This window comes from Strix uralensis, chromosome 2, assembly GCF_047716275.1.
Source record: "Strix uralensis isolate ZFMK-TIS-50842 chromosome 2, bStrUra1, whole genome shotgun sequence".
Taxonomy (NCBI): domain Eukaryota; kingdom Metazoa; phylum Chordata; class Aves; order Strigiformes; family Strigidae; genus Strix; species Strix uralensis.
Window position 1 is genome coordinate 138,062,816 of NC_133973.1, and position 131,859 is coordinate 138,194,674.

Below are 131,859 nucleotides of genomic sequence, written 5' to 3' on the forward strand. Positions count from 1 at the left end.
GGATGAGGACGGGGCTGGGGCTGAGGATGAAGATGGAATTGGGATGAGGCTGAGGATGAGGATGGGGCCCGGGCCGCTGGTGCTGTTTCCCGGGGGGGCGGGCGGGGGGGGGGCCCTACCGCGGGGCCGGGACACCGACAGAGCCCGAGGGGCCGCCCCGACGTGCGCGGCTGCCGGGACCGGAGCGGGGCGGGGGGTGTGGGGGGTGGTTCGGGCGCCCACGAAGGGTTAAGGGCGGGGAGGGGGGGGGGTGGGGGGGGGGGCGCGGGCGGGGGGGGGGGTGTCGTCGGCTCCGCCCGCTCCTGCTGCGCCCGCCGGCCCCGGGGAGATATTGTCATGCAAAAGCCCCCGGCGAGCGCAGCCTTTGTCCGCCGCTCCCCCCGCCGGTATATTTTACGGGGCGCGGCGGCCCGGGGCGGGCTGGGGCGGCGGATGGCGGGGGGCGGGCCGGGGGCCGGCGGGCAGGAGGCGACGGTGACGGGCGGGCGGTAGCCGGGGCCGCTCCATGTTCGCCATGGACTACTCCTACCTCAACTCCTACGACTCCTGCGTGGCCGCCATGGAGGCGTCCGCCTACGAGTTCAGCCCCTGCAGCCAGGCCGGCTCCTTCCAGTACAGCCCCATGCGGGGGGGGTTCCCCGCCGGGCCCGCCTGCCCCCCCCTCGCCTCCGCCAACTGCGCCCTGGGCGCGCTGCGCGACCACCAGCCCTCGCCCTACTCGGCAGGTAACGGAACCGGACACCCCCAACCGCCCCTCCCGCCCCTCCCCGCCTCCCCGGTCCCGCTCCCAAACCCGGCGGGACCCCCCGAGCGGCCGCCGGCGTCGGTGCCCGTCGGTGTCGCCGATTCCCGGTGCCGTCGGTCCCCGGTGCTACCGATTCCTGCTGCTGCCGGTGCCGTCAGGGCTCGGTGCCGTCGGTTCCCGCTGCCGCCGGTACCCGATATCGTCGGTACTCGGTGCCGTCGGTGCCCGATATCACCGGTTCCCGCTGTCGCCGGTGCTCGGTGCCGTCAGGGCTCGGTGCCGTCGGTTCCCGCTGCCGCCGGTACCCGATATCGTCGGTTCCCGGTGCCGTCAGTGCCCGATACTGCCGGTTCCCGGTGCCGTCAGGGCCCGCTTCCGTCAGTTCCCGGTGCCGTCGGTGCCCGATACCGCCGGTACTCGGTGCCGTCGATGACCGATATCGCCGGTTCCCGCTGCCGTCGATGCCCGGTACCGTCAGGGCTCGGTGCCGTCGGTCCCCGGTGCCGTCGGTGCCCGATGCCGCCGGTACTCGGTGGCGTCGTTGACCGCTGCCGTCGATACCGTCAGGGCTCGATGCCATCGGTAACCGTTGCCGTCGGGTCCCCGGTACCGACCGTACCAGCCGCCGGCGGTACCCCGTGCCGTCGGTGGCCGCTGCCTCCGGTGCCCGGTGCCGCCGGTGTTCGGTGCGATCGGTGCCCGGTGCCGCCGGTGCCCGCAGCCCCGGCACGGCCGCCCCCGCTGTCCCCCGGTCCCGGGGCCGCCCCCGACAGCGCGGCCGTGGAGCCCCCGAGGTCCCCGGCCCGGCGGCGGCCCCGGAGCGGGGCTGGGGGGGGGGTCACCGCCGCCGCCCCCCACCCCCCGGCTCCGTTTTCGTTGCCGCCGCGGACGCGCTGCCCGCGGATGCGCCGACAACGAAGGAGCCGTCGGAGGGCACCGGCCGCCCCCCCCCATCCTCCCCCCGGTCCCGATCCCCCCCCCCCCGGTCCCCGGTCCCCCCCCCGGCCCCGCTCCCGCCTCCCGGGGCCCCGCGTCCCGCCGAGGGGGCGGTGGCGGCAACGAACGACGGGGACCGGGGGGCGCGGGGGGGGCAGCGCCCGAGATCCGCGGCCGCCCTGCCTGTCCTGCCCGTCCTGCCTGTCCTGCCTGCCCTGCCCGGTGTGTCCTGCCCGGTGTGTCCTGCCCTCTCCATCCGCTCCTGCCTGCCCTGCCTGCTCCGTCCCTGCCCAGTGAACTCCTGCCCGCTCCATCCCTGCCCGCTCCATCCCTGCCCGCTCCATCCCTGCCCGCTCATCCCTGCCTGATCCATCCCTGCCCGCTCCATCCCCGCTCCCTTCATCCCGCCTGCCGCTCCTGCCCACCCTGCCTGCTCCATCTCTGCCTGCTCCATCCCTTCTTCCTGCATCCTGCCCAGTGTGCTCTGCCCGCTGCTCCTGCCTGCCCTGCCCAGTGAATCCCTGCCCGCTCCATCCCTGCCCGCTCATCCCTGCCCGCTCATCCCTGCCCGCTCCATCCCTGCCCGCTCCATCCCTGCCCGCTCCATCCCTGCCTGACCCATCCCTGCCTGACCCATCCCTGCCCACTCATCCCTGCCTGCTCCATTCCTGCCTGCTCCATCCCTGCCTGACCCATCCCTGCCCGCTCCATTCCTGCCTGCTCCATCCCTGCCTGACCCATCCCTGCCCACTCCATACCTGCCTGCTCATCCGTGCCCGCTCCATCCGTGCCCGCTCCATCCGTGCCCGCTCCATCCCTGCCTGCTCATCCCTGCCCGCTCCATCCCTGCCCGCTCCATCCCTGCCCGCTCCATCCCTGCCCGCTCCATCCCTGCCTGCTCATCCCTGCCCAATCCGTCCCTGCCGGCTCCATCCCTGCGCGCTCCATCCCTGCCTGACCCATCCCTGCCCGCTCCGTCCCTGCCCGCTCCGTCCCTGCCCGCTCCATCCCTGCCTGACCCATCCCTGCCCGCTCCATCCCTGCCCGCTCCATCCCTGCCCGCTCCATCCCTGCCTGCTCCATCCCTGCCTGACCCATCCCTCCAACCCCTCCCTCCTCTCCTGCCTGTCCCTTGCCCTCCGTGTCCCTGCGGCCTTACCCGCTGCTCCAGCCCCACTCACCCCCCCCTAACTTTCTCCTTCCCCCCCCAGTGCCCTACAAATTCTTCTCGGACCCGTCGGGGATCAACGAGAAGCGGAAGCAGCGCCGGATCCGCACGACCTTCACCAGCTCCCAGCTGAAGGAGCTTGAGAGGGTCTTCGCCGAGACCCACTACCCCGACATCTACACGCGCGAGGAGTTGGCCCTCAAAATCGACCTCACCGAGGCCCGGGTGCAGGTGAGCTGCCGGGGGGGGCCCCCCGGGATGTGGGGGGGGGGTTCGGGGGAGGGGGGGGGTCTGGTCGCTTAGACCAGGTCCAGTGGCTGCGCCCCGGCCTTGAGACCCCGACGCTTCGCTCCCCGCCTGTCGGGGAGGTGATGGGGGGGCGAGGGGGGGGTGTTGGGACCCCCCCACATACACTGTGGTGAGGGGATGGGGTGTGGCAGTGCCCTGCTCTGCTTGGGGGGGGGGAGTTCGGAGGAATCCCCCCGGAGGACCAGCAAAGATTGGTGGGGGGCGGGGGTGGTGGTTCGTGACACATCCCCCGGTACGCGGAAGCAAGGATTTAGGGGGGGGTCGTTGGGGTTCGGGGAGAGGCTGTGGGGGGTGGGGAGAGGCCCCTTTGGTGGTGCAGACCCCCCCCTCTGTCAGTGCAGACCCCCCCCTTTTTCAGTGCAGACCCTCCCTTTTTCAGTGCAGACCCCCCCTCTTCATCAGCACCTCCACCCCTGTGAGGGTCCCGGTGTGGCCCCCCCAGAGAGGGGGACATTGCTCCAGGGTGGTCAATGGGGAGGGTGACATCCCACAGCAGGAGGGGAACCCCCCCATGACCCCCCAACCCAGCCATGGGGTCTGTCGGGTGCACGGGGCGGTGTCCCCTTTGGGTTTGGGTGGAAACTGGGTGCTCTGGGGCAGGTTCTGCCCCCCCAGCGTGGGGCCCGGGCACCGTGGGGGGGAGGGTGTCACTTTGTCAGCACCCAGGGGACAAATAAGGGTCCCCCGTTTCCACAGGGGCTCGGTGGGTGTCATGGGGCCGTGCTGGGTCATGGGGGGCTGTGCCGGGAAATGGGGAACCACACAGGGATGAGGTGGGGGCGTGTGGGACTGGAGCACCCAGCATGGGCTCTGGGTTTGCTCTTGGGGGGGTGTGGGGGGGTTGCCTGCTGTCCCCCCAAGCCAGGGTGACCCACAGCTCGGTGACGTGGGGACAGCTTGGGAGGGATCGTCCTGGGTGCCCCAACTTGCCCCCCCCCTCGGTCGGGGGGGGTTCCAGCCTGCCCAGCGGGCCTCAAGAGTGGGGGGGACCCACAGGGCTGTGGGGTCCCAGCCCCAAAGATGGGGGGGCCGTGGGGTCCTTGTCACAAAGATGGGGGGACCCACAGGGTCATGGGGTCCTTGTCACAAAGATGGGGGGGCTCATGGGGGAGCCGTGGGGTCCTTGTCCCAAGGATGGGGGGGGCCGTGGGGTCCTTGTCCCAAGGATGGGGGGGGCCGTGGGGTCCTTGTCCCAAGGATGGGGGGGCTCATGGGGAGGCCATGGTGTCCTTGTCCCGAGTATGGGGGGACCCACAGGGAGCCCGGGGTGGGTGCAGGCTGTATGCTGCGACGCCGGTTTTCAGTGTATTTAAATATATTTAAATATATTAACACACACACCCCCCAGCCACGTGCTACCAGGGAAAACCCTTCACCCGCGGGAGTGGGGATATCACAAGCAGCACCCCGGGGTGCCCCAAACCCCCCCCCCCCCGGTTTTTGGGGTTCTGCCATCCCCTCCAGGTGTGGTTCCAGAACCGCCGAGCCAAATTCCGCAAACAGGAGCGAGCGGCCAACGCCAAGGGGGGGGGCGGCACCACCGGCCCCTCCGCCAAGAAGCCGGAACCGCGCTCTTCCTCGGAAGACGACGAGTCCAAGGAATCCAACTGCAGCCCGACGCCCGACAGCACCGCGTCCCTGCCCGCCGCCGCCGGCAGCCTCGGCAGCCCCGGTAACAGCCTGAGCCCCAGTCCCGGCGCGGGGCCACCCATGGGACCCGGTCACCCCCCCCCGCAGCCCCTCAAGGCGCCCATCTGGCCCGGGGTGAGCCCCGGTGGCGGCGCGGCCAACGCGGCCGAGCTGCTGAAGGCCTGGCAGCCCGCCGACACCGTGCCCGGGCCCTTCTCCGGCGTCCTCTCCTCTTTCCATCGGAAGCCCAACGCCCTCAAGACAAACCTCTTCTGATCAGCCCCATCGCCAGATCCGGTTGCCCCCCAAAATCCCCCCCCACCCCCGCCCCTCCTTTCCCAGCCCCCCCCCCACCCTCCTCCTCCTCCCCACCAGCCGTGATGCTCCAGCAGCTGCTGGGGAGATGGATTGGGGCAGGGGGGGGACAGACACCCCCCCCACTCCTGCACCCAACACTGCTCCTTGCGGGGTGGTGGTGGGGGGGTGTGCGACAGGACCCCCCACCCTGTCCCAGACTCTGGGGGCCCCCACCAGCACCACCCAGCCATGGGTGCTGTGGGACCATGGGGGTGTAAAGTGGTGGGAGGCGGGGGGGGCAGCAGCCCCTCTGGCATGCTTTTAGGGGACTCCCAGTGCACCCCGAGGTGGGGGGGGAGATATGGGGCTCCCCACAGCAGCGTGGTGCCCCCCCCCACCCCCAGGAGACACCCTCCGCCCCCCTCCATGGGCTGTGAGGGTGAGGAAGCACTTTAGGGTTGGGGTTTCTGGGGTGAGAAGCCCCGGGGGGGGGTGGCAGTGAGACACCCCCCCCCCCACCTGGTGCAGGGAGGAGGTGATGCCCCCCCCAATCCTGCCTGCGGACATGGATTTGCCCCCACCCCCAGCAGCACCCTGGGGTGACAGGACTGGAGGGGAGGAGACAGGAGACACCCCCCCCCACCATGGGTGCAGTGAGATTTTGGGGGGGAAACCCAGGATGCTGCCACCATCCTGCTGTGCTGGGGCTGAGGCCCTGCCCCGAGCAGCCGGTGGGACCCCCCCAGAGGATCCAGGACCCCCCCAGAGCAGCCATGACCCCCCCGGAGCATCCGTGACCCCTTGCCAGCCGTCGCCGCTGCACTGGGAGTGGGACACGGGTGCTCCCACCCAGCAGGTGCAGTTGGGACCCCCCCACCCCAACAGCCCAGCATGTCACCCCCTGGCAGTGACCTTGGGGGGGGGGGGCGGGGGGGCAGCTCGGCCCCTGGCACCCACCACGCCGGTGTCCCCATCCGTGTGTCTGTGCAGCGGTGGCGGTTGGACCCCCGTCCCCGTCCCCTCCTCGCCGAGGGTCCCCCCACCCCACCAAGGGCCCCCCCTCCCCATCCCGGCTGAGGTGGGTTTGGGGTTTCACCTTTTTTCTTTTTTTTTTTTTGTTGTTTGTTTTTTAACCGTTCTGTAATTTATTGACCCCCTTTGCAAACGACACTAATCCAAATAAAACTTAATTTATTGAAGACGCCGCCAGCCCCCTGCCCTGGCTGCAACACCCCCCCCCCCCCCCAAAAAAGGGCTGCAGGTGAGGGGGGGCTGCAATGCCCCCCCCCGGGCCCCTCCTTGTGCCCACCAGGACCCCCCCAGGTGATGCCAGGGGTGTCGCAGAGCCCCAGCCCCTTCGGGGTGTTTTGGGGGTGTGTGCCCCTCCCCCCCCCCCCCCCCCCCCCGCAGCCCCAAAAGGTCCCGAGCGGCTGCAGGGTCTGGGGGTGGCACCTCGTGAGAGCCCCGGGGGGGTGATGGGGAACGTCCCCGCGGGCAGCGGGATGTCAGCGGGCAGAATCCGGGGGGGGGGGGGGCGGGGCTTTGCACCCCCCCAGGATAGGCAGGGAGGGGCCAGGGGGCTGCAGGGGTGTGCAGGCAGGGAGTGCAGGCAGGGCAGTGCAGGCAGGGCAGTGCAGGCAGACAGTGCGGGCAGGACAGTGCAGGCAGGGAGTGCAGGTAGGGTGTGCAGGCAGGGCAGTGCAGGCAGGGCAGTGCGGGCAGGGCATTGCAGGCAGGGAGTGCAGGCAGGGCAGTGTGGGCAGGGCAGTGCGGGCAGTGCAGGCAGGAAGTGCGGGCAGGGAGCGCGGGCAGGGTAGTGTGGGCAGGGCAGCGCGGGCAGGGAGTGCGGGCAGGGTGTGCAGGCAGGGAGTGCAGGCAGGGAGTGCAGGCAGGGCAGTGCGGGCAGGGTGTGCAGGCAGGGAGTGCAGGCAGGGAGTGCAGGCAGGGTGTGCAGGCAGGGAGTGCAGGCAGGGAGTGCAGGCAGGGCAGTGCGGGCAGGGTGTGCAGGCAGGGAGTGCAGGCAGGGCAGTGCAGGCAGGGCAGTGCGGGCAGGGAGTGCAGGCAGGGCAGTGCAGGCAGGGCAGTGCAGGCAGGGTGTGCAGGCAGGGTGTGCAGGCACAGCATACCCGCTCCAAGTGAGCGCAGGGCTGAGCCGTTGGGTGCCGGGTCGGGGTCCGCAGGGGGGTGTCGAGGGGCGGGGAGTCGGGGACAGCCCCGGGGAGGCGACAGGGGGCAGGTCCCCACTGTGCTGGGACCAGTATGGCCAGTCTGGGGGGTCCCAGAGCACGCTGGAACCAGTACAGCCAGCCTTGCGGGGAGTCTCGGGTCATGGTGGAACCAGTACGGCCAGCCTGGGGGGTCCCAGATCACACTGGGACCAGTATGGCCCGTCTGGAAGGTCCCAGATCATGATGGGACCAGTATGTCCAGCCTGGGGGGGTCCAAGATCACACTGGGACCAACACGGCCAGCCTGGGGGGTCCCAGATCATGGTGGGACCAGTACAACCAGTCTGGAGGGTCCTGGACCGTGCTGGGAGCTGGTTCCTCATCCAGCTCCTTCCTGCGCTGTCCCCGGGCCCCCCCTGGCCCCCTCCCGCCCCCCCCCCCTCCCCGATTTAACAAAAACCACCCACACACGGAGCCCGACAGGTGCCATTTTAGTAGGATTAAGTTCACACCAAACGAAGGGGGATTTGGGGGGGGTCGGGAAGCGGGGGGGGGGGGGGGCACGGTCCAGCCCATCCTTCATCTCAGCCGGAGCAGCGGCAGCGGGGCCTGGCCCGGGGCGGGGGGGGCTGGGGGTCCAGGGGGGCTGGGAATCACCCCCCCAGCACCCCTGGGGTGCAGATCACGGGGAGGGGGAGAGCCTGGGGGTGGGGGGGGTCACCCCAGCGGGGAAGGGTTTGGGGGGGGTGGAGAAAGGCACGGCTGGGGGACCCCCACCCTGGGGCCCCCCCTGGAAGGGCACTTGGTGAGGTTGGGGGCTGAGCACCCACGGCAGGGCGGGGGGGGGGGGGTGTGTCCCAGGGGGCTTTGGGTGCCCACCCCACAGCCCCTGGGGTGGGGGGGGGTGAGGGGGAGAAACATGGATCCAGCAAGTACCTAATGGGCAAACTGGGAGCTGGGGGGCGGGGGCACCCCCGAGGCACTGGCGGTGGCAGGGGGGGGATTGGGTGAAGGCACTGATCTGGCTCTGCTGCAACGGGACCCCCCCGCGTGGGGATGGGACCCCCAAGTTCTGCCCGGTGTCACCCATGGGGGCTGGCAGAGCCCCCTCGCCCCCCCCCCCCCGCCCCGTTCCATTCCCCCCCCGGGCAGCAAGAAGGCACTTGGGTTGAGACACGACTTTGCTCAGAGCTTCCTCCTCCTCTTCCTCCTCTCTGGGTGCGACGGGGGAGCCAGAGGTCCCCGGGGTTCCCCCCCAAAAAACTTCCCCCCCGCAGGACTCCCCCCTCCCCCCCTGCCCATGAGACGAACGCTCGTCCCTTCTCTCAATAAATAAGAAATAACTTAAAGGAGGGGGGGCCCCAGCGGCGGGACCCCCCCACTGAAATTGTCTGACCAGGACCCACCCCCCCCCCCCCCCCCAAACCCTCCCCCCTGCCCCCCCCCAAATCTCCCCCCTGCCGTTACCCAGCACCCAAGGAGGGGGTTGGGGGGTGGGGGGGAGGCTGGGGGGGTCCTGGTGCTTCCACCGGCTGCTGGTGACGGCTGCTGGTGGTGATGGAGGGATCCAGGATGTGCAGCCACAGGATCCAGGATGCGGGAGGCACAAATCTGGGATGCAGGGATCCGGGATGCAGGATGTGCAGATCCAGGATGCTCAGCCACAGGATGCATGGATGCACGGACCCGGGATGCAGGATGCCCAAATCCGGGATGCACGGCTGCGGGATGCACGGATCCGGGATGCGCAGATCCAGGATGCTCAGCCACGGGATGTGGGATGCACAAATCCGGGGTGTGCAGCCGTGGGATGCAGGATGCACAGATCTGGGATGCGGGGTGTGCAGATCCAGGATGCTCAGCCGTGGGATGCATGGATGCACGGATCCGGGATGCAGGATGCACAAATCTGGCAAGATCCGGGATGTGGAATGCCCAAATCCGGGATGCACGGCTGCAGGATGCACGGACCTGGGATGCAGGATGCACAAATCCAGGATGCTCAGCCACGGGATGCACGGATGCATGGACCCGGGATGCAGGATGCACAAATCTGGGATGTGCAGCCGTGGGATGCACAAATCCAGGATGTGGGATGCACAAATCTGGGATGCACGGATCTGGGATGCACGGGTGAACTGATCTGGGATCCAGGATGAACAAATCCGGCAGGATCCAGGATGTGGGATGCACAGCTGCAGGATGCACGGATCCAGGATGCGGGATGTGCAGATCCAGGATGTTCAGCCACGGGATGCACGGATGGACTGATCCAGGATGCACAAATCCGGGATGCACGGATCTGGGATGCGGGATGCACAAATCCAGGATGCGCAGCCGTGGGATGCAGGATGTACAGATCCGGGATGTGGGATGCACAAATCCGGGATGTGCAGCCGCAGGGTGCACAAATCCAGGACACATGGCCGTGGGATGCACGGATCCAGGATGTGCAGCCACGGGATGCAGAAATCTGGGATGCTTGGCCGCGGGATGTGGGATGCACGAATCCGGGATGTGCAGCTACAGGATGCGGGATGCGCGGATCCAGGATGTGGGATGCACAGATCCGGGATGTGGGATGCGGCTATTTGTGGAGCTGGAGGCTCTCCAGGAGGACGCGCTTGTGCCCGGGGTCCAGCACACCGGCCTCCTCCAGGTCCTCCTCCGTGATGTCACTGGGGAAGGGGGAAACAGGGCGCAGGCGTGGGGCTCACTGCCCCCCCGGGGGTACCCCAATCCCAGGGAGGGTACCCGAATCCCAGGGGGGGGTATCACAGCCCCAGGGAGGGACCCCCACGGTGGGTGCAGGAGCCCCTGCTCAGGTTGGTGGGTGCCCACCCAGCCTCCTCCTCACCCCCCACCTTGGGGTTATGTGGCCCTGGGGGGCAGCAGGGACCCCTCAAAGGCAAGTGGGGACCCCCAGGGGGGTAGCAAGAACCTCCCAGGGGCAAGCAGGGAGCCCTGGGGGCAAGCAGGGACCCCTGGGGACAGTGAGGACTCCTCAGGGGCAACTGGGGACACCCAGGAGGCAGCATGGACTCCTCAGGGGCAAGAAGGACCCCCCCCAAAGGCAAGCAGGGACTCCACAGGGGCAGCGGGGACCTCCTCAGGGGCAGCAGGGACCCCCCCAAAGGCAAGCAGGGACTCCACAGCGGCAGTGAGGACCCCCTCAGAGGCAGCAGGGACCTCCCCAAAGGCAAGCAGGGACCCCCGAGGGGCAAGTGGGGACCCCCCAGGGGCAGCAGGGACCACCCAAAGGCAAGCAGGGACAGCCAGGAGGCAAGCAGGGACCCCCCCAAAGGCAGGTAGGGACCCCCCAGGGGCAAGCAAGGACCCCCCAAAGGCAAGCAGGGACCCCCAGCAGGCAGCACCCCCAGGGGTCTCCCCAGCACAGGGTGCCCCCACCCAGGCATCGCGGTGACCCCCGTGGGAAGGACATGGACTCACCGGGGTGGGCAAGGCAGGGGGGACTGTGGGGAGATTTTGGGGGGGTCCGGGGGGGGGGCGTCTCTGCTCACCTGAGGAACTCCAGGTCGTCCCAGCCGTTGCGCACCAGCCCCTCCTCGTACCGCTCCAGCCCCAGCGCCCGCAGCCACTCGCCCACGCCGGGCACGGCCCCCAGGCCACGGCCCCCCTGGCACAGCGCCTGCGCCGCGGCACCCGCACCCTCAGCAACCCCCCCGCCCGGGGACCCCCCCAAAAAAGGGAGCGCACCGGGAGGGGGTATCCCAGCACCCTGACCGCCCCCCCCATCCTTCACCCAGCACCCACCTCCTCAGCCAGGTCCTCCTGGATGCTCTCCCGGATGGAGTGGGGGGGAAAGGCGAGGGGGCGGCCGTAATCGGGGTGCAGGCAGCGGGGGGGCAGCTCCAACCGCCCCCCCTTGGCCAGCAGCGGTGGGGGGGGGGCCACCCTCCCCTTCCCGCCGCCGTAATCCACCTCGCTCAGCGTCTTGGCCATCTGCAGCACCGAGCAGGAGCGGTCGTCCAGCAGCCCCCCCGCCGCCGGCAGCCCCCCGCTTGGGGGGGTCCCCCCAGGCCCCTCCAGCCCTAACCCAGCCCCGGCAGCCGGCGGGGGCCGGGGGTGCAGTTTGGGGGGTGGGGGGGACTCGCCGAAAGCGGCACCGCCGGCACCGGGCCGCGGTTTGGGCTCCTCACGCCCGGGGGGTCCCGGCACCTCCTTGGTGCTGGTAAAAAAGGGGGTCGGGGGGGGCAGCTCCAGCTCCCGGGGTAATGGCGGCGGCGGGAAATCTGGCGGCGGCAGGTTGAGGGTGCCGGTGTCTTCATCCGAGGAGCTCTCCTCGCCGCGGCTCGCCGGCGGCTGCCCGGCCGAGGGGTGGCGGCGTCGCTCCGGCACCGCCAGCTGCACCTTGACTTTGGGGGCGGGGGGTTTCCCGGGGTCCCCCGGTGCCAGCAGTTGGTGGGGGACCCCCTCCAGCACGTAGTACGCCGGGTTGTTGAAGCTGTTCTTCAGCGGCCCCCCTGCTGCCGGCTCCGCCATCGCCTCCGCCTTGGACCTGCCAGCACAGGGGTGAGCGTGGCACCGCCAGGGATCCCCCAACATAGTGGGGGACCCCCCCAAAAGCTCTCCCCATCCTCCCCCTTACCGACTCGGGGCGGCCTCGTCCCTGGCGGTGCCGCGGGGTGGGGCGGGGGGCCGGGGGGCCAGCGCGGCGCTGCCTTTCTCAGGCTCCTCCGGGAGCTTCGCCGGGGCGGCGGCAGGTGGCTCGGCACTCGTGGGCTTCCGCCCCGCTGATCTGGGCCACAAGAAGAGGTGTTAGGGTGCCCCCCCACCCCAGGACAGGGCTCAGCCCCCCCAGAACAGGGCCAGCGCCGCTTTCGGAGTCACCCAGCCCCCCAGGACCCACGCAGCAGAGCCAGCACCGGGACTGTCCCCAACCGCGTAGCATACGCCATCCCAGAGGGATGCTCTGATGCTTGAGCCCCCCCAAACCCCTCCAGGACCCCCAAACCCCCCCAGGACCCCCAGCCGGGGGTGCTCCCCCCCTCCTTGCCGAGCCCTGTCCCCCCGTACTTGGCGTAGTCCTGGTTGGCTCTGGCACCCAGCGGCACCTTCCCTTTGCCGGCCGCCGTCTCGTCCTTATCGACGCTGATCCACTCTGCGAGGGGCCGAGGGGGTGGGAAACTCAGCGAAGGGTTTTGGGGGGGTCCCACCTCCCCAGAATGTTGGGGGGGCCTTACCATAGAGCCTCTCACGGGTGCCCAAGCGCTCGGCGGGCACACGGACCTTCATGGAGCCGCGGATGTTGCCGGTCTCCTCGCCGCGGTGCGAGAGGTAGGTGAGGAACTGCTGCGCCGTGCTGCCGATCATCGACTTCAGAGCGATGACGCACTCCCCTGGGAAAACGCGGCGGGGGCAAGGGGGTGGGTTTTGGGGGGGGCCCCGCAGCCCTGAGAACCCACCCCCCCCTCCTGCTCCCCAAGGCGCGGAGGACGGAGCGCTCACCGTAGGACTCGTAGCCGTCGAGGGATTTGACGGTGAGCAGGAGGTGCTGGTCCTGCAGGTACTCGATCTCGGAGAGGATGGGCTTCAGCTGCAGGTGAGGGGACGAGATGGTGGCACTGGGGACAAGGAGGGGGGAGGGTCTCCCTGCCTGCAGCCCCCCCCCAGCACCAGCCCTGCCCACTCTCCTCACCGTGGGCAGCTGTCGGGACGACCACTGCACCTTGAGGAAGTTGATGTTGTCGCTGCTCTGGCTGTCGTTCTCGAAGCTTTTCTTGAATTCTGCGATAAGAGGGACACACACACACAGAGCACAGCCCCCATCAGCCCCCCCCAAGGACCCCAGCAACCCCCCCGTGCCCCCCCCTCCTCACCTTCCAGGCAGGTGGAATAAAACTCGATGAAGAACTTGGTGCGGCTGGCCGTCTTCACGATGGCCTCGATGCTCTCGAACTCGATGTACGCCTGCTCCGAGGACTTGGAGAGCCCTCCAGGGAGAAGCAAGGTGTCGGGACCCCCCCACACACACCCCCAGAGGACCCCCCCCAACCCTGTTCACCCCGCAGGGAGAGGATCAGGGTGTCCCCTTGGGCACAGGCACCTTTTTTAGAGACGAACTGCGACGTCACCCCCACCTCGAAGGAGCCGAAGACGGGCGAGTGGTCGCTGGTGACGATGTCGTCCGTGCACCCTGCGGCCAGCCAGGAATGGGGGGGGGGGGAAGGGGGGGGTGTGAAAGGTTTTGGGGGGCTCGTCCCTGGAGTTACGTGGGGACGATGGTGTCCCGGGGAGGGGGGGGACACACACGCAGCTCACCGTAGGCGTTGCAGTTGACGTGTGTCTCGGGGTAGGACTTCCAGAGGATGCGGTCACACCACGACGGCACGTTGGTGCGGACCTGGAGGGGATGGGGAGTAGTGGGGGGCGAGGCCGGGGGGGTCAAACTGGGGTGTTCATCCCCCCCCCCGACCCGCCCCCAACACCCCAACACCTACCCCCGTGGGTTTCTGCTTGTGCCAGACGTAGGTATCCCGGGAGCCCCGCTCGTAGCGGTAGGTGGGGGGGAAGGTGATCTCCTCCTCGCCTGCACCCACAGTTTGGGGGGGTCAGGATAGTCCTGGGGAGGGGGGGGCTGCCACCCTCAGGGCCCCCCCCCTCCCAGCCCTCACCGAAGCGCAGGAAGACTTTGTGCTTCTCTTTCTCCAGGTTGAGCTGATCCACTTTGAGCAGCGGCTCCAGCTCCTTGCGGCTGATGTAGTTGAGAATCTCCTGCGGGATGGAGGGGCTGGGACGGGGCCTTGAGGAGGGGAGGAGGGGGGGACACCCCAGCAGCCCCCCCCCGCACCTGGATGTCCATGTCCAGGCGGTAATTGAGGTCCCCGAACCAAAAGAGGTGGGTGAAGCGCAGGGAGATGTCGAAGGAGCTCAGCTGCTTGTCCCCCAGCGAGAGCAAGCGCAGGATGTCCAGGTAGTTCTGGTTCCTCCTGGGGGGGTCACAGACACAAGAATGGGGGTCACAGGAGGGGGGGGTGTCACAGGAGGGGGGGTTCCCAGCCCCCCCGGTGCTCACCGTGCCGTCTTCTCGTTGCCGGAGGTGAGGTGGCAGTTGACAAAGCCGAAGGAGGTGCCGTTGAACATGAAGGAGACGCCCACGGCTCCCTTGTTCCCTGCGGGGACACCGGGGGGGGGGGGGGGTAGGGTCAGGCCCCCCCCACTCCTTCCCCAGGGGGGGTGGGGACCCCGCGGTCCCCCAGTCCCTGTGACGGGGGATGGGCCCCACCTGGACGGGCGGCACAGGCACCCACAGCCAGTGCGGTGTCCACCAGGCTCCTGGTGAGCGCCCGGAGCCCTCCTCGTGCAACACTCACACAGACCCATCCTCATGCAACACACTCACACAGACCCCTCCTTGTGCAACACACACACACACACGGACCCGTCCTCGTGCAACACACACAGACCCCTCCTCGTGCAACACACACACATGGACCCCTCCTTGTGCAACACACACACACACACACGGACCCGTCCTCGTGCAACACACACAGACCCCTCCTTGTGCAACACACACACACACACGGACCCATCCTCATGCAACACACACAGACCCATCCTCATGCAACACACACTCACACAGACCCCTCCTTGTGCAACACACACACACGGACCCCTCCCTGTGCAACACACACACAGACCCCTCCTCATGCAACACACACACACACACACACACACAGACCCCTCCTCGTGCAACACACACACAGACCCATCCTCGTGCAACACACACTCACACAGACCCCTCCTTGTGCAACACACACACACGGACCCCTCCTCGTGCAACACACACACATGGACCCCTCCTTGTGCAACACACACACACACACGGACCCGTCCTCGTGCAACACACACAGACCCCTCCTCGTGCAACACACACTCACACAGACCCCTCCTCATGCAACACACACACACAGACCCCTCCTCGTGCAACGCACACACCCCAGGACCCTCTTTGTGCAACACACATGCTCCAGGATCCCTCCCTGTGCAACACACACCCTCCCAGACACCTCCTCGTGCAACTCACATGTGAGGGGACCTGTCCTCGTGCAACGCACACACCCCAGGACCCCCTCTCGTGCAACACGCCCCCCCCCACCCCGCCCTGGCAGCCCCTACCCAGGGTGTTGGCGATGCCCGTCTTGACGCTGGAGGTGCCGACGTGGCTGATGCGGTTCTCGTGCTCCGGTTTCACCAGCACCACCACCTTGATGTTCCACAGGGACTGCATGGCCACCTGCGGGCCCCCCCCGCTGCCATCAGACCCCCTCTGCTTCTGCCAGCACCGGGGAGCGGGTCCCCGCCGCCCCCCTCCCACCCCAACTGGTGCCAGGGAGCTGGGTGTCCCTCAGGCATCACCCATCCCACCACCCACCCATGTCTATGTCCTGCAGGCCCCCCAGGCCCCCCCCCGAACCGCTTCCAGGAACCCTCAGGCCCCCCTGGACCCCCCAGGACCCCAAGGTCCCCCCAGGACCACCCAGGACCGCTGGAGAACCCCCCAAGACCACCCCCAGGCCCCACCCAGCCCCTCAGGGCCCTCCAATACCACTCCCAGGTCCCCCGCCAGACCCCCGAGCCACCCCAGGAACCCCCTAGACCCCCCAGGACTGCTCCCAGGTCCCCCCCCACCCAGACCCCCCAGGTCCCTCTAGGGCCCCCCCAGGACTGCTCTCAGGCTTCCCAAGACCCCCCCAGAACCACCAGGACCACTCCCAGGCCCCTCTAGGCCCCCCCAGGACCACTCCCAGCCCCCCTCAGGCCTTCCAGGTCCCCCCCGGACCATCCAGGACACCCAGGGCCCCCCAGAATTCCCTCCAGGGCTCCTCCTGGACCCCCAGGGCCCCCCAGGATGCCCTCCAGGGTCCCCAGAACCCCCCAGAATTCCCTCCAGGGCCTCCCCTGGACACCCAGGGCCCCCCAGGATCCCCTCCAGGGCCCCCCAGGACCATCCAGGACCCCCCAGAATTCCCTCCAGAGCCTCCCCAGGACCACCCAGGACCCCCCCCAAGTTCCTACCGGGCGGTACTCAACCTCGGTGAAGTCCTTCAGCACGGCGCGCAGGAAATCCACCCACTCCTTGTCACCCAGGGAATTCTCCTGGGTGCCGAAGACGTAAATGTCGTGGGGGATGGCGACCGTCACCTCGTCCAGCGTCTTCCCCAAACCCTTGGAGGTGAACCACGACGTGATGCTCTTGGGTGGGGGCACGCTGCCTGCGGCAGAGGTGGCGGGGGGGAGCGGCATGGTCAAGGGTGGGGAGGACACCCTAGGGGTTCCCCCCCACCCCCAGCGGGCCCCCCCAGCGCCCTGCTCACCCATATTCCAGGTGCCGATGAAGATGGAGATCATGTCGGGCTCGTCCTGGTGTGAGTGCTTGTTCTTCATCAGCTGCAGGAGCTGGCAAAAAGCCTCCCGCTTCTGCCACGGGGGGCAGGGGGGGGGTGGAGATGAGCAGGGACAGGGGGGGCTCCCCACATCCCCCCCCCCGTGGTCCCCACAACTTGGCTCAGTCAAACTCAGCACCTCCCTGGCACAGGGGACCACCCCCCAGCCACCCAGCCCCTGTGCCTGAGCCCCTGTGGGGAGCAGGGGTTAAATCCTGCACCCCCCTGTCCCTACGAGGGACCCTCTGTCCCCCCCCAACCCAGCTGCAGCCCCCATCCCTACAAGGAACCCCCCTGCCCCCACCCATCCCAGCTGCACCCTCCTGTCCCTAAGAGGAACCCCCTGTCCCCCCCAAACCCAGCTGCAACCCCCCCCTCACCCCCAAACCCCCGGCACAGCGCGACCCACCCGGGCGCTGACGAAAACAAAATCTTTCCGTTGCGTTTTATCCTTTTCCTTCTCAAAAACGATGCCCAGTTTGTTCTGCACCCGCTGCGACTTGATCAGCTGCCGGACTAGGGGAGAGGCAGAGGTGGGGTTTTGGGGGGGGGGGGGGGGTGCTGGCCTCCATGCCCCCCCCCCAATCCACATTTTGGGGGACACCCGGGACACACACACACACGAGCTGCTCCCACCCTTGCACTGAGGACGCTTCCCCCTCCGCTCCGGTGTAGGGTGCAGGGTCCCCCCCCCGCCGTGACCCAGCACCCTAGGGTGCCCCCCCCTCACTTTTCTCGTGGGTGAAGGTGTTCCAGTCCTCCTGGGAATCCTTCTGCTTCTTGAGCACCACCAGCCGCCCCCCCTCCACGTCCACGCTCAGCGTGTGCTTCTGCGACTTCCCGATTTTGGTCAGATCCCCCAAAGTAACGTCCAGCTTCACCTGCGGCAGGAGGCGGGGGGGCTGCGGGGGGGCCACAGCTCCCAACACCACCCCCCCGATACCCCCCATCCCACCCCTTGTCACAATCTGACCTGGGGACACACACACACACACTCACCTCGAAGGTCTGCACCGGGATGCTCTTGGCCTTGCGGGAGAGGAGGGGCTGGGGGGGCGCAGGGGGGGCGGCCGAGCTCATCTCCTGCAGGGCCTTCAGCGCCTGCCACAGCCCCCGTGGGGTCAGACGGGCACCGCGGGCCCCCCCAGGCCCCCCCCAGTCCCATCAGCCCCCCTCAGCTCCCCAGCTCCATGAGCCCCCCCAGCTCCATGAGCCCCCCAGTCCCCCCAGTCCCATCAGCCCCCCCAGCCCCCCAGGTCTGCCAGCCCCCCAACACCTCCAGTTCCATCAGCCCCCCCAGTCCCACCACCCCCTCCCAGCCCTCCCCAGCTCCATGGGCTCCCCCAGCTCCCCCATCCTCAACAGCCCCCCCCAGCCCCAGCTCCACCAGTGCCCCCACTCCCAACAGCCCCCCCCATCCTCAACAGCCCCTCCCACCCCCCACCCATGGGGTCCCCTCCGTGCCACCCATGCAGCCCATTATGGCCCCAGCACCCCCCGGATTGGGCCCTGGCCGTATGCTGGCACAGGACCCCCGGTGGGGGGCCCCCCCGACCCCCCCTCACCTTTTTTTCGATGCTGGAGAGGAAATCCTTCAGCACCGACAGCTTCAGCACCAGGTTCTCCAGCTCCTGCTCCCCGCTCTGCCCCGCCGCCTGCACCCCCACATGTCACCACACCGGATCGGGCCCCCGAGCCCCCCTCCCGCACCCCCAGCAGGGCAGGACCCCCCCAGCACCATGAGATGGGGCAGGATGGAACTCCCAGATTCACCCCAGACCCCCAGAGGAGCAGGACCCCTCCCAGCACCATGGGACGGGGCAGGATGGGACCTCCAGATCCATCCCAGCTTCCCCAGGAGGTCAGGACCCCCCCAGCACCATCGGATGGGGCAGGATGGGACCCCCAGATCCTTCCCATCTCCCCCAGAGGTGCAGGACCCCCCCCCACATGGCACGGGGCCAGACGGCTGGATGTTCCTCTGGCACCTTCCCCACCACCCACATGTCCCCGTGGAGGGTGCCGTGGCGGGGGGGGTCCGTGGGCCCAGCCCCCGGGGTTGGGGGGGGTGGGATGTCACCACCGCATCCCCACGTGTGTGTCCCCCCTCACCTGCTGCAGGATTTTGGTGACCATGGGGGAGCTCTGCTGGTCAAACACCTTGGAGAGGATCTCCAGCCCCGCCAGCACCTTGTCCACCTCGCTGGGGAGGGCGAGAGGAGGGGGCTCAGACATCCGTCTGTCCATCCGTCCATCTGTCCGCCCCTCCCAGGGCCCCGTGCCCACCTGTGCAGCCGTTTGCAGGAGGTGACGAGGGTCTTGTTGAGGTGGGGGAGGCTGCTGGCCCCCCCCTTCACCGCCTCCAGGTCCAGCGAGTAGCTGCTCTTCAGGTACTCGTGGGAGATGCTGCTCAGCCCGTTGGTGCTACCAGAAGGGAGCCCCAGGGAGGGTGAGGAGCTGGCAGGGACAGACAGGAGACAGGCAGGGGACAGGCAGGGGTACAGACCCTCACCTCTCCGCCATCCCCTCCGGCACAACTGGCCCCAGGGTGGTGGGGCTGAGCCCCGCCGAGGTGCTGGAGAAGCTGGTGGAGCCAGAGCGCGGTGGTAACGGCGGCTTTTCATCCTCTCCATCTGCAACGGGGCAATGGTGGGGTGGGGGGTCAGTCACAGCCCCTGCAGGGGGCCCTGGGACCCCATTTGCCCACCCGGGCCACCCCCCCGTACCCGAGTAGTCCCTGTCCTCTGCGTTGTCCTTCTCCTTCTCCCTCTCGACGGGGAAGAGGAGGGTGCAGACCAGCCCCTGGTTGGGCTGCAGGTACAGGGCGATCAGCTCGCTCAGCGTCTTGAAGCGTCTCACCTGCACCCCCTGCGACGTCTGGGGGGGACACGGGGACCGTCAGCGCCTGCCGGGGGGGGTCACCGGGACCCCCCCTGTGCAGGGATCCCACACACACACACACACACAAGATGGGGGCTCACCCCCCAGCCCCACAGCTGCGCCCCGCGGGGACCGGGGCCCGGTGGACGTGGCACCTCGCCGCGGTGCCGCGGCTGCCTGCCAGGAGGGCTGGCAGGGTGCAGGCAGCAGGCAGCAGCCATCCCTCAGCCTCCTCCCTCCCGGGGGCGGCTTTTTCCTGCCTGCCCGGACGGCACAAAGCGGGTTCTGTTGCTCTAAAAATACCCGACGGTGCCGGACGGCCAAGATGGGCGCTGCCGAGTCGCCCGGCTGTGTGGGAGAGACGGGCACGCTCGTGGCACCGTGCCAAGGCCGAGCCGTGCCGGAGAGCCGGGCACACTCGGGGCACAAGACCGAGTCCTGTTGAACTTCCCGGCCGTACCAGTGAGCCGGGCACACTCAGGGCACAAGGCTGAGCCCTGCTGAGCTGCCCGGCCGTGCTGGGGAGACGGGCACATTTGTGGCAAGTTTGTGGCACCGTGGTGAGACCGAGCCTGAACAAGCCACGCCAGACAGCCGGGCACACTTGGGGGACCGTGCCAAGGCTGAGCTGTGCCGGAGAGCCGGGCACACTCACGGCACAAGGCTGAGCCCTGCTGAGCTGCCCAGCTGTGCCGGAGAGCTGAGCACATTTGTGGCACGTTTGTGGCACCGTGGTGAGACCGAGCCCAGCCGAGCCGTGCCAGAGAGCCGGGCACCCTCGTGGCACAAGGGCGAGCCCTGATGAGCCACCCGGCCGTGCCGGAGAGCCGTGCCTGTTCGTGGCACTGTGCTGAAGCTGATCCCACTCCCCGCACCCAGCTGAGGTGGGGGGCAGGGAGAGGCCCCCCCCGCCCCGGCCCACAGCGGGGGCGAGGGGCTGTAAACGCGGTGCTGCACCCACCCAGCACTGCCTGCCCCCCCCCAGCCCAGCCAGCACCCTCCAGCAGGAGCCAGGTGCAGGTCCCAGCACCCCGACTTCCCGCAGCCCACAACGGGGACCCCCCTGCTGCCAAAGAGCCGGGTTGGGGGGGGCCCATGTCGTGGCGGGGGCAGGGGGGGCACTGCCCACCTGTACAGCCAGGAAATCGTCCTCATCGGGCAGGATGCGGTAGGTGTGGACGTGCTTCTGATACCTGCAGGCAGCGGAGGGGGGTGTCAGGCAGAGGATGCCGGGGGCGTGGGCAGCATCCCCCCCCTGCCTGCATAGCTCCCCAAAACCCGGGGGGGGACACCAGGCACCCGTCCTGTGGGATCCCGATACCACCAGCTGGGCACAAGCATCCGCAGGGAGAGCACCAGTACCACCATTACCTATGGCATGCAATGAGTTGCCAGGTCTCAGCCCGGTTCCTGTGGGGTGCTGGGGGGCCCAGGTGGGTGCTGGGGGGTTCAAATGGGTGCTAGGGGGCCCCGAGTGACCCCCCCCTGCCACTTGCTCCAATGGAGACCCCACAATTGATACCCCCCTGTCCCCCATCCCACGTCATGGTCCCAGCCCCGCTGCCTGTCGGTGAGCCAGAGCAGGCATCCCCTGCCCGCAGTGCAGGCAGGAGCAGGCAGGAGGAGGCAGGAGCAGGCAGGAGCAGGCAGCCGCTGGCAGCCAGGAGGCCAGGAAACAATTTATTTTTCAATGGAAGCTCACAGGAACCAGGGACGCGATCCCGGGGCAGGGGGTGACAGGCGGCGCTGAGAGACGGGGTGCCGACGCCAGCGGGCGCAGCGAGCAGGACCAGGAGCCCCCCGTGTGTCCCCTCCCCATCCCCTCCGCAGCAGGGGGACATCCGGAGCCAGGGGACACCGGCACAGCCAGACCCAGCACCCCCGGTGCTGGCGGCAAAGACGGTGGCTCCTCAGTTGGCCTCCGGCCACGGGGCTCGTGGAGGTCGCCAGGAGCAGAGCAGTGGCTGTCACCACGCCAGGCTGAGGTGTTCCCTGCCCTGGTGGCACCCCGCCGTGGGGCTGGGGGACCAGGGCCAGGCAGTGTCCCCCTGCCACCATGCCGTGCCAGGTTCTCCAGTGCCATCCTGCTCCTCACAGCGCCGGGTCCCCCAGTGCCACCCACAGTGACGGGTCCCCCAGTGCCACTCACTCCCCACAGCATCAGGTCCCCTGGTGTCACCTCACAGTCCTGAGTCCCTTGATGCCACACCCTCCCCATGATGCCAGGTCCCCTTGTGTCACCCCACAGCATCAGGTCCCCCCCCAGTGCCATCCCACAGCACTGGGTCCCTCAGTGCCACCCCCTCCCCACAGCACCAGGTCCCCTGGTGTCACCCCACAGCTCTGGGTCCCCCAGTGCCACCCCATAGTGCCAGGTCTCTTGGTGCCACCCCCTCCCCATGATGCCAGGTCCCCTGGTGTCACCCTACAGCATCAGATCCCCCCCCAGTGCCACCCCACAGTGCTGGATCCCCCAGTGCCACCCCCTCCCCACAGCACCAGGTCCCCCGGTGTCACCCCACAGCGCTAGGTCCCCCAGTGCCACCCCCTCCCCAGAGTGCCGGGTCCCCCGGTGTCACCCCACAGCATCAAGTCCCCCCCTGGTGCCACCCCCTCCCCATGGTCCCGGGTCCCCCGGTGTCACCCCACAGCATCAGATACCCCCACAGTGCCACCCCACAGTGACGGGTCCCCCAGTGCCACCCCCTCCCCACTGCACTGGGTCCCCCTGTCACCCCACGGCATCAGGTGTCCCCCCCAGTGCCACCCCACAGCACCAGGTCCCCAGGTGTCACCCCACGGTGCTGGGTCACCCTGTGCCACCCTGCTTCCCACAGAACTGGGTCCCCATCCTGCCTTCCCCCCCTCCCCAACTCCTCCTGCCCCCCACGGCATGAGCATCCCCCCATGGGCTCCAGAAATGGGATCCCCCATTTCTGCCCCCCCCACAGCCACTATTGCACCCCAGCACCCCGGGGGGGCAGCACCTGCTTGGGGCTGCTCCTGGGTGCCCCAATACCCAGCCAGGGGTAATGGGGAACCCCCAAACTTGGGAGGGGGGGTCTGAATGGGAATCCGCTATGGGGGGCTGTATGGAAAATTCTGCTGGGGGGGGGGGGGCAGGGAGGGGGGTCCATATGGGAAACCCCCACTGAGGGATCTGGGGGGGTCCCCAACTCAAAGGAATCCTCAAGGGGTCAAGATGGGAGACCCCCAACTGGTGTCAGGGGGCTCTGTATGGGGACCCCCAGTTGGGGGGATTGGGGGGGGGGGCACAGAGACACCACCAGCAGGGGGGGGCCACAAAGGGTCTCTGTGGGAAGCCCTAAAACACAGTTGGGGTCTCCATAGGGGGGGTGACATGGGGGGGCGGGCAGTGCATGAAGAACCCCAGCACAGGGTCAATATGGGGACCCCCAAATTGAGGGGAGCCCATAGAAACCCCACTTGGGGGGAGGAGCACGGGGGGGGCCCTATGGGGACCCCCAGCACAGGGGTCAGTACAGAGGACCCCAACTGGGGTGTGGGGGACCCCCACAAGCGCCATCCCAGGGTGGGGGGGGCAGGGGTGTGCCCAGCCCCCGCTCCTCTGGCAGCCGCTACTTTGGTGATTAATCCCGGGGGGGGGGCCGGGGAGCGCCGGGGCTGCCGGCACAAAGAGCCATTATGTGGGAGCGCGGCCGCCGGCCAGCGCCCCGGCTCCCCGCCGGCTCTGCCGCGCCAGCCGGCATCACCGGGACACCCCCCCCGCCGCCAGTGTCCCCCAGGAGGGGGCCACCCACCACCCTCCTCCACCAGCACCCCGGCGGGGAGCCAGGATGGGGGCCACGGTCGCCCACCGGCACCACCGGCATTCCTTGGGGTGCCACCGCCGTGTGCCAGCCCCGGCGAAGCCCGGCCGTGCCGCGGCGCGTCGGCGGGAGGGTTAAAGGAAGACGGCGCTGCCGGGATCCCGCCGCAGTTCCTTTTCCTCCTCCTGCCCCCGCAGCTATTTTTAGGCCACCGAGGAGACCAACAGCCCCGGCCACCCCCACGCCGGCTGCTCGGTGGGACCGCGGCACGATCCTGTCCACTGCCCGGGCGGGGACCCTCACCGGCGCTCACCGTGGCATCCCCGTGCCCTCGCTGAGGGGTCCCAGCCCTCGCTGCGGCCATGCGGCACCCGCGGCCGGTGAAAAGCCATCACCGGGCCCCGGGCGGCCTGGCAGGGCCAACGGCGTGGGGGGGACACCGGCCTCCGAGCCGGGGACACCGTGTTAGCACCGCTGGGCCGAGAGCCCCCGGCTGCATCCCCCAGTGCCCCCAGCACCGTCGGTCACCGGTACTCGCGGGACCTCGCCACCCCGGCTTTGCGGCGGGGAGCCGCCGGCCACGGCCATGCCAGCGTGGCTGGGAAACCGAATTTGCACAAGCCACCGGCTATGGGGCATGAGGACGGTGCCACGGCGGAGGCCGCGTGCCCTGCAACGGCGCGGCACACGGCACAGCCCCGGGGCAGGCTGGGTCCCGGTGGATTCCCGGTTCTCCCTCACTTGCCGTACGGAGCCGGCGGCTACCGGCGCCTTTTGGGGTGCGGAAAAGCCTCATTTCGAGGTGCCCTGGTGACCGCACCGCCCCACAGCCACATCAAGGTGCCGGCGCACCCCGGCACGAGGGCCCCGGGGCCGCGGTGACGGGGACGGCTGCCCCGGTGCCACCGCGCGCTCAGCCCCGGGGCCTGCGGTCGCTGGGCAGGGGGTGGCAGTAGCCTGGGGACCCCCGGGGCTCACCCGTGACCCAGCACCAGCCAGCGTCGCCGCAGGAGCCCCCCAGTGTCGTGTCCCCCCCCCAGTCGCATTGTCCCCCCTCTCCCCCAGCCCCCAGTGCCCCCCAGTCCTTCCAGCCCAGAGCGGGTGCCCCAGCCCCCCCACAGTGTCCCCCTGCACCCCCCCAGTGTCCCCATGCCCCCCCAGACTCCGACCTGCCCACTCCCCATCCCCCCACTCCCCCCCCAGTTCTCAGTCCCCCCCATAGTGCTGGTGACCCCCATGTCCAGTGTGCCCCCCCCAGACACCCTGCCCATGTCCCCCCATGCTCCCCCTGGTACCCCATCAGTGCTCCCCCCAGTGCACCCCAGGATCCCCCCCGGTGCCCCCCCAGACACCCCCAATGTCCCCTGGTGCTCCCCCACATCCCTCCCAGCACCCCCCATCGTGCCCCCCCCTGGACCCCCCGCTGGTCCCCCAGGATCTTCCAAAATCCCCCCTGGACCCCCCGGGTGCTCCTGCTCCCCCAGATCTCCCCCAGACCCCCACCAGTACCCCCCCCCTTCCCGTACCTCCCCCATTGCCCCCCCGCTGCTTCCCTTAACCCCCCCGGAGCCCCCCTCGACCCCCCTGGTGTTCTCCTCACACCCCCCTCATTGCCCTGCCGGTGCCCCCCAGGACACCCCACTCCTGCCCCCCCAGACCCCCCCCCAGTGCACCCCCCTCCCCGTATCTCCCCTATTACCCCCCAGTCCTTCCCTTACCCCCCACAGACCCCCCCAGTGCCCCCCCTCCCCGTATCCCCCCTGTTACCCCCCCGGTCCTTCCCTTACCCCCCTCCGGTGCCCCTCCCCGCTGCTCCCCCTCCCTCCCGGTGCCCCCCCCCGGGTCTTCCCCCGGGTCCCCCGCGGTGCCCCCCCCGTGTCCCCCCCCACTCACAGCAGACACAGCGCGTAGGCCCCCGCCACGCTCTCGCTGTCCCGCACCAGGAAGCTGCCGTCCCGCCCGGCCCGCGCCAGCTGCTCCTCGGCGGCGGCCCGGCTCAGGTCCCGGTGGTACCACGGCGGCACCGGCACCGGTACCGGCCCCCCCGCGCCCCCCGCACCCGCCATGCTCCGCTACCGGGGCCGCGCTCCGCGCTGGGCGGGCGGGGGCAGCACCGGGGAAAGGGTTGGGGAAGGAGGGGGGGGGGAGGTTGGGGGGGGCGGGGAGAAACGGGGAAGGGGGAGGAGGGAGGAACCGGGAGGGAGGCGGGGAGAAGCGGGGGGCGGTACTGGGGGGGCGGGGAGCACTGGGGGGGTGCACTGGGGGGACGGGAACAACCGTGGGGGGAGCACCGGGGGGGACGGGCAGTACCGGGGGAGGGGCACAGAGGGGCGGGGAGAACCGAGGGGGCGGGCAGTAGCGGGGGGGGGGGCACCGAGAGGGAGGGCAGTACCGGGAGGGGGGGCACCGGGGGAGCGGGGAGCATCGGGGATCCGGCAGCAGCACCGGGGGCAGCGTCTGGGGGGGCACCGGGACAGCAACGGGGAACCGGAGGGGGGGAACTGGAGATGGGGGGGGGGGCGGGCAAACCGGGCCGGGCCGAGGTCAGGAGCGAGCACGGGGATCGGCGGACACCGGGGGGGGCGGGGGGGGGCCGCGAGGGGGGCCAGGCCCGGGGCTCAAAAACGGGGGCGCACGGCGCAGTTTGGCCGAGGAACGGCAGCACCAGGGGAGGGGGGGGCTGCACCCCGCTTTGTCTGGACCAAGGCACCCCTTCCCCCCCAGCCCGGGGCCGTGGGTGAGCCCCCCCCGAGGTGGGACACAAGGTAGGGGGGTGGCTCGGGGCCGGCAGCACCCCCCGACAGCCGGGGCAGGTCCCCGGGGTGTGTCCCCCCCTTTTCCCCATCCTTTCCCCAGTCCCACCCTGCACATCCCGGGGTGCCAGTGACCCCCCCACACTCCAAGAACTGTGTTGGGCCCTGGGACACCTCCAGGGAGTCCCGTGTGTGTCCCCCCTCTCTTGTCCTGGTGGCGGGGAGCCCCACACCCCCCCACTTTGCTGGGCATGACGTTTCGGGGGGCTCTGCCACGCAGCCCGGTGGGTCGGCACAGAGAAACGGGGGTGACGTCCTGCTTCATCCCCCCCCCAAAAGGAGGTGTAGGACCAGGTTCCCCCCCTCCCATCCCACTGTGTCCCCCCAGCCCCATGGCACCCCAAAACCAAGCAGGGCAGGAGCGTTTATTCACCAGCCACATGCTGGGGAGGGAGGGACACACACCCCCACAAGGCGGCTGGTGCAGTTTGGGGGTGTCCCATGGGGGGGGCACAACGCAAAACCTGCCCCCCCGCCCCCCAGCAGCTCAGCGCAGGGCCAGGAGGGTGGGGGGCAGCAGGGCCAGCAGGCCGAGGGGCAGGGGGCCGGGGGGGCCGGCGGCGTTGGCGTAATAGCGGGCCACAGCGATGTTGGGGTTCCCCTGCGCGGGGTCGAACCACATCTGGATGCAGCGGCCGCTGCCGCGGCGATGGGGGCTGTACCGGTACGAGTGGGACCAGACCTGCTCGCAGAGGTCGGCCGGGGTGGGGAAAACGAACTTGAACTTCTGGCACATGGCGCCGTGGGGACATCGGTTGGTGCCTGGCGAAGGTCGGGGGGGGAACAAGGTGAGGTGGGGGGGTCTTTGGGAGGGAGGGGGGGTCATTCCCCTGCGCGTGGTGTGTTTCGGGGTCTTGAGGGGTCTCGCTGGCTTTGCCGGGTTGCCTTTGACCTTGGGGGGCTGCCAGCACCCCCCACCCCACTGGGGACACTCCCCCCCCCCCAACAGCCACAGGGGAGAGGGGACGCAGCCACCTCCCTTGGGGCGAGATGGGGGGTGACTGGGGACCCACAGGGGGGTCCCACCATAATGGGGGGGATCCCCTGCGCCCCCCCCACTGACCTGTGGTCCAGTTCCAGCCCTTGTGCCAGTTGACCTTGCAGGTGACGGCGTCCTGGCAGTCCTCCCACCACTGCTCACAGTCCTCCCGGCACAGCGGCACGTGCAGGATCCGCTCCTTCCGCCAGTCCGTGTCCGTCTGTGGGGGCCAGCCCAGTTCAGCCCAGTTTATCCCAGTTCACCCCAGGACGGGGGGTGTGTATGTGTGTGTGGGTTTCTACACCCACCTGATTGATCCAGGGCCCCAGGTTGGGGGAACACTCGTAGAGACACGTGTCCTGGATGAAGTGCCGCTTGCACTTCTCTGGCATGGCCCCGCAGTGGTCCCAGTTGAAGCTGTACAGGTAGGACTGGTCCTCGTGGGCTTCCAAACTGGTGTTGGCGGTGCAACAGGCGTTCTCCTTCCAGAGAGCACACTGCGCCGGGGCAACCGCGGCTCAGCCGGGCCACCCCGACGGGGAGAAGGGGGCGAGCGTGCCGGGGAAAACACAGGGAGGTGGCACTGGGTGACGGAACCCACCACCGCCCACTGCGGCACCAGTACAACGGCAGGTGATGCTGGTGGGTGCTGGGGAGGGGAGGGGGGTGGGCGAGGACCCTACCTGCCCGTAGAGTTGCCCCTCGGGGCCCGGCTCCGTTTTGTGGTGTTTGCCGTCCATGCAGATGTTGAGCAGCGACTCCGGCGCCGCCGCGGTGGCGATCGGCCAAGCCAGGAGCGCCAGCAGCGCCCACGCGGCCACCATCGCTCTGCGGGTGGCAACGGCGCGGGGGGGGGGGTCAGGGTGGCGGCACCGAGGACAAAGTGACACAGCGGTACCATCAGCCCCGGGACCACCGGCGAGGGGGGGCTCGGGGCTCTTACCTGGGGGGTTGGCGGGTGCCGGGTGCCGCGGGGCGAGCGTGGCTCATCTCAAAGGTCACGGCGCGGCGCAACCCTTGGCCACCGATCACGGGACGGTGCCCGCCGCGGGGCACGGCGGGGCGGGCAGCGCCCGTGGGTGCGCGGAGGGGACAGGACGTCGCGCCCCGCGGCCTCGGTGTGTCCTGGGTTGAACCCCCCCCACCCTCCCCCCCCCGCCTCGCCGCGCCCCGGCGTGGAGCTGGGATTCGTCCTCCCGGCGCCGGGCTGGGGCCAGCGCCCGCCAAAATCCACTCGGGGATGTTTTTCCTTCCCTCCCGGGGGGGGGCCGGGCACGGCAGGGAGGTGGCCCCAAGCCCCGACACCAGGATGAGGGGCAGGATCTGACGCCCCGATACTGCAGGGTCCTCAGGGATGCCCTGGGGGGGAGATGACACACACATCCCTCAGTGGGTAAGAGATGCCTGGGGGGGGGGGGGCACGTATCCCCCCACTGGGGTCACAACCCCCCCATGAGTCACAGATACCCCGTGGGGGTCAAGATACCCCCAAATTGGGGTCTTGGATACCCCATGGATTGCAGATACCTTGTGGGGGTCACAGATACACCCCAGGGGTCACAGATACCCCCAAATTGGGGTCTCAGATACCCCATGGGTTGCAGATACCCCACTGGGGTCACAGATGCCCCCCCCTGTGAGTCACAGATGCCCCCAGGGTGTCAGACACCCCCCAGGGGGTCACAGATAACCCCCGGGGGGTCACAGATATCCCCAAATTGGGGTCACAGGTACTTTATGGGGGTCACAACCCCCTCACGAGTCACAGATGCCCCCCCATGAGTCACAGATACCCTCAAGTTAGGGTATCGGATGCCCCAGGGGTTGCAGATGCTCCCCCCCCATGAGTCATAGATGCCTTTGGGGCATCAGATCCACCCCCAGGGGATCACAGATATCCCCAAATTGGGGTCATGGATACCCTGTGGGGGCCACAACCCCCCCATGAGTCACAGATACCCCGTGGGGGTCACACATATCCCCCCATGAGTCACAGACACACCCCCCAGGGGATCACAGATACCCCCAAATGGGGGTCACAGATACCCTGTGGGGGTCACAACCCCCCCATGAGTCACCCGCAGGGGTACCCCTGTGGGGGGGCAGATACCCCCAAATTGGGGTCACAGATGGTCCCCCATGGTTCAGAGATACCCCGGGGTGGGGGGGGCAGATACCCCCTGTGGGTCACACATGCCCCAAATTGGGGTCACAGATACCCTATAGGGGTCACAACCCCCCCATGAGTCACAGATGCTGCTCCATGGGTCACAGATACCCCTGGGGGGGGTGATACCCCCCAGGGGCTCACAGATACCCCCAAATTGGGGTCACAACCCCCCCATGAGTCACAGATACCCCCCGGGGTCACAGACACCCCTCACTGGGGTCACAGATGTCCCGTGGGGGTCACCCCCCCATGGGTCACAGATGCCCCCCCCCGGTGCCGCGCTGGGGGAGGGCAGACACCCCTGAGCTGTCAATCAGGCTCCGCCCCGCCCCGGCTCCGCCCCGCCGCTATTGCTCCTCTGGTGGGCGGGCCTCGCTGCGCGCGCCCGTCTCCCCGCGCATGCTCCGTGCGGGCCGGGCCCTCCCCACTACTTCCGGTGGGGCCGGGTGGTACTTCCGGGTCAGCGGCCGGTGGCGGTCTTGTCCCGCTCCCGGTGTCCCGTTCCCCCCCTTCCCCCCTCGTTTCCCCTCATCCCCCCCCGCCATGTCCACGCTGTTCCCTTCGCTGCTGCCCCGCGTCACCGAGTCGCTCTGGTTCAACCTCGACCGGCCTTGCGTGGACGAGACCGAGCTGCAGCAGCAGGAGCAGCAGCACCAGGCCTGGGTGGGCCCCGGGGGGAGCGAGGCACCGGGGGGGGGGGGGGTTGGGGCGATGGGAGGGAGCGGGGCACTGGGGGGGGTCCCTGCAGCCTTACCCTGGCCGTGCTTCAGCCCCCGCGGCTGCACCGGGCTTGGCTGGGGGAGGCTGGGGCCTCCGGGGCTGCCGGGGCCAGGCCGCGCCGGTGTCCCGGGCACGCAGTGACCGCGCTGGGCCCGGGCGCTCTTCTGCGACTGGTTTCACCCTTTCTATATTTTTTTTTTTTTTAAGGTTTTTACAGGGCCCGGAGCTCCCCGTTGTCTGTGGGGTTCACTAACGAGCTGGGGCTGACCCGAAGCTCCCTCAGCAGCCCCTAATTAAGGAATGAATGAATTAATTAACCTTCTCAGTGGTGATTTCTGATCCTACAAGTGCCCCCCATCGTGAGGGCGGGTCAGTGCCACGGCCCCTGAGTATGGGGGTGTGGGAAAGCCATCGGTTTGGTTAAAATTTAGGAAAAAAAACAATAATCAGTGATTAAATTGTTATAATTAAATTATTTCAGTCAATAATTAAAAGCCCAGCACCTGGGAGAAGTTGTAAGTCCCTCTGGGTGGGAGGTGCTGGACTATTTTAATTGAGCTTTAATTATCTGCAGCGGTCGTGCTCAGCTGGCTGAAAAGACACCTCGGATTTGGGGCCTTTTTTTATTTAAAAAAAAAAAAAAGAAAAAAAGCTTTGTGTTTGAGCTTTGCTTATGCTCCTCATGGGAACCCCCTGGCCAGCGCTACCTGCTTGGGACTACCCTGCCTGTGCTAGGGAGTGCGGGCAGCTGCCCGTGGCTGGGTGTTGGGGTGCTCACCCCCCCTGCACCCCCCTTTCTCGCCCCCCCAGCTCCAGAGCATAGCCGAGAAGGACAACAACCTGGTGCCCATAGGAAAGCCGGCGTCCGAGGTGGGTGTGGTGGGGGGGCTGGGGGGGGTCCCCCACCCCTGCGTGAGATCGGGGCGGGGGCCAGCGAGGTGCTGGAGCTGTTGTACCCGCAGCATTACGATGAGGAGGAGGAGGAGGATGACGAGGACGATGAAGACAGCGAAGAGGACTCGGAGGATGACGAGGACATGCAGGATATGGATGAGATGAACGATTATAACGAGTCTCCTGATGATGGGGAGATCAACGAGGTAAATAATGGGGCTGGGGGGGGGGGGGCGGGACCCCAAAGCAGGGGGTGTGCCGAAGTGGGGAGCCCGGGGTGGGTCGTTTCCTCTCCTCCACCCCCAATGGGTCTCCCTGCTCTGGTTTAGGGGCGCTAAGGCGGGGGGGGCCCTCAAACCTTTCCCCTTCCCAGGTGGACATGGAGGGGGCAGAGCAGGATCAGGACCAGTGGATGATCTGACGCGGCGGGGGGAGGTTCCACACCCCCCTCCCCACAGCCCCGGGGGGGGCAGTTTGGGGAAACCCCTCCTGCCGCGGCCGCTCTGGGGGGGCTGCGTGGGGCAGGGGGGGGGTGAAACCCCCCGGGGTGGGGCCGGAGAGACGCTGCCAGTGAAGTGCGGGGAGGCATGAGCTATTTGGTTTTTTTCTTTTTTTTTTCTCCAAATAAACTCACTTTTCACACAAACAGCCCCCAAATCTGCACCACAGACCCTCAGAGCCCGTGTTTAGGGGTGAGGGGGGGCCCCCCTGGCGCTCCCCCCACCCCTGTGAGACACGAACCCCCCCGTCTCAGCGGTTCCCCACGTAGCAGAGCTCGGCGATGCCGTCGGGGATGGCGCGGAAATACTCCAGGCTGGCGCGGTGCACCCTGCAGTGGTATTTCCCGCAAGTTTTGGCGTACTGCAGGAAATGGGGGGCCCCGGGGAAGAGAACGTTATCGGCCAGGACGGTAGCCCCTGGGGCTAGCAGCTGGTGGGTCTCTAGTAGCTGCAGATCCCGCAGATAGCAGCGTTTCCCGTGGTCCATGAAGACAAAGTCGGCCTTTGCCAGGCCATGCTGCGCCCGCAGCCGGGGGATCACCTCCTCCGAGGGGCCCACGATCAGCTCCACCTGCACGTGGGGCCCTCCGGCTCAGCCCTGGGGTTTTGGGGGGACCCCACCCACCCACCTGCTGGCCGCCACGCCGGCGCCCCAGGGAAAGGATTTGGCTTTTCCCTTCCCGGCTATCGCGTGGTTCCACAGCGTGGAGGGGCCCCCCCAGCCCTTTTCCTTGCCCCCCTTGTCTCGCTTTACGAGCCGTGGGGCTGAGCCGGGCTTTGCCGTGGCGGCGCGTGGCACTCACCGTCTGCTCGTCGAAGCCGGCGAGGCGGATGACTTTTTCGGCCACGGCGGCATGGCTGGGGTCGGGTTCCACGGTGTAGAGGCGGGCGCCGACGGGCAGCCCCTGCGCCAGCAGCACCGTGCCGTAACCGCAGTAGGTGCCCAGTTCCAGCACCCGCTGCGGTGCCCGCTCCCGTACCAGCCGCTCCACGATTCTCCCTGCCACGGCATGTGGTCCTCAGCACCCCCATGACCCACCTCGGTGCCCCCCACACCGTCTCCGGGCAGGGGGAAGGGTGCCGAGAGGGGCAGAGGGCACGGCAGGAGGGGCTGGATGGCTGCGCCAAAGCTCCCCGTGGCCCCAGCCGGCCTTGCCCGAGCCACCCGACCCTGGTGCTGCTGGGGGGACAGAGCCCCCAAAACGGTGCCACGGCCACACCAGTGACTCCATGGCCACACCAGCAGTGCCACGGCAGTGCCAAGGGTGCCATGGCCACACCAGCGGTTGCACAGCTACACCAGCGGTGCCACAGCCACACCAGCAGTGCCACGGCTGTGCCAAGGGTGCCATGGCCACACCAGTGACACTATGGCCCCACCAGTGGTGCCACAGCTGTGTCAAGGGTGCCACGGCCACACCAGTGACACTATGGCCCCACCAGCGGTGCCACGGCTGTGCCAAGAGTGCCACAGCCACACCAGCAGTGCCACAGCTGTGCCAGCAATACCATGGCTATGCCAGCGATGCCACAGCCATGTCAACGGTGCCACAGCCACACTGATCGTGCCACAGCTGTGTCAACAGTGTCAGGGTCGTGCCAGTGTACCGTGGCCACACCAATGGTGCCACAGCCATGCCAGGGCTGCCATGGCTACACCAACTGTGCCATAGCCGTGCTGGTGGTGCCACGGCCACACCATTGGTTCTGTGGCCACACCAATGATGCCACAGCTGTGCAGACAGTGCTATGGCCATACCAGCAGTGCCACAGCTGGGGCGATGGTGCCATGGCTGTGCCAGGGGTGCCACAGCCACATTGATGGTGCCATGGCTGTGCTGGTGGTGTGGCCATGCCAATGGTGTCATGGCCATGTCAACAATGCCACGGCCACACCAACAGTGCCATGGCTGTGCCAGTGATGCTGTGGCCGCGCCAATGGTGCTGTGGCCACGCTAACAGTGCCACAGCCATGCCAATGGTGCCATGGCTATGCCAACGATGCTGTGGCCATACCAGCGGTGCCATGGCCATGCCAACTGTGCCATGGCTGTGCCAGTGATGCCATGGCCACACCAATGGTGCCATGGCCACATCAATGGTGCCACAGCCACACCAATGGTGCCACGGCCATGTCAATGGTGCCATGGCTATGCCAACGGTGCTGTGGCCACACCAATGGTGCCACGGCCACGCCAACAGTGCCACAGCCATGCCAATGGTGCCATGGCTGTCCCAACGATGCCGTGGCCACGCCAACAGTGCCACAACCACATCAACGATGCCGTGGCCACACCACCTGCACCACAGCTGCACAGTGGCCATGCCCGGCAGCGGGACACCCCCCCTTCCCTCGCGCAGCGTGGACGGGCGAGGGTCACACTGACCTTTGACGGGCCCGATGCAGCTGAGGTGCTCGCAGTAGTAGCTCCACTGGTCGAGGGTCTGGAGGACGTGGCGGGGGTCGCCGGGGATGGCGTGGGCCAGCAGGTACTGGAAGGCGCGTTGCTCCCGCGGCACGCCGGTGAGCCGGTCCCGTAGCCATGCCACCAGCACCGCCCGGTACAGCAGCACCAGGTAGTGCCGGTACCGGATCAGGAGGGTGATGAGGAAGGGGAGGAAGGCCAGGGCGATCGCCGGTGACACCATTGGGAGGGGGGGAAGGGGTGAGGCTGTGGAAAGGGGCCCCCCCATGAGTGATGCTGAGAGTGCAGGGGGGGAGGTCAGCCCACTGGTGTCATGAGCTGGCAGTGCTCTGCACACCCCCCCACACCCCCCGGGTTTGCCTGGCCCCGGGGTGCTCTGGGGGTCCCCACACCGGGAGCTGAGGGGTGTTGGGGGACACACACACACTGGGCAGCACTGCCCCTTGCCCCCCCCCCCCGCCCCCAGCTTTGGCCCAGTTTTGCTGCCCCTGTGCCCCAAAACCTGCACCCCAAAACTGGTACCCCCCACCCTGAGTGGCTGGGGGCCCCCAGGCGCAGCGAGGGGCTGGGGCCGGGGGGTGGCACCTACCTGTCCTCACACTGCAGGCAGCAGGCAGGCAGCAGGCAGGGAGCAGGCAGGGAGCAGGCAGCAGGCAGGCGACCCGGGCTGCCCACTCAATTATTGATGGTGTCACCTCAGCCGCCACCGGCACCGGCTCTGGTTACGGGGCTGAGCGGGGCTGGGGGAGGGGTCCGGGGACTGGGGCCTCATACTGGGAGCTGGGGGCTTGATACTGGGACTGGGGGCATGAAACTGGGAGCTGGAGTTCTGTCACTGGGGTGGAGTCCCGATAGTGGGGCTGGGGTCTTGCTCCTTGGGTGGGGCCCGATCCTGGTGCTGGGGAGCACCCACCAGAGCCAGGGGGTGGCAGCTGGATTGTGGGGCTGGATTTGGGGGTGGGGGTGCAGATGTTAGGCGGGGCTAGATGCTGGACTGGGGGTTGGGTGCTGTGCTGCAGGGTGGGTGCTGGGCTCAGGGAGCACCCCCCCTTCCTCCCCAGCCTGCCGTGAGCTCTGGGCTGGGGTATCCCTGCAGCCCCCTCCAGCACAGCGGGGACCAGCCCCTCTGCCTGCCGCCGCCCCCCCAAGCCGGAGTGAGGGGCTGAGCCCCAACGAACTCACTGCAGTGAGGGGGGGGCAGGGGGGAATCCCCAGCAGGGGTGGGCACCTACTTGTCCGTCCCCCCCCCAGTGCCCCCCGTGGGGCCCCACCCGTGACCCTGCCCAGCCGGAGCGGTCATGGAACCCTGCAAGGGCTGCGCAGGGGGAGCACTGGGGGTACTGGGACTGGGACACTGGGGGCACTGGCGCGCGCGCGCACACACGCACACACACACACACGCGTGACCGTGCGCGCGCGGCCCCCCCGGGGGCGGGGCCGGCGCACCCACCTTTCCCCCTTTCCGCGCGCTGATTGGCTGCAGGTCACATGACGGCGCGCCTTTAGGCGGGGCGGGGGAAGCTAAGCGCCTCCCCACGCTGTTGCCTCCCCATTGGCTGTCTCCGCCCACGTGTCTCGATGGCGGGTCACGGGGCCGGCAGTGGGCGGGACGCGGCCCCTCCTCACCCACCGCCGCCGCCGCCGCTCTCACGTGACCGGGGCGGCCGGGCCCCTACCGGACACCGTAGCGGCGCCGCGCCCGGCCGGGCCCTGCTGCGCCTCGCCATGGGCTGCTGCTACAGCAGCGAGGCTGAGGCCTCCGACCAGGTGCGCGGGGAAGGGGCCCGGGGCCTGCCGGCGGCGGGGGGGGGGCGGCGGGGGCGGCGGCGGCGGCGGCCTGTCCCTTCAGGCCGCCATGGCGGGGATACGACAGCACACGGCACCGGAGGGGAGCGGCGCGGAGGGCTCGTCCCGGGGGTGGGGGCACCGAGCGGTGGGGAACTGCCAGGCCGCGGGCAGCCTCGGTCCTTTCCCGGGGCCTCCCGGCCTGGTTCCCCCCGTTTGCCCCTGGGCTTTGCGGGAGTTCCCCGCTCTGCGGTGCCCGCGGTTGTTTGGCACCGGGAGGGAGACGGGGAGCTGTAACCCCGGGCTGAACCCCTCCTCCCGCGCCGTGTCCGCGTAGGGACGAGCCCGAAGACACCCGGGGGGCCCCTGGCGTGGCCTCCCCGGCTCTGCCCTAACGTCACAGTTTCTGGTGTAGGAGAGGAGCCCAGGGGAAGGTGCCGCTTGCCCCGGGAAATTCGGGGTGGCCCCCTGGGTCCTTGTCATCTCCCCCCCCCGCTGCCCCAGCCCCTTCCCCGGGGCTGGCTCCTTTCCTACACCAGCCTCCGAGAGCTGCTCTTGCCCGCCATCATCTCAGTGTCACCCTTTCCTCGCCTCCCCCCATCCCCTTTCCCATTCCCCCAGCCTCACGCAGCCTCCCTGGGAGGAGGAGGAGGTGGTGGGTCGGGCAGGATGAGCCTCCCCCACTCCCCATAGCCCCCCATCCCACCGCAGAGCCCGCTGCCGGGAGCGCTGCCAGGTTTTCCTCCCTGGGACAGTGTGACTGTCCCCACCGCCTCTTGCTGAGCAGCTTGGGGGGGTGGCGGGGGGGGACCTGGCGCAAAATCGGGGCTGTCACCTGTCCTGCGGAAATTTAATCCACGGTGCGGGCAGCCACGGCCTGTGCCCTGCCAGTGAGCTCGGCTGTGAGGGCTGTTTTGCTGATTAAGGATAGCAATTAAATTCGGACAGCAGAGTGAAAAGAGCAGGCGTATTTTACTGGGGATAACTAAATAATGTAACAGAATAATACAGAAAACATGCAGTAAGAAAAGGCAGAATAGTGCACTAAAACAAATAGGAAAATACAGGGTAATGCATCAAATCATTACTACATGAGAGAGAGAATAGCGATTAAGAAAGACCCATCACCACTCACACCTGTTCCCACCATCCAGCCCCGCAGGCGCTGGGCAGCCCTGGGTGTAGCGAGGATTTGCAGAGCCTGTCCCAGCGAGTGGGGGGTCCTACACGGTGTGTCCACCCGTAGCTGAGGCATCCGGAGTCACTGTGAGCGGGTCCGGCCTTATATACCAAAAATCAGCAAGCCAGAATAACTGACACCTTTGTTTTGAGTGGAAATATCTGGTTTCAGTCTCACATTAGATTCCCCCAGAGCCTGGCCAGGGCTCAAGGGAGAAGCTCAGGGAGTTTCTCTGTTATCTAATTGGATTATGAGGAAGATCACACATCAGGTCGCAGAGCCAGACAGCTGTCTCCACGACCCTGTTATCCACACACAAAGAAGGATAAATATACATTCAAGATAGCTACGTCTTCCATACGTATCTCGCTAATGATTACATACTGAGTTAGCAGCTTCGGCTCAGGGCCTGCTGCTCAGGCTTCAACACTTCCACTTTTTCCATCAGAATAGGTGGTTTGTTACACCTTAGTATAATTATAATCCCTGTTAGCTCAATGGTTATCAGTTATAAAACATACAGGATTCATCTCTAGGTCAGCTCTGGCTTGGGCTGGTTGTCCAAGCCTTAGCAGTTCAATGGCTCATTACTGGGGGGACCTGTGGCCAAGCCACTCTGCTCCCGGGTGGGCTGCAGGGATGGAGAGGGGCCTGGGCTGGAGGATGGCGATGGCATTTCCCAGTGGGAGGAAGAGCAGCGGGAGCTGCTGGCCAGGGAGAAGTCACAGACGGAGGAGCGACCGCGCTGCTGCTCGCCCCAGGTGCCCCTGGGCTGCGGCCAGTGGGGTCCACCTGGTGCTGGCCACGCCATAACCCGCACAAGCCATGTTTTTGTGCCGGTGTGGACGCGAGGAAAGGCTGGCGGGGTCCCTCCGGCCCTCCCCTGGCCGAGGTGGGTTCTGCTTAGGCAGGTTTGGGATGTGACGGGCGCATCCTCGTTAGGCGCCAGGTTTTGGGCAGGTCGGTGCCAGCACGTCGAGTGGAAGCTTGGGACCCTCCACGGGGACGCCCACTCTGCCTGCAGGGTTGGCAGCCCCAGCTGCCTGATTTCAGCCACGCTCGCTCATTTTGTGACAGTGGGGGAAAAAGTGAAAAAATTGAGGAATAGGAGTCTGACCGCCGCCTCGGCAGAGCTGGGGCTGTGCCAGGGTTACCCTCTGATCCTCCTCTTGCTTTTCCCCAGGAAGAAGAGACGAAACGGCTGCTGGAGCCGGCAGCCAGCCCCCCCAACAAGGTGCTGAACGGCGCGGAGCAGAGCTACCACAACCTCCCATCGGCGCGCACCGACGAGCAGGCCATGCTCTCCTCCATCCTCGCCAAAACGGCCATGTAAGCCTCGTGCTGTACGTGCTGCGGGGCGTCGGGGGGGAGCAGCCACGGCCGCAGTACCCGACGCGGTGCTGGTGGGGGTGGGCTGCCTGTAGACAGCCCCCCTCCCTCTGATTTGAGCCCCGTGGGGGTGCAGAGGTGAGACCCCGGGTGTGAGGTGACCCCTTGGCTGCTGGGCTGGGGATAGTGGCCAGAACTGGGGAGCCCCAAACTGGGAAAAGTGAGTCCTTGGGGTGTGGAGAGGGGGACTGTGGGGTACCAGCACTGTGTCCTCTTCTCAGGGTGGGGCGGACATGGGGACGCTTCTCCCTGTGGAGGCAGCCCCGCCAAAATGCGCAGGGGCAATGGGAGGGGGGGGGTTTGCATTGCTCGTGGGCCCTGCTGCTCCCCTGCCTGCCATGGAGCAGCTGGTGGCAACCGGTGTGTGTCCCACAGCAGCCCCGAGGGCCACTCTTCTTGGCGGGTGGGCACATGGCCGGGCCGTGGCACACACCTGGGCAAGCGCCCTCCTCCTCTCTGAGCCCAGGGCCGAGCGCTTAATCCTCGCAGTGACACGGCGGAGCCTCCTTCCCCGAGCGGCTGCGTGCTGAGGTCCCTGGGGTGTGGGCCGGCCTGTGCCGTGGGGGACTGCGGAGCGAAGCCCCCAGCTCTGTGTCCATCTGTCCTGGGGCAAACGGTCCTCAGCGTTTCCCTCCTGGCAAGCAGCCGCTCCAGCCCAGCACGCTGGCAGTGTCCGTGCTGCGAGTTTAGCCTCTGAGCTGTTTGTTTTGGGAGGCCTGAATCCCGGGCTGGGTGCTGGGTCTGCCTGAGACAGGGAGAACGTTTGTGGGGAGCGACGAGCCCGCAGCCGGACCCGCTGTCTTTGTGTTTCTGCAGCAACATCATCGACGTGTCGGCAGCCGATTCCCAGGGCATGGAGCAGCACGAGTACATGGACAGAGCCAGGCAGTACAGGTGGGACCTGTCCCGCTCCCTTAAAGCCGCGTCCTCGCGGTGATTTTTGACCTCAGGAGAGTAAATTCTGTGTGGAGCTGGGCTCCCTGTGCCCGGGAGGTCGGTGCTCAGCCCCGCTCCTCCCCTCCGCCCTCCTGGCGCCGCAGAGCCGAGGGCGGCGGCACACAAAGGGCTCCTGTGTTCCCTCGCCTGGTGCGGGGGGCTGGAAGTGGTTGCTCCTGCTTGAAAAGGCGCCTGTGTTGGGCAAGCTGGAAGCTCCCTCATCCTCCCGTCTCGGGGTGGATGCTGGGAACGACGTGGCTTTTGCTCGGTGCCGATGCCTGAAGGTGCGGCACCATCTTGTGCCGAGCCCGGGGGCTCCCCGGTGCGTTTCTCCCCACGTGCTGGCACCGACGCTCGGTGTTCTCCCCTCGGCAGCACGCGCCTGGCCATGCTGAGCAACAACCTGACGCACTGGAAGAAGCTCCCGCTGCTGCCGTCCTTGACCAACCAACCGCACCAAGTGCTCGCCAGCGACCCCGTCCCCTTCGCAGACCTGCAGCAGGTGAGAGGGGCTGGGGGGAAGCTCCGAGTCCCCCCCAAGCTGGTCCCCGGGGTCCCCCTCGGTGCTCTGTGGAGATGCGGGGGGTGAAATGTTGCTGTCCTGGCTCGCTGGGAGCTCTGGCAGCGACAGCTTAGAATCCCAGAATCATGGAGGTTGGAAAAGCCCTTGAAGCTCCTCCAGTCCAACCATGAACCTCACCCTGACCGTTCCCAACTCCACCAGATCCCTCAGCGCTGGGTCAGCCCGACTCTTCAACCCCTCCAGGGATGGGGACTCCCCCCCTGCCCTGGGCAGCCCATTCCAACGCCCAACAACCCCTTCTGCAAAGAAATCCTTCCGAAGAGCCAGTCTGACCCTGCCCTGGCGCAGCTTGAGGCCATTCCCTCTTGGCCTGCCGCTGGTTCCTTGGCTCAAGAGACTCATCCCCCCTCTCTGCACCCTCCTCTCAGGCAGTTGCAGAGGGCCATGAGGTCTCCCCTCAGCCTCCTCTTCTCCACACTAAACCCCCCCAGTTCCCTCAGCTGCTCCTCCAGCTTGTCTGTGGCAGCGCGGCCATGCCGGAGGGTCCCAGCAGCCGCTCACAGGGTCTTCAGCTCGGTGCAGCCTCACCGGAGGAGCACGGGCCGTGCCGGGGCTCCCGCGAGAGTCATGGTGCCGGCGGTGAAGCCAAAATCCTGAGTTTCAGCAGCCTGGGAGGACTCGGCGCTGAAGGCAAAGCCCAGGGATGGGTTTCTCGCGCAGTAACTGCGTGCAGGCAGCGGCTCTAAACTCCATCCAGTCCTGTCAGAGGATCGTTGGTGGCAGGAGGGGGTTTGGCAGCTCCCGGCGAGTCCCGCAGCCGCTCTGAGGAAGGAGCTGCCAGGGAAACGCTCTTCCTCACAGCAGGAGCTGCCGCCTTCCCCGTTAAGCGCCTGGAAAAGCCCCAGCGTTGCTCCCAGCTGTTTACGGGGTTGGTCTCCCCATTCCCCCCAGCTGGTTCTGGTCCACTTGCCGGTCCCCAGAGCCGCAGGAGGGCTGGCACAGCCTGGCACAAACCCCTGGTCCCGCTTCCCGGGCGACAACCCTGCCCCAGCGCGTCCTCGGGGACAGGGACCTGTGGGGGGGTGAATTATTCCCCATCCTACGGGCGGGTGGGCGTCAGCAGGCGCTGGAGTCAGGATGGTGGGTGCTCCGAGCGACGCCGAACACCTGGGGCGGGATGTGCCGGGGTCACCCGCGGCCTTTTCTTTGGGATAAGGATTTTTTGGGGGGGGATAAGGGCATTTTCCGGAGGTGGTGCTGAGGCCGGGTGCTGTGCTCGCCCGCAGGTGTCCCGGATAGCCGCCTACGCCTTCAGTGCGCTCTCACAGATCCGCGTCGACGCCAAAGAAGAACTGGTTGTACAGTTTGGCATCCCCTGAGCCCTCCCCGCAGCACCACAGCTTCACCGCTTTTGGGTTGGGTGGTTATTTTTTTGTTTCCTTGGGGTTTGGTTGGTTTTGGTTTTCGTTTTTTTTTTTTTCTTCCCCCTTTTTGTCTTTATTTCTTCTCCCCTCCCTCCCCACGGCGCCACGACAGAACTTGTACGGACACCTGCTTTCCTGGCGCTGCTCGGAGGTTTTCTCCTCCTTGGGAGGGGAGGGGGGGTGCGTGGGGAGGGGGCTGCGTTTCGCCAATGTGGGGGAGGCTCTGCTGTGGCTCAGCACCGTGTGCCGGGGCACCGGGAAGGGTGGGCTGGAGCCAGGCGGGGCTGGAGTCGGGCTGCCACGGATGGGACGCTCTGAGCGGGAACGTGGTGGCTGACACCCTCCCCGCTCATTTTTACATGTTCAGACCTTTATTTTGTTTTTTTTTTTTTTTTAATTATTATTTTTGGCCACAGTAGATAAAACCATGTTCATCCAGTACCTGTCTCCTCTGTTCTGTGCCAGCCCTAGGGGGAGTGCGGTGGGAGAGCCCTGGCGGGGGTGTATGGGGACACACGCGTCCCTGGACCCCCCACTCCAGTCCCCCAGCTGGTTACTGGGACCTACTGGACCTGCTCCTCCTGGCAAAGGCGTGGGGGGGGCTGGGGGTGTCTTATCCCTCCCGGGAGGTGGAGTCAGAAGTGCCCCCATGGCTTCTCTCCATTCTTGGGGCTGAGCAGAGCAGGATGGGGGGGCTGCCAGGCCCAGTTGGGGGGCCATGCCCCCCCCCCCCCCCCCAGGTCCTCAGGGGCTTTAGTGGGGTGTGGGTGCTCCCCCTAGGCTCCTGGGGGGGGGGGCGGTGGCCCCCCCGAGTATACCTGTAGCCCCTCACCTCCTCCCTGGGCTTCCAAGATTGGGGGGTGGTCACTGTGGGGCTGCCCCCACAGCAGCTTTGAGGGGAGAGGTGTGGAGGGGGGGTCCCGTGGGGCCAAACCCACCCGCGATGGTGCAGAAGAGGGGGGGGGATGTGATCTCGGGGTGCTCCCCCCGGGACAGCGTCCCCCCCACCGTGGGGCAGGGCCCCTGCCTGGCGCTGTGAGGCAGCGCAGGCCCACGCTGCCCCCAGGACCCCCACGCGTCCCCTGCCCTGCACCCGCCGCGCCCCCTCCAGGTCTCTCGCGTGTCCCCACCCCGAGTGGGGGCCTGAGGCCTGCGCTCCTGTCCCCCGACCCCGTGTGTCCCCCGACCGGCCCCACACGCCGCCGTCGCCCCGGCAACCCGCTCCCGGCGTTCCCCGCGGCTCTCGCGAGATCTGGGCCGCCCGCAGGGGCCGCTGGGATTCGTAGTTCCCTTCCGCCCACGTGACGCGCCCCGCCCCGGCGGCGGCCAATGGGGAGGCGGCGGGGGCGGGCGCAGCCGTTTGAATCGCGGCGGCGGCGGCGGCCCCGGACGGTAAAAGGTGGGGGGGCGGGGGGGGGCGGTCCCCGGGGAGCGGGGTCTGGGGGGGGCGGCATCACGGTGCGTGGGGAGCTCGGGCGGTCCCCGGTGGTTTCCGCGGCTGGGCCGAGGCCTCCGCGGCGGCCTGGGCCTTGCGTGAGGCCTGTTCCCGCCCCCGGTGTCGCCATCCTGGGGTGACCGCAGCGGGCGCTCGCTGGGGCCCGGCTGTGCGGGGTCGGTGGGGCCGCCCCCTCCCGCTCCAGCCCCTCCACCAGCCGTGGGGCTCGATGGATGAGCGCCCCAGAGCCGCCGCCGCCGCTATTTGACAGCCCTGAGGCCGGGCACCCACCGGCCCCCCCGGGCCCAGCCCCTGCACCGCTGGGAGCTGGATCGGTGCGTTACCAGAGAGGGGCCTGCGGGTACCCGCCGGCTCCGTCCCGGCTGCTTCACCGGGGGCGCCTGGCGCTGTCGCCGTGTGCCGAGCTGGCTGCGCTTCGCCCGCACGACGCCTCAGGCTGGGCACTTCCTCGCCTCCCGATCCGGTAGGAAAAGCTCCTTCCGTGAGCTCCGCTCCGTCAGCGTGGCAGCGCGCGGTGCTCCTCGGCCCCTTCCCGGCCGCCGCAGTGAGCGCTGAGCTTGGGGCAGCCTCAGAGCCTCCTCGGGCAGCCCAGATGCCCCGGGGATGGCTCCCGAGGGTCTGTGGATCCCCGCCTGCTCCCTGCCAGCCCCGGGAGGCAGCTGGGGCTCCCCTGGCTGCAGGCAGGGATCTGGCAGCTGCCGTTCCCGGTAGAAAGCGGGGGGTCCCGCAGCCCCTTCGGCCTTCCGTGCCATCTCCGCCAGTGGTGGGTCATGGCACCACTCCAGTCCCCGTCAAATCGCTGCGGGGGGGGCTGGAATATTTTGGGAACCGGCTGGGCCGCGGCTGCAGCCGGGTCAGCGGGTGACAGGGGCTGGCACTGGGGGCCCCCAGCGCCCTCCCCCGCTGAGGCCCCCCTGCTCCCGGTGAGCAGCTGCTGCTCGTGGCCAGCGCCGGGTCTGTGCCGGCCCCAGCGGCCCCCCCCGTCACCCCAGGCCCTGGCAGGGTGACAGCAGCGAGTGCGCCCATGGCCGGGGTCGGACGTTGCCCCCTCCCTCCCCGTGGCCGCTCCGGCAGTGGCGGCAGCTTTCTGTGCCGTGTGCCTTTAACGAGCGCGGCCTCAGCGCGGTGACGTGGGGTGGCCCAGGGCCAGGAAGGGGAACCGTCGCCTGCCAGCCCCGCCGAAGAGAAGCCCAACAACTTTTCTTTTGTGCGTGGCCGCTGGCTCCCCGGCCCTCCCCGGCTGCCAGCGCTCATGGCGGATTAAACCCCGCGCGCCAACGGCGGCCGCGCGCCCCCGGTAAGGCCCGAACAAAGACTTTATCCCTCTTCCTTGTTTGTTTTCAGCAGCGCTGGGAAGGAGGAGGAGGAGGAGGGAGGCGGGGGGAGGTGAAGCTCGCCGTTTCCCAGCCCCGCCGCTTTGCCGCGGCGCCCCGCCAGACCCCGAGGTGTGAACCCCGACTCGCGTCGGGACGCGGGCGGCCGAGTTGGCTTCGCCAACATCCGGGAGCTCGGGCCGCGGGGTGGCGGCTGTGAACCCCCCCCTCCCCTCCTTGCGCCGCCGCTGCCTCCTCCTCCTCCCCACGCCGGCCGTGGGCCCTTCCCCACTTGGGGGGCTGCCATGGGTCGCCCGCTCTGCGCTGGGTGAGCTGCTGGGTGCTCCCTACAGCGGGACCCCCCCACCCTGGGACAAGTGGGGGGGCTGTGGGTGCGTCCCTCCGGCAGGTTGGCACGTCGGGAGCTCCGGAGGCGCGGGCTTGCGTAACGCTGTGTTTTGACCGGAGCGGGCGCTGGGGGAAAGCGGCAAAGGACAATGCCGCTGTCACCACCGCCACCCCCGGGGCTCGTGTGTCCCCCCCACCCCGTCACCGGACCCTTCCCCAACCGACCCTCCGCGGTTTGTGCCGCCGCACCGCGCTGCCGTCGCAGGAATCCGGGTGTAGCGCGGGCGGCAGCTCCCTGCCGAGGGTCGCGTCGTCTCTGGTGCTCGGGGAAGCCGATGTCACCAGAGACGAGCCAGGCTGGGACCAGGGACGGACCCGGCCTCTCGCTGGGCACCAGCGCTTCTGCAAACCGGCTGCAGTAAAACCCAGCTCGGCGCTGGCAGGATGCGGCCCTTCGAGGGTGTGTTTTGCCTGGGTGGGTTTTTTGGGCACGCTGCACCCCCGGCCGTGGGGCTGGCGGGGTGGTGGGTGCCGAGAGGCTGCAGCCGCGGGGCAGAGGAGCTGGTTTTTAGCCAAACTGGAGGGAGGACCCGTCCTGCCACGGATCCTGCACTTCCCAGCCGGGCTCGTGGAGGCGGCAGGTGCCCCGTGTCCCCCCAGAACCAGGTGGCCGTGGTGTACCGGGCACTCCTGGGAATGGCTACGGGTCCCCGGCAGGCTCCTGGCCCGTGGCGGTGGGGGGGTGCCAGGGAGCAATATGGGGCGAGGAGCCGAGGAGCACCCTCACCCAGAGGAGCATCTGGGTGATTTTTGACCACGGCCCCCATCGGCCTCCGCTCAGGTCTGCTCCTGGAAGCTCCCTCGCCGGGAGGATTACCAGGGTGGCACCGGGGACGGCCGGTGCGGAGGCAAAGGTCGCTGCGGAGGGGACCTGGCAGCACTCCCGGGGGCAGTGGGGTGGCTCGGTAATGCCTGGGGGGCTCCCCCCTCCCACCTCCACACCCCAGCAGGTGGTTCTTAGCACCGGCAGCAGCAGGCAGGGGAACTGGCAGCGCTCCCACAGCTTGGCCGCTGCCTTGCCAGGCTTGTTTGGGGCCGGGTGACCTTTGCAGGCTCCTTCCAGCCCCCGTAGTGAAGTCCTGGCAGAGCACCCCCCGCCAGGTCCCAGCAGCTGGGGGGTGGTGGCAGTGGGGAAGTGGGGGACGAGGGAACCCCCATTCTGGCCCTGCCAGCGTTTTGGGGACCTGGTGGCCATACAGCTGGGAGGAAGCCAGAGCAGCTGCGGGCAGTACCGTGGTGGGAGCTCAGCACCTTCCCTGGCACATGCCAGATTTTTTGTACTTTTCTAAAGTCGCTGCTCGTGTTTTCTAGAGGGAGGTGAATCTTCCCAGGGTGCTGGCGGTCCCGGCAGCAGGGACAACACCATCCCAGGGTGGGCAGCACATGCCAATGAGCTGCCAGCCCCCGTGCCAGGAGCCCGCTGGGTGCCCGTGGTTCGGCGCAGCCATGGAGGAGCCCTTGGCTGCTCGTGGTGCCCCTCGGTGACACAGGATCCCTCAGGGTGCCGGTAGCCGCCGGGGCCGACCAGCCCGAGCCATGACCAGTTGTTTTGTGCCACCGCAGTGTGACCTGAAAGACAGGCCCGATGGGATGCTGCCCTCCTCCCTGGGGGGGGCCGGAGCCAAAACCAGCCCAGGCATGGGGTCTCCCGGGCTCCCGGGGTGCCAGGCCCTTAAATTCCTCTGGAAAGAAGTTTCAGAGAAGTTTGGGTGCTCGGGCTCGGGGCTCGGCAGGAGGTGTTGGGGACGAGGAGCCTGAGCAGCAGTTTTCCCTTGAGCCTTGGTCATCTGGATCCTGACCTCTGGGGGTAGATCCCAGGGGGGGGCTGCGGGAGGGGACCTGGCTGCTGCTTGGTGACTGCTGAAAATCCGGAGGAAGCCGGCTGCTCGCCTCCGTATAACCCAGAGCGTAGATCCTCGTCGGACACGAATGCCTGGCGCTGGGCGCAAGCCGTATATTGATGTAATTACTATGTTTGGCCTTAATTGCTTCCCCCCCCACACTTTTGTTGGTGTTTCTAGGTCCGGGCAGTGACCTGGCAGCCTCGCGAAGATGCCTCTTCACGACGCGAGAGCCGCGGCTCTCCTCGCTTGGGTAAAGCCTCCCCTTCCTCCGCCGTAGCTTTGCTCTGTGGGTGGGACGCGCTGCCCGGTGTCTTCCGGCTGCTGCCGGCTCCGGCGGCTCCTCAGGGCCGGTTGAGGGAGGGATTGTGGCTGCGGCAGGTCCCGGAGCAGCCGAGTCCCGGCTGTTTGTGGGCAGGGGGGTGTTTGCTCACCGTTCCTGTTGAGTAACCAGAAATGCCGGAACAGCTTGGTTTGGCCGCGGGAACTGCCCGGGAGCCGAGTGGCCACTGAGGCCATAAAGGGGCTGTCGGATCTGCCTGGCGTTGGCTTCCACCTTCTGACCCTCTCGCCCCATTTCCAGGTGAACAGCACGAAAGTTTGTACCGATCCCCTTGATGAGCTGTCGCAGCTCCAGGATTGTGGCGTCTTCATCAGGATCATCCACAAAATGTGAGTACGGGGAGCCGGGGTGCGCTCCAAACCACCCGGCCGGTCGCGAGCCAGCCCGGCCCGGTGCTTGCCACCCGCTGCAACCAAAGACGGGGCTCGTGCCTTCGCGCTGTGGCTCCTTCGACGGAAAGCCACAGCTCGGGCTGGAGAACAAACCCGCTCGAGGCCGCTGGCACGCGGCGTGGCACGGGGTCTGCCTGTGGGGCCCCGGGGAGCTGACCAGGTAGGATTTTTTTAGGCCGGAGTTTATCATTTGAGGTTTGCTGTCGCATCCGGCGCTGATGTCTAGGCTCGCTCCTGGCATTGACGCAAAGAGCCGAGCACCGATGCCAGCCCCGCGGGGGCTCCTGGAGCCGCACAGGAGACGCTTTTATTTCCATAAATGCTGCTGGGGTGAGGAAACAGCCCAGTGAGACTTCCTGAGCCGCGGGCCTGGGGGTCCTGAGGAAGATTTGGGTCTGTAAAGCAGCTTTAAGGCTCAACGGCTCGCGCCCCACGACGTGCTCCTGTCCTCTGGGGCCATTGGGCTGCTTCCGAGTACGATACGGGCAGGATGGAGCCTGATTTCTCCGTCCCGGGACCGGGAGGAATGGCAATTAAAACCCGTGAGCTGCGATGGGCATCGGAGCTAGGACCGAGCACGCTCTGCTCTGGCTGAATGTTAACGAGCTGGCAAGGCAAACTGGGAGGGCGTGAGGCTGCTGCTCAGCGCCGAGCGCGCGGCATCGCTTTCAAACCCTTCCGGCGGGAGGCTCTGTGGGAGCCTGCCTGCTATAATTACCTCCCGCACTGTGTAACGAGAGCCTGCTGGGAGCAGGGATCGGCCTGCGGTGGGTGGGGAGGAAGGAGCCGCCTGCACCGGAGATATATTTAGTCAGACCTGGTTAATCTCCTGTGTCAGTGCTCCAGCTCAGATTAGCCGGGATCACCGGCGGCATGCACTCACTAAACAGGCCTGACTGTGGCTTGATAAGTGGGGCGGCAGCGGGGCGGACACCCCGGCAGCCGGCTGAGCTGGGGAGCTCCCCGCAGCACCCAGGAACTCTGGGAGGATGAGAAAATCCTCCTGCCAGCCCATTCCCCGAGCCGAGTCCCTGCTGTCGGCACCCCGGCAGTAACCGAAGGCACCAAAGCGCTGGTTTTCGGCACACGGTTTGAGCTGGCGGCTGTTGAGGAAGAGCGCGGTCTCAAAGAAAAGCCGCAAAATGGCAATTTCAGCCCCCTCGAAAATCCAGCGCGGGCTCCAGGGCAGCGACCCGGAGGGGGATGGGGTCCGTGGGGCCATTTCCCACAACCGGGGATGCTTTGTGATGGTGAGAAAAATGCTCGGTTCCACGCGCGGTGCCTGCCCGGACGCCGGGGCCGCCGCCGGTTCCCTCTGCCGCGCCGGATGCTGGGGCTGGCAGGCAGAGGAGGAAGCGGCGGCGGGCCGGCACCCGCGCCGGGGGAGGGCTGGCTACCAGGCCCCGGGTAAACGTAACCGTGTTTGCCTGGGCCGCAGGGAGCGTCTGCGCCCGCTCCCGGACACGTCGCGGTTGGGTTTGGCTTCACGACCCTGACTGAGGCTGTGTTGCCTGAGAGCCAAAAAAGCTCCATTGCCAAAAAAATAAACCAACGTCGGTTTAATCCTTCGGTAAAGCCTTAACGCAACCCGCGTGCTCTTCCAGCCACAGGAGCGAGGAGGGGGAGTCCGTGCTGGAGCAGCCGCTGCCGGAGAGGATCAACTTCATCCGTGGCTTCCTGCAGAGTAAGAGCCTCCGCCGGCGCCGGGGGAAGCGGCTGCCCCTGCTCGGTGCCCCCCACCCCTGCGGCTGCGGGCTTCCTGTGACCCCCCCGCTGCACCGGCAGCTCCCAGAGGTGCCGGCAGGGCTGCGGGAAGGGAAGTTTTTCCCCATGGGAATCCTTGCCAGAGCCCAGGCACAGTGCAAAGGAGGCGCCAGGGGTGAAGGGGAGGCTGCTGGTGGCTGCCTGGATGAGGAGAGGGGGGATCATTCCTGGCCTCGAGCTGCTCAAATCCTGCTGGAAAAACTTTACTGGAGCAGGAAGCCCGGGAGGGGAAATGGGAAGTTTCTTGCATTTTGCTTGATCTTCCCTGGAAGCGGAGACACCGTATCCCACCTCATATCCCCCCTCCATAGACAGGACTGCCAAGGGCGAGGTGGGGGGGCTGGACCGAGGGGGAAGTTGCCAGGGGGGGTTAATAAAAACCTGTCAGAGTTAATTAATGGCAGAAGCTGAGCACTGTGAGGGCTCAGCTCCAGAGCACAGCCCTCCGCTCTGTGCCTCCCCTTCTCCTCAGGGTTGTCCCCCCAGCCCCAAGCGCGTCCCCTCGGGGCAGGGACATGTGCTGGGGATGGAGGGGGGGGGCGCGCTGGCGTGTGACCAGGAATCCTGCTTCACCTCGCAGAGCACTGCAAGCACAAATCAGCCGCAGAGAACCTGGTCTCGGCACAGAAACTCCTGGAGGGAGAGGAGCTGGCGTTGGCCAAGGTAATGGCGGGGCCTGTCGCGCTCCCAGCCGGCGCTGATGACGAGCGGGGTGGGTGACGCTTTTCTGCCCCATTTCAGGTGGCCGTGCTGCTCCTGTATCACACCTCCATGAGCTGCCAGAGCCCCGGGGACTGGAATGAATTTGACTACAAGACCCAGGTAAAATCCCTTCCAGGTTCCCCCTCTGGACCAGGGGTGTTGGGGGGAAGTGGAGGTGCCTTTTGGGGGTGCCCTGAGACCTGCTCTGGTGTTCGGGACCCCTTAAAAGATGGGGTGGGGTGGGTGCTGCGGCACTCGTGACTCTGAGTGCGGGCAGGGGCAGGCAGGGAGCTCTGCCTGCAAACCGCAGCCGCTGCAGCAGCGTTGCTGCTGACCCCACGGCTCCTCCGACGCAGGTTGAGCTGGCGTCGATCCTCAAATTTGTGCTGGACAACGAGGAGAGCCTGAATGAGAATCTGGAGACGTTTCTGCAAAGGAAAGGTGAGCGCTGGGGGCCCGGCTGCCCGCACTGTGACACTGGGGAAAGGGGCCTTGTGCAGGCAGAGCTGGCACTGGGGCCGCTTTTTTCACCAACCACAGTAAGATCAACAGGTTTTAACCTGTTTGCTGTGCTGGTGTCCAAGCGCCAGCTCGGACGGGGGACAGAAACAATCTGTAACCGCGGAGAGCAGCAGCACAGGCTGAGCATAAAAGCTAAAGCATAAAAATGTTGAGTTTTTTTTCCCCCGTTTGTGCTGCTGTAGCTGCCAAGCCACAAAAGCAGCAATGCCACCCAGATCCCCTCACCCCAGCACTACAGAACCGTCCCCTGTAAGCTCGGATTTAAGAGCCCGGCTGCCCTGTATCCGCCGGGCTCTCCGCACCCCACAGCCCCCACGGCCTCTGCAACGCTCGCAAAGCAGCCAGGTGGGTGGGATGTGGGACAGGGGCATGAGGCAGGTTTATGGCTTTTTTGGCGGGGCTGTTTCCCCCCTCCCCACTGGTCTTTGTGGTTTCTGTGCACCGGGGATTCCTCTGGCAGTGGCAGGAGGATCACAACCCACTTCTCACTTGTGATTTCCAGCGCCGCCGCCCTCGTCCAGCGCGTCCGGCAGCAGCTCCGAGGAGCACTCCCCGCTGCTCTCCCTCCCGCACAAGCGAGAGGTGCGTTTCCTGGAGCTGCAGAAGATTGCCTCCTCCTCCTCTGGTGCCAACAAGTACGTCTCCAGCCCCTTGGCTGCCGTGGGGGGAGCGAGGGGAGGTGAGGGGCATGGACAAGGTGGCTTCTGGGACCCGTGGGCATGGCCAGGCTGCACGCTGACTCTGCAGAGACCCCCCCTTTTCCATGGTGCCACCCTGTTGCGAATTCCCTGGGCTTGACGTGGGGCTGTGCAGTGGTAGGCTGAGCTTGGGTTGTAATTAGCAACTTTTAGCCCAGCTTGTTTCAGTCTAACGAGGACAGACACTTCACAGAGCGGCTTGTGGTTCTCTCCTGCCCTGGGGTGGCTTCGGGAGGACCAGGTTGAGCAGTTTCTCACGAGCTGGGCGCTTTGCCCGGGCACTGGTTTTGTACCTGCACACCAGACACGCAGAGGCTGTGCTTCGTGTCACCCGGAGGAGGAGAGCGGCCTTTCTGCTCAGCTGCTGAGGCATCAGTTATCGCTCTGAACCCGCCTCAGCCGGGGGAACTGGAACAGGGCCAGATAACCCGAGTGACGCGGTGTGCCTCTCCGCAGCGAGCTCCCCGGCCCTCCGTCCTCGCCCATGGGGGACGTCATGCGGACCCCCCAGTTCCAGCTGCGACGCCTGAAGAAGCAGTTGGCTGCTGAGCGAGAAAACCGGGATGAGCTGGAGGTGGAGCTGGCAGAGAATCGCAAACTCATCACGGAGAAGGGTCAGTCACTTGAGGGACATCCTGGGGTGCAGGGAGGGCTCTCTGGGGCTGAGACATCCTCTGGTTTCTGTGACTTGGTTCTGATTTTGGCCCTGCTACAACTGAGCTCATGCATGGTCCATCCTGCCAAGCCCCAAGTGAGCACAGCTCGTGGCTCTGGGGCTTTTCCGCTTTCCAGAGCGGAGAGGGCAGCTTGAGGGTTTGCTGTGCCTCGCTCTGCGGTGGGCCAAGAGCACAGGCTGGCTGAACAGGAGCCAGCAGTGTGCCCAGGTGGCCAAGAAGGCCAATGGCATCCTGGCTTGTATCAGCACTAGCGTGGCCAGCAGGGACAGGGAAGGGATCTTACCCCTGTGCTCGGCACTGGTGAGGCCGCCCCTCGATTCCTGGGTTCAGTTTTGGGCCCCTCACTCCAAAAAGGCCATTGAATGACTCGAGTGTGTCCAGAGAAGGGCAACGGAGCTGGTGCAGGGTCTGGAGCACAGGTGTGATGGGGAGCGGCTGAGGGAACTGGGGGGGTTTAGTGTGGAGAAGAGGAGGCTGAGGGGAGACCTCCTGGCCCTCTCCAACTCCCTGAGAGGAGGGTGCAGAGAGGGGGGATGAGTCTCTTGAGCCAAGGAACCAGCACCAGGCCAAGAGGGAATGGCCTCAAGCTGCGCCAGGGCAGGGTCAGACTGGCTCTTCGGAAGGATTTCTTTGCAGAAGGGGTTGTTGGGCGTTGGAATGGGCTGCCCAGGGCAGGGGGGGAGTCCCCATCCCTGGAGGGGTTGAAGAGTCGGGCTGACCCAGCGCTGAGGGATCTGGTGGAGTTGGGAACGGTCAGGGTGAGGTTCATGGTTGGACTGGAGGAGCTTCAAGGGCTTCAACCAACATGATTCTGGGATTCTGCGGAAGGTCTGGCTGATGTGATGACAACTCCGAGCATCTTTCGGAGATGGCTGTGGGTGCCCCTTGCCAAATGGTTTGGAGCAGGCTGGCAGGCAGAGGAGTCTCACCATCCGCATCTAAAACATTCTCCACACTGGGGATTTCCCCAGATACACGCAGAGGCTGCAGGTTCCTTCTTCCGTCTCATATTCCCTTGTCTATCCTGGGCAACAAAAGCCATGAGTGAAGCAGTGCCCGCACCGAGCAGCAGCGCTGGCAACGTGGCTTTTCTGTCTCCTGCAAAGGGTTTCTGTGCAGTGGCCCCTCGCTGGCTTGGGAGGAGGACAGATGTCCTCTGCCACGCTGTTGGGGGGGTCAGGTGGCAAAAAAAGATGGTAACAGGCCCTTTCTCGCCGCCCTCTGCAGAGGCTCAGATCACCATGATGCAGCAGCGGATTGATCGCTTGGCTCTGCTCAACGAGAAGCAAGCAGCAGATGAGCTGGAGCCCAAGGAAATGGAGGAGCTGCGGGAGAAGAACGAGAGGTAATTCTGTCCACAGTCCTGTCCACAGTCCTGTCTGTAATCCCTCCGCTCCCTCCTGCCGGGCTGGTCCTCATCGCATCCATGGTCCCAGATTCTGTGTTGTCTGTCTCTTCCCCAGCAACGCACAACACAGGGGTGAGGGCAAACCTCCCTCCTGTTCCGTACGGCGCCCTGGGGAGGAGGTGGCTTCGGCAGTTATAAAATCACAGATAAGGACAGCTTCCACTAGCCCAGGTTGCCCAAAGCCCCGTCCAACCTGGCCTTGAACCCTTCCAGGGAGGGGGCAGCCACAGCTTCTCTGGGCAACCTGTGCCAGGGCCTCACCACCCTCACAGGGAACAATTTCTTCCTTAGATCTCATCTAAATCTCCCCTCTGTCAGTTTAAACCCGTTCCCCCTTGTCCTATCTCTCCCCCCGTGATGACGAGTCCCTCCCCCCTTTCCTGTAGCCCCTTTCAGTCCTGGGAGGCCGCTCTAAGGTCTCCCCGGAGCCTTCTCTTCTCCAGCTGAACCCCCCAACTCTCTCAGCCTGTCCTCACAGGGGGGTGCTCCAGCCCCCCGAGCATCTTGGTGGCCTCCTCTGGCCCCGCTCGAGCAGGTCCGTGTCCTTGTGCTGTTGGTGCCCCCAGAGAAGGACCCAGCACTGCAGGGGGGTCTCCCAGAGCGGAGCAGAGGGGGAGAATCCCCCCCTCGCCCTGCTGCCCACACTGCTCTCTCTGCAGCCCAGGGCACGACTGTGCTAGCCAGCACGCTGGGCCTTGTGATCGGTGTAATTACAGCCTGTGGCCTGTTTTTATCGCAGCGGGGACCCCCACCCTGAACCCGGCCCAGGAACATCCGTCCCTGTCGCGGGGAAGGACCGTGCTGCTCACGCGGGTCTCGCCTGCCTGGGAAAGGCTCCATATCACCGAAAGCTTTCAGGGTGCTATTAGAACTCCCGACCCCAGCCCCTTCCCCAGCTGCTAGCCCTCCAGTTTGACCCAGTTTGATCGGATCTGAACTGGGCTGCATCATACACTTGAATTCCGTTGCCTGCCGCGCTGCGTCCCAGTCTTTGCCCTGTCCCTGTGCAGCGACGTGTTTACTTGGGAAGGAGGCCCAGCCTCCGCTGGCTGGTGCCGTGCCTTTTTTATCTTCCCCTCACTCATGTTGCTTTGCAGAGGGGTGGCTGGGGCCCCGCAGCCGCCTCCACCCTCGGTTCAGAGCAGTCAGGCTCCTGCAAATGCCGCGTAGCCCCGCTCTGCTTGGGTCGGGACCCGATTTAGGGCTGAATTTACGGCGGTTTCTCACCGCGGCACAGAGGCGCCTCGGTACCTCATTTTCCTCAGCAATACCCAGCGGCGTCGGTCCCCAGTGATGTCCTGGCTGCACCCCCTGCTCTAACGACCCTCTCTCCCGCAGCCTGATGGTGCGCTTGCATGAGGCCCTCAAGCAGTGCCAGGACCTGAAGACTGAAAAAGGTCAGATGGACCGAAAAATCAACCAGCTCTCCGAGGAGAACGGAGATCTCTCCTTCAAGGTGCATCCTCTTCGCCTCCCCCCTTATTGTGGGACCCAGAGCAGGGAGGATTTGATGGCAGGGCTGGGTGCTGGCCTCCTGACAGCTCTGCTGCTGGGCTTGTGTGACCTTGACCCTGGGACTGAACCTGCTTTGGGCTCTGGATCCTGATCCGAAGGGAGAAGGGAACCATGGGGGTGGGAAGTAGGGCCTGGGGGGGGTTGGTGCTGCAGGACGTGAGCATCCAGGATGCGGATGCTCAGTGCTTGGGAGAGGGGAGCTGAGCCGAGCTTTCTCCGGGACTGTTTTTTTTTGGTTTTTTTGTTTTTTTTCCCTCCGCCGCAGCTGCGGGAGATCGCCAGCCACTTGGTCCAGCTGCAGGAAGCCCTGAACGAGCTCTCGGAGGAGCACAACGCGGCCCTGGCGCAGTCGCAGGAGAAGCAGGGGCAGCTGGAGAGTGAGCTGCGCGCTGCCCTGCAAGAGAAGGTGACAAAGGGGGTCCCTACTAGGGCTGGGGGGCACCCACAGCCCCCCACCTTGAGCTAGGGACTTTCTCCTGGGGCTACCTCGTGCCCCGGTGTGGGCAGGAGCCTCCGGCACACAGGAAGGGGTCCCTGTGGTTGTCCCCCCCACGAAGCCCCAAGCTTGGCGCTGAATAAAGCTGGTGGCTGTGCCCCCCCCTCGCCTCACGCTGTGCTCAGTCCTGCGTCTCTGTCCCCAGAAATGCTCAGAAGAGAAGGTCGAGATTCTGCAGGGGAAGATTTCTCTGCTGGAGGATCAGCTGGCCAAGCTGGGGGACTGCAGCACCCAGGAGAAGGGAGAAGTTATGGGGGACATACTGAAGGTACGGCAGGGGGGAGCTCAGGAGAGGCTCTGGCTTCTGCAGGCAGCACTTTGGTGGAAAATTCTGGCTGAGGGGACGCAGGCAAAGCCGTGTGGGGCAGAGCCAGCTGCTCTCTGCGCTTGGGTGGGGGCTGAGCGCTCCGTGGGAGACCCTCTGGTGCCGAATTTTGGGGATACCGCACCCAGGTGACTGCAGGCTCCCCAGCCCCACCATGGCACGTGGGTTGGTTGCAGAGGGAGCGGCTCCTGCGTGGTGGGAAAAGGAGTTTGGGGCACAAGGGACGAGGTGAAGGGGAAAGTAGGGTGCACTGGGGGTGTACTGGGGGTGCTGGGAGGGAAGGCAGGCACCAGGGCAGCTCCCACTGGGATGCGGCGCCTGGGTCTGCGGCGAGAGCGTTGGATTCAGCTCGAGTAACACTGGGGGGCGTGTTTGTGTTTTGTTTCCACCCCCCCTCCCAATGTCTCTTCTCTCTGCCAGCTGGAAGAGCTGAAGCAGGAGGTGTCCAGCCTCGCCGCTAAAGGGGCCGAGCTCCAGGCCACCGTCCTGCATCTGGAGGAGGAGAAGCAGCGGCGGGAAGCAGCTCTGCAGTCTGAATGCGGGCGCTTCGAGGAGGAGAAGCAGCAGCTGGGCAGCCTCGTCGCCAGCCTCCAGAGCTCCCTCGCCGAGAGCCACCGAGCCAGGGAGAAGCTGGAGCAGGACCTGCGAGCGCGAGAGGCCAGCGAGTCTCAGAGCACCCAGCGACTGGCTGCCCTCGACGCTCAGCACGAGGAGACGCTGCGGGAGCGTGATTCTGCCCTGCAGCAGCTCCAGCAGCTGCGAGAGGCCAACGCGTCCCTGAGCAGCCAGCTGCAGGCCGTGGCACAGGCCCAAGCCACCAGCCAGGCCGCCTCGGCGGCGGAGAAAGCCGAGCTTAGCCGTAAAGTCGGCGAGCTGGAAGCCAGGATCTTGGAGCTCAGTGCCCAGCGGCAGCAGGGAGCGGCGGAGGGGCTGAAGGCTCAGCTGCGGGAGCTGGAGGGCAGGCTGAAGGAAAACCAGCAGAGGCTGGCTGAGAGGGAGAGGCTGGCCCGCGAAAACACCCGCTTGCAGGAGCGGCTGCTCTTCCTGGAGGAATCCCTGCGGAACACTGAGGGCATCCTGGAGGATGAGAAGAGGCGGGCGGCCGAGAGCCTGGAGGGCAGCCTGGCCAGGATCGCTGAGCTGGAAGCAGAGAGGCAGCGGCTGACGCAGGGCCGGGAGCCGGCTCCGCAGGAGGTGGCCAAAAGCCGGGCGCAGGAGGAGAGCCGGGAGAAGGCACCGGGAGCCTCCCCTGCTGCCCGAGGGGAGGCCAGAGTGTGCGGGCGGCTGGAGGAGGAGATGCGGGCGCTGAGCCGGGAGCACGGCCGGGCCTGCCAGCGGCTGCAGGCTGAGCAGGAGAAGGTGGCCACGCTGGAGGCCCAGGCAGAGCGCCTGGCCACCGAGCAGAAGGAGAAGCTAGCCACCCTCCAGGCTGAGCTGTCCAGCGCCCAGGCGTGGGTGAAGGAGAAGGAGGGCGAGGAGCAGAAGCTGAGGGCCGAGGTCTCCTCCCTGTGGGAGAAGATGGCCGCCGCGGAGCAAACCGCGGCCCAGCGTGTCGCCGGGCTGGAGGCGGATGCCCGGAGAGCTGCCGAGGCGCTGGAGGGGATCTCCCAACAGCTTTCCCAGGAGAAGCTCAAATCCAAGGAGCTGGAAGTCGCCGTGGAGCGGCTGCGGAGTGCGGAAGCTGAGCTCTCCCGGGCAGCCACTGCCAGCGGGCAGCGGGAGCGGGAGCTGGAGGCAGAGGTGAAGAAGCTCTCCGGGGAGCTGAGCCTGCTGGGCGCCAGGCTGGAGGAGACGCTGCGGGAGCACCAGCGGGACCTGGCAGGACGGGAGGAGGAAGCCGAACGCTTGCGACAGGAGGTGGAACGGGGAAAGGCGGATTGCGGCACCGAGCGAGCCCGTAAGGCCGAGCTGGAGGCGCAGCTGCAAAATTCCCTCAACGAGCAGAGGGTGGAGAGGTCGGTGCATCAGGAGGAGCTGGCCCGGGCCCGGGAGCTGCTGGAGGAGAAGCAGCGGGAGCTGGAGGAGCTCCGCCGGAAAAATGTCTCGTGGGGCGAGGAGCTGAGGGACCTGCAGAAGACGGTCAGCAAGCTGAAAGGAGAAGTCGCCTCGGCGGAGGCGACCAAGGAGCCACAGGGCTTCTTGGAGGCCGCCCGGAGCAGGGGTGTGGAGGGGGACGGCGTCAAGGCTACCTGCTCAAAGGAGACATCCCTCAAAAGCTTGGAGGAGAAGACCCATCCCAGGGAGCAGGAATCCAGCTCGAGCCAAGAGCTCTACCAGGAGAAGCTGAAGGAGACGCAGGCGCTTCGTTCGCAAGTGGAGGAGCTGGAGCAGAAGTGCAGGGAGCAGCGGGAGGCTGTGGCCGCTCTGGAGCGAGCGGCGGCCGAGGCAGCGACGGCGGAGCAAGCGGAGCTGGAGGCCTCGAGGCGGGAAGCGGCGCAGCAGAAGGAGAAGGCGTCGGAGCTGCAGAAGCTGCTGGAGGCCTCGAGGTCGGCGCAGGCTCTGCACAACAGCACTGTGGAGGCCCTGCGGAAGGAGCTGCAGGAGAAGGGCAGGGAGCTGGTCCAGAGCAAAACTGCCGCCGCCGCCGCTGAGAAGGAGCTGGCGTCCCTCCGCTCCGCGGCGCAGGAGAAGAGCCGGTCGGAGGAGAGCTGGAAGGAGCAAGTGTCCCAGTGCGTCCAGGAGCTGGAGAGGAAGAACAGCCTGATCGGCAGCCTGGAGCACGAGGTGTCCATCCTCCATCGGCAGGTGACGGAGAAGGAGGGGGAGAGCAAGGAGCTGAAGCGCCTGATCGTCGCCGAGTCGGAGAAGAGCAAGAAGCTGGAGGAGAGGCTGCGGGTGCTGCAGACAGAGATGGCCACCGCCGCCTCGCGGGCGGCCGAGCGCTGCTCACTGATGAAGGTGGAGGTGCAGCGGTGCCAGGAGGAGATGGAGAAGCAGCGGTTGACCATCGAGGCCCTGAAACGGGACCGTCACTGCCAGAGCGAGCGCGAGGACGAGCTGCGGCAGGAGGTGAAGGTCTGCCAGGACAAGTGCCTCCAGAAAGAGCAGCTCCTCGCCGCCCTGCAGCAGGAGCTTGGCAGCGCCCAGGCGCTCGCCGGGGAGCTGCCGGCGTTGAAGCACCTTTGCCAGCAGCTGCAGGCCGAGCGTGCCTCGCTGGAGAGCCAGCACCGCCAGGACCTGGAGCAGAGGGCGAAAGCCGTGGCCGCTCTGCAAGCGGAGCTGGCGCGGGCCAAGCTGGAGGCGGCCGAGGTACCGTCTCTGCGGGAGCGCTCGGCGGAGCAGGACCGGGCCGTGCAGCGGCTGCAGGCGGAGGCGGCGGAGGCGGCGGCGCGGTTGGCGGGGTTGCAGCAGGCCAACGCTCGGCTGGCTGAGGAGAACCGGGGGCTCGGAGAGAGCCGGAGTCGCGGGCAGCAGCGGCTTGAGGCCGAGCTGAGCCAGGCCAGAGAGCGGCATGCGCGGGAGCTGGAGCGGCTGCGCTCGGCGTCGGAGGAGCTGGTGGCCAGCAGCCGGCAGAAGGCTGAGGAGGCGGCGCGGAAGCTGGAGGCGCTGAGTAACGAGTATGAGAGCAACAAGGTGGCGGCGCTGGAGGAGAGGAGGAAGATGCTGGATGAGAGGCAGAGGCTGACGGCTCAGGTAGGGGATCCTGCAACCTCCTCCCCCCCCCACCCTCCTGGGAAACGGGGCGTGTTTTGGCACCCCCAAATCCTCATCGTGCTGCTCAGCCCGGGAGCTGGGGGACTGGGGTGAGAAGGGGATGGATGCTCCTGGTCTGTGCTGGCCACGTATTTACTTCTGCCTTCTGTGCTGGCAGGTGGAGCAGCTCGAGGGGTTTCGGAAAGACCAAGCCAAGCAGGTAACGCACGCGAGGTGCCGGCTGCTTAAACGGTGACGGTGCACGGCCCGGCCTGCTGCCGCTTCCCACCGGAGCCGCCCTCTCCTCTCGTCACCTGTTTGCGGTGGGGACCCAGCCGTGGGGTGCTTGGCTCCAGGTCTCTGGGCTTGTGCCTTCGCCCCCCCTCACCCTGGGGAGTAGGAACCAGGACCTGCAGCAGTGCTGGCGGCTGCTGAGAGCATCCAGGGCTCCTCGACATGGGACCGTTGCTCCTCATCCTCGGAGAGGGGATTTGGGGGGCACCCAGGCTACCCCCTTCCTTCTGTCCACCCCTTTTTCCCCTCCCTAAGTGGGGTTCAGCTCCTCGCCCAGCTGGCAGGAGCGAGAGGAGGGGGCTGCGCTCCCAGAAAGCACAATCCAGATGTGGCCAGAGGTGCCGATACCTTATGGCAGTTGGGGTCAGCACTTGGGAATCGCCGCTGGAAAAGCCCCGTTTCCCTGCCCAGCTTCGTTTGCCCCCCGCCCCAGTCCCAGCCCGAGCTGCCCAGGGACCCTGCAGAAGCCTCGTAGCTGCAACCAGGGGGGGCCTGGGGGCTCCCCGAGCATCCCCTGGAGCAGGTAGAGCCCAGCCGGGCCGGAGCTCGCAGCAGCCAGGCTGTGGTGGCCGTCTCCACTTCGCGGGGTTCCCCGGCCCTTCCGCGGTGTCACGTCCCCCTCTCGAACCGCAGGAGCTCTGCCAGGGGCTTCCTCGGTGGCAGGGGCCGGGGGGGGGCAGGAAAACTTCCTCCTGGGGGTGCCCCCGGTGGGTCTAACCCAGCTGTGCTCTTCCAGGTGGAGGAGCTGAATAAAAAGCTGACGCAGCACGAGAAGGCCGCCCGCACCCAGCAGCAGAGGGTTAAGGTAAACCATAAACTGGGGGGCTGAGCTCTTGGCCAGCTTGGGAGCTGGCAGGGGTTGCCCGGGGCGGGGCTCGGCTGGGTGCAGGGTGACTCTGGGCTGGTTTCTGCCCTGCCCGCAGGTGCTGGAAGGGGAGCTGCAGGCAGAAGCCACCCGTCAGCAGGAGAAGGTTGCGGAGCTGCAGGCGCAGCTCGCCCAGAAGGAGCAGGCAGCTGAGCACTACAAAGGCCAAGTACGCCACGGCGGGGGCTGGCGCGGCCCCATCCCCCCCTTCCCCGGCTCCCCGGAGAAGCTTGAAGGGTTTTCTCTCCTCAATATCCCAGATGGAGAAGGCAAAAACTCACTACGACGCAAAGAAGCAGCAGAACCAAGACCTGGCGGAGAAGCTGAAGGCCATGGAGCAGCTGCAGAAGGAGAACGCGGAGCTGCGGGCCGAGTCGGAGAAGTTGGCCAAGGAGCTGCAGCAGAGCATCCTGCAGGCCAAGGAGTCGGAGCTGAGCTGCAGGAACCTCAGCGGCCAGGTCCGCAGCCTGGAGGCGCAGGTGGGCACGGCGCGGCTTCACCCTCCTCCTCCTCTTTCCTCCTCGCCTCCGCCGGGGGGATCCATCCCTCCCCACTTCCCATCCAGGTGGAGTTTGCCAACCGGCAGCTACGGGAGCTCGGCAAGTTCCAAGTGACCACGGACACGCTGAAGGGCCGCGAGACGTTCCGCCAGAACCCCTCCGACCTCAGCACTGACAGCCTCGACCTCAGCCTTGACGAAGCGCAGCCGCTCAACTCCACCAGGTACCAGCGTGAGCCGCTCGGCAAACCCTGGTGCCCCCCCCCCCCCCCCCCCGCCGCCTCCTCCTCCTCCTCCTCACTCTTCCTCGGTTAACCCCTGGTGCTACCGTCCCTGTAGGAAGGCTGGCCGCTCGCACTCGGAGGCCTCGGCGGTGCCGCCGGACGCTGAAGATTCGCTGGTGTCCCAGCAGTTGCCGCGCAAGGTGGAGTCTCTGGAGAGCCTCTACTTCACCCCCATCCCCAGCCGCACGCGCTCGCAGCTGGAGAGCAGCGCCGGCTCCTTGGGCGACCTCTCGCTCGACTCCGGCTGCAAAACCCGCTCGGCCCGGCGCCGCACCACCACCATCGACATCACCATGACGAAAGTGAGTGGGGCCCAGGTGTGGGGCAGGGAGGGGATCTGTGGGGCTGGGAGGGATCTGTGGGTCGGGGGGGGCATCCGTGGGGCAGGGGGGGATCCGTGGGGCAGGGTCTCCGTGCTGAGGACGGGGACGTGTGTGTTGCTGAGCTGCTGCAGGGCTGTTTGTGCCCCCAAACTCTCCCCCACGACACCTCGTCCCCAAGACCCTCGTTGCCACCACACAAGGGCTGAGGGGGCAGCGGGGGAGGATGAGGGTGGCAGCTTTTTATCTGCTTCCTCCCTTCCACTTCTCACCCCACAGGACGGCAGCCACAGGGCACAGCAGCTCCCCCCCCAGGGCAGCTCCAGCCCCTGCTGAGGGCTTGGTGGGGGGGGGTGGGCTGATACCTGGAGGGGCAACCCCCAGTGTCCATATGGGCTGGGGGATGCAGGGGTGGAGAGCAGCCCCAGGAAGGACTTGGGAGTGTCGGTGGGTGGAAAACTGCCTGTGAGCCAGCAACGTGCGCTGGCAGCCCAGAAAGCCACCCGTGTGCTGGGCTGCACCCAGAGCAGTGTGGGCAGCAGGGCGAGGGGGGGATTCTCCCCTCTGCTCCGCTCTGGTGAGACCCCCCTGCAGTGCTGGGTCCAGCTCTGGGGGCACCAACAGCAGAAGGACACGGACCTGCTCGAGCGGGGCCAGAGGAGGCCACCAAGATGCTCGGGGGGCTGGAGCACCCCCCTGTGAGGACAGGCTGAGTTGGGGGGTTCAGCTGGAGAAGAGAAGGCTCCGGGGAGACCTTAGAGTGGCCTCCCAGGACTGAAAGGGGCTACAGGAAAGGGGGGAGGGACTCTTGATCGGGGAGGGGGGAGGGATAGGACGAGGGGTCATGGTTTTAAACTGACAGCGGGCAGATTTAGATGAGATCTAAGGCAGAAATTGTTCCCTGTGAGGGGGGTGAGGCCCTGGCACAGGTTGCCCAGAGAAGCTGTGGCTGCCCCCTCCCTGGAAGGGTTCAAGGCCAGGTTGGACGGGGCTTTGGGCAACCTGGGCTAGTGGAAGGTGGCCCTGCCCGGGGCAAGGGGGTGGCACTGGATGATCGTTAAGGTCCCTTCCAACCCAAACCGTTCCATGATTCCACAATCTCTGGATTTCCCCCTCCCAGAAACAAGCCAAGACAGAGGAACCGGACAGCGCCGCCGTCTCCTTCTGCAGCGTCCCGGCGGCTCAGCCCCCCAACGCCGCCCCCGGCAAGAGCCGCCTGCGCTCGGCCACCTCCACCCGCTCCCTCACCAGCTTCCCCTCCCGGGAATCCCTCGATCAGCTGGAAACCTCCTCCCCGCAGGAGACCCCCGGCAATTCGGCGCTGCTGGGCCTCCCTGGCTACCGCCCGGTCACTCGCAGCTCCCTGAGGCGTTTGCAGGGGAGCAGCAGCTCCAGCCTCGGTGCGTGCGAGCAAGGGGGGCTCCCCCCTGCTTTAAGGGGGGGTCACTTTTTACCTGGGACACCCCCCCCCCCATTCTCAGCCCTCCCTGCTTTTGTTTTTAGGCCGGAGCAGCATCTACTTGGGCACGTGCCAGGATGAACCCGAGCAACTGGACGACTGGAACCGCATCGCGGAGCTGCAGCAGCGGAACCGAGTCTGCCCGCCCCACCTGAAGACCTGTTACCCCCTGGAGAGCAGGGTAAGGCCTGGGGTGGCCCCCCCTTACCCCCCACTTTTTCTGGGGGATGGGGAGTGGCTGGCGGGCGGCTCTGGGGACCCCACGGAGCATCACCCCTCAGCCACACCTCCCTTTCCCCCCCCGCCCCCAGCCCTCCAACTCGCTGGGGACCATCACGGACGAGGAGATGAAGACGGGTGACCCGAAGGAGACGCTGCGGCGGGCCAGCATGCAGCCCTCGCAGCTTGCCCCCGCCGCCCGCCGCAGCACCCTGGCCACGGCCTGGCCCGGCGGCATCACCACCCGCCAGCAACGCAAACGCCTCTCGGACGAATCCCACCAGGGTCCCGACACCCCCGAGGTGAGTCCGGCCCCACCCCGCGCCGCTGAGGCTGCTCCCCCCGCCCTCGCCAGGGGACTGGGGCAGCTGCAGATGTTCTCCAGATGTTGAGGGGCCCCGGGAGTGGCTTTGAGCCTTTGGCCTTCCCCAGCCCAGGGAGGGGGGGCCCCAGGGGTCCTGTCCCCACAATGACAGTGCCAGTTTGTCCCCCCCAAGGACAACAGTTCCAGTTTGTCCCCCCCCCATGACGGTTCCAGTCTGTACCCCCCGCCATGACAATGGTTCGTTTGTCCCCCCAATGATGACAGTGCCAGTTTGTCCCCCCCAACAACGATTCCAGTTTGTCCCCCCCGATGATGGTGCCAGTTTGTGTCCCCCCAGATGATGGTTCCAGTTTGTCCCCACAAGGACGACAGTGCCAGTTTGTCCCCCCCCGACAACGGTTCCAGTTTGTCCCCCCAATGACAGTGCCAGTTTGTGTGTGTGTCCCCAACGACACTGCCAGTTTGTGTCGTGTGTCGTCCCCCCCCAGATGATGGTTCTAGATTGTGCCCCCCCCTTTTTTTTCCAGTCTAAGAAGCCGACCAGCTGCTTCCCGCGCCCCCAGACCCCCCGGGAGCGGCGCAGCTCCCAGGGCAGCCGCAGGAGTGAGCAGCAGCCCCCCAGCAAGCAGGTGAGCTCCGGAGAGAACAGAAGAGGAGTGGGGGGGACCCCCCCATCCTGGGGACGCCCCCCATCCTGCCCCGAGCTCACGGTCCCGCGTCCTCCTCAGGCCGAGAGGCGCCAGTCGATGGCGTTCAGCATCCTCAACACCCCCAAAAAATTGGGGAACAGCCTCCTGCGCCGGGCAGCTGGCCGGAAAACCACCCCCAAGAAGAACTCCCCGCGCGGCAGCGCCCGCCGCTCGCCCCGCATCGCCACTGCCAAGTCTCCCAAGGGCAAGGTAGGCCCTGCGACCCCCCCGCGCCCCCCAGCTGTGCCCCCCCCAAGTGTGGGGGGGATGTGAGGGGTACATGTGCATACCCCAGTACCCCAAACCTCTGCCCTGGGCTCATGGGGGCAATGGGGGTGGGGATCCCCTGCTGTCACAGGGCAGTGGGTCCTTGAGGGGGGGGGCACAGCCCCCACTGTCCCTTCTCTGCTCTGTCCTGTCCAGGCCAGTCGCCGACCGCTCAAGGACACGAAATTCTGAGGGTGCCCCGACTGTGCTGCACCCCACCCCGGGGGGAGTGTCCCCCAGTGCCCCCCACACCAGCTCTGCACCCCTCTCGCCTCTCCCTGCCCCCCCCAGTGCTGTGGGGACATCCCCAGGGCCCTGCAGCACCAGGAGGGGTGGGGGGACACACAGATGGGACCCCCTTTCCCCTGTCCTGAACACAGCCCCCAGCCTGGAACCCCTCTGTGGGTGCAGGGAGGGGGGGGGCCAGGGGCTGAACCCTCCCCCCGGGGGGATCCTCCAACCCCAGGGAGGGGGACAGAGGTGGGCTGGGGCATCCCCAAGGCCACCACCCTCCTCCTCCTTCTCTTCCTCCCTGCTTTGGGAGTCCCCAGGGCCGGGGGGGGGTGCAGCAGCCAGGCCCCAGCAGGGCAGTGACTGGCCCCCCCCGACCTGCCACTGCCCTTGGGGACAGGGGCAGCATTTTTAAAGTGTTTCTACTTGTAAATAAATTGTATTTTTCTCCTGCTTTGGCTTGTTCCGCCTCATTTTTTGTGCCCACTGGCACTGGGGACCCCAAGGGGAGGAAGAGTGTGGCTGCCTCTTCCTCCTCCTCCTCCGCCCCCCTTTGCTATCCCCACCACTCACCCAGGGCCCCCCCAGAAGAGTTTTCTCTCTTTTTTTTCTCCTTTAATTTATTCTCTTCCAGAGCAACTCCCATCATCACCACCTCTCCCCACCCACGGGTCCCCCCCAAATCCCGGGGGTGTTCCCCACGCTGACCATGGGGCGATAGAAGCGTGTTTCACCCCCCCCCCATGCCTTGTCCCCCCGCCCCGATTTTCCAGGGCTGTTACACCTCTGCTGTGGCACAGCCGGATCTGGCAGCGCAGGCAGGAGCAGGCAGGGCTCCGATCCAGTGTCAACCTCGGGGTTTTGGGGTTTTTTTTTGTGTGTGTGTCTGCCGTTTTGCTGTCGTCGCAGCCCTACCCCAGCCAGGAGAATGAGGATGGGGAGCCCGGTGCCCCCACCGGCTCCCCGCAGGAGCTGGCGTGTCGCTCCACTTCTGCCGCGCCAAAGGGCAGCTCGCAGATGGGGCAGGACACCCAGGCGGGGGGGGACGAAGGCCCCGGCAGCGGGGAGGGAGGCCAGGCTGCGGGGGGGTCTTCCTCACCGCAGCGGGAGGCATGAACGGGGAGGAGATCCAGGCTGAAGCGGCCTGCGGGGAAGGAGAGGTGAGGGGGTGGTGACATGGCGGGGGGGGGACGGTGGGCACGGGGTTCAGGCTCGTGCCCTCCCTGCTGACCCCCCCGCCACCATCGGGGGTGAAGTGTCCCTGCTTCTCCCCAAAAATCCAGGGTGTGACACACAAACGGGGCCGCTGTCCCCCCGTCTGCCGGCGTCCCCTCACCCCTTCTGCCCCCAACGCCTCCACTTTGTGCCCATCTCGATCCCACGGGACGTCAGGGCCAGGATATCCCCCCCCTGCCCCCCTCAAAATCTCTCCCAGCCTGGGCAGGGAGCAGCGCTGAGCAAAGGGGACTGAGCCGACGGACGGACACGCTGTACTCTGCCCCAGAAGCGTGTCCCCCTCCCCGCTCGGCTCTGCCGTGCACTCCTGTTACAGGGCGGCCATTTCGGGCAGGGAGGGGACACACCACCCCCCCCCTCCCCCCTTCTTCCCCGAGCACCCACCTGAGCAGATGGGGCAGACGCCCATGTCCCCTCCGCTGTCCCCCCTCCTGCCCCGTCCCTCACGCTGCCTGCGGGCTCTGGCTCTTCCTCCAGCCCTGGGGGGGGTTCCAAGAGGGGCTGTAAGTTTGGGGCTCACCCCCCGCTGCGTCCTGCTCCCCCCACCCAAAAGGAGCGAAGGATCCCAGCCAAGCGCCAGATCCAGCAATGTGCCGAAAGGGAGAGGGGAACCGGCTGGGAAAGCCTCAGAGCAGAGGAATCAGCGGGGTGAGGGCAGGAGGAGCCCAGGGATTACCTGCCCGCAGGGCTGGGAGCTCTCTGCCTGCTGTGTGGCTGCCGACGGGCTCTCAGGGGGGCTGCGGGGACATCCCACGCGGGTCCTGGGGGGCAGGGGACAAGCTGTGATCCCCCCCTCTGCTCAGCAGCGCCTGATCTCCCAGCAGAAGGGAGAGGGGTGAGAACTGAGCGTTCATGGGCAGAAAAAAGACCCTGGGTGACACAAAACGACAATCACCTCCTCCATCGTGGTTCCCTCACGCCAGCAAGGAGGGGGACATGCCCGGAGGACGGTCACCCCGGCCAGGACACGGCCTGCTGCCGGCAGGGAGGGGGAAAGGGGATCCCTGCGGGTACAGGGAGCGCCCCGGCAGCTGGGGGTTCACCCCAGCCTGGCCCAGGTGAGATCCCTCAGCAGGGTAAGACCCCTTCGGATGGTTTGGGGGGGGCACAAAGGCTCTCTGCACTGAAACAAGCCCTGCGTGGGCAGCTCTAGCTCACCTGGCACCGCGGGGCCCCCTGGATCCTCGACCAGCAGCTCCGTGTCACCCCCTGGGGTGGCTGTGCCGGTTTTGGGCCTCGATGCCCGGCTCCGTGCCGCCGACAGCACCATGCGGGCCGGGCGGCTGAGGCGAGCTGGGCTCTGAGCACCTGGCTCCAGCTGCTGCAGGCGGCTCTTGAGCTGCTCCTCCTCCCTCGAGCTCCTGCAGACACAGAGGAACTGTCAGCCCCCTCCCCAAAACCGGGGCTCCAGGCACCCGGGGGCTGGGAGGCAACACCCCAAACTTGGCTGCATGGGGAGGGGGACCAGGCCCGGCTACTTACGAGTGAGATTCGGGAAAGAAAGTCCGGCAAAAGGCAGGGCTGGCGCGCCAGGGGCTGTCCACGGGCTCAGCATCCTCCTGGGGGACAAGGGAATTGCCTCAGGGAAGGGAGACCGGTGCTCTGTGCCCCCCACCCTGGGCCCAGCCACTGGTTCAGCTGGGGAGGAGCCTCCAGGCCTCACCGTGGGGCACGGGGAGGCGGTTAGAGGCACCTACCAGGCCTTGTTGGGGGGGCTGGGGGTGCTGGGGATCCAGCGGTGTGCGCACGCGGATGAAGGACAGCCCGAACTGGCTGTGCTTGCTGAAGGGCTGGCTGCAGGTGAGCCGCAGGCGGTCCCACTTCTGCCCCACTGCCAGCGCCAGGAAATCTGCTGCAGGGAGTCGGGGAAAAGCAGTTGGGGTGGAGGGAACACACCAGGGATCACCGTCCTGGCATTGCCCCCACCTCTGCTTGTTACCCTGAGCTGCTGTTCCCCTTCCAGGACCAGGACACGGTGACAAGTGTCTACAGAATCCCAGAATCATCGAGGTTGGAAAAGCCCTTGAAGCTCCTCCAGTCCAACCATGAACCTCACCCTGACCGTTCCCAACTCCACCAGATCCCTCAGCGCTGGGTCAGCCCGACTCTTCAACCCCTCCAGGGATGGGGACTCCCCCCCTGCCCTGGGCAGCCCATTCCAACGCCCAACAACCCCTTCTGCAAAGAAATCCTTCCTAAGAGCCAGTCTGACCCTGCCCTGGCACAGCTTGAGGCCATTCCCTCTTGGCCTGCCGCTGGTTCCTTGGCTCAAGAGACTCATCCCCCCTCTCTGCACCCTCCTTTCAGGGAGTTGGAGAGGGCCATGAGGTCTCCCCTCAGCCTCCTCTTCTCCACACTAAACCCCCCCAGTTCCCTCAGCCGCTCCCCATCACACCTGTGCTCCAGACCCTGCACCAGCTCCGTTGCCCTTCTCTGGACACACTTGAGTCATTGAATGCTACGAAACTCCCGGGGCTGCAGAGCGAACGGAACAGCTGCAGTTCCTGGTCCCCTGGTCTCCCTGTCCCCTCCCAGCCCCTCTGCTCCCCCCTGAGCCAATCTCCCTTCGGATTTTTACCTTCCTTAAACATCCGGACGCCGCAGCGGTTCCGGTCCAGCTTCGAGTCCGCTGGCGTCATCAACGCGACGCTGGGCACCAGGGTGAGGTAAGGCCGGTCGAGCGGCCACGAGGAACGTCCCACCTCGATCTGGAGAAAGGCGCAGCCGCAGTTACCTGTGTTCAGGCGCGAGGGACACGAGGTTCAGGGCTGCCAAGCTCAGCCAGGGCGCAGCCCCTGCCCGAGCCAGTGCCGAGGGGGACGTACCGATGTCCACGTAGCCGATGGGGCTGGCTCTCTCCAGCTGCAGCTCCGCTCTCAGGTGCCTGCTGCGGTCCTGGGGGCAGCTGAGCCAGGGCCGAGGACCGTCCTCACGCAGCAAATTCTCCACCGGGTACCTGGGGTCCTGCAGATACCAGCAGAGACACCATGTCACGCCTCGGCCCCTTCCCCAGCCGCTTTCCCTTTCCCCTCCATCTCGCTCTGGGTGCAGGGGAGAAGTGGGGGACTCTCCAGCAACCCACAGAAATAGCCTGCTTTTGGAGAGGAATCACGCGTAATTAGCGCCCCGTGGCACTAATTAGTGCCCTTCAGCCTGCGCCTAACAAGGAGCGCTGTGGTGCTGCAGCCCATCGCACCCTGTACTGAGAACCCTCCCCCTCTTCAGCAGTTCAGAGGGAACCCGGGTTTTGTAATACCCCCCCCTCCTCCCATGAGGAGACGCCCCAGAGACCTGCGAGGAGAAGGAGACAACGAAGCTGATTTTAACCGGAGCCATCTGGGATCCCCAGGAGAAACCCCTCTGCCAAGCTTCCCTTCAGATCCCTCCAACCTGGTGTGGAGAGGGGGCACGTCCACGACAGGATCGAGCACCTCCCGGCAGGGAAGAGCCTCCGCCCCCCGCCAGCTGTAGCACAGCCCCCCACTTTCAAACGGTGCGAAGTGGGGGACACTGGGGCAGCCATTCCATGAGTCCTCACTGACTCCAGTCACCCCACAATCCCCCCAGCCCTGGCCAGCAGCCCCCCAGCCCCACCCCACACCCCCCCAGTCACCCAGAGCCCCCCAGACCTGACCCCCCGCTTTGTTTTGCCACAGCAATGACCCCCACAACTGACTCACGCCCCCCCCCCAGCCCCAGTCAGCCACCTCTGTGCCCCTAACTCACCCCCCCCACCATTCCACCACCCTGGTGCCACCCACATCCAGCCCACAACCCCCAGCCCCATTCACCCCCCCCAAGTGCCCCCCATCCCTGCCCCACAACTCCCTTCAGCCCCTCAGTTCCAGCCCCCGGTGTCCCCAGACCCACACACAACCTCCCCAGATCCATTCTGCCATCCCAGTAGCCCCCAGTCGTGCCCCACAAGCCCCCCCTCAGCCCCACTCACCCCCCAGCCCTGTCCCACAGCCCCCCCCATACAGCCCCTCTCCCCACAGCTCCCCCCATTCACCCCCCCAGTGCTCCCCAGTCCGTCTCCCCCATTTCCCCCCCACAACTCTGCCCCACAGTCCCCCCCCATTCACCCCCCCAGTGCTCCCCGGTCCCTCTCCCCCGTTCCCCCCCCCAGCCCCTCTCCCTCACCACCGCATCGATTCCGAAGCCGCCGCCGGAATCTCCCGCCCAAACCGCCTGACCCCTGACCCCCGACCCCGTGGCCCGCTCCCCGCCGCTCCCTCCTCACTTCAGCCCCCCCCCCCCCCGCTCCCAACCCCTAATCCCGACCTCTGACCTCGGTCCCTGACCATGGACCCCGGTCCCCGACCCCCGGCCCGGCCCGGGGCTCCGCCGCGGTGCATGACGGGACACGTAGTCCTCCAGCAGCTCCGCGTCAGCGCCCCGCGCAACGGGCTCTAAGAGACCGTCTGCCATGTGCGCTCCCTCCGGAACAGCGTGAGACGGCAGCGGGAAGGCCTGGGGGAAGGGAAAGGAGGCGATTCAACAGAATTGACAGAGCCGGCCCCGAGTGCGAGGTGACCGTGTAACCGATCCCACCGGCACGGACTGTGCGTCCCGCTCTGAGTCTGGAAATGGCAGATGATCCCTGACCGTGACAGTTCGCCCCTTCCCTCCCGCCAGAAGCGGCTCCTCTGGCTGCTGTCCCACCCCTTCTCTCCTTCGATTGGTCGCCGGGGCAGCGCCGCGCTCAGCGATTGGTCAGACGTGCGGTGGCGTACCCGGTGATTGGCGGACGGCGGCGGAACGAGCTGGCCGTTGGGGAGGGGGGGGGGGAAGATGGCGGCGGTGCTGGAAGTGGAGGTTGGAGGCCCCGTTGAGCGCGACGTGGAGGAGGTAGCGGTGGGCTGGGGGCTCCGAGGGGGCGGTGCGGGATGGGGGTCCCGGGGAGGGGCAGGGATGTGGGGGTACTGTAGGGCGGGGGGCGCCGGGACGAGGGTTGGGGGCTCTGGCGCGGGGGCAGGGCCCTGCCTCAGGGGCTGTGGGGGGCTCGGGGACGGGGGGGCAGCGGCAGACTCGGGGTCTGGGGGGCGCTGGGGTGGGGGGAGGTGGCGGGGGCCGGAGTAGGGGTGTGTACTGAGGCTACTGGGGGGCACTGGGGCGCGGGGGGGGTACTGGGAGCTTGCAGGGCTTTGGGACAAGTGAGTGGGGGGAGCATGGGGGCTGGGGGACTCTGGGGGTCCATGGGGCAGGGGGACATTGGGGGTCTCTGGGGCGGGAGGGCGCTGGGAGCTTCTGAAGGTCCCTGGGGCAGGGGGACGCTGTGAGGCTCTGGGTTAGGGGGCCTTGGGGGCTCTTCCTGGTGGGTCTGTAGGCCCTGGGAGAAGAGGCTTTGGGGGGGCTGCGGGGTCCCCGTGGGTCTTAGAGGCACTGCGGAAGGGTGAGAGTGGGGGGCTGGAGTGGGCTGGGGAGCCTGAGCCGGGGGTGGGGGACTGGGTGTGGATGGAGGAATTGCCTGGAGGAGGCTGCGGGGAGCCAGGTGGGGAGAAGGGCAGCGATGGGGGCAAGGCTCAGGAACGCTGTGAGGTGTGTGAGGAAACAGCAGTTGGGGACACGGCAGGTACTTGCACGCTGAGGTGCTCGGGGACGAGCCCATGGAAGGACTTTGCGTCCCTGAAGCGGCCAAAGCGCCTGTTTTCAAAGTCGGGCTCCCCAGAGCTGGTGCAGTTGAAGAGGTGTCCTGGAAACACCAGTTGGGCCCTTTGGCACCTGTGAAGCTTTTCTGCTCTTAATTCCTTCCCCGACTGTAAAACTTGCTGCTGGAAAAGCCGCGCAGGACCAGGGTGGGATTTGCATTTCGGAGAATACGGGAGTGCGTGGGGCTGCTGGGGGTGCCCTCGGACGCTGGCAGCACGGGTAATGTTTCCTCCTGGCAGCCACTTCAGCCTGTCACCTCGGTGCTGCGTTGTGCCAGCTTCCACGCTGAGATAATTAGTGGCCCTTATTGCTCTTGGGGAATTGAAGGCATGTGAGGTCGAGGGCTTTAATCAAAGTCCTCGCCATTCCCATGCTGGTGTTCAAGTGCTCCTGGAGATGAAAAATTACAAAGCTGAAAAAAATAATCAGAAGAAAAAAAAAAATCTGCTTGGAAAGCTGGAATAGGGAGCAAGGGCCGGCCTGCTCCTGCGCAAGCCGCCGTACCGGCACCGCTGTGCCGGGCTTTGCCACCGCTCTTTGCTGTCACCTGCGCTTCGTGAGCTTTCCTTGGCTCGTAGGGCGGCTCTGCGTGCGCAGCCGTGGGAGCGGCGGCACGGGGAGGGGGAGAAGGCAGTCAGCTGGTGTAGTTGGGGTGGTTTTCAGTGCTTTTCCTCCAAAATTGGTAGTTTGGCAAGACCGTCTGCATGAAGTGCGGTAAGAGCTTGTGCCCCCTCCCTGCGCCGTGTGTCGCTGCCGCAGAGCAGGTACAGTGGGGTGACAGGAGGATTCAACCTCAGATCCAGCGACCGAATGTCTTCAACCACAAATCGGTCGCTCTTGAGTTGCTGTTCGTTATATTTTAAGCTATTCGCTGGTGGGTTTTTATGCCAGAGGGGTGTTTTTCCAACGAGGCTTTGAGGAGCGCCGAGCTGTATGTGTGCCCGCTGGAACCAGGTTGTCCGAGCCCCGCTCTGAACCAGCGAGTCTCCTCCTGTGAGTCTACTCCGTTGCCATAAGTGAGACTTCAAGCAAACTAGTAAGCACAGAGTAAACTTGCGCTTGTGAGCTCCTTAGTTCAGTGCCAGCATCAGATGGGAAACCTCTTTCCTGAAACGACACAGAAGATCTGAAGTCTCTGACCCCCACAATTAAAATTCCTGTTTTTCCGTCCATCAGGAAACAGCTTTTGGGGGTGGCTGAGGGGCAGAGAGGCCGTCTCGAGGAGGTGGCTGATAAGGAGCTGCACCCAGGGCTGTGCTTATCCCTCTGCTGTGGTTCCACAAAATCCATGTGCTGTGTCTCCAGTGATCTTGGCAGCTTGTTGGGCCAAGCCCTTCGCTGAGGAACCGTTAATGGTGGAGATCTGAAAGCGGTTTAACGTTTCCCTTGGCACTCCTGTGTGGGGTAAACGCTGTGTGGGGTGGCTTCAGCTCTGCCCGTTTGTAACTCGGGCTGTCGGCAAAGGTTTCATTTACAATTATGGAAGTGTTTGGTCGGTCGGGGCCTTGCTACTCCTGGACGGTTGTTATTGCGCTGTTTTATGAACGGAAGAAATTGAGATTCAAAAATCTGCCTCAGTTGAACAGCCGGGCTCTTGAGATTTATCTTCCAGTTGTTTTGGGTTGTTCCTAGGGGGTGATGCGAAACAAATACCGAGGTGGGGGCTGCAGGAAGGTGAGATCAGGTCCCAGGCATCCCAGATCCTCGGCTCCTGCACCTCAGCCCGCTGCTGCGCGCAGCGGATGCTGGGTGCTGTTGGTTTGGGTGGCCAAACTACTGCAGAGCCGCCCAACACGAACTGTGGGCTGCTCTGTAGCTTGGAACTGAAATCAGCAGCTGCTTATTCTCCATCCTCGAGATGTTCCTCCTTACCTCCTTCCCAGATTTAGAGCGTAAGGAGATTACAGCCAGCTCGCAGCAGGGTGGTTGGGACGTGAGCCTGGAGATCCTCCTCTCTCCCCGCGTCTGGACTGCGAGAAACAGGCGGTTACGGGGTTTGGATTGTAGGGAGCCGCAACTGTTGCGTTTCCTAGAGGGAGGTAATTTTCTTGACCGTCCTGGCTGTGGGAGTCACAGGTTTGTGGCAGCTTTGGGGCATTAGCCCCTGCTGAAAACTGAGGAGTGGCATGAGTTTCATCCAAAGGCCACGATACCGTGTCCAAGGAGGGAATTAGACTTTAGTCGTAAATACCCAGTTGCTCCCAGTCATCACCCAGAGGGTGATGAACTTTTTCTGAAAAAAGTTGGTGTAAGAGCTCTAGTTGGTGGCACACAGCGGGTCCCGTGCTGGTGTCACCAGCTGGGGGAGGTGCTCAAGAGAGCGTATTTTCAGATACCGCAGTCATCCTCGTGGTTCTTGTCCAACCCCTCTCCTCTCTGGGCTGGTAAAGGGAGGTTTAAGAGCAGAAACTCTTCAGCTTAGCTGATGGGGATAGAAAAGGACCCAAAAACCGGGTGTTAACATGAGACAACCCCAACTTAGAAATAGAGCTTAACAGTGAGAGCAGGTGCTTCCTGGCACCATCTCTCACACTTGGATTTACCGCCACCGTTTGTTTTTAGAACCAAAATTAGATTTCTTTGGTAAGAGAGCATGTGGATCAAGCAGGGGTTAACTGGAAAGTCCAGCTTGGGGTGGCTGCTCTGCCAAGTCCTGTCTGACAGTTATCAGATCGCTCCCCCTCTGCCTGAACGTCCTGTTTGTCACGTCCCGGCCCCCTCTTAATAAAGTTATTTCAGGAGCTTTAAGCTCAGGGGAATCTGGTGAAACTCAGTCCTTGTAATTGAGGGAAAATTGTGTCTCTCCGTTGTGGATTCCTGCACCTGCGAGGACAGCGAAGGTGGCGGTTGCTGTTGGCTTTGGAGGACAGCTAGAGGAAGCCCTCTTCTCTGTGACATTTCCTCAGGGTTTGGGGCTGAGAAGGCTTTAGCTCATTTGCTGGAAGAATTTGCAAATTTGGGGAAGATGCTGAAGGAACGAGGCTGAGAAGTGTTCCCCAAGCGTGGGACAGGCCGGCGTGGGTGGAGCAGCTGCTGGCATGGCACAGAGGAGTGACCAGAAGCCACTGGAGGAGGGAAAAAAAGATAATTGATGTGTTTAGAAGGTGCTGGACTGTCTGTGCTTGTAAAACATCCTCATCCAGCAAGGACTGGGGGAAGCAGGGATCTCCTGGGGGGTGGCAGCGGGAGCCCCCAGGTGTCTGCCCGGAGCTCACAGCGGGATTGACCTACACTGGAGCTGAGCTGGGCCAACAAGCACTCGGGGTTTCTCATCTTCCCCTGCTTGCAGTGACTGGAGAACAATTTTTTTTTTTAAATTTTTTTTTTTTTACCTGTTTATCAGAGCAATTGTTCCAACTGCGAATTGCGCAGCTGACTTTTTGAAGGGAAATCGGCGACTGAACTGGACGTGGATGCTTTCGGAACAGGAGAGCTGGGGGAATTCAGGCGATACGAGTGCGCTGCTCGGAGCCGGTGTCACATCGTCACCACCTACGCGCCGTTTCCTATGCAAGCCAGCGAGCTCGAACAGGGATTTTCATAGGTCTCTGTTTAGCATCTGCCTGAGTACTGGAGTGCTTCTCGAAGGCCTCGGGGACCGAATCTCTCGCAGGTGTCGCTCTGGGGTGCGGCACAGCAGATGTGTAGCAGCACGCAGACGGGTGGCTGCCACCCGTGCATTTCCCTCTCTCCTCACCCCGGGGTATAATTAGGTGCCACGGAGGAAACGAGGCGGCCATGTGCGTGTCCTCAGCCGAGCCCGGGGTGCGATCGGAGGTGCTGGCTGCAAGACGCCTCTCGGGGGAACAGCCCTGAGGGACCTGTCATACGGTGGCACGTCACCGGCTGCCGTGCCGTCCCCGCGAGAGCCCTGGGGTAAAGGTTGAAGCCGAGCCGGTGGGGTGAGGTGGAGCCCGTTCCTGCGTACACATCTCCAGTGTGCGCAGAAACCCGCGATAACGAAGTCCTTGCTGTGACTTGTTTCCCATCTCTCTCCTTACAGCCACACGCCTGCTCGCTGTAAACATCGGGCATGGGTTATTCGGGGCTGGCAACCGGGGCGAGTTGGAGGATCACGCTGGAGGGTCTGCAGCCAGATGGGGGGTTTGTAAACTGCATCTTTCTATGCCCAGCCCCAGGCGAGCCACTGGAGGTTTTATCTGTGCTTGTCTCTCGCCAAGGAAAGGCGAGATGAAGTCGGAGCTGCCTGTTGCTGCCTCCCCAGCGCCGTGGGTCAGGGTTTGTGCTGGCACTGGGACGAGCGTTGCCCAGCCAGTGAGCCCGTGCAGGGCCGAGACCGGTGCTGGAGGCCGCTTCAGCTCTTCCGTGAGGATAAAAAGCTCCAAGAGAAAGCTGAAATGCAATGCCCATGGTCCCCCCCACCCCTCCCCAGTCCAAATGCCTCGCGGTGAGAGTATTCACACTGGTTAGCACCGAGTCGTGGTTCTGTGGAGGAGGCTTTGAAATCGCTTAGTCCGGTTCCTTCTGTCCCTAAACCTGTCAGACGGAGGATGTCCTTCGCACCCTGCGTCCTGCCTGGCGGTCTCAGCTGGCGTTAAACACGGATTACACCAGCCCATCATCTTGTCACTAATAACGGCAACTCCCGTCGCTCTCAGTTGCTCTTGTCGGGCAAAAACTTTGCTGCCCTTGACGCTTGGGAGAAACTTCCAGCCGTGTCAGCAAAGCAAGTCCTAAATCTTTCTTTTTCTGTGATTCTTTCCATGACGGTTTGTTGCATCCTGCGGGCTGGTGGGATTTCGGGCTCCCCTCTGTGTCCTCTTTGTGGCGTGCGCAGAGACGCCTGGCTGGGTTGTGAACGTGGGACTTAAACCAGTTTCTCCAGTGCACGTGGGGCAGGATGGCGGGCAGAGCCTTGGCTGCTGTAAAATATGGGGGTATCCGGGGAAGAGGACTTGATGGCGGAGCAGGGGGACTCTGCAGCTCTCCCCGTGCTGCCCCGAGGTCGAAGGATGGCTCTGGGCTGTGGTGTCGTGATGGGCACATCGAGGGTTTGTTGTTTAAAGCTTCTGAATCCAGAGTTTCCCTTCTTAAAGCTCTCAAAGCTGCTCCCAAACTTCAGCGGCTGATTTCTTTGGTGTTTTCGTTTTTTTTCTTCTTCCCTAGGTCGATCTTTCGCACTTGTCCCCAGAGGAGAGATGGAGGTGAGTCTGGGGTAGGTGAACCGGTGCCCACAGCTCGAGCAAGCTCCTGCTCCTGACCGGAGCTCCCAGCCTGTACTCGCAGGATCGCAGCCTTCCCTGCTCAGTGGTATTTCTTAGGGGGCATTATGAACTGTCTTAAAAAGCAGTACTGATGGGTTTTCTTTTAAACTGCTTGCTAGATATTCCTCCTTTTCCCTTAGCCAAACCCTTTTCAGCCAGAGGCTTGTCAAAAAGCACAGCAGAACTGGTCTTCTCTCGGTATTAATTTATAGAGGATGGCGTAAGATCAGAGAATTCAGCATATTTGTTGCATTTGGATTTTTGTTTCCTCCTAACTTGAACTGTTTTGTCAGCTTAAGACCGAGATGTCAGGATGTTTCAGGTCTTAATTTTGCCTTGGTTTCTGCTCAAACAGCACCAGCTGCAAAGAAACTCCGGGTGTCTGTAGAGCATCAGCCTGGAAATCGCTTATTCCAGGATGCAAATGGGGTTGCCTAGGGCAGAGAGAAGCCATTTGCTGGGGTTTGGGGATTTTGCCAGCTACGGACCATGCCCTCGCTGCCCGTCCAGCCTTTCCCTTTCTGGGCGAGAGGGAGAAAGGTGCTGGGGGCTCTGAAACTGGGCTGAGGGTTTGGCATCGAGTGGTAGCGCACGCTCGGCTGATGCTGTGTGCCCCACGCTCGTTAGTTCAGGTACACAGGCGTGAGTTCTCTCCGCCTCGTTCATGCCAGGATGGGCTGGAGGGTGCTTTTGGCTTTCCCAGTTTACAAACGAGCTTGTCTCAGAGAAGCCTCTTGTCCTTTCTCCTCTGGCCTTTACCGCAGCCCCCCGTCTCCACGACACTCCTTCGTGGTGTCTCTCGGTCTGGCATTCCTGGCTGCCGGCCCTGCCGTGCTGTTCGCCTGCGGTCCGTGCTGCCCACGCGCTCTTTGGCCACCTTTTCCCTCTCGTTGCAGGGTGGAGCACGCGCAGATGCATGCCAAGCACCGTGGTCACGAGGCGATGCACGCCGAGATGGTCCTTATCCTCATTGCCACACTGGTGGTGGCTCAGCTCCTCTTGGTTCAGTGGAAACAGAGGCGCCCCCGCTCCTACAACGTAAGTGTCTCCCACAGAATCCCAGAATCATCTGGGTTGGAAAAACCCTTGAAGCTCCTCCAGTCCAACCATGAACCTCACCCTGACCGTTCCCAACTCCACCAGATCCCTCAGCGCTGGGTCAGCCCGACTCTTCAACCCCTCCAGGGATGGGGACTCCCCCCCTGCCCTGGGCAGCCCATTCCAACGCCCAACAACCCCTTCTGCAAAGAAATCCTTCCGAAGAGCCAGTCTGACCCTGCCCTGGCACAACTACGCCACCTTTTATGTCTCCGAGGCCAGGTGTGAGCACTGAGTGCCGCTGTCCTTTACCCAATGAGAAGGATATTCCCCTTTTTTCCTCCTCTAGTCTGGTGTCAAGGTACCCTCATCTTCCCAGCGGTGTGGGGGGGTTCTAGCTAGGGGTCCAGATGGACGCGCCCAGAGACCTTGAGTTCAAGGTCTTTTCCAGCCTAGATGATTTTGTGGGTTTCTGGTAGAGGTGATGCTGATAACAACTCGGTTTTACGTAGTGCTTTGGTACGGGGTGATGGGCCAGGCAGATCTTGAGTACTGTCCTGAGGGTAAGGCCAAGGGAAGCTGCATTTTGTGGGCGCTTCCTCAGCACAAAGGGGGCTGCTTGCTGCTGGGACCCTGGGTTTGACGGTTCCTGCGGCACTGCTGGGCAGCCCTGCCACCTGCTGACACCACCAGCTTGTCAGGGACTGTTGTTTCACCCCAACCAACCTCACCCTTATTGTCATTAATGTTTCCAGGCAATATCTGTAATCCTCTGTGAACTTTAACCTGAATCTGTTTGCCTGTTCCCCTCTGGCAGCACCGCAGAAGCTGTAGATCCCTTTTGGGAATAGGCCGCAGGGCAGAGGCGAGTCTAAAACTTTCCGCTGCGCCTTGTTTAATCCTTGTTTAATCTTTGCCTGAGGTGTCTGTGGTCGCAGCGTTCGGGACCCTGGGAAGGTGAAGGTTTAGGTAACCACCTTATGACAACTAGTTAGGTGGATCCATCTCCTGTACCTTCCTCTGGAGATCTTTCCTCAGTGTTCTCCTGCCAGCCCTCGTCCTCTGCTACCAGAGATCACCAGGCTGCTGCCTCCCGCTCCCTCTGTCAGGCTCTGAGCCTGTTCTCAGGGTGCCCCAGACTGAACCTCCCATGTTCCCCGGTTTGTTTGGTGCAGGCAGCAGAACAGCTGCCGGGCTGGCAGGGTGTTTCTGATGCCTGATGAGCAGAGAACCAGCTCAAAATGCCTCCCCTGTGTTCCTGCAGATGGTGACCCTCTTCCAGATGTGGGTAGTGCCTCTGTATTTCACGATCAAGCTGTACTGGTGGCGGTTCCTGGTGATCTGGGTGCTTTTCTCAGCGGTCACAGCTTTTGTCACCTTCAGGGCAACTCGAAAACCTCTGGTACAGACAACGCCCAGGTCAGTACACGTGTTCCTGGGAAAACTCCTCAGCCCCAGGGTAACCATTACAAGGAGCTTTTTCCAGTTATCATTGCCTTAAACTTTGTACCCTGGGGCTGTTCAACCCCTGCCCGAGGGGTCAGTTGAGTGATGTCAAGCACTAACCAGCCGCTGGCAACCAGCCCTGTGCACATGGTAGCCGAGTGGGTGGTGGAAAAGCAGATCCCGCCTGGGCTGGTAGCCCCACTGAGGGCATTCCCGGCATGAAACGTGCTCGCTTAAGGCCTTTGGAGATCCCGAGGTTTCTAGTTTGGAAGTTGAGAGCGTGAGTGGCCCGTGGCAGCGGCGGATCTGTATCTTGAATTAGAAATGTAAAGCTCTCTTGCCTGTGCATATGGGGAGCTAAAGCGTCTGCAGACAGCACCATCTGGGTTTAAAAAGGGAAACTTGAGGTGCTTGGTGCAGTTTCATTCAGGAAAAATAATGTTAAGTTCTTGTTTTAATTCTTTACAGGCTGGTTTATAAATGGTTTCTACTAATATACAAGATCAGCTATGCCACCGGGATCGTAGGGTACATGACTGTGATGTTTACACTTTTTGGTCTTAACTTATTATTCAGGTGAGTGAATCTTTGGGTTCCCACTCCTGGGGTGGGGGCTGTAACAGTGTGGAATAAGGCGTTGGCTACAATTCTGGGTGACTAGTTGTCTTAGAAATCTGATTAATGGGACCAAAGAGACTCTTGGGGTGTCGTCTCCCTCTGCTGGTTGGGTCACTGGTGAGGTGCTGGTACCTGAACTGGTGCTGTGGGTTGTGTCAGCACACTGGCTTTGCACCCCTGCAGCCCCCACCCCTCCCCCCCAAAAAAAACCTCTTGATATCGTTTGGGTTCTTCTGTTGTAGAATCAAACCCGAAGATGCGATGGATTTTGGCATCGCCCTCCTCTTCTATGGTCTTTACTACGGGGTGCTGGAGCGGGACTTTGCCGAGATGTGTGCGGATTACATGGCCTCGACCATCGGGGTGAGTTAGAAGGATCTGTTCAGCCCCTCTGACCTCCTGACAAATATTTCTCTACCCCGGGCCTTTAAAAACCTGCGTTAACCCGCAGCCACATTGGAAGGATTCACACCTCGGGCTTCCCGCTGCAGCTCGTGCTCGCTGTGCCCAGCCGGCATGTTCTGCCTGCCTAAAATCTGTAGCTTGCCCACCTGGTACCAAAAACCCCATTCCACCAAAAAAATACGTGACCTAGGACAGCGGTGGAGTAGGTCACGTTGCTGCTTTACAGCAGCTCTTCAGGGTCTTGGACTTTGTGTTTCCTGCTCCTCTCTGAGCTTTCTGCTGCTTCTTGGAGGTTCTGTCGCAGCCCCTCGCCAGCTGCCTTCCACTCGCACTGGGACACCTCAGCAGAGCTCGGGTCTCCCCCCATGGAGGCCGTGGGCACCCAGGACGGGCCTGCAGTAGCCCAGGGGCTTCCTGAGGGTCTGGCCTGGCTGCAGGAGGGTGCTTGAAGCAAAGCTGTGCCAGGTCTCTGCCGATGATCCTGAACTAGGAGGAGCTGTGGACTCCTTCGAGGGTAGAGAGGCCTTACGGAGAGGTCTGGGTAGACTGGAGAGCTGGGCAATCGCCAAGTATGAAATTTAACAAGAGCTAGTCCTAGATTTTCCGTTTGGGACGGGCTAATCCTGGTTGTATCTATAAACTATTGGAGTGTGCCCAGAGGAGGGCGACCAAGATGGGGAAAGGCCTCGAGGACAAGACTTAGGAGGGAGTTTGATCTCTTCAGCTTGGAGAGGGCTGGGGGGTGACCTCATTGCAGTCTACAACTTCTTCAAGGGAGGCAGTTGCTGGTCTCTGTGACTCAGTGATAAGACACGAGGAAGTGGGGTGAAGCTGTGTCAGGGGAAGGTCAGACTGAAAGTTAGGAAAAGGCTCTTTGCTGGGAGGGCGGTTGGTCCCGGGAACAGGCTCCCCAGGGCAGTTGTCACGGCCTCCCGAGCCTGTCAGAGTTCAGGGAGCATCTGGACGACGCTCTTAGTCCTATGGTTTAGTTTTAGGCAGTCCTGGGAGGAGCAGGGAGTTGGACTCGATGATCCCAATGGGTCCCTTCCAACTTAAGATGTTCTAGGCTTCTGTGGGAGCCGGGACGCAGCACGAGTGATCAGGGGCTCGTGGCTGTTCCAGGAGGCTGTGGGACCGCAGCTGCGTGTGGGGAGATCCGGTTGCTTGCCCCATCGGGCTGGTGCTGAGCCAACGGGCTTGGAAACGGGGGGAGGTGGCCTCTCCACGCTCTGCTCTTCGGCCGTCCGAGCTTCAGGGACCTGTGGCTCGAATTCCACTGCCAGCCCAGGGTTGTCATTTTGGGTCAAAGCTGTGACCTTCAGCTCATCCTGCTCTCAGCCCCGGCAGCTGACAACTCACCAGGGGTGGTCCCCAGCACGGAGGGGTTGGGGCCACCACGTCACTGAGCAGCTCCCTGTCCTGTTGTCGTTGTTTCCCGCAGCCGGACCTGTAACGAGGTTTTTAAGCCCAAAAGGCCGAGGCTGGGCTCAGCCCTTCTTAGAGCTTAGCCGCGCGGGCCGCCTGCCCTCCCGCTGTCACCGCTCTCCCTCAGCTCTGCCCTCCCCTCCCGCAGTTCTACAGCGCCTCGGGGATGCCCACCAAGCACCTCTCCGACAGCGTCTGCGCCGTCTGCGGCCAGCAGATCTTCGTGGACGTCAACGAGGAGGGGATCATCGAGAACACCTACCGCCTCTCCTGCAACCACGTGTATCCTTCTCAGGAGCCGGCCCCTCGCCGAGGCTCCCACCTTCCCCCCCCCCCAAGTTCCCCCCAGCCTGGGGTGAAGAAACACCCGTCTCGGGGCCGTCGTGCTGATTTTGCGCGTGATCTTTGCCTGCGTCATAGCTGACGTGGCCAAGTCCTGCGTGTCCCCCAAATCGCTTCCTCTCCGCCTCTGTGCGCGTTACAAGCAGTTGTTTCCTCTTCCTCCCCCTCCCCAGTTCCCCCCGCCCTGTGCTGCCATAGAGCCGCGCCTCGCTTGCCTTTCCCAAATCCACTGGCCCCTGCCCGCCCCGTGCTTGCCACCGTGCGATGTAGGAGTGCGAAGTGTTCCCGAGCCAACCTCCTCGCAGAGAACCTCCGAAGGGAAGAGTGGGGATGGAAAAAGCTTCCTGCCCCACGCAGCATCCCTCCACAAACAGCCCCCCAGGCTCTGGCGCTGCCTGCCCTGCCTGCTCCGGCCGTGGCCCGGCAGCGTCCTCCTTTCCCAGAGCTCCTCCGGCTGCACCCAGGGTTTTCCAGCACCCTGGAATTGTGTGGTCCTTCCCATCAGCTGACCAGTGCACGGTCATTTTGGGAACTGGAAGTCCTGGTCCTTGAGCTGGAGGGGGGGGCGGGGGGGGTGGTTTCCTGGCAGTGACTCAGTGGTGGAGGTGGGGTGTCCTCGGGCACCACTTGCGTTTCTGGCTGCGAGGTGGTTTCCAAACTGGGCCTGAGCAAAGGTCACGCTGGCAAAACTCGTTGCCTAAATTTAACCACTAGAAACTGGCAGAGTTGAAGCTGACCTGGCCCTGGCAACCGACCCCAGGGCTTCAGTGTCACTCACCCTGTGGCAGCTCTGGGGGGGGTTTGGGGCTTGTGGTGGTCCCCGGGGGGGTGAGGGCTGGCTGCTCTCCAGCGTTAACCCTGGGCTCGAGGAGCAGAGGCGTTACCTGGGGCAGTTTCTGTTTGCTCAGTGATGCCTTTGTGCGTGGCAGCGTCTCCATCACAGGGCCGCGACTGCAGCCGCCTCATGCTTCCCCGTTGTTTTTTTTCGGCCTGCGCTCAGGTTGGGTCACTCCTCGCTACCCAGTAGCTGGCACCTGGAAGTCAGACGCTGGGAAAAATTCCTTAAATCTGTTGTTAATCCCCGAGAAGCCTTTGCAGGAGCCTTGCGTAACGCGCACGCTCAAATCCACAGAGCGCTCGGTGGTGCTTGAAGCCCCCGGTGCTCCCTTCCTGAGAAAACGGCGTGTCCGGTGGTGGTGTGCCACATTCTTTGGGGCCAAACCTGCCCTTTTTTTGTCAATCCAACCGCAAACCTTGCTGCCGTTAGCTGAGTGCAGTCGCCAGGCAAAGGTGTCCCTGTGCCAGACTGTTTGAAAGAATGATGTGTAACTCTACGGGCCACAGATCTTCCATTTCAGGAATGAATTCACGGGTTAGGGGAATCTCTGGCATCTAGAAACTAGAGATTAACTAAGCATTGAAACAAATTATTGTTATCAAATCCTAAAAATATTCTTGCTCCAGAGCTGCTGCTTTCCTGGGGTGTCTGGCCAAGAGCTTAGGAATCTCTTGGGCGTCGCTTTGCAACAGGAGCTGGAGGAATCAGCAGCGCGTTGCCCAAAGCGGAGCCGCAGGCTTGGACAGGAGCTGCCGAGCATCTCGGGGCAGCCTGGTGCAGTGACTTGTACGACTGATCGCGTTTCCCGGCAGCGCTTTTGTTGCTAAAATACTCTTTTTGAGTTAACTCTATCTTAAAAAAAGCCATCCTCTGCCACCGGCTCTCGCCCTCATATCTGAGGAGCTTCTCACCCGGTGTGAGCGTCTGCGGGGCGACGCGTTGTGCCGGGCTCTGTGGGTGAAGGATTTGTGTCTCCTCGGTACCCGGCACGTCGGTGCCCGCCCCGTCAGCCCCTTCCTGGGTGCCTGGAAGGCGCTGCACCTTCTAAGAAGGGGCTGCAGTTGTGCAACGTGGCCGTGGGATGTTTCCTGTCCCCCACGCAGCAGCAGCGTGGCGGTGACTTTTTGTTTTTTGAAGCTCGATGGTTTCCTTCGTGCTCGATCGTGTCCCCCCCAACCTCCTCCAGTTCCCCTTAACGTGCCGCTCCCCAGCTTTCACGAGTTCTGCATCCGTGGCTGGTGCATTGTTGGGAAGAAGCAGACGTGTCCATACTGCAAAGAGAAGGTGGATCTCAAGAGGATGTTCAGTAACCCGTATCCTTTCCCCTCGCATGAGGGGCTCGGGGAGGGGTCTGGGAGCTGCTGGCTGCTCCTCTGGGCTTGCCCTGGCACCCCGGGCAGGTCGCTGCCAGCCACGACTCTGCGGAATCTGTCCCCAAGCTGGGCACGGGGCGCCTGGCACGGAGCAACAGGCACGGCCCAGGGCGGGGGTGGGAGGCTGCAGCCTCCAGCGAGGCAGCTGCTCCCTTGTCTGAGGGGTGAAAATGTTCACAAAGCCCTTCCCGGCTGTGCCCCCCCCCAGCCCCTGCCTGCTGGTGGGAGGGCTCAGCCCCCCCGCCCTGCCCCCCCAAAGCCCCTGCCTGCTGTCAGGAGGGCCTAGCCCCCCAATTCTGCCCCCCAGAGCACCCCCCATCCTGCCCCCCACAACCCCCTTGTCCTGGCTCCCCTAGACCCTGCCTGTTGTCGGGAGGACTCAGCCCCACCCCATCTTGCCCCCCCCCAGCCCCTGTCCACTGTTGGGAGGGCTCAGCCCCCCCATCCTGCCTCCCGTCCCCCTCCCCACACCGCAGGGGTGACTTGAGCCCCAGGTTTTACTTTCCCACCTCTGGCTGCCGGCGCAGGCGGGCGCTGGGTTTGCTCCCGTGCGGGACATGGGTGCCCCAGCCCCGAGGTGGGTCGTGTCGGTCCCACAGGAGGAGGAAGAGGAGGAGGCGAAGCCAGGCCCCCCCAAATCCCACAGGACACCTGGCTGCACCCCACACCCGCCACCTTGCTGAGATGCATTGAGTTGAGCTTGGCCGCTGTGGAGGGTCAGGGTGGCCCCTGCCCCATTCTGCCAGCTTTGGGTGGCCCTTGGGGGGGTCACATTCCTCTCCTCACTGCCCCCCCCCCGCCCCCCCGCGGCTCTTTAACTCCTTCCTGCCCAGCTGGGAGAGGCCTCACGTCATGTACGGGCAGCTGCTGGACTGGCTGCGTTACCTGGTGGCCTGGCAGCCGGTGATCATCGGCCTGGTCCAGTGCATCAACTACATCCTGGGGCTGGAGTAAGGGCAAGCGGCCACCAAGCCACGAGAGGACGCGTGCCCAGGGCGAGGGGACAGCGCCTGGCCGGGGGGACGTTGGCTTTTCTCCGTCACCTCTCAGGACCTCGGTCGTCCCCCGAGGACGCAGCGGCGACGGGGAGGACTCAACCCTGGGGCTCCTCCCGTTAGGGTTGGGGGAGTCCCTTTTTTTTCAAAGCGATTTATTTTAATGAGCATATTTAAAACTTTCTATTGCAGACGAAAAGAGACGCTTCTCCTGTTTCCCTCTGCAGCCCTTTGCACGGCCCCCCCCACCCCGCGGGGGGTGTGAATTTTTGTCTGGGGGCTTGTTCTTCATCTCCCCTTTCGTGGGGGGGCGAGGGCCAAGGCTCTACCCGCTCTGTCGCCGGCTCTCCGGAGCAGCCGTCGCTGCCCAAGCCAGGGCGGGGCTGGAGCCCAGCACCCCTAAAATGGGGACTTTTGGCTGCCAGGTCCCCTCCCTGGGGGAGGAACTGAGCCACTTGGCCTCGTGTCACCCTTTTGTACGCTCCCAGCTTTTCTGCGGCGCTTCCCGGGGGGTTCGGTGACGGTGACGGCAGCCCTAGAACGGGTTGCCCCAGGGCTCGGGGGACGCCTCGCCGGGGATTTTTTTGGCGCTGTAATAACGGGGACGACGGAGCAAAGGGCACGGGCAGGCTTGGGCCGGCGTTTTCCTGCCCTGGACCCACCGTCCCTCTCAGCAAGGGGCCTTGAGCTCGGTTTTTAGCAGCAGGGTGGCTACAGCAGCGTGTGGGGTTCAAGGGCCTCAACCCCGGGGCCAGCCGGGATGTTTTGGGGGCCGCAGGGGGAGGGGGGTCAGGTCGCGCCATGTCCCCCGAGAGCGCCGGACTTCGGTGCGGGGTGGCAGGGGGCGCAGTGAGGGCACTGTCACACCCGGGGGGGTTGGGGAAGCGGCGACGGGGAGGGGGGGGCTCGGCTGTGGGGGCTGCGTCGCCCAGGGAGGGGTTGGGGCGGGGGGACACCCGACGTGGCTGCACCACGTGCCCCGCCGAGTCCTTTTGGTTTTGTTTTGGGCGAACCCCCGTCACCAATGTTGTGCCAAACAGAGAAATAAGAGTCCTGGAAACGGAGACGTCGCCCGGGGGTTTTCTTGATCGTCTTTTCTGCTCCGGGATGAGGCCACCGCGGCTCCGGGAGGGCAGGGGGGGGATGACACACAGATGCCGTGGGGGGGGTTGGGGACAAAGCCCTTGGCCACGTCTTTCACGTCGTGGCCCCCTGAGCTGGGCTGGGTTGAGCTTTCGTGGGGAGCGGGGACGTGGCGGAGGGTGCTGGCAAGCAGCCTCAGGCCCCTCCTTGCCCACTGGACCCCTGGGCCAGCGCTGTGGTGGCCTCGGCATGGTGGTGGGGGGGAAAGACACACAGACATGTGGCACTTGTTGGGGTGGGGGGGAGGGAGGGCTCCGTGATAGCCCCTCTCCCAGCGCTTCTGGGAACTGGTACCAGCTGCTGGGAATTTTGCCGGGATTTTAGGGGCTTTTTTCCAGGCGACGTGTTGGGCCGGTGCCGGCCCCGCTGGAGCTGCCAGGCCTGGCGGGGGGGGGGGGGGGTCCTCCGGTGGCCCCCCCGTGCCAGGGCCGTGCCCGCGCTGGCTCCTGCCCCGGGGCCCAGGGGTTCCCCCGGTTTTGCAGCCCGATTTCGGTGGGTTCTTTCTCCCTCCTGTGTAGCTGGCCCCCACCCCCCCCCGCCCCGGGCTGCTTATAGGGGGGGCTCTGCCACGGGAAGGGGGGGGAGAGGGGCCAGGGCCTGGCCTGGGGGGCCTGCAGCCCCCCTCTTGGGCTCCTGGCTCCACCCCCGCCATTGAGCCCCCGGGGGTTTCTCTCTGTCCCCTGCAGTTGGGGGGCTGGGGTCCTGCCCAGCACCCAGGGCTCCCCCCAGCCCCGGGGGGGGGCTTCGCCCACCTCCTGCCCCCCGCCCCTGCACAGCTCTGCCAACACCCCCCCCCCCGCGCCCCCCCGGGGCTGGCCACGAAACGGGGGGTGCCACAGCGTGACCCCCCCTGCTGATGCGGTCTGGGCACGCTGCTGCCACCAGCCCCGGGGGACTGTCCCCAAAAAGCACCGGGCTCGGGGGGGCCACCCCCCGTTTCTGCATCCCTGGTGTGCCCGGGGGGACGGGGGGGGGGGGCACAGACACGGGGGGACACTGGACACGTGCGGAGGGGGGGGAGGTCAGGGAAAGGTGGGAGGGGGTACCCGGGGCCCGTAGACACGTTGGGGCTGGCGGGGGGGTGTCCCGGTACCGGGGGCGGTCATGCCGCCGGGGGGGGCGGGGTTGGGGGGGGGCAGGGCTGCTCCCGGTGAGTCACGGCGCGGCCCCCCCCGCCCCCTCAGGCCGCCCCATAAAACACGCCGCCTCCCCGGCAGCCGCTGCCCCATGGCTGCGCTGCGACCCCCCCCGTACGGGCAGGCGGGGGGCGGGGGTGGTGGTGTGCTGTGTGCACCCGGGGAGGGGGCACCAGGCGGGATTTGGGGAACCCCAAGAGGGGGAACCAACCTTTGGGGGGGGGCGGGGGGGGGCTGTGATGGGGCTCTGCGGATGCTGGAGGGCAGTGGGGGGATGCTGGGGGGGGCTATGGGCAGCTCTGGGGATGCTGGGGGGGGGAAATGCTGGGGGGGGGGGGGGGGGGGCCGTCCCGGGCTCGGGGGAGCAGCCCCAGCGCTGAACCCCCATTATCTGCCCACAGGGCCCCCGGCCCCCCCTGCCCGGCTCCTCCTGCCCCTGCTCTGCTGGGCCCTGGCCTCCCGCTGCACCGGTAAGTGGGGGGGCTGCGGGGGGGGCTGCGGGGCGGGTGCCGGGAGCAACTCTTGTCCCTGTACAACCCCCCCCCCCCCAGGGTGCCTGTGGGGGGCTGGGGATGAACCATGGCCCCTCTGCAGGACCCTGCCCCCCACGTCCCACCCCCTCATCCCAGGGATTTGGGGTGTTTAGGGGTGACTTTGGCCCCCTCCCACCTCACCCTGCTCTGCCCCCCCAGGTGCCATGCCGCTGCAGCCCCCCCGCATCACCGCCCTGCAGAAGCCGACACAGCCCCCCCACCCGGGTGAGTGACCCCCCCAGGGGGGTGTGTGTGTACAGCGGGGGGCCTGCGGTTAAGACACCCCCCAAGCCATGAGGACGCACGTGGGGTGCATCCTCCACCCACAGCCGAGATTTTAGGATGATAATGCGGTAGGGGGGGCATTCCCCTTTGGTTGGCGGAGGGGGGGCTGTGCCTGTGGCAGCCTGACCCTGTGTGGGAGGGCACCGGGGCCCCTCAAAGCCCCCCCACCCTTGACCCCCCACGTCCCCTCTGGCTGTAGGTGAGAGCGTGAGGGTCTGGTGCGAGGCGGCGAGCGGCCTCCCCGAGCTGACGCTGCTCTACTGGCTGGGGAACGGCTCCTTCATCGAGAAGCTGCACCCCGATGGCGCCGTCTGCGAGGGGACGGTGCTGTGAGTATCGGGGTGCGGGGGGACCCAGCAGCAGCGGGGCTGCCCAGGGCTCTGGGGCTGGCAGGGACGCTGGGTCCCCTAGCCCCAGGGTGGGGGGGGTGTCACGGAGCCGGGCGCTGATGGGTGCCCCCTCCCTCCCGGATCGCAGAGAGGAGCCGCGGGGTTCAGGGGTGACGTTGCGCCGTGACCTGCGCTTCAGCTCCTTCGGCGCCCGGCACCTCCACACCAATTTCACCTGCGTGGTGCTCAGCCCCCTCGGCGTCGACACCCGGGAGGTGCAGTGGCAGACCCCGACCCCCACCCCTGCCCAGAGCGGCGGACTGGGCTGAGACTGGGCAGCAACTCGTGACGGGTGAACACCCGCCCGCCTGCTGCGGTGCGGGTCCCCGCGGGGACGTGATGCCTCCGTGGAGGCCCGTCTCCGTGCCCCGCCGTGCGTGGGGTCTGCGGGGCTCCTACCTCTGCTGGCCCCGCTGTGCATGGGGGTCTCGGTCCCCCGCTTTGACCCGAGCCGGGAGCGCTGCCCCGGCCAGCCCCGGGAGCTGCCCACAGCCAGCTGTGGGACCCCAGGGTTTATTAAAGCTCATCGAGGCCACCCGGTGTCACCCGTGTCCTGGGGACGGGGGCGCCCGTGGGGGCAGGAGGCACCCAGAGGGTGAGGGGAGGGAGAGGAGGTGGCTCCGGTGCCTGCGGAGGGCATTATCTGTCCCTGACCCCCCCGCCACCCAGAGAGCCAGGGACAGGCCCGGGCACAGGGACCCCCGGGGAGCCGGGCCCATCACCTCCCCCTTTGCTCCCTCGGGTGCTGGGGGCGGGGACAGTACCCCCCCCCGGGGTTGCAGGCAGCCACGGGACAAACCCCGGGAGCAGTTTCCCTCCCTCCCCAGGGACTCCTCGAGCAGGATCCAGGGTGCCGGCATCGCTCTGCGGGATGCTCTGGATGGGGGGGGGGCTGGAGAAGACCCCAGGTACAGCCCCCCCCACGTGCTGCCCCCAGCCCAAGCAGCCGCAGGAACCCCTCAGGACACCCCGCACCCACAATAAGTCTTTATTCCTTTGGGGACCAGCGAAAAGCTGGGCAGGGACACCCCCAAATCAGCCCTGCCACTGCGTGTCCCCCCCCTGCGTCCCCATTGGCACCAAGCCCCATTCCCGATTCTGCTGAAGGCCTCATCCGGGCTCCGCGGGTCCCCGTGGGGACACACCGTCCCCGTGTCCCCAGCCCCCCCATCCCGCTGCTGTCGCCGTCAAGCCGGTGGGTCCCGGTCGCGACCCCGTTTCCTCACTGTGGCTCGGTGGCCTCGTGGCTCATGGGCGACTGGCCACTGCCAGGGCCGTGGCTGCCAGGAGGAGCCCCCTGAATCGTGGGGGGTCCCTGGGGACGCTCCTGCCTGGGGGTGTCACAGAGGGGGAGTCAGGGGCAGCCGGGGGTGGGGGGGGTCTGGCCGGGGGCTGCCCGCCCCGGCTGCAGCAGGTCTCTGGGCTCACCTGCGCTGAAGACGCACGCCCGGCTCTGGCATCTCTTCTCTGCCGAAACAACCAACCGTCCGCACGGGCCCCGCGCTGCTCCTCCCCGTGCTGTGCCATGTTGTACCACGCCATGCTGTGCTGTCCTGCGCTGTCCTCCTCATGCCATGCTGCGCCGTGCCACGCCGTGCTGTGCCGTGCCACGTTACGCCCTGACATGCCGTGTCATATCACGCCATGCTGTGTTGCACCATGCCATGCCATTCAGTGCCGTGCCGTGCTGCACCGTGCCATGCCGTGCCATGCTGTGCCGTGCCGTGCCGTGCCGTGCCGTGCCATGCTTTGCTGCCAATCGCCCCCACTGCAAACCCCGGGGCAGAGCAGCCGGGAGACGTGCAAGGACGCACGCCCGAAGGCAAACTCCCCCTGTCCCCCTCCCCACGAGCAAGACCCCCCTTTCCCAGCAGAGCTGGTGGGAAGGGGCCACCCCCCCGTCCCCCCCCACCCCGCAGCGGGGGCGTCACCTTTCACCAGCTCGCAGTTGTAGGTGCTGCGCGCGTCCTGGGAGCGGAGCTGGATGAGGGCTCTGTTCCCATCGCGGGCGATGTCGGTGACCTCGAAGCTCTCGAAGGGCGGGATGAGGACCTCCTCCTCCCCGGGGAAGGAGGAGAAGTTGCTGATGCGGGCGCCGTAGCAGGTCTCCACCAAGAAGATGGTGTCCTGGCCAAAGAGCTGGCTGGTCTTGTTCTGGAGGGAGGTGGAGGTGAAGTGGCCGAAGCGGACGGACTGGTGCTGCTGGGCGCTGAAGCGGATGCCCTGGACGCCCCGGTAGACGCGGTGGCAGCGGCGGGGCTGGGCGTCGCGCAGGACACGCAGGGCCTCGGTCAGGAGGAAATGCAGCGTCTTGAAGCAGAAGGCGCCCAGATATTTCTCGCGGGAGCGCCCGGCCTCGCGCACGGCCGCGTTGAACTCCCGGTACAGGGGTTCCTGCAGCGTGTACGCCAGGAGGGCGACCGCGTGCTCCGGCCGCAGCGCCGGCGGCTGGGGGACGTGGCCCTGCCGGTTCCGCCATTCGGCGGCGGCGAGGGTCCAGGCCTCGGCGTAGACCCTGTTGCAGGTGAACTCAGTGCGGTTGAGCTCCTCCAGCTCCTCCTCCATCATGCGGCCACAGCCCCGGTACTGGTCGTCGAAGGAGTTGGGGGCCATGTCCAGTGCCACCTCCTGGAGGGGGTCAAGGTCTCGCCGGCGCGGGGGGCTGCTGGCGGCAAGGGTCCCGGCCAGCAGCACCAAACCCAGCGCCAGATGCCCCATGATGGGCAGAGCCACCCCGGGGGAAGCCCCCGTCTGTCGCGGGGCTGGGAAGCGCTGGATCCTCCGCAAGTGGAGGTGGGGGAGTGAGAGCAGGGGTGGTGTGGGAAGTGGGGAGCAGGCTGTGGAGAGAGCAGGGCAGGCTGGGAGAAAGCACCCCCAGTTGTATCCCCAGCCAGGGGACCCTCCCAGCACCGCCGAGAGCCCGACCCTGTTACCGGAGCCCCAGCTAGAAGCGTTACCTGCTCCCCACGGCAGGTGTGGGGCTGGGGTGCTGCTCCCCAGCTTCCACCGTCAGCAGGGGAGGTGAGAAGCAGCCGCTCTTTCTTTTTATAGCAGCCCCGGCCGGGATCGCTTGGGCCCAGATCCAGCCCCCACCTCCATCCTCCCGGTTATTTTTATCGTCCCCTGTCGTGGTTTGAGCCCAGAGGGCAACTGAGCCCCACGCAGCCGCTCACTCCCCCCCTTCCCCCCCGCAGTGCTGGGAAGGAGAAAATGAAACCAAAGGCTCAGGAATGGAGATAAGGACAGGGAGGGGTGACTCGCTGTAATGGTTTAGCCCCTGCTGGGGTCTGAGACCACACGGCCGCTGCCCCTCCCCCACAAAGGAAGTGAAATATAAAGCCCCGATCTGAGATAAGGACAGGTTTAATACGACAGTGCAACAGCAACACAACAAGCAACAACAATAACAATAAAAGTAACACTGATAACAATGAACAGAGCAAGATATCTACCAATACAGCAGTGAGAGGATCGGTTGTACAAAACCACGCGCCCCGCGCTCCCGCGCCAGGATGTGACGTCCACATGGTATCTGAATAACCCGGCTAGAGCTCCCCCCCACTGCTGGGGAAACTTAACCCTATCCTGGCTAAACCAGGACACTCACCCATTACTGTTATGTTTGGGGAAGGAAAAACCCCTCTGCTTTAATTCAAACACAAAACCAACACTTCACAGTCAGACTGGGACAGTGAGAAGCGATACCCTATCTTAAAACACCTCCCCCCACCCCTCCCTTCTTCCCGGGCTCAGTTTTGATCCCCAAATCTCCACCTCCTCCCCCAGCAGGGCAGGGACAGGGGATGGGGGGGTGCAGTCAGTCACCACTTCTTCCCCCAAGGTGGGGGGGAAACAGTGAGAACTGCAGAACCCCCCCACCCCCCCCGCTCCACAGCCACTACATGTCCTGTCCCTCTCACGGCAGACAGTTCCCCCCCCCTCCAGGACACCTCCCGCCCTTCCTCCTGCTCCTTCCTCCCACTGACCTGGGTGTTCCCAGAGGTGTCTTCCTCATAACTCCGTCTCAAAGCCCCCCAACCCCCTCCCACGTTCCCCTTCTTAAATTCGTTATCGCAGCGGTGCAGCCACCGGCACTAATTGGCCCAGCCTTGGCCAGAGCCGGGTCCGACCTGGAGCCGGGGGAGTTTGAAGAAGCTTCAGCCACTGCAGTAGCCCCTCCCCTGCTACCAAAAACCCCTCCACACCCACAAACCCAACCCCCCCCCCCCCCCCCCCCCCGAAGAGGAAACCCCCGGGGGATAAATTGCAGGGTGCAAGATCCCGCCAGGGGCTCGGCCCTTTCCTGCAGGACCTGACGCCAGATCCGCCCCCGCTGAGCTGGCACTGACCCCCCACCCCCCCGCCGTCACGCTGCTGAGGACAGGGCAGGTTGTGGCATGGGTGGTGCTGGCGGGGGGCATCCCCGTGGGGCCGGGCCCCACCTGCAGCCCCCAGGCTCTGGAGGGGTCAGGAGGCAGGGTGCGGGCAGGCACAGTCCCTGCCTGCTCTGGCAGGAGCAGCTCTGGGCCAAGAAAACGTCTGGGGACAAGATCAGAAGGAAGAACGTGGCAGCAGACGAAGTGGGGCTGTGCCCAGCTCTGGCAGTGTCTCAAGGAGTGGTGGCAACAGTGCTTGCAGTCCTGCTGCTGCTACTACTTCCCCAAGCCCCTGAGGTGACAGCACTGGTCCCAGAGGAGCAACAGGCACCCTGGAGACAGCAGATGGGGATGTAGGGCTGGGAACCGCACAGGGGTGACACCATCTCAAAACACGAAAAAATTAAAATGATCTTTTCTCCATCCCTGGTGCTGTGGTTCTTCCACCCAGCCCTTGATGTGCCTTCTCCCCCGTCCCTTTGCCAAACCTCCCCTTTGGGTCCCTTGCTGACCCCGCCCTCCTCTGCCGGGTCTCCCCCAGGTCCTGGCTCCGAGCTCCCCCGGGCTTTGTCACCTCCGTCCGGCCCTGCGTCCGTAAGCACCACGACGGGGACGTTTTCTTGGCCCAGAGCTGCTCCTGCCAGAGCAGGCAGGGACTGTGCCTGCCTTCACCCTGCCTCCTGACCCCCTCCAGAGCCCAGGGGCTGCGGGGCACCAACTGCAGTAACAGGGTGATTGGACAGGTCAGCTCATTGGCTCTTTTCACCGAAAATCCAATCCCCTGAAGGCGCACAGCTGACTTCTCCATCCTCCTGCATTACCCACCAAGGGCACCCGGGCCCTGGGACAAAAGCAATCCCACGCATGGCTTTACCTTTCCCGATGCAGGAATAACCCAGACTGTCTGCCCCAGCACAGTTTTAATGCCCACTGCGGGGACTTTATCCCCATCTACAGTACGTCGGGGGGTTGGTGGAGCGGGGCCACCCTGCTTGGCAGATCCTCTGCCATTGACTCACCAGGGGGCTTTTGCTAAATGCACCTCCCAGGGTTTGTTCCCAGTTCCTCGGTGAGAGAGGTCAGCTCTTGGGGAGCTCAGTCAGAGAGCTCGGTGAGAGAGCTCGGTGAAGGTGGATCTGCGTAGGCCCGCAGAGGCCTGGAGAAGCAGCAAGGCTTGGAGGAGAAGCAGGCCTTGGAAGAGAGATACGAAGCCGTGCTAGTGTGAAGAAGATGGCAGCACCGAGACTGCCTGCGTGGTATGGAACTGTTTGTGGGGTAAGAGTATTGATGACTGTCTAGGTGCTGATTTGCGTATTATGAAGTAAGAGCTTGGATGAGAGCAAAAGTATGTATTATTGTATGAGTATGTATTAATGTAAGAAGAGAGGAAAAGAGATATTAAAGAACATAAACAGCCCCTGCCCTGCAGAAAGAAAGAAGAACATTGTGACGTGTGAATTATTTTGGCCGCTACAAGTTAATACAACTTACTACAACTCAGTAGAATTTAAAGCAACTTATTACATTTAATACAGGGCGGCAGGCAGAGGGGCTGGTCCCCGCTGTGCTGGAGGGGGCTGCAGGGATACCCCAGCCCAGAGCTCACGGCAGGCTGGGGAGGAAGGGGGGGTGCTCCCTGAGCCCAGCACCCACCCTGCAGCACAGCACCCAACCCCCAGTCCAGCATCTAGCCCCGCCTAACATCTGCACCCCCACCCCCAAATCCAGCCCCACAATCCAGCTGCCACCCCCTGGCTCTGGTGGGTGCTCCCCAGCACCAGGATCGGGCCCCACCCAAGGAGCAAGACCCCAGCCCCACTATCGGGACTCCACCCCAGTGACAGAACCCCAGGCTGTCACGGTCCACTCGGTGGACTCGTGATGATTCGTTTGCTACGATCTCGAAAGTGCAAAATTAAGGTGACCAACACCAAAGGGGATAGCAGTAATCAAACAGTGAAACTTTATTGGGTTGCCTGTGAAGAGGCACGCGATAGTTAGAGATGGGTGAAAGAAAGGAGAAAAGTAAAGTTAAGTTTTAGAGAGAAGAGGGAGAGAGGTTATAGCTACCACCGCTGATCTCACGACGTCCTAACGGTCCCGGGTCCAGCTGATGCTGCGTCGTCGATCGTCGTGGTCCTTGGTGGGGAAGCTTCCAATTTTCGTTGTCCAGAAGTCATCTTTTATGCTTAGTAACACACCTTGCTCCACCTCTGCCTCGGGGGTCTCCGCCCTTCTCAGAATTCAATTATCATATCTCCACCCCTCTCGAGCAAGGCCATCGCGCGTGCGCGGGGGGGAGTGTCTGAGGTGTGGTCAGTCTCGGAGGTGGGTAACCTTCAACCAGGAGGTGTGTTTTGGTATTATAATGAAGCAAAGTTCATCTGAGGTTCATGATTTCTTCATCGGTGTTATGGCAACAGTCACGATCCATCTTTTTGACAATGGCTATGCAATTATCACTAACTGCTCTGGCTAGGCCCAGGTACCGAACAGTAGCACAACACTCTTTGTACTGCACGGCTCAGGCACCAAAGAACAGCACTGCACTGCCTGCACCACACGGTTCAGTACTCAGGAGAACAGCACAGCACTGGCTGTGCCACACAGTTCTGCTTTCAGGAGCCTTTGCACCACATTCCATTCCAGGAGTCGGCAGCTGCGCTCCAAACAGGCCGTTGTCGGGTACCTCACTGTCCATGTCCCTGATGACAATGTTGAGACAATGCTGATCTTCTGACCGACTCTTACACCACCCCGTGGCTCAACATGGTCGTCAGGACATTGGGATCGCACGGTAGTAGCATAGTAGAAGAGGAAGAAAGAGATCAAAAGAAAGGGAGAGAGACAGAGAGAGAGAGAAGAAAGAAAGGAAATAACAGTGATCGAACAATCTGCAAAATTAAATTTATAAAATAATTATAATCAAAGCTATTAATATAAAAAAAAATTAATGAAATTTTAAAACATCAATTGTTTTGGGGATATCCACATTGGATGGGACATCAAACATATTGTGTGTGTTCAATACAAACATCAAACGTGTTAACCGATTCATCATTCTCCAGGTTATGACATACAATACTGCTGACAAAACCAAACTGATCAAAACCAATATCAAGAGAACCACGATGGGGTGACACAACTTGTTCAGGATGCCTGTAGCAGTAGGCGACCATCCGAAAAGTGTGTCCCACCATCTATGTTCTACATCCTTTTGCACTCTTTCCAAAATTCGGTGTATTTCTTTCACATTGTGATGAACAGTTATTAAGGTTTTCTGTCCGTTTTCCCCAATTTTTTCCAAAATCTCAATCAAATCTTTGTGTTGTAGTAACTGCTTTACCAAAGTGAGATTCATTCCAATGGGTGTAGGCAGCAATTCATGAATCAACGTGTAATTAGATTGCAAAAGTTGGTAAGATGTGACCGGGGCCGAATAAGAAAAGTCACACCCAATAATCTCAATAAAATTACAAACACAGAAATTTGAATAATTTTTAGTCTCTACAATTACCTTGTCCACAGATAAAAAATCACAAACAGTCCTCAAACATACACAGCCTTTGCCAATGTATATGAGTACTGTTTCAGGGTTTTCATTAGGATGAATCTCGAAATGACAAATATTTTGTTCAGTATCTAAACAAACATCTTGAGCCTCAGTTGCGTTGCCTTCACAGATAAATCCTTGTTGTTCTCGCACAATGCAAGATTCCAAATTGACAGTTTGCCATTTTTCATCCACCTTTCGGGCCCATGCTCTATGCTCAAAAGGATAGAGTATAGCTCCGTTGTGGTTCAACCCTAATGCAATGATGGGATAAATTGGGTATAGGGTAGCATTATATATAGTAAGCACAAAGGTTGTAGCTGTGTTTGTGATGGGGTCATAAGTAAAGTTTACCAGGTTCCACCAGGATTGGAGTTTCTTCTCAAAATCAGTGGCACTGTCCCAAATTATTTTCCTAATTTCAGTAGGGAGAGTGCCTTCTTCACCTTCTCTTATAATTGAGGCGGCTACCGACTGCATCCATACTTGAGCCTGGATACAGCTGAGAGCCAAAGAGAGGTTATTCTGTATCACCCCAAGTGCATCTGCAATCAATTCATGGTCCTTTACATTTACCTTTTCCCACTTTGGTAATATATTTGACAACAGCCACTGGTTAGTCCCCAGAGCCAATAAAGAAGATCACAAAGGCTGTTGTAAGTTAGCCAAATCACTAATTGAGGTAGCCAATTTGTTCATTATTACCTCTAAATCGATACTATTTAAAACTCCCAATCCTGTTCCCAAAACACTGGTTAGGTCTCTCCGTGTTCTTCTCGTGGAAAGAGTTCGTTTTTGCAGCCAGGTTGTCCATCCCTCGTAAGAAGCCTTTAGGAAGGGTGAGCAAGCTGGCTGAATGTCCAAAACATTGTTTTGCATCAGCAATTCAACTCGTTTGAGAGACCATGCCGGGTTAAGCAACATTTGTTGTTGGCCTGTATTCCTGATTACATATGGTCCTATTCCGAAGGTTTTTGGGCTAAGCACAACAGTTGGTTGGGTAGTAGGTATTACAACATCTATTTTGAGTTCTCCCCAGTATTTAGTGTTATTTTTACCACACATAACTTTATGGGCGTGCTGTACAGCAGTCAAATTTAGCCAACAATCTAGGTTTTAATTTTTACATAACAAAATAGGGTCATGAGGTCCAGCTCCATAACTGTTTGTGGGTTCAATGTGGGATTCAGTGATCAATCTGCATCTTATTGGGATGTTATCCCCTTGTACCACCATACTACAGTGGCTAAGTTTGGGAGATGGTCTTTGGGATAGTGTCCTAGAGTGCTAGTATGCTTGATGGTAGCTTGGGACCATGGCCATTCTGTATTCTTTTGGTTACAGGTTAGTGGTAAGATGCAGAAAAGTACTACCAATCCAATTAAGTGATTCATGTTATTCTTGGTGTCCCTCGGAGTTCTTCTGCAAGAATAAACCAGAACTTGCCTCTCTGAGCCAAAAATTAAAACCAGACAGAAAATTAGAATGATGGAATTATCCAGTGAGTATTTATCCGATGCTCCTTCCCTAGGGCATTGGAGGCTAACCTCCCACTCATTTTGCTCCCAGAAAGGGAGCCATTCAATACATCCCTTAAACACTGCATGGGAATCAGTGTATATGTGGACAGGGGGAGTGGTTTGTGCTTCGTGCTGGAAAACACTCCATACTGCAATTAATTCTCCTCTCTGGGCACTCCCTTCTCCCTCTGTTATTATCTGTTCATCAGTAGCAGTGTGGAGAGCTACTGTCCGGTATTGCCACACTTTTCCTTCTCGCTTTGCAGAAGCATCGGTAAACCAAACATTCACTGACTGATCGTGAAAGAAAGGAGGGGCCACCCGAATAACTGAGATAGGTTTGTCTTGGCTGCTGTCCAGGCTCTCTGTTTCTTGGACAGCTAAGTTTTTTAAAGCTCCTTCAGTCACTGGGAAAAGGTTACAATAGTGTTCAATCTGGGAATACCACTTTCGTACTGAGGCTCTCTGGGCCACCCCGTCAGGAGGGGGTGTCCCGCTAGTGACTGCTTTAATAACTTTAAACGGGCCTCTTAGCACGATTGGTTGTTGACGTGTGATCATCTCCACTTCTTGTGAGGGCTTTTGGATCTTTTCTAGGGGAATTTGCAAACCCAAGTTCTCCAAATGAGAGATTATGTTCTGTTGGGTTGCTATGCCTTCAGCTTTTGGTAGTTTCTTCAGTTTTTGGGCCAAAGCATGGTGAGATAGTGTAGGGGAATGTTTGTATTCCTGAGGCAGATGGATAAAGGTAAATTGTTGACCCTCCCACGTAAAAGCAAAATGGTCTCTGTCTTCTGGTCGCAAAGGTATCATGAAAAACATATCTTTAACATCTGTGATTGCCATGATTGGATGAGTTTTCTCCTGAATTGTTATTACCGGTTCAGCCATGTTAGGGACTGAGGCAGTTAGAGGGTCTGTATTAGCATTCAGTCGCCTAAAATCTACTGTAAGCTTCCACTTCTCCTTAGGTTTTTTCACTGGCCACACCGGCGAGTTGAAAGGAGAATGAGTATTTATCACCACTCCTTGCTCCTGAATTTCCTGCATAACTGGTTTGACACCTTCCTTTGTTCCCAGGGGGAGGGGATATTGTTTGACATTAGTTACTTTGCTAAGCGGCAGAGGGGCTGCAGTTTGAGGTAGCCCGATATTCAGCTGCGGTGTCCCAAGAGTCCACAACAATCCTTCTGAACCCTTCCATCCCCTTTCTTTAAGGGCATCTTTTAACAAGTGATTTTCTTCCTCTATCTCTTCCTTTTCTTCTATCTGCTGTTTTAACAAACAAATTACTTTCTCCTTCTCTGCTAACTGCTCTTCTTTCTCTGCTAATTGCTCTTCCAGGTTGGAGATTGTTTTCTGCAAAAGTTGTGCCAAATTTTCAAGGGATTCTATGATTTGTTTTTCATGGCTACGCCGCTTAGAGCGGTCTTCAATTGCTGCGACCAGGCAGGCTCCAAGGACTGCACAGATTATCGCTTTGCCTTTACCTGACCGTAATCTAGCCTCATTATGTATGGAAATCACTCGGCCTGTTACACTCTGTAAATTTGTCCAATTGTCTCGAGCCCACTCTTCCCCGGGCAGGGAGGGTCGAGCTCCATACTTTGCCAAGAGTGCATAGAACGAGTCAAGATTTTTTACTAATGGAGGGTTTTGATAAACATCTTTTTCAGTCATTCTTATTACGAAGGGGCTGAACTCACTTCGGGGAGGAAAACTTAGTTACACCACAGACGCAACAGCTGCTGCGTCGCCCTTCTCTTCCCCGAGTGGCTGAAGGGACCAAAATCTACCACGGGGAGGTTAAACTTAGTTGCAGACTTTCTCAGTTTGTCCCTTTCACTTCCCCAGGTAGTCGACCTCATTTATTGAGGGCAGTTCCCCCTTTTGCACTAAGAGATCCTTGCACTTGATCCTGATAGACAGAGCCCTCAATTCGAGTTTGGGGTGCAATACACCGAGGCGTGTGTGGTGTGCGGGAATCTCGAATCGCCCCCCTTGCTTTCTGGACACCTCTCACCCTTTTGGGTGTAGGGCCAGGTGCGGCTGGAGCGAAAAGTTATTCCCCTGTTACAGACCACACACAACCTGCACCCCCCTGTCTCTCAGGATCCTGTCCGTGACGCCAGTTTAATGTCACGGTCCACTCGGTGGACTCGTGATGATTCGTTTGCTACGATCTCGAAAGTGCAAAATTAAGGTGACCAACACCAAAGGGGATAGCAGTAATCAAACAGTGAAACTTTATTGGGTTGCCTGTGAAGAGGCACGCGATAGTTAGAGATGGGTGAAAGAAAGGAGAAAAGTAAAGTTAAGTTTTAGAGAGAAGAGGGAGAGAGGTTATAGCTACCACCGCTGATCTCACGACGTCCTAACGGTCCCGGGTCCAGCTGATGCTGCGTCGTCGATCGTCGTGGTCCTTGGTGGGGAAGCTTCCAATTTTCGTTGTCCAGAAGTCATCTTTTATGCTTAGTAACACACCTTGCTCCACCTCTGCCTCGGGGGTCTCCGCCCTTCTCAGAATTCAATTATCATATCTCCACCCCTCTCGAGCAAGGCCATCGCGCGTGCGCGGGGGGGAGTGTCTGAGGTGTGGTCAGTCTCGGAGGTGGGTAACCTTCAACCAGGAGGTGTGTTTTGGTATTATAATGAAGCAAAGTTCATCTGAGGTTCATGATTTCTTCATCGGTGTTATGGCAACAGTCACGATCCATCTTTTTGACAATGGCTATGCAATTATCACTAACTGCTCTGGCTAGGCCCAGGTACCGAACAGTAGCACAACACTCTTTGTACTGCACGGCTCAGGCACCAAAGAACAGCACTGCACTGCCTGCACCACACGGTTCAGTACTCAGGAGAACAGCACAGCACTGGCTGTGCCACACAGTTCTGCTTTCAGGAGCCTTTGCACCACATTCCATTCCAGGAGTCGGCAGCTGCGCTCCAAACAGGCCGTTGTCGGGTACCTCACTGTCCATGTCCCTGATGACAATGTTGAGACAATGCTGATCTTCTGACCGACTCTTACACAGGCCCAGTATGGAGACCCCAGGCCCAGTATCAAGACCCATCAGAGCTGCAAAAATGACGTCCTTGGGCACAATCCTGTCCGAGGCCCCTCACAGCAATGAGCACCAACTGCTGGCAGCCATCGGCTAGCAGGCATGCGCTCCCCCCTTTTCTTGAGACTTTGGGCTCACAAATCCAAGCTTTCAGCACTCAACACCCAAACCTCAGTTTGCGGCAGAAAAAGAGCCGCCGTCGCTGTGGCACAAGAGTCAGAGGTCCCTCAGCTGGAGCGGATGCGGTCGTTCCTTTGGCCAGTGCTGATCAGTAAATGGCAAGTATGGAAGCACAGAGGGATCGGCGGGCAACGCCCCGCTACTCGCTACCCCCCCATTGGGACGGGACACAAAGATGGTCCCGTGAAGGTTCCTACGTGGATCTCGGGCGTTACACGCAGGCAGGCAGAAAGCGCCACGTCCCAACGCGCCGGGGCCTGTCCTCAGCTACGGGGTCTCTCAGCTACGTTGGCCCCGGGGACCTGAGCGGTTTGGCTCTGAGCCTCCAAGCGTGCCATGCCGCGCCGTGCCGACACAGGGGTCCCTGATTTCGAGGGGGACACCCCAGCCCCTCCTGAGCCCCTCGCAGGGGGAAGGGTGTGGCAGGGGGGGCTGCCGGGTGTCACAAAGGAGGCTCTGCCCGCCCTGTGACGTCACAAAGGGGGCTCTGCCCGCCCTGTGGTATCACAAAGGGGGCTCTGCCTGCCTTGTGATGTCACAAAGCGGGGCTTGGCCACCCTGCGACGTCACTAAGGGGGGTCCACCCGCCTGCCCCAATATAGAAGGCCGCAGCCGCACTGGGCCCACAGACATGGCGCGTGGCAACGGGCCCACCCTGGCCCAGAGGCTCCCGCTACTGATGCTCAACATGCTGCTCTTCCTGACCAACACGTCGAGGGCCAAGAGCTTCTGGGTAGGTGATGCTGCACCGCGCTGTGCCGGGGGGGTGGGATGCTGTGGGGTGGTGTGGTGGAGGCTGTGGTGTGGGGGCTGTGGGGGGCTGTGGCCTTGGCCCGCGAGCCGCTCACGTCTCACCCAGCTCTTGGGGTCCTGCAGGGGATGAGGAAGAAGGCGAAACGTTCCCGAAGGAGAGCCAAGGGCCAGACGGAGAAGCCGACTGCTGAGCAGTCCCGGCCCCGAGCACCCTGCAAACGGCTGACACCCCACGGCAGCCCTGAGCTCACTCCGTCTACTTCCTCGGCGGCTTCTCCACCAACAGAGAGACGAATGAAGGAGCCCGCACCGACCCTGGAGACATGGTGAGTGCCGGGGGAGACCCCCAGATCCTGCCCCAGCCCCTCAGCCCGTGCCCTGCCCGTCCCGCCGGAGGGGCCGCGGTGCAGAACGTTCACTTCCCTCTGCTCTGCAGTGCCAGCGCGAAGGCGCCAAGCATGGAGGACCTGTGGCAGCTGCCTGACATAGACTCTGTGGGAACCCACTCGTCAAGTGTCTCTGTTTCCTCAGGGAGTTCTTATTATATCGACACCTCGGAGGGCCGCACACAGATGCCGAAGATATGCTCTCCGGGCCCCTTCTTGTCGAGCAGCTCTAGATCCACAGACACCCTCCTGGAGCGCAGGCTTGCTGCCATGTCGGAGCAGGTGGCGGCACAAGAGCGCTCGGGACCCGCCCAGTCCCCCGAGGATGATCAGGGGCTGGTCGCAAGAGCGGGCGGCGATGAGACCCTCCCCAAGGAGCGCCCCCAGCCCCCCACCTGCAGGGAGGTGGAGGCGAAGCTGCGGCAGCCGGGAGACAAAATGTGGCTCAATGGGCAGAGAGTGGAGCTGCCACGGGGGCTCCTGGACACAGACGAGGCTGTGGATGGGGACCAGATCAGGAGGAACAATGTGACCCCGGACAGGAGTGCCCGGCTCTGGCAGTGTCTCAAGGCCTGCTGGCAATGGTGCTTACAGTCCTGCTGCTGCTATTGCTTCCCCAAGCCCCCAAGGTGACAGCACTGGTCCCAGAGGAGCAACGGGCACCCCGGAGACAGCAGACGGGGGTGTAAGGCTGGGAAACTCCCTGATATCGTAAAAAATTATATGATCTTTTCTCCATCCCTGGTGCCGTGGTTCTTCCACCCAGCCCTTGATGCGCCTTCTCCCCCGTCCCTTTGCCAAACCTCCCCTTTGGGTCCCTTGCTGACCCCGCCCTCCTCTGCCGGGTCTCCCCCAGGTCCTGGCTCCGAGCTCCCCCGGGCTTTGTCACCTCCGTCCGGCCCTGCGTCCGTAAGCACCACGACGGGGACGTTTTCTTGGCCCAGAGCTGCTCCTGCCAGAGCAGGCAGGGACTGTGCCTGCCTTCACCCTGCCTCCTGACCCCCTCCAGAGCCCAGGGGCTGCGGGGCACCAACTGCAGTAACAGGGTGATTGGACAGGTCAGCTCATTGGCTCTTTTCACCGAAAATCCAATCCCCTGAAGGCGCACAGCTGACTTCTCCATCCTCCTGCATTACCCACCAAGGGCACCCGGGCCCTGGGACAAAAGCAATCCCACGCATGGCTTTACCTTTCCCGATGCAGGAATAACCCAGACTGTCTGCCCCAGCACAGTTTTAATGCCCACTGCGGGGACTTTATCCCCATCTACAGTACGTCGGGGGGTTGGTGGAGCGGGGCCACCCTGCTTGGCAGATCCTCTGCCATTGACTCACCAGGGGGCTTTTGCTAAATGCACCTCCCAGGGTTTGTTCCCAGTTCCTCGGTGAGAGAGGTCAGCTCTTGGGGAGCTCAGTCAGAGAGCTCGGTGAGAGAGCTCGGTGAAGGTGGATCTGCGTAGGCCCGCAGAGGCCTGGAGAAGCAGCAAGGCTTGGAGGAGAAGCAGGCCTTGGAAGAGAGATACGAAGCCGTGCTAGTGTGAAGAAGATGGCAGCACCGAGACTGCCTGCGTGGTATGGAACTGTTTGTGGGGTAAGAGTATTGATGACTGTCTAGGTGCTGATTTGCGTATTATGAAGTAAGAGCTTGGATGAGAGCAAAAGTATGTATTATTGTATGAGTATGTATTAATGTAAGAAGAGAGGAAAAGAGATATTAAAGAACATAAACAGCCCCTGCCCTGCAGAAAGAAAGAAGAACATTGTGACGTGTGAATTATTTTGGCCGCTACAAGTTAATACAACTTACTACAACTCAGTAGAATTTAAAGCAACTTATTACATTTAATACAGGGCGGCAGGCAGAGGGGCTGGTCCCCGCTGTGCTGGAGGGGGCTGCAGGGATACCCCAGCCCAGAGCTCACGGCAGGCTGGGGAGGAAGGGGGGGTGCTCCCTGAGCCCAGCACCCACCCTGCAGCACAGCACCCAACCCCCAGTCCAGCATCTAGCCCCGCCTAACATCTGCACCCCCACCCCCAAATCCAGCCCCACAATCCAGCTGCCACCCCCTGGCTCTGGTGGGTGCTCCCCAGCACCAGGATCGGGCCCCACCCAAGGAGCAAGACCCCAGCCCCACTATCGGGACTCCAGCCCCAGTGACAGAACCCCAGGCCCAGTATGGAGACCCCAGGCCCAGTATCAAGACCCATCAGAGCTGCAAAAATGACGTCCTTGGGCACAATCCTGTCCGAGGCCCCTCACAGCAATGAGCACCAACTGCTGGCAGCCATCGGCTAGCAGGCATGCGCTCCCCCCTTTTCTTGAGACTTTGGGCTCACAAATCCAAGCTTTCAGCACTCAACACCCAAACCTCAGTTTGCGGCAGAAAAAGAGCCGCCGTCGCTGTGGCACAAGAGTCAGAGGTCCCTCAGCTGGAGCGGATGCGGTCGTTCCTTTGGCCAGTGCTGATCAGTAAATGGCAAGTATGGAAGCACAGAGGGATCGGCGGGCAACGCCCCGCTACTCGCTACCCCCCCATTGGGACGGGACACAAAGATGGTCCCGTGAAGGTTCCTACGTGGATCTCGGGCGTTACACGCAGGCAGGCAGAAAGCGCCACGTCCCAACGCGCCGGGGCCTGTCCTCAGCTACGGGGTCTCTCAGCTACGTTGGCCCCGGGGACCTGAGCGGTTTGGCTCTGAGCCTCCAAGCGTGCCATGCCGCGCCGTGCCGACACAGGGGTCCCTGATTTCGAGGGGGACACTCCAGCCCCTCCTGAGCCCCTCGCAGGGGGAAGGGTGTGGCAGGGGGGGCTGCCGGGTGTCACAAAGGAGGCTCTGCCCGCCCTGTGACGTCACAAAGGGGGCTCTGCCCGCCCTGTGGTATCACAAAGGGGGCTCTGCCTGCCTTGTGATGTCACAAAGCGGGGCTTGGCCACCCTGCGACGTCACTAAGGGGGGTCCACCCGCCTGCCCCAATATAGAAGGCCGCAGCCGCACTGGGCCCACAGACATGGCGCGTGGCAACGGGCCCACCCTGGCCCAGAGGCTCCCGCTACTGATGCTCAACCTGCTGCTCTTCCTGACCAACACGTCGAGGGCCAAGAGCTTCTGGGTAGGTGATGCTGCACCGCACTGTGCCGGGGGGGTGGGATGCTGTGGGGTGGTGTGGTGGAGGCTGTGGTGTGGGGGCTGTGGGGGGCTGTGGCCTTGGCCCGCGAGCCGCTCACGTCTCACCCAGCTCTTGGGGTCCTGCAGGGGATGAGGAAGAAGGCGAAACGTTCCCGAAGGAGAGCCAAGGGCCAGACGGAGAAGCCGACTGCTGAGCAGTCCCGGCCCCGAGCACCCTGCAAACGGCTGACACCCCACGGCAGCCCTGAGCTCACTCCGTCTACTTCCTCGGCGGCTTCTCCACCAACAGAGAGACGAATGAAGGAGCCCGCACCGACCCTGGAGACATGGTGAGTGCCGGGGGAGACCCCCAGATCCTGCCCCAGCCCCTCAGCCCGTGCCCTGCCCGTCCCGCCGGAGGGGCCGCGGTGCAGAACGTTCACTTCCCTCTGCTCTGCAGTGCCAGCGCGAAGGCGCCAAGCATGGAGGACCTGTGGCAGCTGCCTGACATAGACTCTGTGGGAACCCACTCGTCAAGTGTCTCTGTTTCCTCAGGGAGTTCTTATTATATCGACACCTCGGAGGGCCGCACACAGATGCCGAAGATATGCTCTCCAGGCCCCTTCTTGTCGAGCAGCTCTAGATCCACAGACACTCTCCTGGAGCGCAGGCTTGCTGCCATGTCGGAGCAGGTGGCGGCACAAGAGCGCTCGGGACCCGCCCAGTCCCCCGAGGATGATCAGGGGCTGGTCGCAAGAGCGGGCGGCGATGAGACCCTCCCCAAGGAGCGCCCCCAGCCCCCCACCTGCAGGGAGGTGGAGGCGAAGCTGCGGCAGCCGGGAGACAAAATGTGGCTCAATGGGCAGAGAGTGGAGCTGCCACGGGGGCTCCTGGACACAGACGAGGCTGTGGATGGGGACCAGATCAGGAGGAACAATGTGACCCCGGACAGGAGTGCCCGGCTCTGGCAGTGTCTCAAGGCCTGCTGGCAATGGTGCTTACAGTCCTGCTGCTGCTATTGCTTCCCCAAGCCCCCAAGGTGACAGCACTGGTCCCAGAGGAGCAACGGGCACCCCGGAGACAGCAGACGGGGGTGTAAGGCTGGGAAACTCCCTGATATCGTAAAAAATTAAATGATCTTTTCTCCATCCCTGGTGCCGTGGTTCTTCCACCCAGCCCTTGATGCGCCTTCTCCCCCGTCCCTTTGCCAAACCTCCCCTTTGGGTCCCTTGCTGACCCCGCCCTCCTCTGCCGGGTCTCCCCCAGGTCCTGGCTCCGAGCTCTCCCGGGCTTTGTCACCTCCGTCCGGCCCTGCGTCCGTAAGCACCACGACGGGGACGTTTTCTTGGCCCAGAGCTGCTCCTGCCAGAGCAGGCAGGGACTGTGCCTGCCTGCACCCTGCCTCCTGACCCCCTCCAGAGCCCAGGGGCTGCGGGGCACCAACTGCAGTAACAGGGTGATTGGACAGGTCAGCTCATTGGCTCTTTTCACCGAAAATCCAATCCCCTGAAGGCGCACAGCTGACTTCTCCATCCTCCTGCATTACCCACCAAGGGCACCCGGGCCCTGGGACAAAAGCAATCCCACGCATGGCTTTACCTTTCCCGATGCAGGAATAACCCAGACTGTCTGCCCCAGCACAGTTTTAATGCCCACTGCGGGGACTTTATCCCCATCTACAGTACGTCGGGGGGTTGGTGGAGCGGGGCCACCCTGCTTGGCAGATCCTCTGCCATTGACTCACCAGGGGGCTTTTGCTAAATGCACCTCCCAGGGTTTGTTCCCAGTTCCTCGGTGAGAGAGGTCAGCTTTTGGGGAGCTCAGTCAGAGAGCTCGGTGAGAGAGCTCGGTGAAGGTGGATCTGCGTAGGCCCGCAGAGGCCTGGAGAAGCAGCAAGGCTTGGAGGAGAAGCAGGCCTTGGAAGAGAGATACGAAGCCGTGCTAGTGTGAAGAAGATGGCAGCACCGAGACTGCCTGCGTGGTATGGAACTGTTTGTGGGGTAAGAGTATTGATGACTGTCTAGGTGCTGATTTGTGTATTATGAAGTAAGAGCTTGGATGAGAGCAAAAGTATGTATTATTGTATGAGTATGTATTAATGTAAGAAGAGAGGAAAAGAGATATTAAAGAACATAAACAGCCCCTGCCCTGCAGAAAGAAAGAAGAACATTGTGACGTGTGAATTATTTTGGCCGCTACAAGTTAATACAACTTACTACAACTCAGTAGAATTTAAAGCAACTTATTACATTTAATACAGGGCGGCAGGCAGAGGGGCTGGTCCCCGCTGTGCTGGAGGGGGCTGCAGGGATACCCCAGCCCAGAGCTCACGGCAGGCTGGGGAGGAAGGGGGGGTGCTCCCTGAGCCCAGCACCCACCCTGCAGCACAGCACCCAACCCCCAGTCCAGCATCTAGCCCCGCCTAACATCTGCACCCCCACCCCCAAATCCAGCCCCACAATCCAGCTGCCACCCCCTGGCTCTGGTGGGTGCTCCCCAGCACCAGGATCGGGCCCCACCCAAGGAGCAAGACCCCAGCCCCACTATCGGGACTCCAGCCCCAGTGACAGAACCCCAGGCCCAGTATGGAGACCCCAGGCCCAGTATCAAGACCCATCAGAGCTGCAAAAATGACGTCCTTGGGCACAATCCTGTCCGAGGCCCCTCACAGCAATGAGCACCAACTGCTGGCAGCCATCGGCTAGCAGGCATGCGCTCCCCCCTTTTCTTGAGACTTTGGGCTCACAAATCCAAGCTTTCAGCACTCAACACCCAAACCTCAGTTTGCGGCAGAAAAAGAGCCGCCGTCGCTGTGGCACAAGAGTCAGAGGTCCCTCAGCTGGAGCGGATGCGGTCGTTCCTTTGGCCAGTGCTGATCAGTAAATGGCAAGTATGGAAGCACAGAGGGATCGGCGGGCAACGCCCCGCTACTCGCTACCCCCCCATTGGGACGGGACACAAAGATGGTCCCGTGAAGGTTCCTACGTGGATCTCGGGCGTTACACGCAGGCAGGCAGAAAGCGCCACGTCCCAACGCGCCGGGGCCTGTCCTCAGCTACGGGGTCTCTCAGCTACGTTGGCCCCGGGGACCTGAGCGGTTTGGCTCTGAGCCTCCAAGCGTGCCGTGCCGCGCCGTGCCGACACAGGGGTCCCTGATTTCGAGGGGGACACTCCAGCCCCTCCTGAGCCCCTCGCAGGGGGAAGGGAGTGGCAGGGGGGGCTGCCGGGTGTCACAAAGGAGGCTCTGCCTGCCCTGTGACGTCACAAAGGGGGCTCTGCCCGCCCTGTGGTATCACAAAGGGGGCTCTGCCTGCCTTGTGATGTCACAAAGCGGGGCTTGGCCACCCTGCGACGTCACTAAGGGGGGTCCACCCGCCTGCCCCAATATAGAAGGCCGCAGCCGCACTGGGCCCACAGACATGGCGCGTGGCAACGGGCCCACCCTGGCCCAGAGGCTCCCGCTACTGATGCTCAACATGCTGCTCTTCCTGACCAACACGTCGAGGGCCAAGAGCTTCTGGGTAGGTGATGCTGCACCGCACTGTGCCGGGGGGGTGGGATGCTGTGGGGTGGTGTGGTGGAGGCTGTGGTGTGGGGGCTGTGGGGGGCTGTGGCCTTGGCCCGCGAGCCGCTCACGTCTCACCCAGCTCTTGGGGTCCTGCAGGGGATGAGGAAGAAGGCGAAACGTTCCCGAAGGAGAGCCAAGGGCCAGACGGAGAAGCCGACTGCTGAGCAGTCCCGGCCCCGAGCACCCTGCAAACGGCTGACACCCCACGGCAGCCCTGAGCTCACTCCGTCTACTTCCTCGGCGGCTTCTCCACCAACAGAGAGACGAATGAAGGAGCCCGCACCGACCCTGGAGACATGGTGAGTGCCGGGGGAGACCCCCAGATCCTGCCCCAGCCCCTCAGCCCGTGCCCTGCCCGTCCCGCCGGAGGGGCCGCGGTGCAGAACGTTCACTTCCCTCTGCTCTGCAGTGCCAGCGCGAAGGCGCCAAGCATGGAGGACCTGTGGCAGCTGCCTGACATAGACTCTGTGGGAACCCACTCGTCAAGTGTCTCTGTTTCCTCAGGGAGTTCTTATTATATCGACACCTCGGAGGGCCGCACACAGATGCCGAAGATATGCTCTCCGGGCCCCTTCTTGTCGAGCAGCTCTAGATCCACAGACACTCTCCTGGAGCGCAGGCTTGCTGCCATGTCGGAGCAGGTGGCGGCACAAGAGCGCTCGGGACCCGCCCAGTCCCCCGAGGATGATCAGGGGCTGGTCGCAAGAGCGGGCGGCGATGAGACCCTCCCCAAGGAGCGCCCCCAGCCCCCCACCTGCAGGGAGGTGGAGGCGAAGCTGCGGCAGCCGGGAGACAAAATGTGGCTCAATGGGCAGAGAGTGGAGCTGCCACGGGGGCTCCTGGACACAGACGAGGCTGTGGATGGGGACCAGATCAGGAGGAACAATGTGACCCCGGACAGGAGTGCCCGGCTCTGGCAGTGTCTCAAGGCCTGCTGGCAATGGTGCTTACAGTCCTGCTGCTGCTATTGCTTCCCCAAGCCCCCAAGGTGACAGCACTGGTCCCAGAGGAGCAACGGGCACCCCGGAGACAGCAGACGGGGGTGTAAGGCTGGGAAACTCCCTGATATCGTAAAAAATTAAATGATCTTTTCTCCATCCCTGGTGCCGTGGTTCTTCCACCCAGCCCTTGATGCGCCTTCTCCCCCGTCCCTTTGCCAAACCTCCCCTTTGGGTCCCTTGCTGACCCCGCCCTCCTCTGCCGGGTCTCCCCCAGGTCCTGGCTCCGAGCTCTCCCGGGCTTTGTCACCTCCGTCCGGCCCTGCGTCCGTAAGCACCACGACGGGGACGTTTTCTTGGCCCAGAGCTGCTCCTGCCAGAGCAGGCAGGGACTGTGCCTGCCTGCACCCTGCCTCCTGACCCCCTCCAGAGCCCAGGGGCTGCGGGGCACCAACTGCAGTAACAGGGTGATTGGACAGGTCAGCTCATTGGCTCTTTTCACCGAAAATCCAATCCCCTGAAGGCGCACAGCTGACTTCTCCATCCTCCTGCATTACCCACCAAGGGCACCCGGGCCCTGGGACAAAAGCAATCCCACGCATGGCTTTACCTTTCCCGATGCAGGAATAACCCAGACTGTCTGCCCCAGCACAGTTTTAATGCCCACTGCGGGGACTTTATCCCCATCTACAGTACGTCGGGGGGTTGGTGGAGCGGGGCCACCCTGCTTGGCAGATCCTCTGCCATTGACTCACCAGGGGGCTTTTGCTAAATGCACCTCCCAGGGTTTGTTCCCAGTTCCTCGGTGAGAGAGGTCAGCTCTTGGGGAGCTCAGTCAGAGAGCTCGGTGAGAGAGCTCGGTGAAGGTGGATCTGCGTAGGCCCGCAGAGGCCTGGAGAAGCAGCAAGGCTTGGAGGAGAAGCAGGCCTTGGAAGAGAGATACGAAGCCGTGCTAGTGTGAAGAAGATGGCAGCACCGAGACTGCCTGCGTGGTATGGAACTGTTTGTGGGGTAAGAGTATTGATGACTGTCTAGGTGCTGATTTGCGTATTATGAAGTAAGAGCTTGGATGAGAGCAAAAGTATGTATTATTGTATGAGTATGTATTAATGTAAGAAGAGAGGAAAAGAGATATTAAAGAACATAAACAGCCCCTGCCCTGCAGAAAGAAAGAAGAACATTGTGACGTGTGAATTATTTTGGCCGCTACAAGTTAATACAACTTACTACAACTCAGTAGAATTTAAAGCAACTTATTACATTTAATACAGGGCGGCAGGCAGAGGGGCTGGTCCCCGCTGTGCTGGAGGGGGCTGCAGGGATACCCCAGCCCAGAGCTCACGGCAGGCTGGGGAGGAAGGGGGGGTGCTCCCTGAGCCCAGCACCCACCCTGCAGCACAGCACCCAACCCCCAGTCCAGCATCTAGCCCCGCCTAACATCTGCACCCCCACCCCCAAATCCAGCCCCACAATCCAGCTGCCACCCCCTGGCTCTGGTGGGTGCTCCCCAGCACCAGGATCGGGCCCCACCCAAGGAGCAAGACCCCAGCCCCACTATCCGGACTCCAGCCCCAGTGACAGAACCCCAGGCCCAGTATGGAGACCCCAGGCCCAGTATCAAGACCCATCAGAGCTGCAAAAATGACGTCCTTGGGCACAATCCTGTCCGAGGCCCCTCACAGCAATGAGCACCAACTGCTGGCAGCCATCGGCTAGCAGGCATGCGCTCCCCCCTTGAGACTTTGGGCTCACAAATCCAAGCTTTCAGCACTCAACACCCAAACCTCAGTTTGCGGCAGAAAAAGAGCCGCCGTCGCTGTGGCACAAGAGTCAGAGGTCCCTCAGCTGGAGCGGATGCGGTCGTTCCTTTGGCCAGTGCTGATCAGTAAATGGCAAGTATGGAAGCACAGAGGGATCGGCGGGCAACGCCCCGCTACTCGCTACCCCCCCATTGGGACGGGACACAAAGATGGTCCCGTGAAGGTTCCTACGTGGATCTCGGGCGTTACACGCAGGCAGGCAGAAAGCGCCACGTCCCAACGCGCCGGGGCCTGTCCTCAGCTACGGGGTCTCTCAGCTACGTTGGCCCCGGGGACCTGAGCGGTTTGGCTCTGAGCCTCCAAGCGTGCCATGCCGCGCCGTGCCGACACAGGGGTCCCTGATTTCGAGGGGGACACTCCAGCCCCTCCTGAGCCCCTCGCAGGGGGAAGGGTGTGGCAGGGGGGGCTGCCGGGTGTCACAAAGGAGGCTCTGCCCGCCCTGTGACGTCACAAAGGGGGCTCTGCCCGCCCTGTGGTATCACAAAGGGGGCTCTGCCTGCCTTGTGATGTCACAAAGCGGGGCTTGGCCACCCTGCGACGTCACTAAGGGGGGTCCACCCGCCTGCCCCAATATAGAAGGCCGCAGCCGCACTGGGCCCACAGACATGGCGCGTGGCAACGGGCCCACCCTGGCCCAGAGGCTCCCGCTACTGATGCTCAACATGCTGCTCTTCCTGACCAACACGTCGAGGGCCAAGAGCTTCTGGGTAGGTGATGCTGCACCGCACTGTGCCGGGGGGGTGGGATGCTGTGGGGTGGTGTGGTGGAGGCTGTGGTGTGGGGGCTGTGGGGGGCTGTGGCCTTGGCCCGCGAGCCGCTCACGTCTCACCCAGCTCTTGGGGTCCTGCAGGGGATGAGGAAGAAGGCGAAACGTTCCCGAAGGAGAGCCAAGGGCCAGACGGAGAAGCCGACTGCTGAGCAGTCCCGGCCCCGAGCACCCTGCAAACGGCTGACACCCCACGGCAGCCCTGAGCTCACTCCGTCTACTTCCTCGGCGGCTTCTCCACCAACAGAGAGACGAATGAAGGAGCCCGCACCGACCCTGGAGACATGGTGAGTGCCGGGGGAGACCCCCAGATCCTGCCCCAGCCCCTCAGCCCGTGCCCTGCCCGTCCCGCCGGAGGGGCCGCGGTGCAGAACGTTCACTTCCCTCTGCTCTGCAGTGCCAGCGCGAAGGCGCCAAGCATGGAGGACCTGTGGCAGCTGCCTGACATAGACTCTGTGGGAACCCACTCGTCAAGTGTCTCTGTTTCCTCAGGGAGTTCTTATTATATTGACACCCCGGAGGGCCGCATACGGATGCCCAAGATATGCTCTGTGGGCTCCCCGTCATCAAGAGGCTCTGTTTCATCGGGAAGTTCCTATTATATTGACACCCCGGAGGGCCGCATACGGATGCCCAAGGTATGCTCTGTGGGCTCCCCATCATCAGGAGGCTCTGCTTCATCGGGAAGTTCCTATTATATCGACACCCCGGAGGGCCGCACACAGATGCCGAAGATATGCTCTCCGGGCCCCTTCTTGTCGAGCAGCTCTAGATCCACAGACACTCTCCTGGAGCGCAGGCTTGCTGCCATGTCGGAGCAGGTGGCGGCACAAGAGCACTCGGGACCCGCCCAGTCCCCCGAGGATGATCAGGGGCTGGTCGCAAGAGCGGGCGGCGATGAGACCCTCCCCAAGGAGCGCCCCCAGCCCCCCACCTGCAGGGAGGTGGAGGCGAAGCTGCGGCAGCCGGGAGACAAAATGTGGCTCAATGGGCAGAGAGTGGAGCTGCCACGGGGGCTCCTGGACACAGACGAGGCTGTGGATGGGGACCAGATCAGGAGGAACAATGTGACCCCGGACAGGAGTGCCCGGCTCTGGCAGTGTCTCAAGGCCTGCTGGCAATGGTGCTTACAGTCCTGCTGCTGCTATTGCTTCCCCAAGCCCCCAAGGTGACAGCACTGGTCCCAGAGGAGCAACGGGCACCCCGGAGACAGCAGACGGGGGTGTAAGGCTGGGAAACTCCCTGATATCGTAAAAAATTAAATGATCTTTTCTCCATCCCTGGTGCCGTGGTTCTTCCACCCAGCCCTTGATGCGCCTTCTCCCCCGTCCCTTTGCCAAACCTCCCCTTTGGGTCCCTTGCTGACCCCGCCCTCCTCTGCCGGGTCTCCCCCAGGTCCTGGCTCCGAGCTCCCCCGGGCTTTGTCACCTCCGTCCGGCCCTGCGTCCGTAAGCACCACGACGGGGACGTTTTCTTGGCCCAGAGCTGCTCCTGCCAGAGCAGGCAGGGACTGTGCCTGCCTTCACCCTGCCTCCTGACCCCCTCCAGAGCCCAGGGGCTGCGGGGCACCAACTGCAGTAACAGGGTGATTGGACAGGTCAGCTCATTGGCTCTTTTCACCGAAAATCCAATCCCCTGAAGGCGCACAGCTGACTTCTCCATCCTCCTGCATTACCCACCAAGGGCACCCGGGCCCTGGGACAAAAGCAATCCCACGCATGGCTTTACCTTTCCCGATGCAGGAATAACCCAGACTGTCTGCCCCAGCACAGTTTTAATGCCCACTGCGGGGACTTTATCCCCATCTACAGTACGTCGGGGGGTTGGTGGAGCGGGGCCACCCTGCTTGGCAGATCCTCTGCCATTGACTCACCAGGGGGCTTTTGCTAAATGCACCTCCCAGGGTTTGTTCCCAGTTCCTCGGTGAGAGAGGTCAGCTTTTGGGGAGCTCAGTCAGAGAGCTCGGTGAGAGAGCTCGGTGAAGGTGGATCTGCGTAGGCCCACAGAGGCCTGGAGAAGCAGCAAGGCTTGGAGGAGAAGCAGGCCTTGGAAGAGAGATACGAAGCCGTGCTAGTGTGAAGAAGATGGCAGCACCGAGACTGCCTGCGTGGTATGGAACTGTTTGTGGGGTAAGAGTATTGATGACTGTCTAGGTGCTGATTTGCGTATTATGAAGTAAGAGCTTGGATGAGAGCAAAAGTATGTATTATTGTATGAGTATGTATTAATGTAAGAAGAGAGGAAAAGAGATATTAAAGAACATAAACAGCCCCTGCCCTGCAGAAAGAAAGAAGAACATTGTGACGTGTGAATTATTTTGGCCGCTACAAGTTAATACAACTTACTACAACTCAGTAGAATTTAAAGCAACTTATTACATTTAATACAGGGCGGCAGGCAGAGGGGCTGGTCCCCGCTGTGCTGGAGGGGGCTGCAGGGATACCCCAGCCCAGAGCTCACGGCAGGCTGGGGAGGAAGGGGGGGTGCTCCCTGAGCCCAGCACCCACCCTGCAGCACAGCACCCAACCCCCAGTCCAGCATCTAGCCCCGCCTAACATCTGCACCCCCACCCCCAAATCCAGCCCCACAATCCAGCTGCCACCCCCTGGCTCTGGTGGGTGCTCCCCAGCACCAGGATCGGGCCCCACCCAAGGAGCAAGACCCCAGCCCCACTATCGGGACTCCAGCCCCAGTGACAGAACCCCAGGCCCAGTATGGAGACCCCAGGCCCAGTATCAAGACCCATCAGAGCTGCAAAAATGACGTCCTTGGGCACAATCCTGTCCGAGGCCCCTCACAGCAATGAGCACCAACTGCTGGCAGCCATCGGCTAGCAGGCATGCGCTCCCCCCTTTTCTTGAGACTTTGGGCTCACAAATCCAAGCTTTCAGCACTCAACACCCAAACCTCAGTTTGCGGCAGAAAAAGAGCCGCCGTCGCTGTGGCACAAGAGTCAGAGGTCCCTCAGCTGGAGCGGATGCGGTCGTTCCTTTGGCCAGTGCTGATCAGTAAATGGCAAGTATGGAAGCACAGAGGGATCGGCGGGCAACGCCCCGCTACTCGCTACCCCCCCATTGGGACGGGACACAAAGATGGTCCCGTGAAGGTTCCTACGTGGATCTCGGGCGTTACACGCAGGCAGGCAGAAAGCGCCACGTCCCAACGCGCCGGGGCCTGTCCTCAGCTACGGGGTCTCTCAGCTACGTTGGCCCCGGGGACCTGAGCGGTTTGGCTCTGAGCCTCCAAGCGTGCCATGCCGCGCCGTGCCGACACAGGGGTCCCTGATTTCGAGGGGGACACTCCAGCCCCTCCTGAGCCCCTCGCAGGGGGAAGGGTGTGGCAGGGGGGGCTGCCGGGTGTCACAAAGGAGGCTCTGCCCGCCCTGTGACGTCACAAAGGGGGCTCTGCCCGCCCTGTGGTATCACAAAGGGGGCTCTGCCTGCCTTGTGATGTCACAAAGCGGGGCTTGGCCACCCTGCGACGTCACTAAGGGGGGTCCACCCGCCTGCCCCAATATAGAAGGCCGCAGCCGCACTGGGCCCACAGACATGGCGCGTGGCAACGGGCCCACCCTGGCCCAGAGGCTCCCGCTACTGATGCTCAACATGCTGCTCTTCCTGACCAACACGTCGAGGGCCAAGAGCTTCTGGGTAGGTGATGCTGCACCGCACTGTGCCGGGGGGGTGGGATGCTGTGGGGTGGTGTGGTGGAGGCTGTGGTGTGGGGGCTGTGGGGGGCTGTGGCCTTGGCCCGCGAGCCGCTCACGTCTCACCCAGCTCTTGGGGTCCTGCAGGGGATGAGGAAGAAGGCGAAACGTTCCCGAAGGAGAGCCAAGGGCCAGACGGAGAAGCCGACTGCTGAGCAGTCCCGGCCCCGAGCACCCTGCAAACGGCTGACACCCCACGGCAGCCCTGAGCTCACTCCGTCTACTTCCTCGGCGGCTTCTCCACCAACAGAGAGACGAATGAAGGAGCCCGCACCGACCCTGGAGACATGGTGAGTGCCGGGGGAGACCCCCAGATCCTGCCCCAGCCCCTCAGCCCGTGCCCTGCCCGTCCCGCCGGAGGGGCCGCGGTGCAGAACGTTCACTTCCCTCTGCTCTGCAGTGCCAGCGCGAAGGCGCCAAGCATGGAGGACCTGTGGCAGCTGCCTGACATAGACTCTGTGGGAACCCACTCGTCAAGTGTCTCTGTTTCCTCAGGGAGTTCTTATTATATCGACACCTCGGAGGGCCGCACACAGATGCCGAAGATATGCTCTCCAGGCCCCTTCTTGTCGAGCAGCTCTAGATCCACAGACACTCTCCTGGAGCGCAGGCTTGCTGCCATGTCGGAGCAGGTGGCGGCACAAGAGCGCTCGGGACCCGCCCAGTCCCCCGAGGATGATCAGGGGCTGGTCGCAAGAGCGGGCGGCGATGAGACCCTCCCCAAGGAGCGCCCCCAGCCCCCCACCTGCAGGGAGGTGGAGGCGAAGCTGCGGCAGCCGGGAGACAAAATGTGGCTCAATGGGCAGAGAGTGGAGCTGCCACGGGGGCTCCTGGACACAGACGAGGCTGTGGATGGGGACCAGATCAGGAGGAACAATGTGACCCCGGACAGGAGTGCCCGGCTCTGGCAGTGTCTCAAGGCCTGCTGGCAATGGTGCTTACAGTCCTGCTGCTGCTATTGCTTCCCCAAGCCCCCAAGGTGACAGCACTGGTCCCAGAGGAGCAACGGGCACCCCGGAGACAGCAGACGGGGGTGTAAGGCTGGGAAACTCCCTGATATCGTAAAAAATTAAATGATCTTTTCTCCATCCCTGGTGCCGTGGTTCTTCCACCCAGCCCTTGATGCGCCTTCTCCCCCGTCCCTTTGCCAAACCTCCCCTTTGGGTCCCTTGCTGACCCCGCCCTCCTCTGCCGGGTCTCCCCCAGGTCCTGGCTCCGAGCTCTCCCGGGCTTTGTCACCTCCGTCCGGCCCTGCGTCCGTAAGCACCACGACGGGGACGTTTTCTTGGCCCAGAGCTGCTCCTGCCAGAGCAGGCAGGGACTGTGCCTGCCTGCACCCTGCCTCCTGACCCCCTCCAGAGCCCAGGGGCTGCGGGGCACCAACTGCAGTAACAGGGTGATTGGACAGGTCAGCTCATTGGCTCTTTTCACCGAAAATCCAATCCCCTGAAGGCGCACAGCTGACTTCTCCATCCTCCTGCATTACCCACCAAGGGCACCCGGGCCCTGGGACAAAAGCAATCCCACGCATGGCTTTACCTTTCCCGATGCAGGAATAACCCAGACTGTCTGCCCCAGCACAGTTTTAATGCCCACTGCGGGGACTTTATCCCCATCTACAGTACGTCGGGGGGTTGGTGGAGCGGGGCCACCCTGCTTGGCAGATCCTCTGCCATTGACTCACCAGGGGGCTTTTGCTAAATGCACCTCCCAGGGTTTGTTCCCAGTTCCTCGGTGAGAGAGGTCAGCTTTTGGGGAGCTCAGTCAGAGAGCTCGGTGAGAGAGCTCGGTGAAGGTGGATCTGCGTAGGCCCGCAGAGGCCTGGAGAAGCAGCAAGGCTTGGAGGAGAAGCAGGCCTTGGAAGAGAGATACGAAGCCGTGCTAGTGTGAAGAAGATGGCAGCACCGAGACTGCCTGCGTGGTATGGAACTGTTTGTGGGGTAAGAGTATTGATGACTGTCTAGGTGCTGATTTGCGTATTATGAAGTAAGAGCTTGGATGAGAGCAAAAGTATGTATTATTGTATGAGTATGTATTAATGTAAGAAGAGAGGAAAAGAGATATTAAAGAACATAAACAGCCCCTGCCCTGCAGAAAGAAAGAAGAACATTGTGACGTGTGAATTATTTTGGCCGCTACAAGTTAATACAACTTACTACAACTCAGTAGAATTTAAAGCAACTTATTACATTTAATACAGGGCGGCAGGCAGAGGGGCTGGTCCCCGCTGTGCTGGAGGGGGCTGCAGGGATACCCCAGCCCAGAGCTCACGGCAGGCTGGGGAGGAAGGGGGGGTGCTCCCTGAGCCCAGCACCCACCCTGCAGCACAGCACCCAACCCCCAGTCCAGCATCTAGCCCCGCCTAACATCTGCACCCCCACCCCCAAATCCAGCCCCACAATCCAGCTGCCACCCCCTGGCTCTGGTGGGTGCTCCCCAGCACCAGGATCGGGCCCCACCCAAGGAGCAAGACCCCAGCCCCACTATCGGGACTCCAGCCCCAGTGACAGAACCCCAGGCCCAGTATGGAGACCCCAGGCCCAGTATCAAGACCCATCAGAGCTGCAAAAATGACGTCCTTGGGCACAATCCTGTCCGAGGCCCCTCACAGCAATGAGCACCAACTGCTGGCAGCCATTGGCTAGCAGGCATGCGCTCCCCCCTTTTCTTGAGACTTTGGGCTCACAAATCCAAGCTTTCAGCACTCAACACCCAAACCTCAGTTTGCGGCAGAAAAAGAGCCGCCGTCGCTGTGGCACAAGAGTCAGAGGTCCCTCAGCTGGAGCGGATGCGGTCGTTCCTTTGGCCAGTGCTGATCAGTAAATGGCAAGTATGGAAGCACAGAGGGATCGGCGGGCAACGCCCCGCTACTCGCTACCCCCCCATTGGGACGGGACACAAAGATGGTCCCGTGAAGGTTCCTACGTGGATCTCGGGCGTTACACGCAGGCAGGCAGAAAGCGCCACGTCCCAACGCGCCGGGGCCTGTCCTCAGCTACGGGGTCTCTCAGCTACGTTGGCCCCGGGGACCTGAGCGGTTTGGCTCTGAGCCTCCAAGCGTGCCGTGCCGCGCCGTGCCGACACAGGGGTCCCTGATTTCGAGGGGGACACTCCAGCCCCTCCTGAGCCCCTCGCAGGGGGAAGGGAGTGGCAGGGGGGGCTGCCGGGTGTCACAAAGGAGGCTCTGCCTGCCCTGTGACGTCACAAAGGGGGCTCTGCCCGCCCTGTGGTATCACAAAGGGGGCTCTGCCTGCCTTGTGATGTCACAAAGCGGGGCTTGGCCACCCTGCGACGTCACTAAGGGGGGTCCACCCGCCTGCCCCAATATAGAAGGCCGCAGCCGCACTGGGCCCACAGACATGGCGCGTGGCAACGGGCCCACCCTGGCCCAGAGGCTCCCGCTACTGATGCTCAACATGCTGCTCTTCCTGACCAACACGTCGAGGGCCAAGAGCTTCTGGGTAGGTGATGCTGCACCGCACTGTGCCGGGGGGGTGGGATGCTGTGGGGTGGTGTGGTGGAGGCTGTGGTGTGGGGGCTGTGGGGGGCTGTGGCCTTGGCCCGCGAGCCGCTCACGTCTCACCCAGCTCTTGGGGTCCTGCAGGGGATGAGGAAGAAGGCGAAACGTTCCCGAAGGAGAGCCAAGGGCCAGACGGAGAAGCCGACTGCTGAGCAGTCCCGGCCCCGAGCACCCTGCAAACGGCTGACACCCCACGGCAGCCCTGAGCTCACTCCGTCTACTTCCTCGGCGGCTTCTCCACCAACAGAGAGACGAATGAAGGAGCCCGCACCGACCCTGGAGACATGGTGAGTGCCGGGGGAGACCCCCAGATCCTGCCCCAGCCCCTCAGCCCGTGCCCTGCCCGTCCCGCCGGAGGGGCCGCGGTGCAGAACGTTCACTTCCCTCTGCTCTGCAGTGCCAGCGCGAAGGCGCCAAGCATGGAGGACCTGTGGCAGCTGCCTGACATAGACTCTGTGGGAACCCACTCGTCAAGTGTCTCTGTTTCCTCAGGGAGTTCTTATTATATCGACACCTCGGAGGGCCGCACACAGATGCCGAAGATATGCTCTCCGGGCCCCTTCTTGTCGAGCAGCTCTAGATCCACAGACACTCTCCTGGAGCGCAGGCTTGCTGCCATGTCGGAGCAGGTGGCGGCACAAGAGCGCTCGGGACCCGCCCAGTCCCCCGAGGATGATCAGGGGCTGGTCGCAAGAGCGGGCGGCGATGAGACCCTCCCCAAGGAGCGCCCCCAGCCCCCCACCTGCAGGGAGGTGGAGGCGAAGCTGCGGCAGCCGGGAGACAAAATGTGGCTCAATGGGCAGAGAGTGGAGCTGCCACGGGGGCTCCTGGACACAGACGAGGCTGTGGATGGGGACCAGATCAGGAGGAACAATGTGACCCCGGACAGGAGTGCCCGGCTCTGGCAGTGTCTCAAGGCCTGCTGGCAATGGTGCTTACAGTCCTGCTGCTGCTATTGCTTCCCCAAGCCCCCAAGGTGACAGCACTGGTCCCAGAGGAGCAACGGGCACCCCGGAGACAGCAGACGGGGGTGTAAGGCTGGGAAACTCCCTGATATCGTAAAAAATTAAATGATCTTTTCTCCATCCCTGGTGCCGTGGTTCTTCCACCCAGCCCTTGATGCGCCTTCTCCCCCGTCCCTTTGCCAAACCTCCCCTTTGGGTCCCTTGCTGACCCCGCCCTCCTCTGCCGGGTCTCCCCCAGGTCCTGGCTCCGAGCTCTCCCGGGCTTTGTCACCTCCGTCCGGCCCTGCGTCCGTAAGCACCACGACGGGGACGTTTTCTTGGCCCAGAGCTGCTCCTGCCAGAGCAGGCAGGGACTGTGCCTGCCTGCACCCTGCCTCCTGACCCCCTCCAGAGCCCAGGGGCTGCGGGGCACCAACTGCAGTAACAGGGTGATTGGACAGGTCAGCTCATTGGCTCTTTTCACCGAAAATCCAATCCCCTGAAGGCGCACAGCTGACTTCTCCATCCTCCTGCATTACCCACCAAGGGCACCCGGGCCCTGGGACAAAAGCAATCCCACGCATGGCTTTACCTTTCCCGATGCAGGAATAACCCAGACTGTCTGCCCCAGCACAGTTTTAATGCCCACTGCGGGGACTTTATCCCCATCTACAGTACGTCGGGGGGTTGGTGGAGCGGGGCCACCCTGCTTGGCAGATCCTCTGCCATTGACTCACCAGGGGGCTTTTGCTAAATGCACCTCCCAGGGTTTGTTCCCAGTTCCTCGGTGAGAGAGGTCAGCTTTTGGGGAGCTCAGTCAGAGAGCTCGGTGAGAGAGCTCGGTGAAGGTGGATCTGCGTAGGCCCGCAGAGGCCTGGAGAAGCAGCAAGGCTTGGAGGAGAAGCAGGCCTTGGAAGAGAGATACGAAGCCGTGCTAGTGTGAAGAAGATGGCAGCACCGAGACTGCCTGCGTGGTATGGAACTGTTTGTGGGGTAAGAGTATTGATGACTGTCTAGGTGCTGATTTGCGTATTATGAAGTAAGAGCTTGGATGAGAGCAAAAGTATGTATTATTGTATGAGTATGTATTAATGTAAGAAGAGAGGAAAAGAGATATTAAAGAACATAAACAGCCCCTGCCCTGCAGAAAGAAAGAAGAACATTGTGACGTGTGAATTATTTTGGCCGCTACAAGTTAATACAACTTACTACAACTCAGTAGAATTTAAAGCAACTTATTACATTTAATACAGGGCGGCAGGCAGAGGGGCTGGTCCCCGCTGTGCTGGAGGGGGCTGCAGGGATACCCCAGCCCAGAGCTCACGGCAGGCTGGGGAGGAAGGGGGGGTGCTCCCTGAGCCCAGCACCCACCCTGCAGCACAGCACCCAACCCCCAGTCCAGCATCTAGCCCCGCCTAACATCTGCACCCCCACCCCCAAATCCAGCCCCACAATCCAGCTGCCACCCCCTGGCTCTGGTGGGTGCTCCCCAGCACCAGGATCGGGCCCCACCCAAGGAGCAAGACCCCAGCCCCACTATCGGGACTCCAGCCCCAGTGACAGAACCCCAGGCCCAGTATGGAGACCCCAGGCCCAGTATCAAGACCCATCAGAGCTGCAAAAATGACGTCCTTGGGCACAATCCTGTCCGAGGCCCCTCACAGCAATGAGCACCAACTGCTGGCAGCCATTGGCTAGCAGGCATGCGCTCCCCCCTTTTCTTGAGACTTTGGGCTCACAAATCCAAGCTTTCAGCACTCAACACCCAAACCTCAGTTTGCGGCAGAAAAAGAGCCGCCGTCGCTGTGGCACAAGAGTCAGAGGTCCCTCAGCTGGAGCGGATGCGGTCGTTCCTTTGGCCAGTGCTGATCAGTAAATGGCAAGTATGGAAGCACAGAGGGATCGGCGGGCAACGCCCCGCTACTCGCTACCCCCCCATTGGGACGGGACACAAAGATGGTCCCGTGAAGGTTCCTACGTGGATCTCGGGCGTTACACGCAGGCAGGCAGAAAGCGCCACGTCCCAACGCGCCGGGGCCTGTCCTCAGCTACGGGGTCTCTCAGCTACGTTGGCCCCGGGGACCTGAGCGGTTTGGCTCTGAGCCTCCAAGCGTGCCGTGCCGCGCCGTGCCGACACAGGGGTCCCTGATTTCGAGGGGGACACTCCAGCCCCTCCTGAGCCCCTCGCAGGGGGAAGGGAGTGGCAGGGGGGGCTGCCGGGTGTCACAAAGGAGGCTCTGCCTGCCCTGTGACGTCACAAAGGGGGCTCTGCCCGCCCTGTGGTATCACAAAGGGGGCTCTGCCTGCCTTGTGATGTCACAAAGCGGGGCTTGGCCACCCTGCGACGTCACTAAGGGGGGTCCACCCGCCTGCCCCAATATAGAAGGCCGCAGCCGCACTGGGCCCACAGACATGGCGCGTGGCAACGGGCCCACCCTGGCCCAGAGGCTCCCGCTACTGATGCTCAACATGCTGCTCTTCCTGACCAACACGTCGAGGGCCAAGAGCTTCTGGGTAGGTGATGCTGCACCGCACTGTGCCGGGGGGGTGGGATGCTGTGGGGTGGTGTGGTGGAGGCTGTGGTGTGGGGGCTGTGGGGGGCTGTGGCCTTGGCCCGCGAGCCGCTCACGTCTCACCCAGCTCTTGGGGTCCTGCAGGGGATGAGGAAGAAGGCGAAACGTTCCCGAAGGAGAGCCAAGGGCCAGACGGAGAAGCCGACTGCTGAGCAGTCCCGGCCCCGAGCACCCTGCAAACGGCTGACACCCCACGGCAGCCCTGAGCTCACTCCGTCTACTTCCTCGGCGGCTTCTCCACCAACAGAGAGACGAATGAAGGAGCCCGCACCGACCCTGGAGACATGGTGAGTGCCGGGGGAGACCCCCAGATCCTGCCCCAGCCCCTCAGCCCGTGCCCTGCCCGTCCCGCCGGAGGGGCCGCGGTGCAGAACGTTCACTTCCCTCTGCTCTGCAGTGCCAGCGCGAAGGCGCCAAGCATGGAGGACCTGTGGCAGCTGCCTGACATAGACTCTGTGGGAACCCACTCGTCAAGTGTCTCTGTTTCCTCGGGGAGTTCTTATTATATTGACACCCCGGAGGGCCGCATACGGATGCCCAAGATATGCTCTGTGGGCTCCCCGTCATCAAGAGGCTCTGTTTCATCGGGAAGTTCCTATTGACACCCCGGAGGGCCGCATACGGATGCCCAAGGTATGCTCTGTGGGCTCCCCATCATCAAGAGGCTCTGCTTCATCGGGAAGTTCCTATTATATCGACACCCCGGAGGGCCGCACACAGATGCCGAAGATATGCTCTCCGGGCCCCTTCTTGTCGAGCAGCTCTAGATCCACAGACACTCTCCTGGAGCGCAGGCTTGCTGCCATGTCGGAGCAGGTGGCGGCACAAGAGCGCTCGGGACCCGCCCAGTCCCCCGAGGATGATCAGGGGCTGGTCGCAAGAGCGGGCGGCGATGAGACCCTCCCCAAGGAGCGCCCCCAGCCCCCCACCTGCAGGGAGGTGGAGGCGAAGCTGCGGCAGCCGGGAGACAAAATGTGGCTCAATGGGCAGAGAGTGGAGCTGCCACGGGGGCTCCTGGACACAGACGAGGCTGTGGATGGGGACCAGATCAGGAGGAACAATGTGACCCCGGACAGGAGTGCCCGGCTCTGGCAGTGTCTCAAGGCCTGCTGGCAATGGTGCTTACAGTCCTGCTGCTGCTATTGCTTCCCCAAGCCCCCAAGGTGACAGCACTGGTCCCAGAGGAGCAACGGGCACCCCGGAGACAGCAGACGGGGGTGTAAGGCTGGGAAACTCCCTGATATCGTAAAAAATTAAATGATCTTTTCTCCATCCCTGGTGCCGTGGTTCTTCCACCCAGCCCTTGATGCGCCTTCTCCCCCGTCCCTTTGCCAAACCTCCCCTTTGGGTCCCTTGCTGACCCCGCCCTCCTCTGCCGGGTCTCCCCCAGGTCCTGGCTCCGAGCTCTCCCGGGCTTTGTCACCTCCGTCCGGCCCTGCGTCCGTAAGCACCACGACGGGGACGTTTTCTTGGCCCAGAGCTGCTCCTGCCAGAGCAGGCAGGGACTGTGCCTGCCTGCACCCTGCCTCCTGACCCCCTCCAGAGCCCAGGGGCTGCGGGGCACCAACTGCAGTAACAGGGTGATTGGACAGGTCAGCTCATTGGCTCTTTTCACCGAAAATCCAATCCCCTGAAGGCGCACAGCTGACTTCTCCATCCTCCTGCATTACCCACCAAGGGCACCCGGGCCCTGGGACAAAAGCAATCCCACGCATGGCTTTACCTTTCCCGATGCAGGAATAACCCAGACTGTCTGCCCCAGCACAGTTTTAATGCCCACTGCGGGGACTTTATCCCCATCTACAGTACGTCGGGGGGTTGGTGGAGCGGGGCCACCCTGCTTGGCAGATCCTCTGCCATTGACTCACCAGGGGGCTTTTGCTAAATGCACCTCCCAGGGTTTGTTCCCAGTTCCTCGGTGAGAGAGGTCAGCTTTTGGGGAGCTCAGTCAGAGAGCTCGGTGAGAGAGCTCGGTGAAGGTGGATCTGCGTAGGCCCGCAGAGGCCTGGAGAAGCAGCAAGGCTTGGAGGAGAAGCAGGCCTTGGAAGAGAGATACGAAGCCGTGCTAGTGTGAAGAAGATGGCAGCACCGAGACTGCCTGCGTGGTATGGAACTGTTTGTGGGGTAAGAGTATTGATGACTGTCTAGGTGCTGATTTGCGTATTATGAAGTAAGAGCTTGGATGAGAGCAAAAGTATGTATTATTGTATGAGTATGTATTAATGTAAGAAGAGAGGAAAAGAGATATTAAAGAACATAAACAGCCCCTGCCCTGCAGAAAGAAAGAAGAACATTGTGACGTGTGAATTATTTTGGCCGCTACAAGTTAATACAACTTACTACAACTCAGTAGAATTTAAAGCAACTTATTACATTTAATACAGGGCGGCAGGCAGAGGGGCTGGTCCCCGCTGTGCTGGAGGGGGCTGCTGGGATACCCCAGCCCAGAGCTCACGGCAGGCTGGGGAGGAAGGGGGGGTGCTCCCTGAGCCCAGCACCCACCCTGCAGCACAGCACCCAACCCCCAGTCCAGCATCTAGCCCCGCCTAACATCTGCACCCCCACCCCCAAATCCAGCCCCACAATCCAGCTGCCACCCCCTGGCTCTGGTGGGTGCTCCCCAGCACCAGGATCGGGCCCCACCCAAGGAGCAAGACCCCAGCCCCACTATCGGGACTCCAGCCCCAGTGACAGAACCCCAGGCCCAGTATGGAGACCCCAGGCCCAGTATCAAGACCCATCAGAGCTGCAAAAATGACGTCCTTGGGCACAATCCTGTCCGAGGCCCCTCACAGCAATGAGCACCAACTGCTGGCAGCCATCGGCTAGCAGGCATGCGCTCCCCCCTTTTCTTGAGACTTTGGGCTCACAAATCCAAGCTTTCAGCACTCAACACCCAAACCTCAGTTTGCGGCAGAAAAAGAGCCGCCGTCGCTGTGGCACAAGAGTCAGAGGTCCCTCAGCTGGAGCGGATGCGGTCGTTCCTTTGGCCAGTGCTGATCAGTAAATGGCAAGTATGGAAGCACAGAGGGATCGGCGGGCAACGCCCCGCTACTCGCTACCCCCCCATTGGGACGGGACACAAAGATGGTCCCGTGAAGGTTCCTACGTGGATCTCGGGCGTTACACGCAGGCAGGCAGAAAGCGCCACGTCCCAACGCGCCGGGGCCTGTCCTCAGCTACGGGGTCTCTCAGCTACGTTGGCCCCGGGGACCTGAGCGGTTTGGCTCTGAGCCTCCAAGCGTGCCGTGCCGCGCCGTGCCGACACAGGGGTCCCTGATTTCGAGGGGGACACTCCAGCCCCTCCTGAGCCCCTCGCAGGGGGAAGGGAGTGGCAGGGGGGGCTGCCGGGTGTCACAAAGGAGGCTCTGCCTGCCCTGTGACGTCACAAAGGGGGCTCTGCCCGCCCTGTGGTATCACAAAGGGGGCTCTGCCTGCCTTGTGATGTCACAAAGCGGGGCTTGGCCACCCTGCGACGTCACTAAGGGGGGTCCACCCGCCTGCCCCAATATAGAAGGCCGCAGCCGCACTGGGCCCACAGACATGGCGCGTGGCAACGGGCCCACCCTGGCCCAGAGGCTCCCGCTACTGATGCTCAACATGCTGCTCTTCCTGACCAACACGTCGAGGGCCAAGAGCTTCTGGGTAGGTGATGCTGCACCGCACTGTGCCGGGGGGGTGGGATGCTGTGGGGTGGTGTGGTGGAGGCTGTGGTGTGGGGGCTGTGGGGGGCTGTGGCCTTGGCCCGCGAGCCGCTCACGTCTCACCCAGCTCTTGGGGTCCTGCAGGGGATGAGGAAGAAGGCGAAACGTTCCCGAAGGAGAGCCAAGGGCCAGACGGAGAAGCCGACTGCTGAGCAGTCCCGGCCCCGAGCACCCTGCAAACGGCTGACACCCCACGGCAGCCCTGAGCTCACTCCGTCTACTTCCTCGGCGGCTTCTCCACCAACAGAGAGACGAATGAAGGAGCCCGCACCGACCCTGGAGACATGGTGAGTGCCGGGGGAGACCCCCAGATCCTGCCCCAGCCCCTCAGCCCGTGCCCTGCCCGTCCCGCCGGAGGGGCCGCGGTGCAGAACGTTCACTTCCCTCTGCTCTGCAGTGCCAGCGCGAAGGCGCCAAGCATGGAGGACCTGTGGCAGCTGCCTGACATAGACTCTGTGGGAACCCACTCGTCAAGTGTCTCTGTTTCCTCGGGGAGTTCTTATTATATTGACACCCCGGAGGGCCGCATACGGATGCCCAAGATATGCTCTGTGGGCTCCCCGTCATCAAGAGGCTCTGTTTCATCGGGAAGTTCCTATTGACACCCCGGAGGGCCGCATACGGATGCCCAAGGTATGCTCTGTGGGCTCCCCATCATCAAGAGGCTCTGCTTCATCGGGAAGTTCCTATTATATCGACACCCCGGAGGGCCGCACACAGATGCCGAAGATATGCTCTCCGGGCCCCTTCTTGTCGAGCAGCTCTAGATCCACAGACACTCTCCTGGAGCGCAGGCTTGCTGCCATGTCGGAGCAGGTGGCGGCACAAGAGCGCTCGGGACCCGCCCAGTCCCCCGAGGATGATCAGGGGCTGGTCGCAAGAGCGGGCGGCGATGAGACCCTCCCCAAGGAGCGCCCCCAGCCCCCCACCTGCAGGGAGGTGGAGGCGAAGCTGCGGCAGCCGGGAGACAAAATGTGGCTCAATGGGCAGAGAGTGGAGCTGCCACGGGGGCTCCTGGACACAGACGAGGCTGTGGATGGGGACCAGATCAGGAGGAACAATGTGACCCCGGACAGGAGTGCCCGGCTCTGGCAGTGTCTCAAGGCCTGCTGGCAATGGTGCTTACAGTCCTGCTGCTGCTATTGCTTCCCCAAGCCCCCAAGGTGACAGCACTGGTCCCAGAGGAGCAACGGGCACCCCGGAGACAGCAGACGGGGGTGTAAGGCTGGGAAACTCCCTGATATCGTAAAAAATTAAATGATCTTTTCTCCATCCCTGGTGCCGTGGTTCTTCCACCCAGCCCTTGATGCGCCTTCTCCCCCGTCCCTTTGCCAAACCTCCCCTTTGGGTCCCTTGCTGACCCCGCCCTCCTCTGCCGGGTCTCCCCCAGGTCCTGGCTCCGAGCTCCCCCGGGCTTTGTCACCTCCGTCCGGCCCTGCGTCCGTAAGCACCACGACGGGGACGTTTTCTTGGCCCAGAGCTGCTCCTGCCAGAGCAGGCAGGGACTGTGCCTGCCTGCACCCTGCCTCCTGACCCCCTCCAGAGCCCAGGGGCTGCGGGGCACCAACTGCAGTAACAGGGTGATTGGACAGGTCAGCTCATTGGCTCTTTTCACCGAAAATCCAATCCCCTGAAGGCGCACAGCTGACTTCTCCATCCTCCTGCATTACCCACCAAGGGCACCCGGGCCCTGGGACAAAAGCAATCCCACGCATGGCTTTACCTTTCCCGATGCAGGAATAACCCAGACTGTCTGCCCCAGCACAGTTTTAATGCCCACTGCGGGGACTTTATCCCCATCTACAGTACGTCGGGGGGTTGGTGGAGCGGGGCCACCCTGCTTGGCAGATCCTCTGCCATTGACTCACCAGGGGGCTTTTGCTAAATGCACCTCCCAGGGTTTGTTCCCAGTTCCTCGGTGAGAGAGGTCAGCTTTTGGGGAGCTCAGTCAGAGAGCTCGGTGAGAGAGCTCGGTGAAGGTGGATCTGCGTAGGCCCGCAGAGGCCTGGAGAAGCAGCAAGGCTTGGAGGAGAAGCAGGCCTTGGAAGAGAGATACGAAGCCGTGCTAGTGTGAAGAAGATGGCAGCACCGAGACTGCCTGCGTGGTATGGAACTGTTTGTGGGGTAAGAGTATTGATGACTGTCTAGGTGCTGATTTGCGTATTATGAAGTAAGAGCTTGGATGAGAGCAAAAGTATGTATTATTGTATGAGTATGTATTAATGTAAGAAGAGAGGAAAAGAGATATTAAAGAACATAAACAGCCCCTGCCCTGCAGAAAGAAAGAAGAACATTGTGACGTGTGAATTATTTTGGCCGCTACAAGTTAATACAACTTACTACAACTCAGTAGAATTTAAAGCAACTTATTACATTTAATACAGGGCGGCAGGCAGAGGGGCTGGTCCCCGCTGTGCTGGAGGGGGCTGCAGGGATACCCCAGCCCAGAGCTCACGGCAGGCTGGGGAGGAAGGGGGGGTGCTCCCTGAGCCCAGCACCCACCCTGCAGCACAGCACCCAACCCCCAGTCCAGCATCTAGCCCCGCCTAACATCTGCACCCCCACCCCCAAATCCAGCCCCACAATCCAGCTGCCACCCCCTGGCTCTGGTGGGTGCTCCCCAGCACCAGGATCGGGCCCCACCCAAGGAGCAAGACCCCAGCCCCACTATCGGGACTCCACCCCAGTGACAGAACCCCAGGCCCAGTATGGAGACCCCAGGCCCAGTATCAAGACCCATCAGAGCTGCAAAAATGACGTCCTTGGGCACAATCCTGTCCGAGGCCCCTCACAGCAATGAGCACCAACTGCTGGCAGCCATCGGCTAGCAGGCATGCGCTCCCCCCTTTTCTTGAGACTTTGGGCTCACAAATCCAAGCTTTCAGCACTCAACACCCAAACCTCAGTTTGCGGCAGAAAAAGAGCCGCCGTCGCTGTGGCACAAGAGTCAGAGGTCCCTCAGCTGGAGCGGATGCGGTCGTTCCTTTGGCCAGTGCTGATCAGTAAATGGCAAGTATGGAAGCACAGAGGGATCGGCGGGCAACGCCCCGCTACTCGCTACCCCCCCATTGGGACGGGACACAAAGATGGTCCCGTGAAGGTTCCTACGTGGATCTCGGGCGTTACACGCAGGCAGGCAGAAAGCGCCACGTCCCAACGCGCCGGGGCCTGTCCTCAGCTATGGGGTCTCTCAGCTACGTTGGCCCCGGGGACCTGAGCGGTTTGGCTCTGAGCCTCCAAGCGTGCCGTGCCGCGCCGTGCCGACACAGGGGTCCCTGATTTCGAGGGGGACACCCCAGCCCCTCCTGAGCCCCTCGCAGGGGGAAGGGCGTGGCAGGGGGGGCTGCCGGGTGTCACAAAGGAGGCTCTGCCCGCCCTGTGACGTCACAAAGGGGGCTCTGCCCGCCCTGTGGTATCACAAAGGGGGCTCTGCCTGCCTTGTGATGTCACAAAGCGGGGCTTGGCCACCCTGCGACGTCACTAAGGGGGGTCCACCCGCCTGCCCCAATATAGAAGGCCGCAGCCGCACTGGGCCCACAGACATGGCGCGTGGCAACGGGCCCACCCTGGCCCAGAGGCTCCCGCTACTGATGCTCAACCTGCTGCTCTTCCTGACCAACACGTCGAGGGCCAAGAGCTTCTGGGTAGGTGATGCTGCACCGCGCTGTGCCGGGGGGGTGGGATGCTGTGGGGTGGTGTGGTGGAGGCTGTGGTGTGGGGGCTGTGGGGGGCTGTGGCCTTGGCCCGCGAGCCGCTCACGTCTCACCCAGCTCTTGGGGTCCTGCAGGGGATGAGGAAGAAGGCGAAACGTTCCCGAAGGAGAGCCAAGGGCCAGACGGAGAAGCCGAGTGCTGAGCAGTCCCGGCCCCGAGCACCCTGCAAACGGCTGACACCCCACGGCAGCCCTGAGCTCACTCCGTCTACTTCCTCGGCGGCTTCTCCACCAACAGAGAGACGAATGAAGGAGCCCGCACCGACCCTGGAGACATGGTGAGTGCCGGGGGAGACCCCCAGATCCTGCCCCAGCCCCTCAGCCCGTGCCCTGCCCGTCCCGCCGGAGGGGCCGCGGTGCAGAACGTTCACTTCCCTCTGCTCTGCAGTGCCAGCGCGAAGGCGCCAAGCATGGAGGACCTGTGGCAGCTGCCTGACATAGACTCTGTGGGAACCCACTCGTCAAGTGTCTCTGTTTCCTCGGGGAGTTCTTATTATATTGACACCCCGGAGGGCCGCATACGGATGCCCAAGGTATGCTCTGTGGGCTCCCCATCATCAAGAGGCTCTGCTTCATCGGGAAGTTCCTATTATATCGACACCCCGGAGGGCCGCATACAGATGCCGAAGATATGCTCTCCGGGCCCCTTCTTGTCGAGCAGCTCTAGATCCACAGACACCCTCCTGGAGCGCAGGCTTGCTGCCATGTCGGAGCAGGTGGCGGCACAAGAGCGCTCGGGACCCGCCCAGTCCCCCGAGGATGATCAGGGGCTGGTCGCAAGAGCGGGCGGCGATGAGACCCTCCCCAAGGAGCGCCCCCAGCCCCCCACCTGCAGGGAGGTGGAGGCGAAGCTGCGGCAGCCGGGAGACAAAATGTGGCTCAATGGGCAGAGAGTGGAGCTGCCACGGGGGCTCCTGGACACAGACGAGGCTGTGGATGGGGACCAGATCAGGAGGAACAATGTGGCCCCGGACAGGAGTGCCCGGCTCTGGCAGTGTCTCAAGGCCTGCTGGCAATGGTGCTTACAGTCCTGCTGCTGCTATTGCTTCCCCAAGCCCCCAAGGTGACAGCACTGGTCCCAGAGGAGCAACGGGCACCCCGGAGACAGCAGACGGGGGTGTAAGGCTGGGAAACTCCCTGATATCGTAAAAAATTAAATGATCTTTTCTCCATCCCTGGTGCCGTGGTTCTTCCACCCAGCCCTTGATGCGCCTTCTCCCCCGTCCCTTTGCCAAACCTCCCCTTTGGGTCCCTTGCTGACCCCGCCCTCCTCTGCCGGGTCTCCCCCAGGTCCTGGCTCCGAGCTCCCCCGGGCTTTGTCACCTCCGTCCGGCCCTGCGTCCGTAAGCACCACGACGGGGACGTTTTCTTGGCCCAGAGCTGCTCCTGCCAGAGCAGGCAGGGACTGTGCCTGCCTTCACCCTGCCTCCTGACCCCCTCCAGAGCCCAGGGGCTGCGGGGCACCAACTGCAGTAACAGGGTGATTGGACAGGTCAGCTCATTGGCTCTTTTCACCGAAAATCCAATCCCCTGAAGGCGCACAGCTGACTTCTCCATCCTCCTGCATTACCC

General features: G+C 63.5%; 11 protein-coding genes and 1 pseudogene across 23 annotated transcripts; 6 read left to right on the forward strand and 6 right to left on the reverse strand.

Moving 5' to 3' along the window:
* Positions 1–505: 505 nt before the first annotated feature.
* On the forward strand, positions 506–5,063 carry PHOX2A (paired like homeobox 2A). The gene is made up of 3 exons (XM_074860617.1): positions 506–725; positions 2,893–3,080; positions 4,623–5,063. The coding sequence occupies exons 1-3, from the start codon at positions 506–508 to the stop codon at positions 5,061–5,063; spliced, it is 849 nt and encodes a 282-aa protein (XP_074716718.1).
* Positions 5,064–7,728: 2,665 nt separating this feature from the next.
* On the reverse strand, positions 7,729–25,481 carry INPPL1 (inositol polyphosphate phosphatase like 1). Of its 5 annotated transcripts, none has more exons than XR_012627800.1 (29): positions 25,224–25,480; positions 20,669–20,732; positions 19,386–19,536; positions 19,172–19,292; positions 18,946–19,083; positions 18,772–18,862; positions 18,225–18,314; positions 17,659–17,760; positions 17,390–17,540; positions 17,069–17,175; positions 16,591–16,693; positions 16,292–16,488; positions 15,392–15,509; positions 14,289–14,385; positions 14,064–14,202; positions 13,888–13,987; positions 13,714–13,802; positions 13,535–13,616; positions 13,320–13,409; positions 13,093–13,206; positions 12,912–13,000; positions 12,722–12,809; positions 12,457–12,612; positions 12,290–12,374; positions 11,862–12,011; positions 11,027–11,771; positions 10,774–10,901; positions 9,284–9,930; positions 7,729–9,079 (listed from the first exon to the last, which is right to left on the reverse strand). XR_012627800.1 is itself a non-coding variant. In XM_074860615.1 (28 exons), the coding sequence occupies exons 1-28, from the start codon at positions 25,394–25,396 to the stop codon at positions 9,840–9,842; spliced, it is 3,834 nt and encodes a 1,277-aa protein (XP_074716716.1). In that variant the 5' UTR covers positions 25,397–25,481; the 3' UTR covers positions 7,729–9,839. The 5 variants fall into 5 exon arrangements, 3 of the variants coding, with proteins under 3 accessions (XP_074716716.1, XP_074716715.1, XP_074716717.1); XR_012627799.1 differs by having other exon boundaries at positions 7,729–9,223; XM_074860615.1 differs by having other exon boundaries at positions 7,729–9,930; positions 16,307–16,488; positions 25,224–25,481.
* Positions 25,482–26,504: 1,023 nt separating this feature from the next.
* LOC141940303 (folate receptor gamma-like) lies at positions 26,505–28,257 on the reverse strand. The gene is made up of 5 exons (XM_074861093.1): positions 28,066–28,257; positions 27,806–27,950; positions 27,431–27,619; positions 27,207–27,342; positions 26,505–26,905 (listed from the first exon to the last, which is right to left on the reverse strand). Exons 1-5 carry the CDS (start codon positions 28,110–28,112, stop codon positions 26,631–26,633), a joined length of 792 nt encoding a protein of 263 aa, XP_074717194.1. The 5' UTR covers positions 28,113–28,257; the 3' UTR covers positions 26,505–26,630.
* A 1,482-nt stretch (positions 28,258–29,739) lies between these two features.
* ANAPC15 (anaphase promoting complex subunit 15) lies at positions 29,740–31,552 on the forward strand. Its single transcript, XM_074860619.1, has 4 exons — positions 29,740–29,955; positions 30,823–30,882; positions 30,975–31,112; positions 31,280–31,552. The coding sequence occupies exons 1-4, from the start codon at positions 29,836–29,838 to the stop codon at positions 31,325–31,327; spliced, it is 366 nt and encodes a 121-aa protein (XP_074716720.1). The 5' UTR covers positions 29,740–29,835; the 3' UTR covers positions 31,328–31,552.
* TOMT (transmembrane O-methyltransferase) lies at positions 31,500–35,229 on the reverse strand. The gene is made up of 4 exons (XM_074860618.1): positions 34,422–35,229; positions 33,794–34,078; positions 32,210–32,406; positions 31,500–31,977 (listed from the first exon to the last, which is right to left on the reverse strand). Exons 2-4 carry the CDS (start codon positions 34,053–34,055, stop codon positions 31,657–31,659), a joined length of 780 nt encoding a protein of 259 aa, XP_074716719.1. The 5' UTR covers positions 34,056–34,078; positions 34,422–35,229; the 3' UTR covers positions 31,500–31,656.
* A 206-nt stretch (positions 35,230–35,435) lies between these two features.
* Positions 35,436–41,508, forward strand: LAMTOR1 (late endosomal/lysosomal adaptor, MAPK and MTOR activator 1). Its single transcript, XM_074860620.1, has 5 exons — positions 35,436–35,599; positions 37,981–38,126; positions 39,003–39,080; positions 39,498–39,624; positions 40,932–41,508. The coding sequence occupies exons 1-5, from the start codon at positions 35,558–35,560 to the stop codon at positions 41,022–41,024; spliced, it is 486 nt and encodes a 161-aa protein (XP_074716721.1). The 5' UTR covers positions 35,436–35,557; the 3' UTR covers positions 41,025–41,508.
* An 896-nt stretch (positions 41,509–42,404) lies between these two features.
* Positions 42,405–64,468, forward strand: NUMA1 (nuclear mitotic apparatus protein 1). 2 transcript variants are annotated; one of them, XM_074860622.1, is made up of 26 exons: positions 42,405–42,461; positions 46,268–46,340; positions 46,671–46,759; positions 48,427–48,506; positions 49,167–49,249; positions 49,328–49,408; positions 49,645–49,729; positions 50,313–50,445; positions 50,965–51,122; positions 52,413–52,530; positions 53,932–54,049; positions 54,374–54,514; positions 54,750–54,872; positions 55,350–58,562; positions 58,741–58,782; positions 59,593–59,661; positions 59,780–59,890; positions 59,982–60,200; positions 60,287–60,444; positions 60,560–60,806; positions 61,945–62,224; positions 62,328–62,464; positions 62,595–62,804; positions 63,355–63,456; positions 63,556–63,726; positions 63,940–64,468. In XM_074860622.1, the coding sequence occupies exons 2-26, from the start codon at positions 46,299–46,301 to the stop codon at positions 63,973–63,975; spliced, it is 6,246 nt and encodes a 2,081-aa protein (XP_074716723.1). In that variant the 5' UTR covers positions 42,405–42,461; positions 46,268–46,298; the 3' UTR covers positions 63,976–64,468. The 2 variants fall into 2 exon arrangements, with proteins under 2 accessions (XP_074716723.1, XP_074716722.1); XM_074860621.1 differs by lacking the exon at positions 42,405–42,461 and adding an exon at positions 43,591–43,822.
* A 321-nt stretch (positions 64,469–64,789) lies between these two features.
* XNDC1N (XRCC1 N-terminal domain containing 1, N-terminal like) lies at positions 64,790–70,000 on the reverse strand. Of its 5 annotated transcripts, none has more exons than XM_074860623.1 (10): positions 69,542–70,000; positions 68,542–68,640; positions 68,076–68,214; positions 67,829–67,984; positions 66,948–67,102; positions 66,733–66,809; positions 66,409–66,611; positions 65,927–66,059; positions 65,635–65,783; positions 64,790–65,158 (listed from the first exon to the last, which is right to left on the reverse strand). In XM_074860623.1, exons 2-10 carry the CDS (start codon positions 68,584–68,586, stop codon positions 64,926–64,928), a joined length of 1,290 nt encoding a protein of 429 aa, XP_074716724.1. In that variant the 5' UTR covers positions 68,587–68,640; positions 69,542–70,000; the 3' UTR covers positions 64,790–64,925. The 5 variants fall into 5 exon arrangements, with proteins under 5 accessions (XP_074716724.1, XP_074716726.1, XP_074716727.1 ...); XM_074860625.1 differs by having other exon boundaries at positions 65,635–65,729; positions 65,927–66,092; positions 69,542–69,999; XM_074860626.1 differs by having other exon boundaries at positions 65,927–66,011; positions 69,542–69,998.
* Positions 70,001–70,037: 37 nt separating this feature from the next.
* RNF121 (ring finger protein 121) lies at positions 70,038–84,806 on the forward strand. 4 transcript variants are annotated; one of them, XM_074860629.1, is made up of 9 exons: positions 70,038–70,104; positions 76,030–76,067; positions 77,024–77,165; positions 78,430–78,584; positions 79,080–79,187; positions 79,472–79,592; positions 81,208–81,341; positions 83,451–83,552; positions 84,446–84,806. In XM_074860629.1, exons 1-9 carry the CDS (start codon positions 70,045–70,047, stop codon positions 84,564–84,566), a joined length of 981 nt encoding a protein of 326 aa, XP_074716730.1. In that variant the 5' UTR covers positions 70,038–70,044; the 3' UTR covers positions 84,567–84,806. The 4 variants fall into 4 exon arrangements, with proteins under 4 accessions (XP_074716730.1, XP_074716731.1, XP_074716733.1 ...); XM_074860630.1 differs by having other exon boundaries at positions 70,040–70,101; XM_074860632.1 differs by having other exon boundaries at positions 70,040–70,101; positions 83,451–83,549; positions 84,432–84,806.
* A 1,133-nt stretch (positions 84,807–85,939) lies between these two features.
* On the forward strand, positions 85,940–88,628 carry IL18BP (interleukin 18 binding protein). The gene is made up of 6 exons (XM_074860804.1): positions 85,940–85,945; positions 86,089–86,242; positions 87,288–87,356; positions 87,579–87,644; positions 87,904–88,033; positions 88,182–88,628. Exons 1-6 carry the CDS (start codon positions 85,940–85,942, stop codon positions 88,360–88,362), a joined length of 606 nt encoding a protein of 201 aa, XP_074716905.1. The 3' UTR covers positions 88,363–88,628.
* Positions 88,629–89,003: 375 nt separating this feature from the next.
* Positions 89,004–91,332, reverse strand: LOC141939930 (erythroblast NAD(P)(+)--arginine ADP-ribosyltransferase-like). Its single transcript, XM_074860633.1, has 4 exons — positions 91,051–91,332; positions 90,025–90,930; positions 89,522–89,560; positions 89,004–89,424 (listed from the first exon to the last, which is right to left on the reverse strand). Exons 2-4 carry the CDS (start codon positions 90,809–90,811, stop codon positions 89,342–89,344), a joined length of 909 nt encoding a protein of 302 aa, XP_074716734.1. The 5' UTR covers positions 90,812–90,930; positions 91,051–91,332; the 3' UTR covers positions 89,004–89,341.
* Positions 91,333–95,150: 3,818 nt separating this feature from the next.
* LOC141940036 (uncharacterized) lies at positions 95,151–102,003 on the reverse strand (annotated as a pseudogene).
* Positions 102,004–131,859: the final 29,856 nt, after the last annotated feature.

Bases quoted from the DNA above. Each gene is read 5' to 3' on its own strand.
- PHOX2A (XM_074860617.1), top strand. From the start codon at position 506: ATGTTCGCCATGGACTACTCCTACCTCAACTCCTACGACTCCTGCGTG. The intron at 726-2,892 runs GTAACGGAACCG...TTCCCCCCCCAG, and splicing joins GCCCTCGCCCTACTCGGCAG to TGCCCTACAAATTCTTCTCG. The intron at 3,081-4,622 runs GTGAGCTGCCGG...CATCCCCTCCAG, and splicing joins TCACCGAGGCCCGGGTGCAG to GTGTGGTTCCAGAACCGCCG.
- INPPL1 (XM_074860614.1), bottom strand. From the start codon at position 25,396: ATGGCGGGTGCGGGGGGCGCGGGGGGGCCGGTACCGGTGCCGGTGCCG. The intron at 19,084-19,171 runs GTGAGGGTCTGT...CCCTTCTGGTAG, and splicing joins CCGGAGGGGATGGCGGAGAG to CACCAACGGGCTGAGCAGCA. The intron at 14,203-14,288 runs GTGAGCACCGGG...TGACCCCCCCAG, and splicing joins GGCAACGAGAAGACGGCACG to GAGGAACCAGAACTACCTGG.
- LOC141940303 (XM_074861093.1), bottom strand. From the start codon at position 28,112: ATGAGCCACGCTCGCCCCGCGGCACCCGGCACCCGCCAACCCCCCAG. The intron at 27,951-28,065 runs GTAAGAGCCCCG...TGCCACCCGCAG, and splicing joins GGCACCCGCCAACCCCCCAG to AGCGATGGTGGCCGCGTGGG. The intron at 26,906-27,206 runs GTCAGTGGGGGG...GACCTTCGCCAG, and splicing joins GGGCTGGAACTGGACCACAG to GCACCAACCGATGTCCCCAC.
- ANAPC15 (XM_074860619.1), top strand. From the start codon at position 29,836: ATGTCCACGCTGTTCCCTTCGCTGCTGCCCCGCGTCACCGAGTCGCTC. The intron at 29,956-30,822 runs GTGGGCCCCGGG...TCGCCCCCCCAG, and splicing joins AGCAGCAGCACCAGGCCTGG to CTCCAGAGCATAGCCGAGAA. The intron at 31,113-31,279 runs GTAAATAATGGG...TCCCCTTCCCAG, and splicing joins ATGATGGGGAGATCAACGAG to GTGGACATGGAGGGGGCAGA.
- TOMT (XM_074860618.1), bottom strand. From the start codon at position 34,055: ATGGTGTCACCGGCGATCGCCCTGGCCTTCCTCCCCTTCCTCATCACC. The intron at 32,407-33,793 runs GTCAGTGTGACC...ATGCCGTGGCAG, and splicing joins CTGCATCGGGCCCGTCAAAG to GGAGAATCGTGGAGCGGCTG. The intron at 31,978-32,209 runs GTGAGTGCCACG...CCCCACGTGCAG, and splicing joins CCGGCTTCGACGAGCAGACG to GTGGAGCTGATCGTGGGCCC.
- LAMTOR1 (XM_074860620.1), top strand. From the start codon at position 35,558: ATGGGCTGCTGCTACAGCAGCGAGGCTGAGGCCTCCGACCAG. The intron at 35,600-37,980 runs GTGCGCGGGGAA...GCTTTTCCCCAG, and splicing joins AGGCTGAGGCCTCCGACCAG to GAAGAAGAGACGAAACGGCT. The intron at 38,127-39,002 runs GTAAGCCTCGTG...GTGTTTCTGCAG, and splicing joins ATCCTCGCCAAAACGGCCAT to CAACATCATCGACGTGTCGG.
- NUMA1 (XM_074860622.1), top strand. From the start codon at position 46,299: ATGCCTCTTCACGACGCGAGAGCCGCGGCTCTCCTCGCTTGG. The intron at 59,662-59,779 runs GTAAACCATAAA...CCCTGCCCGCAG, and splicing joins CCCAGCAGCAGAGGGTTAAG to GTGCTGGAAGGGGAGCTGCA. The intron at 62,465-62,594 runs GTAAGGCCTGGG...CCCCGCCCCCAG, and splicing joins GTTACCCCCTGGAGAGCAGG to CCCTCCAACTCGCTGGGGAC.
- XNDC1N (XM_074860623.1), bottom strand. From the start codon at position 68,586: ATGGCTCCGGTTAAAATCAGCTTCGTTGTCTCCTTCTCCTCGCAG. The intron at 66,810-66,947 runs GTAGGTGCCTCT...CTTGTCCCCCAG, and splicing joins AGCCCCCCCAACAAGGCCTG to GAGGATGCTGAGCCCGTGGA. The intron at 65,159-65,634 runs GTGGGTGCTCGG...CCTTCCCCGCAG, and splicing joins CGTCTGCCCCATCTGCTCAG to GCCGCTTCAGCCTGGATCTC.
- RNF121 (XM_074860629.1), top strand. From the start codon at position 70,045: ATGGCGGCGGTGCTGGAAGTGGAGGTTGGAGGCCCCGTTGAGCGCGAC. The intron at 77,166-78,429 runs GTAAGTGTCTCC...GTGTTCCTGCAG, and splicing joins GGCGCCCCCGCTCCTACAAC to ATGGTGACCCTCTTCCAGAT. The intron at 83,553-84,445 runs GTATCCTTTCCC...CTTCCTGCCCAG, and splicing joins AAGAGGATGTTCAGTAACCC to CTGGGAGAGGCCTCACGTCA.
- IL18BP (XM_074860804.1), top strand. The intron at 87,357-87,578 runs GTAAGTGGGGGG...CTGCCCCCCCAG, and splicing joins CCTGGCCTCCCGCTGCACCG to GTGCCATGCCGCTGCAGCCC. The intron at 88,034-88,181 runs GTGAGTATCGGG...CCCGGATCGCAG, and splicing joins GTCTGCGAGGGGACGGTGCT to AGAGGAGCCGCGGGGTTCAG.
- LOC141939930 (XM_074860633.1), bottom strand. From the start codon at position 90,811: ATGGGGCATCTGGCGCTGGGTTTGGTGCTGCTGGCCGGGACCCTTGCC. The intron at 89,561-90,024 runs GTGACGCCCCCG...TTGTTTCGGCAG, and splicing joins CAACTGCGAGCTGGTGAAAG to AGAAGAGATGCCAGAGCCGG. The intron at 89,425-89,521 runs GTGAGCCCAGAG...TGACACCCCCAG, and splicing joins GGCGTGCGTCTTCAGCGCAG to GCAGGAGCGTCCCCAGGGAC.